Source organism: Aethalodelphis obliquidens, unplaced genomic scaffold (assembly GCF_003676395.1).
Source record: "Aethalodelphis obliquidens isolate GAN/ISIS:26980383/991018 unplaced genomic scaffold, ASM367639v1 scaffold31, whole genome shotgun sequence".
Lineage (NCBI taxonomy): Eukaryota > Metazoa > Chordata > Mammalia > Artiodactyla > Delphinidae > Aethalodelphis > Aethalodelphis obliquidens.
Window position 1 is genome coordinate 18,902,689 of NW_020837975.1, and position 144,179 is coordinate 19,046,867.

The window sequence follows — 144,179 nt, forward strand, 5'->3', positions numbered from 1 at the left end:
CCGATGCAGGGGACACGGGTTCGTGCCCCGGTCCGGGAAGATCCCGGGCCCGTGAGCCATGGCCACTGAGCCTGCACGTCCGGAGCCTGTGCTCTGCAAGGGGAGAGGCCACAACAGTGAGGGCCCGCGTACTGCAAAAAAAAAAAAAAAAAAACCTAGGTTCCATCCAAAATTTTGCCTAAAACACAGTTATTTGGCCCTACCTTTTCTACATCTTTCTAGGTTTTTTTTTTTTCTTAAATCTGTACCAGTAGGGAACTTTGAATGAATTTGCTCTCTGCAGATCCTTATGAAAATGATGCAATTAGAAACAGGGAGAGGTGCTGGAAAGCAGCAGGAAGCTCAGAAAGTAGACAAAAATTTTCTGTACGCTAATGTAAAGTGGAGTTAAACATTTTCCCTACCCTCAGTATTCTTTAAAAAACTAAGTTGACCTGGCCTTACAAAGGAACTTCTAGTCTTGAGCTGATGGGATGTGCTCAGTTGAATAAAGTCTCAAATAATAATTAATTTTTTCCACTTTAAAATTTTTCAGAGATTATTCCATTCAATGGAACTCTCATAAGAGAGGTAGAAAGCAGAAATTATTAAAAGTACAAAACACAAGCAAAAAGTATTCACTGGCATTGTCTGCTGGGAGAGGTCATTAAGAGGACATGACCACCAGCTGACCCAAGAGCTGAACCCAGGCAGCTCTTCCTGCCTCACCCCCTTCCCTTTCCTTGGAATGTACGTCCCACCCACTTTTCCCACAGCTGAAGACATTTCAAGGACAATTCTTGAGAGAGCACTGTTTTGTTGAGACCATCTGGACCGAATACGTGACTGAACCCAGTCAAGGCCTCCACATAAACTTTTAAGATTCTGATGGATGGGTGTGGAGATCTACTCAGCTTACACTCATCCAAGACAAGCCTCAGGTGTAAGCTCCCTTGCCTATTAAAACTTACCACCTGCCAATCTGGAGCGATCTACCTATCTCCTCGTTCTCTCTTTGCCCTCCACGTATGGAGGCCAATTTCAGATTTCACCCACCGAGCTCCCAAGGCTGCAAACCAACACTGTCTGACCTTCAAGTAAACAAAACAAATTCAGATTTGTGGTCATGTGAACTCCGCCTGCACATGGCCTTTCAAAAAATATTTCAGGGACCAGTCCTCCAAGAGTCATTTAGTATCTCATGCAACAGTGATAGCTTATTGCATATAAAGGTGAGAATTGTTGTTGCAATGTGTACAGTTGATGGAGAATAGCAGCCTTCTCAGCAGCTAATAAAAGGCCATCTGGAGACACCCTTCAACACTGATGTTACATTTCATTGTTTTTAATGCACTAGAGATTGCATGGAACATTAAGTTTTGTGAAAGCCAGCAAAGTGGCATGCTGTTGCCTTTCCTTAGGACTTTGTCACTTGTATTCATAATATTGTTTCTAAGCTGACAAGGTGACGCAAATCAAATCCATTTTTAGAACTTACTTTGGCTTTACTGTTGTAGATTTCTATATATCACAAATCCACACCTTGGAAACAGACTAAATAAATAACATATCCTATGTACTAGTGTCCTCTGATATCTTTAGTAGTCAAAGTAAAGTAGAAAATCTGATTTTTTTTTCCCTTCCAGTCTTAACTGAGTGAAAAATTGTGTCATTGTCTTCTTGGATAACCCACACATTTTTCTCCCTCCCTGAGGGAAGTAAAACTAACATTCTTCAGTGTTTACTCTGTCTGAGACATATATTCATATACAAAACATTCAAGGAGGGTGACAGAAAACTGAGGCCCAGCAGGACAAGCAGATGAAGTTGCCCACAATCCAACATCTGGAAAAAGGCTGAACTAGAACTTGGGTCAATCTAATGCCCAAGTCCACGCTCTTTCCACAACTGGATATGATTCACAGAGGCTGAGCTGATACACAACCAAAAAAACCTAGAGAGGAGAGATATATATATGTATATGCAATGGAATATTACTTAGCCATAAAAAGGAATGAAATAATGCCATTTGCAGCAACATGGATGAACCTAGAGTTCATACTAAGTGAAGTAAGTCAGACAAATATCTAATGATATCACTTATATGTGGAATCTAAAAAAAATCATACAAATGAACTTATTTACAAAACAGAAATAGACTCAAAGACGTAGAAAACAAACTTATGGTTACCAAAGGGAATGGGGGGGTGGATAAATTAGGAGTTTGGGATTAACATACACACAGTACTACAAATCGATATAAAGCAAATAAACAAGGACCTACTATATAACGCAGATATTCAGTATCTTGTAATAACCTATAACAGAAAAAATCTGAAAAAGAATATATATATACACACTGTACACCAGCTGTACACAACATTGTACACTGTATATCAACTATACTTCAAAATAAATAAATTAAAAAAACACATGCCTAGAGAAGCCACTTGATCAACAGAATGAAAAGAAGAAAAAGGAAATGTATTTTCATATTGCAATCAGAATCTTAGAACTAGAGGCCCCCAGACAGTGACCTCAACACACTGGCACCGCTCCCTCCCCAGCCCTAGTCCCCGGGGTGGGGTTGAGGGTTTCCTTCCCAGGCTCTGCTGGAGTCCCCTGACTGCATCTGAGACAGGAAGACAAGAGCACAGCCATTTTGGAAAAGGACCAGGGAACGCCTTGGGCAAAACAGGCCTTGGAAGCCAAAGAACAAGGGCCCTGGGGGCCTGAGTCCCAGAAGGGGGAAAAAAACAGGCTTAAAAGATTAACTTTATCTCCGTTACACTGACGAGTACACCTAGCTGCCATAACACAAAAAGCTCAACTATACATTTGCACCTTATCCGTTCCTGTGCTTTCTTGCAGGAAATTCTCCTGCATTTCTTTCCTGTCAAAGAAGCACTTCCCATTCCTGACAGCCACCCTGGAGCCCCCTACTGCTGATTAAAGAAATTATCAGTGATTATGAGACACACCTGTCTTTTGTTTTAAAAGCAACTTGCCCTGGGGAGCTGGCCCCCCCCCCCCCCCCCCGCTTTCTCCGCTGTGCACATTCTATCTCTTCTAATAAAAAGTTTTGCTTGTCTAAGAGTCTTGAGGAAGCGATATTCATTTCTACGGTATCGCTGTCCAAGAATCTGGAAAGGGCCGTTTACCAGCTCATGAAGGTATGCTCCAGGTTAGAGGGAAAAGCTAAAGGGATTCGCTACCAGATCCCCGGCGCCCGGCCAGGGTGGGGAGGAGTCTCCGTGTGCCCTGGGGGCGCCCTGACGAGGGGGACGGTCACTGGGCAGGAAGACGTGTCCAGGGGGAGCGCCGAGGGTTCCAAAAGGTAGCAGGAGTCGAGGATAGAGAAGAGGGGAGGCCTCGCGGGTGGAATCTTGAACAAACATGGCCTCGGAGCCAAAAGGGTGGAAGGCGCAGGGATGGAGGGTGCTCTGAAGCTACTGGCCTGGACCGAAACGCGGCTCACTCACCTCAGTTGGTCTTCTGAGCTGCGAGGACCCCGGAGACGGCGCTAGGCAAGCGGGTCCGACCCTTTTCAGGCCCCCCGGTCCGCAGGTGGAGTTCCTGGAAGCAGCGGGACGCCTCGGCAATGTTGGGTCGGTTTCCGCCCGGAGGGCGTGGCACATCGATTCTCGCGATTTTTCCAGGACCAATTGGTGAGCCCTACTGTGTGCCCGGCGCCCTCCTCGGGGCCCAGCGGGGACCCAGACAGCACTGACCTACCCTCCCAGGGCACACAGGCCAAGGGTTCTTAGATTCTCGTCTCTTATTACTTCCCGTTTCCCCGGGACCCTGGAAAGGCCGCGGGCATACCCAAGCTGCCCAATAAATGTGTACTGAATAAAAAGAAAAAATCTTAGCAAAAGAAAGCATTATACCCATCAATACCCACAATAGTTTGCTTCCACATCACCCGCATATCTTCAGTACCAGTAAGTGGACCCTCAGCAAAAATATGAAGTAAAACATGTTTTCCTGTGCATGCATACGCACACACATGCATGCATGCACACAAATACACACATACATACCTGTTAAAAATACTCAAATTGGGCTTCCCTGGTGGCGCAGTGGTTGAGAGTCCGCCTGCCGATGCAGGGAACACGGGTTCGTGCCCCGGTCCGGGAAGATCCCACATGCCGCGGAGCAGCTGGGCCCGTGAGCCATGGCCGCTGAGCCTTCGCGTCCGGAGCCTGTGCTCCGCAACGGGAGAAGCCACAACAGTGAAAGGCTCGTGTACCGCAAAAAAAAAAAAAAAAAACCCTCAAATAATTTAATGAAAATAGTTTGACAGAGGAAATATGTCTGTATAGAAGAGGTGTACGTGCAGCATTCTCTAGCATACATACTATTTTCTTTCCATCCTTGGTTCTCTATGGAGCGCATAGTTCTTGTTGACTTTCTCTTTACGAAAGTGTCCTATCAGACAAATGCTGGGCTCTCCTGGTTCTTGAACTAAATTTGCCCTCAGCAAACCCATATTTTCATTGGGAATAGTGGGATAGTAGGGTGGATGAGAGCATAAGTCGTACACAGGTAATTATAAAACAAACAACCAGGGCTTCCTTGGTGGCGCAGTGGTTGAGAGTCTGCCTGCCGATGCAGGGGACACAGGTTCGTGCCCGGGTCCGAGAAGATCCCACATGAGGCGGAGCGGCTGGGCCCTGTGAGCCATGGCCGTTAAGCCTGCGCGTCCGGAGCCTGTGCTCCGCAACGGGAGGGGCCACAACAGTGAGAGGCCCGTGTACCGCAAAAAAAACACACAACCAAAAAAAACTTTGTTGCCAATTTCCCATTGTTCAGGAAAACCCATTGCAAGAATGTGCCTCAATTTTCCCTTCTTCTCTGCCCCTGCCCCCATTCTATTACTCACACAAATACCCTTTTTATTCTCTTAGCTCCTTTATACTCTCTCCCAGATCAAAATGTATGTGCGTAAAAAGATCTAATATGAATTGTCAACACTTCTCCCAGAGTTACAGTTTACTCTCAGTCCTAACTAGAATTAAAGATGTGGTCTGCTGTTAAAGGAATCTCCAGCACAACTAAGCATGTGAGAAAGTATATTTGGGGGTGGCATCTTTGAAATCATCCTAGTTGATTATTTCTTCTCTTGGTCTACACATTTATTGTCCAACTGAGCAGTGACTTTGATGAGAGTCAGAAATTTTGTGTTCTCACAGCATCATGTGGAGACTTCCTTCACATCATGTAGTCACAATCTTCCTGTGAGTTCATCTCCTGCAAACTGGCTACCATCTCCTTGAGAGGAACCATGTCGTATGTACACATTATTTTTATTTCCAAGGGTTAGATGTGAGGCTAGCATAAAGTGTAATAATTACTATAGAAAACGTTGATTGGTCTTTCTCTGCAGGCTGCACAGTTCAAAGGGGGTTCCATGCACTATCTCATTTAATCCTTAAGACAAACATTTGACATGGGCTCTGCCGTTATGCCCCCTTCAAGGTGGAAAACAGCAGCACAAAGTATGCAGGGCTGTGACAGTGCAAGACTACAAAGTAAGTGGCTCTCCCTGGAGGTGGGCAGTGCACAACCATGCAGAATTAGCAACAGCCCTCTCAGTCAATGCTTTTAGAATCAAATTTAAATTTTCAATTGAATAGTAGGCTTTTATCAGATATATCTGTAATTCTGAAGAATAATTTTAGAGGTTTTGATACCTTAAACCAAAGAACATGTTAGAGGTAAAGACAGCCATCTGCCTAGTGTCCTTCACAACTTATTGTCCAGATAACCATTTATTCTGACAGAAAATTGTCACTAACATTGCTCTGATGACCATATGGTCTAACGAGAATGAGAAAACTAAAGGAGAGAATAGGACAGATTGTTTGAGGTAAAGATAGTCCAGAAAATCTGAGAATATCATCAATGTTACTCTACTACAAGTTTTAGGCTATTTTGGTAATAATTTAACATGAAAATGTCTCTTCTCTATAAACATATGTAATGCATACTGGCCACGTGGAGCTCTGCTAAAACATAATAAAATCTTGTATGTCTTTATTTTCTAAAAGTAATAGCATATTAGGGCTTCCCTGGTGGTGCAGTGGTTAAGAATCTGCCTGCCAATGCAGGGGACACGGGTTCGAGCCCTGGTCCAGGAAGATCCCACATGCCGCGGAGCAACCAAGCCCGTGTGCCACAACTACTGAGCCTGCACTCTAGAGTCTGTGAGTCACAACGACTGAAGCCTGCGCGCCAAGAGACCGTGCTCCACAACAAGAGAAGCCACCGCAATGAGAAGCCTGCACACCACAACGAAGAGTAGCCCGTTTGCCGAAACTAGAGAAAGCCTGTGCGCGGCAACGAAGACCCAACACAGCCAAAAATTAAAAAAAATAAAAAGTAACAGCATATTAGAATTTAACAACTGAGAGTCAACCAATAGAAGTACACATTACATGAATTCATGGCATTTATCTGAATTGATATTTTGTCCATGGTCTCAGAATCAAAAGGATATTCGAGTAATCCTGAAAGAAGTTATTAAATTCTGCATTTCTCTTTTTTAAAGGACTTTTAACGGAATCTGTATATTGCGTTGTGTATAAATATTCCTAATATCATTCTCTGATCTCATGGTAAATGGAAAGAGAAGGTCAGTATAACAATAAGAGGTTCAAGTGCAGAGGGAGGAAACATGCCATGAAGAATTAGTAACTTAAAATGAGTTAGTGTGAATTAGGGATGGATTTACTGAATAGAATTCAATAGATCTCATATCCAAGGTCATAGTCTAGCTTCACTGCTAATGAATTGCTCATTTTAGCACAAATGTAGTACAGTTCATGAACAATTATCAACATTTAGTTTTATCAACCATAGATCACAATCACAAAGGATGACATTAGGTGCATCTAAGTAGATTATTAAAGAAATTTTGTTTATAGCACCTATGGGTTGCCAGAATGGGCATCATTTCGAATATTTTCAGGGAAATAGAATAATCCTGAACTTAGAGAGACACCTACAGGTAGAGTAGAAAAATCAAATAACGTAAAAGGAGTATCTGAGAACCAGAAAACAATAATATTGTTTAATCAGGAAAACCAAAATAATTTTCTTTGAAAATAGTTTTGAATGCTGAGAGCATTTTTCATAATGATAAGCACAAATTATATAAGAATATCTTAGTAGAAAAAATATATATATATTTTTTTAATTTTATGTCTCAACTTTAAGGTACTTATAAAAATCAAATTTCGTCAAATGGTCTAAAGCATGGTCCATAATTGTTGGAAATGGGTCAGGATTTACCTATTGGTAGAAATAACATTAGTTGCTATCACCATTACTATTATCATCATCATCATTTTTACTGTCTACCAAATAGCAACAAGTATATTTAGATATTCATCACTTTGGTAAGTTTTTTTTCATTTAAAATAAAAATACCCCTGGTTGGACTTCCCTGCTGGCACAGTGGTTAAGAATCCGCCTTCCAATGCAGGGGACACAGGTTCAAGCCCTGGTCTGGGAAGATCCCACATGCCGCGGAGCAACTAAGCCCGTGCGCCACAGCTACTGAGCCTGCGCTCTAGAGCCCATGAGCCACAACTACTGAAGCCCACGCGCCTAAAGCCTATGCTCTGCAACAAGAGAAGCCACCGCAATGAGAAGCCCAGACACCGAAACAGAGTAGCCCCCGCTCGCTGCAACAGAGAAATCCCGCGCGCAGCGACGAAGACCCAACGCAGCCAAAAATAATAAAATAAATTTTAAAAAATAAAAATACTCCTGATAAAACAAACATGGTCAGTGCCAGCAGACATTTATGCCTTAACGTAAATGATTTTATTAGGTTCTTTCTTAAAAGAATTTTGAGTAGTATGAAGTGGATAGGAATATACAGATACTAGTGGAGAATGATGGTGATGAATAGCATAATCTTGTCTGTGAATATAGACCTAGAGCTGTTTAACAGCCCCCCATCCCCACCCCATTAAATGAATCCCCACTCCCTGAAATGGAAATCAGAAGAATTCATCCGGTTTTCTTTTGTTGCTTATCCCTCCTACTTTTATGCAGGTTTTGCATCTTCGAAGCTCTCCTCCACGGCCTATATTACTATTATAATATTCATATTTATATAACACTTATATTTCCATTAAAGGAAAGGATTTGACATCTTCAGATGCCTAGAGACATCATTCTAGTATACTTCCAAAGCCGGAAAGGCTTCTAAAGCTCTGGTATTGACCAAAAAATTATTAGAAAACAAATCCTGTAATTCTGACTTTTCCTAATGTTGACATTATGCCAGTGTATCCAGTCGTGAAATCACTGCACGTCAAAAAAGGTCCACAAAAGAACTAAAATGGGTGAGAGGAGAGCAGATTCCACACAGCAAATACCTAAGGATCAAGAGCCTTTGTTTTGTTTTTTAAAGACAAAAGCCAGATTCTGTCGATTCAATCTTCCAAAAATAATAGTCTCTCCATCTTTGCCATCTCTGAGCAGCACCTAAGCAGCAGATAAGCTTAGATACTTAGAATTTCTGTATTATATTATTGTAACAGTCTCTCAATTCTTATCTCCAGTCTCGACTCCATTAAAAGGCATCTTCCACACAGCTGTTATGCTGAAACAAATCTCATCAGATTATTTCCCTCGTTAAAACCCTTCTATGAATCTCTTTATCTTCAGGATAAAGTCCAAATCCCTGAACTGTACAAAATCGGTCAGCGCCTACCTTCCCAGTTTCATGACTTAACATTCATTCCTGTTTAATAATAACAACTAACATTTATAAAACATGTACCATATGCCAGGGCTGTCCTAAATACTTTTTTGTTGTGTTAAAACATACAAAACATAAAATTTACGATGTTAACCATTTTTAAGTGTAAAGTTCTGTGGCTTTAAGTACTTTTACATTGTTGTGCAACCATCACCACCTGAAACTCTATACTCATTAAATATTAATTCCCCATCCCCTGCGCTCCCCAGGCCCTGGCAAGCACCATTCTACTTTCTGACTCTTCTAGGTACCTCATATAAGTGGAATCATTCAATATTTGTCCTTTTGTAACTGGCGTATTTCACTCAGCATAACGTCTTCAAGATTCATCCATTATTACGTGTGTCAGAATTTCCTTCCTTTTTAGAAATAAGCTGAATAGTGTTCTGTTGTATGTATATACCACATTTTGTTTATCCATTCATCTGTCAGTGGACACCTGTGTTGCTTCTACCTTTCGGCTATTGTAAATGATGCTGCCATTAACATTAATATACATAGGTTAATGTACAAATATCTGTGTAACTCCCTGCTTTCAATTCTTGTGCATGTATACCCAGAAGTGGAATTGCTGGGCCATATGGTAACTGTTTAATTTTTTTGAGGAATAATATCACCTTCCACAACATCTGTATAATTGTACATTCCCATTAGCAATGTCAAAGGGCTCTGTGATAGTTAATTTTATATGTTGACTTGACTGGCCATGGGGTACCCAGATTAAACATTATTTCTAGGTGTGTCTGTGAAGGTGTTTCTGGCTGAGATTAGCATTTGAATCAGTGGACTTGGCAAAGCAGACTGCCCTCCCCAATGTGAGTGGGCAACATCCAGTCTGTTGAGGGCCTGGAGGAGGAAGGAGATTGGAGGAAGAAGGAATTCACCACTTTTTTCCATCTAACTGAGCTGGGACATCTCATCTCTTCTCTGGCCCTTGGACTGGGATTTACACCATAGGCTCCCCTGGTTCTCAGGCCTTCAGACTCAGACTGAATCACACCACTGCCTTTTCAGATACAGACACCCCCGGTTCACATCATCATTCTGGAGGAAGCCATGGTAACAGCCTGAGCATTTTCATTTTAGGGACTATTCATAAAGATCCACTCTCCTGAGTCTTAAGCCAAGCCTAGCAATAACAGGGTCACGTGTTCACGTTCAGGAAGAAAGTAAAGTCAGACCTGAAGGAATATTCTGCCATTTCCCCCCCGCCTCCCCATTGCAACTTTGGGTCTGATATAATACACTTACGAAGTAATTCTGGTAGAACTTGGCTGAGGACTACAATCACAATATAGTCCCTACATAAACACTCCCATTATTTTTTCCAAGATAGGAATAATTATTTTACATATATGGATTACATCCTCTGGTGTTCAAGTCAATGTAAAACTAAATTAAAGAATGGGACTAGTCAGATTTTTTTTTAGGCATTGTTTAATTCTTAAAATAGAAAGTAAATAGGTTTATAAGAAATCTTTCAAATAAATATCACAATTTTAAAAAATAATACCTTTGTCTAGAGTTTCTGACAAAGTATTGAGCATACGTTATAGAGAGTTTTTAAGGATTTTTTTTAATTTTTAAAATTAAAGTGAAACTCTACATACACATTTATAGCATAACAACATTCTTATAAGTCAGGTGCTTGAATGTAAAGCTTTCAGGAAAGCACATATTAGGTGCTGAATAATTTGAAGACGTGGCTTCTTTGATCATTAGTGAAAGAATAGTTTAGAAAGCTAAAACAAAAACAGGATGTTACATAGATTGTTGCTTCTTTTCCAAACACTTCTCAATATCATCAAGCACTTGAACGGCAGCCTTTGGAATTCGAGTCCCAGGACCAAATACCTTGGAAACACCAACTTTAAACAGAAATTCATAATCCTGTTGAAAGAATTTAATTAGTAGGACAATATTTCTAATTTCAAGAAAATGAAACAAAAGGACAATGAATGCTGTCCTTTCTTCTTTATCCCCAACGCCCCAAACTTTCTCATCCGGTACACTCTTGGCATTTGGGGCTGAAAACTTCTTCCTTGCTTGGAACTGCCACTAGCACCACCGTTAGTACTCCAAGACATTAAAAGAACAAAAGACATCCTGCCCATTTTCCAAACACCCCAGTGTGTTGTTTGTGGTGGGAAGCTGTATGGTCCACCAATTGAGAACTTCTGAGCCCTAAACCATAATTTTCTCTCACCTAAATTTTTACTACTTGCCATTATTTGTGTTAAATTTAGCAACACATTATAGCTTTAAATTTACAAGGCTATTTATTTCCTCCAAGGTAATTTTGTCTACAGCTAGTTAATGGTGTAGTACTTTGAATTCGGCTTCATGATGGAATTAGGTTTTCTAGAAATGAAAATTAACTCATTTAAAAAAATTCTCTGTTGTTGCTGCTGCTGTTTATTAGTTTTACACAAAGTTTGAGTGAAAAGATTCCCAGGGCACAAATACTGCTCCAGGCTTTGGATTGTTTTAACATCAGAATATTTGTATTAGGATGAGCTGTAAAGCCCTGATCCTCACCCACTAGGATGATCATACTTCCAGGACATTCTGGTTTGTGCTTATTGCTGCAACAGCTTTTTTGTTTTTTTTCCCATGAGTCTTTTTTTTTTAAATTATTGAGGTATAATTGACACATAATATTAGTTTCAGGTATACAACTTAATGATTCAATATGTGTATATACTGCAAGATGATCACCACAGTAGGTCTAGTTAATTATCTGTCACCCTAGTTACACAATTTTTTGTGTGTGCACTTGTGAGTTTTGTGTGTGCACTTGTGAGTGCAACGTGTGAGTTGTGAGTTTAAGATTTATACTTAAAACTCTGTAACACACTGAGCTCTTGGTAACTCTCTTAGTTACTTAGTACTATGTCCTTAGTCCTTAGTCTCTAAGGTACTACTTACTTACTTACATACTACTCTCTTAGTAACCTTCAAATATGCAGTACGGTACTATTAACTATGGTCACCATGCTGTACACATATTCCTAGGACTTATTTATTTTATAATTGACAGTTTGTACCTTTTGGCCCCCTTCACCCATTTCACCCACCCTCTACCACTGCCTCTGGCAAACCACCAATCTGTTCTTCTCCATATAAGTAAGATCATGTGGTATTTGTTGTTTCTCTGTCTGACTTATTTCACTTAGCATAATGCCCTCATGATCCACCCATGTTGTCGTATATGGCAAGATTTCATTTTTTTTTATGGCTGAATAATATTCTTCTGTGTGTGTGTGTGTGTGTGTGTGTGTGTGTGTGTATCACATTTTCTTTATCCATTCATCCACTGATGGACGCTTAGGTTATTTCCATGTCTTGGTTATTGTAAATAATGCTGCTATGAACGTGGGGGTGCATATACCTTTCAAGTCACTGTTTTTGTTTTCTTCAGATAAATATCCAGTATTGGAATTGCTGGATCATATGTACTTCTATTTTTAACTTTTTGAAAAGTCTCTATATTGTTTTCCATACTGGCTGCACCAATTTACATTCCTACCAACAGTGCACAAGGGTTCCCTTTTCTACACATCCTTGACGATGCTTGTTATTTCTTATCTTCTTGATGATAGCCATTCTAATAGATATGATGTGATACCGCATGGTTTTGATTTGCACTTCCTTGATAATTAATGATGTTGAGCATCTTTTCATGCACCTGTCGACATCTGTCTATTTAGATCCTCTGTCCATTTTTTAATTGGATTATTTTTGCAGCATCCTTTTTAGTAGTACTCATTTTCATTCTTAAAAGTGATCACATTGGATGATTAATTACATGGTCATGCTAATTATCCCCCAGCTACTTCTTTTCTATCTCTATTATTTCCTTATAATATTCTTGTAATACCATAATTCTGCAATGGCACTTAACATGTGTTATCGCTATAAGCTCCACAATGGCAATGGCTCAATCATTTTGATTAACCGCCATATATTAGTGCTTTCTAATCTAAAATCTAAGAGACTTTCAGTTGAATAATAGCAACACTTTATATATTTACTGGAAACAAATAATGAGAAAAATGCATGGGTGTTAACTGATATATAATTATATTATAAAGGATACCCATGTTAACACACAAGTGTGTCATTATAGAATATGATCCTTAGTCTTTAAACTCATGGGGAAAAAAGTATGGCAAACACCTACAGATATTCTAGGTAATTTAAATATCCAGAGACTTATACAAAATATATTTCTTGAAAATGTCAGCTCACTTATATACCAGGCCTGCATTTCTTCTCAATTCATATTTCAATGCCAGTATTTTGTGCTGCCTAATTATTTTGGTTCTTAAATTTTAATATCATGCCCAAGAGCTTAGGGATTATAGACTCTAAAACTGCAATATAGATAGAAGTGTTCCACAGACAGACAGCAGTAAAGACTAAAAGCCCTTTATATTCCCAAGTACTAAACTATATTTATGAAGATAAGAGCAAATGTGCTAACAAAAGCAGTTTTGTGTTGACTGTAACACATTAAGTATTGTGTTGTTAGAGAGAATAAGTAATACGTAGCTTGGTCACCAGCCCCACATTGTCACCAATCTCACAACCTCATACATATGTGTATTTTCTCATTTCCTAAGTAGTATATTCATTATTTTATATTCTGAGTTGTAATGGAGGGAAAACAATTGTAGACATGGGCACAAGGTCACATGTCATTGACAGATTCCTGCTATATAGTGGTGAGGCCTTTATAGTATGTATGAATCATTTACTTAGGAGCAGTTTCATGTAAAGTTCTTGTAACTCAATACTTTTTCCATTCTTAGTAAAAGAAGAAAATTTGATATAATTAAAAATTAAATTGGAAATAGACCCAATTTATATCTTAACTATTTTAACTTATCAGGAAGGTGTCCCTGCCCCCTTAATAAATTAATTGACATTATTGTTACCTAGCATCCATTTCTCCTTTCCTAAGAGGATCTACCTTTTTGTTCAAGAATCCACCTCTGCCCCATTCAGCCAATAATTTTTAGGACAGGCTGACTCCATTTATATCTGAATTAGGTATTTTTGGCTCTAAGAAAACTATTCCCCAATCAAATTAGCTTCATGAAAAAGGGGCTCTTACAGGACAGTGTAATTTATACAGTGCTGAGTGAAGGCAACATTTAGGGATGGGAACAGGCAGGAAATGGACAAGGCAGTGACTCTAAAACAACAGAAGTAAGTGCTACCGACTGACTGACTAAAGGACTGGCTCCACTGCTAGGACAAGGGGTGCTCACTCTACCTCTAGGGAGGGGCTGATATAGTCACTGTGTGTTCACCATTTTTCGCTACTCCAGTTGTGAGATTTTATTACTTTTATCCTGTTCCTTCTCCGTCGTTGCTTATTGAATATAAAGAAGATAGATCTCTATCTAGGTGACGAGTTTGTAGGGAGGCAACTCTCTCATACAAGCATTATATATTATTAAATCAAATTATGCATATTGAATTATAATATAGTCTGAATAGAAAACAACATGGACCACTTTTATAGAATTTACTTAGTAAATGACCTAGGAAATGATCTGGCTCTAAATCTGCAACAAATTTTTAGAGAAAGTATATAGAAAATTAAAGGACTATGAATAAGCTACTCAGATTTCCCATTATGGTACTAGAAAATGTAGGAGATGAACAATACCTGTGGTGGTATCACCCCCCCACACATGACGAGAATATCTGGCCGTCCAAGGGCGTTGAGTTCCTTGATGAGCTCAGGAACTAGGGTCTTATGCCCAGCAGCGAGTGTGCTCACACCCACAGCATGAACATCTGCATCCACAGCCTGCTGGGCCACTTCCCGGGGAGTCTGAACAATTCAAGAGTAAAGAGACAAATCATTATTTATTCCGAAAAGTGTTTCTAAAGTGTTACACTACTTCAATCAACATTCTAAGATTTTCCTCATTAAAAATCTTGAAGTGAATATAACTTCATATTTCATCATCAAATACCAACTCATCCAATTATTATAATAAACACCAGGGCTATATCTGCTTCTAGCACTATAAACTATCAATTAGATTTAAGTTACATCAAAATATAATTCCTCCCAAAATGTTCAAGATAAAGTAGGAATATAGGCAAAGTATATATTATCTCTTCATTATAATTTTTAAAAAATACATCTGTTGTCTTCACTATCAACATTTACTGAGAGGCAACATGGGATAGGATTTATAAAGAAGTAAAAGACTGAACATAAAATGCAACATGAAAAAGTGAGCCTTAGGTTTTAAAATAGAATGGGAAAGAACAAGATGGTGGGCTAGGAAGCTCCAGGACCTCATTCTCCCATGGATACACAGAATTAACAGTAATATATGGAGCAAAATAAGGTGAGAACTATAGAAACTAGTTAAGGGGCTACAGCACCCAGGAAAGTGCATAAACAAGAGAAAGGATGGTGCCAAGGAGGGCATGCCTCTCATTTATTAACTGATTTAACCATTGGGATATAGAAGCATAAAGGATGTTTTCAAACATTCTATTATGAATTGAATTACCAAAGATCATATCTGCTCTGTAATGAGTCCGTGACATTGCTTTGATACTGTACACATATATTTAAATCATTTCATATAAAAAGTAACTACAAGTTTCTTATTGTAAATGTAATGTAAATTGAGACAACTGGGAAGGATAAGGCCACCTGAGAAACCACTGCACAATTATAAGCACTAAAAATACTATCAAAATCTGTGAATTTTCTGAGTTGGCACGATTTTAAGGCTCATAATTTTAGCGCAGAATCAAAAGATTTTATACTCAGTAATGGATCCACATTCAAGAAGATCTCTAGGTAAGTCATACAACATATTGGTAAAACCTTGAGTCTGTGAAGAATATTAACACACAAAATTAAAACCTTTAAAAATGTGCATATTCCTGCTATTGATTTCTTAGAAGTAAGACATTTAATTTAAGCATGATTTGTTATTCATATCATACATGCTACCAAAATTGATTAGATTAAAATTCCATTTAGGGACTTCCCTGGTGGCACAGTGGTTAAGAATCTGCCTGCCAATGCAGAGGACACGGGTTCGAGCCCTGGTCCGGGAAGATCTCACATGCCGAGGAACAGCTAAGCCTGTACGCCACAACTACTGAGCTTGAGCTCTACAGCCCAAGATCTACAACTACTGAGCCCGCATGCCACAGCTACTGAAGCCCGCGCATCTAGAGCCCGTGCTCTGCAACAAGAGAAGCCACTGCAGTGAGAAGCTTGTACACCGCAACGAAGAGTAGCCCCCGCTCGCTGCAACTAGAGAAGCCTGCGTGCAGCAACAAAGACCCAAAGTAGCCATAAATAAATAAATAAATAAGTAAATTTATATTAAAAATTCCATTTAAACAATTCAGTTCCATGCCTTATGTTTATATAAATTAAACTGTATTTTAAATGATCAAATGTTGCAATTTTAAAAACATCAAATCTAATTTTAATTAAATCAGTCATCAGAGAACTGCATGATTGTACCTTCAGCCACAGATAAGTTTTTTTTTTAATGATGTAGAATTATGGTTAACAAAGTTGGTGGTACTAAAAGACAAATTATATTTTTGCAGATGGTATATAATGGGGAAATGAACTTTTGGTTATTTGAGAAATTCCTTTAGATGCCAATGTTCCTTTAGATAACACTTTTTAAAAATTCTTTTATTTTATGAAAAATTATTTCCCAAAAGCTAACCACTAAATATTGAAAATGCATTATATTTGATCACTATTTAAAACAAACAAACTAAAGCAAAAGGACAGCAAAATGTAAGTAAAAAAGAAGAATGGGAAAGTATTCAACTTAGAGGAAGACTGAAAGCAATCTAAATACAGTGTATACTATTTGTTTAATCTGAAACATATTTGAGATTCTTAACAAAACCCACCTTAAATGCCTAAGACTCTAAACACATTTACATATTTATCTACCAACACAGTTCAGGACATATCTCCAGAAGTCTGTGCTAACTCTTTATAGTAACAATTTCTTCTAGCCTCTCTAGAGTAATATTTTAAAATCCCAAATGGGAAAACTCTTATGGGAGACTATAAAGGCTGGGCCTCTTCAGGAAGATTTACTTCTTTCCTGGTGAAAATGCAATGAATACTCTTTTAGTCTTCATTCCAGTTGACCTATCCACAGTATGTAGCAATAGTACTTGAAACTCCTCCCAACAGTTTTCAATACCTGAAAAAGAGGACCAATATCCACATCAAAACCAAGATCAGCAAATCCTGTAGCAATAACTTTTGCTCCTCTGTCATGTCCATCTTGTCCCATTTTTGCCACAAGAAGACGAGGTCTACGACCTTCACATTCCATGAATTTCTGAACCCTAAGGAACATTTTAAAATACAACAGTTATATATTAATTGCCCAAAGGTAAGATATAAGACTCTAATTTATTTGCAGTAAATCTTTCAAGTTTACTTAAAACATCTAATCTGTCTACTCATATTTTGTTAATATCTCTGTTTCACATTAAGAACTCCATTAAAGCCTGAGTATGTTTACCATCTCCCCCCTTAGAAAAAAATTTGAAAGATGGCACAGACTGTAAGCCTGTAACACTGAGAACATCACAGTGAAGCACGATAAGGAAATAACAACTTTACAACTTAAGACAGTCCCCAGAGTACAATATTCAGAAATAGTTAAATATAAACTAAAAAATGCCTTCAGAAGTATTTGTACATATACGTGACTCATTAGCTGTTTGAACTGTCCATATCTCACTTACCCTTCACAAGTGTGAATTCCCCCAAGGTGACCTCAATGCGGTATCTTAATGTATAATCAAAATACTTGCTTGCTTAAATCAATAAATTTACACCTCAGATGAAAAAGCATGAAGAAACAAATTTATTTTTGTTAAAAGAAAAAAAAATGTTCCATTTTGATGACTTTCACCTTGGCTGTTTTGATATTTATTTCATATATGAGTAGTGACATAATATTTTTCATGGAAAATTTATTACAGTGGTTGAGAAAACTAATCATCAGGAAGCTACTACTCACACTTCAGAAGCATGATCAATTTATATTAATTCATATTTCCAAATCATGTTTGACAGTTATTTACTGTCAGCCCAGTGATGAGTGATTTTAATTTTTGCATAGATGGCAACCAAATATTTACTTTCAAATAGGAAAAGTAAGATTTTATAATTATTTGAGCAATTAAACAATGTAAATAAAACTTAAGAAAATATGAAAATGTACCATCGTAAGGAGATTGAAATCTAAGTACCTGGAGGATATGAAGCAATATCAATGTTAGTTAAACAAACATTTGCTTGAAATGAGAAACTCCTAAAGGGGACTGTGGTGAAAGTTCAAAATATTATTTTAGTAAAGCTACAGATTAAGAGGAAAGTACAAGTCAAATATTTTCCAGTGGTATATGAAAAAATTAAGCCCACCGTAGATTCATGGGGATTGTGTTAACAGAAAAGATGACATTCTGGTTTAAGAAATCTCATATATTACCTCTTGATAGCAAATGATATCTCTTTACTTTCTCCAAATTCCTGGCGATAGGCTCCACTCACCATACGATCACTAGCTTTATGCTCACCAAATACCTTTTTCATGGCATCTGTGATTTCTCCAACTGTACATCTAAAATATTAAATGGAAGTTCTGTTAACATCATTATTTGGGATAAAAATATTTAACTTAACATTCAATATAGTTAGACATATTTTCTTACCTAAGTCAAAAATAGGCTGTCAAAAATCTAAATCTGAATGCTTTCTATTGCATTCATGATAGGATCTTTCCTCAGAATACTTATGAAAAAAAATGATTCTGAATGCCTTTACTGTAAAATGACTGAATGACCTAAAAACTACTAATAGACAAGCATCTAAAGGTTACTGAATAATTCACTGCTTAACAATACAAATGGGCAAAGACCAAAATTCCTACTGATATTTTTTGATAAAAAGTAAATCTTTTAGCATATTCCATTTGGTTATTAATTCATTCAACACGTCTTGAGTGCCTAATATGGGCCAAGCACTGCTAAGTGCTAGAGATACAGTGATAAATAAGACCAAAAAAAAAAGTACCCACTCCTGCAGAATTTATCATCTAGTTAGGGAATACAGATAATGCACTAACAAACAAATAAATTAATAAGATAATTTCATATGGTAATAAGTACTATAAAGACACTAAAATAGGCAAAATGGAATGAGGTGTTTGGGAAAAATGTTTTCGGGATATTGAAGATATGAAGATACAGCTTCTGAACTAAGACCTAAATGATGAGAAAGAGACATACAAGGGAACTTAAGAGGGAAAAGTGTTTGAAAAGGAAATGCTAAATGCAGAGGCTCTGAGAAGTAGGAAAACATGTTTTATGTTCTAAAAATAGAAAGAAGGACATTGGTACACAGCATAACAAAGAAGTAGGATAAGACAAGGTCAGAGAGGTAGGCAAGGATCATATCCAGCAGTCTTGCAGGCCATGGTTAAGATTAGGTTTTAATTTAAAAGGACTGGGAGACCACTGAAGGATTTTAAGCAGGGAAGTCATCTTATTTCTTTTAAGAAATTAAAAAAAAAAAAAAAAAAGGAAATTAAAACTGAAAAACAAACAAAAAAACAACCGATATACTATTCACTCCATCCCTTAAGCACTTGAAACAACTTAAAAGTCCATTATATTAAGCAATAAACAAGAAAAGCAAAAATAATTTACTTTTTGACATTATCGTATATTGGGAGAAAAGTTTTTGTGTCACTTGCTTTTATGCATGTTCTGTAAGGTAAAGCACTGACTGCCTTTATGCTGGACTATCTTTTCAGAGATGTCTACATAGTACACAGCCTTGGAAGACAGAGATACTGTCCAGCTTGGACAAAGGGCGGGTTTGCTTACTGTCCAACATAATAATGTCTCCCTATCCTTGAAAGTACATCAAACTTCAACCTGTAAATCAGTGACACAGGTTTATTATAATAGCTCCAAATGTCCTGAGCCACAGGGAAATACACGAATATTAATACACTTCATTCAAAATGTATTAATGTTTTAAATGCACAGATGTTGAAGAAAAACAAGATTTTTTTTTTTTTTTGGTTTCCAATATTTTCTTTTAGGCTCACATGGTTTATAGAATCAGCCTTTTATTTAAGTACACCCTGAAAAACTAAACTGGTCAACTTTTAGGATTTGGAAATCTCCAAACTTACATATCCTTACCTTGCACGAGCTGCATCTACTGCAAGAGCGAGAATATTCCCATCTCCACTGGCAGCACATGCAGTCAGGGCAGTGAGACACTGCTCAGCCAAAGCTTGATCCCTGCTGGATTTGACCTTACAGAAAAGGGTAAGGAAAGGGGCCATACATGTGATTAGAGAATAAAACAGAGATCAGATTATACTCTTATTTATATCATATGCAAATTGTTCCATAATCCTAACTTTAAAAACAAAAGAAAAAAATAGAAGAGAATAATGTTTCCTAGCATTGATATTCATTACATTTATTCACTCCCTCAACATTTAAGGACTTCCTAAAATAATACTAAATTCTGTATAACACTGATAATTCAGAAACAAGCAGGGCAATAATAAATAATAGTGCTGACCCTCCCAAGTAGTACATGCTACTTAATAGATTACAACTTAGGGAATATTTCAGTTATATTTTAAGTTTCCATTAGCTAATTAATAGTCTATTGGTAATAATACGTATGTATATTGCTATTCTACTTAAAAATAATCCCGAGAGAAAAAGAGAGACAGAGACAATGAGAAATACTGCAAAAGAGAGAGAAAGACAATGAAAAGTGTAGTCAAAAACATTTTCCCTTGGGTCTTAGCTTTACTCTGCTCTGCCAACAACCTGCCTAAACAAAGTTACCTAAAATCCAATTTTTTACAAGTTTTCACCACCTGTAAAAAAGTCTAAAATACGATACTGCCTAAGATGCCACTAAAATTATATCATATCTATAAGCAGAGGTGGGTTAGAAAATTTATATTAAAGGCAAGGAGGAACCCAAACCCATTATCATTATTGAATTTCTCACTCTTACCCAAAATAAGGTAGATCATCATTTATGGTAAGTGGATGCCCTCAAGCTGTGTGTTTAAGAGAGTTTAAGTACAAGAGAGGAAAAAAGCAGTTTTCCAAATATAATAAATATTGAGACTTTTGTGACCACTGGAAATATAATGCTACATCCTAAATAGGACCCTTTAAAAAATGACAAAAATGTGGGAGAGGAGTCATTATCTCCTGAATGAGGGTGAAAAAGGAAACAATATCATTAAACATCTGTCATTAACTCTAACAGAAAAAACAAATGGAAGTTGAAAGTTACACATACAGTGTAACTGGACAAAGTCTACTGGATTCTTAAAGAACATGTGAACTGAGGGGAAAAAGGTCCTATCTTAAACAATCATAGGGAAAGTTAACAGAAAAAACCATTAAGAAATTTCAACTTTCCTGCCTTAGAAATAGCAGTAATTACTAAAGCCAGAGATTAAGAGACCAAAGTAGCTTCATACAATAGAAATATATAGGTTACAGCAGTAAGAATTAATATGTTTTATCTATTTTAGTATTTTATATACTTTGGTTCATCTCAGTGAGAAACTGGAAATTAAAACAGTTCTCTAGTTTCAATCTAAATATCTTTCATTCTAAACTGTATCTTACTAAAGCACTATTCAAATATATTTGAATTTTTTTTTTAATTGAAAGCAAATGATTCTTTCATAGTAGTATCAGGAACATGGAAATAAATTACAGTGAGAAGACCTGGGTTCAAATATGGACTCTGAACTTAATTTTGTTTTTAACTTTGAGTGAGTTATATAATCATCTAAGCCTTACTTCAAATGTGTAAATTATAGAAGGCATTGTTATTATGGTGTGGTTTTTAATAAGAATGTATATGTTTCACAGAGGCAGATATCATGATTAAAAACATGAGTGTTTGGTGTCAACAGACTTAGAGATTTGAGTCTTGGATGCTTAATTATTTATCCTGGGCAAGTTTCTCCATCTCCCTTTAGTTTTCTTACCTTTAAAATGCTGGGAAATAATACACACTTCATATGGTGGTTCTAACAATGCAGCAGGACAGCATGAGGGCTTGGACAGTGCCCAGCACACAGAAAATGTTCAAAATATGATAGCTGTTATTACCTTCTTAAGTTTTTCAATCTGCTTGTTACGCACTGAAGTATTATCAATTGCCAGAACATCCACAGATTCTTCTTTTTCCAACTGGTACTTATTTACTCCAACAATTACTTCAGAACCTGTTAATCTCCCAGAGGAAAATAATATGTAGATTCTATTCACAAATAACTGTCTAACAGTAATGCTCTGATCACCACACATATTTTCCTTATAAGTTTGATATTTTTAAGTAGTATTCTTACTCTTAATGAAATTTCAATATAGATCAGTGAATACCAATATGGAATGGGGATAGGAGGGGAAAAGACAGGTATATATCAGAATCTCTGTAAGGGAGGGCTTTGATTATTCACCCAAACTATATGCTTTCCCAGAGTTTCTGATAAACTCTCTTCTAACACTACAAAATTAAAACTGTAGTAGCAGCTACCAACTAAGATTTATAAGGTAGAAGGCAAACATGCAATGGCTTTTGTAATATTTTCTTGAATCCTCTTACAGCCAATCACTTTTAAACAAAAAATACCTTTAAAATCTATACGTGATAAACCAGAATTACAAATTATACTTCCTTAACACTATAAATATATTTTGCCTCAAGCTACCAGATTATTACTCTAGCTAAAGACATCCCACCAAGAAAAGAGGTATATCCTACCTCAGGATATACCTCTTTTCTTATTTTCTTCATAAAACTTACCATAATCCGTAATTATTTTGTCTATTTACTTGTTTACTTGTTCATTTTCTCTCTCTCTCTTACCAAAAAGTAAGCTCTATGGGTGTAGAGACCATGTCTGTCCCATTCACAGTTGTATGCCCAGACATAACACAGTGTCTCAAATACTAAAGACTAAAAAAGTATTGGCTGATTGAATGAATAAATAAATGAACAGTCCAATGCAGAGCACAATGACCAATAATAATGTCATCTTCAAAATGGTAGAGATATCTACCCACATATATACACATAATAAATGGGCAAACCTCCACACATACTTTGTACATATGTTTGCTTATGTGCATCCAGGCATGCAAAAATACAAACACAGAGATAGATACATATAGATTCATGAGAAACATTTTATCCAAGTTTCATTTTTCTATAATTTTTGTTTTACTAACTTTATATGTTATCTTCAAACAGAAATTAATATTTCTTTATTTTTAAAATAGAATTTACATCATATTATTTATTTTTGGCTGTGTTGGGCCTTCGTTTCTGCGCGAGGGCTTTCTCTAGTTGCAGCAAGCGGGGTCCACTCCTCATCGCGGTGTGCAGGCCTCTCACTGCTGCGGCCTCTCCCGGCGCGAACCACAAGCTCCAGATGCGCAGGCTCAGCAACTGTGGCTCACGGGCCCAGTTGCTCCGCGGCATGTGGGATCCTCCCAAACCAGGGCTCGAACCTGCATCCCCTGCACTGGCAGGCAGACTCTCAATCACTGCGCCACCAGGGAAGCCCCAATATTTCTTTTTAAATACTGGATTTCACATATAAACTTTTCTACTTTATCTTACCAGAATCTATTCTAGCTTGTCTTCGGGCAGCACATTCTTCGATTCGAAGTTTAGGTATTCCCTCTGCTACAGCTTTGGCCATTCCACCCATCTCTTCAATTTCATTAATGAGCTAACAAGGAAAAACAGATTAATAAAACTAGAAGAGAAGATGAAAATATTTTAATAAACAATACAAATGTGTTATGTTATATAATTACTAATGTTAATAAAATTATAAACTATTTTAGTGGTAAATTTAATGTTTCATAAGAAAAGAAATAACAACAGAGCATTAATTAGAAATTCTGCAGAGTTAATGATGCTGTATTATATATTTGGAAGTTGCTAAGAGATAGATCTTAAAAGTTCTCATCACAAGAAAAAATACCTGTAACTGTGTGTAGTAATGGATGTTAACTAAACTTATTCTGATAATCCTTTCACAATATATACATATATTAAATCCTTACATTGTACACAAACTAATACAATGTTAATATGCCAATTATATGAATAAGAAAAAAGATATTCTGTGCTTAAAATTATTTAAAAAGACAACAGATAAACTAAAAAAGTATATTTTGGAAAACACAAAAATCTCTCGCTCAGGTCTTAGAAGCCAACTAAAGATAACACTAATTCTGTAATTTTTATTTTTAATTACATAAATAAAGTTATCATGGTTACATAAATACTCTAAAAAGTATATTTCAAAATGCCATTTTATTTTTTGATTTGAGCAGCAGAGTAATGATATAACTCTAGCATTACTGACATCAAGAAATACCTAAATCTTCAATCACAGCCTCATATATACATGAGACAGTGGAAAATGGATGGTGGAATGGAATACGATTTTGTAGATAGGAGCAAGGTCAAACTGGCTTTCTGCTGATGGATTCAAGAAAGAAGAACCTGTACTGGATTCAACAGAAGCCAAGAATCTTCTAAGAAGCTAAAAAAGAAGGGGACTACTTGAGAATTTGCAACTACCTCTCTCCCATTCTGTCAGGAAAACCAAAATTTACTGAACTAGAGAAGCAATGGACTATGAAACATCAAGTACAGGGAGAGGCAAGGATAAGATGTTTTCTGAAACAAAAACCTACATTCTGAATGATAAGATTGCAAACAAAAAGGCACACAGAGGAAACAGTGACAATACAGGATATAAAAGAAAACTTCAAAAAATATAATGATCCTCAGAAAAAGAAGAAGAGATTCTGTAATAATGAAACAACTAGTATGAATGCAAGAGGAAAAATTAGAAAACAAAAATGAGCTCTCAGAAATTAAAAATACGATATATAAATTTTAAAGTATTTAAGTAGAAAGACAAAGGTGATGACTCTCCAAAAAACCAGAACAAAAACTCAAAGATGCATTATAGAACAGATAAAAAATGTCAGAAATCATTTAAGGAGGTCCTTTCCTGATAACTATAAGTTCTAAAAAGAGAAATCAAAGGAAAATGAGTGGAGAGAAATTATCAAAGAAATAATACACGACAAATTTCCCAGAGCTATGAGAACATGAAAAAGGGACCATGTGAAAAATGTCCACCAAAGGGGACAGTGCAGGAAAAAATAGACACACCAAGGTACATCAACACAAAAATAAAGAAGAGATCCTGAAACTTTCAGAAAGAGACATCCTGAGTGAGAATAGCATCAGATTTCTCAACAGAAATATTGAAAGCTAGAATAAAAAGTAGGTGAATGCTTACAAATTTGCTTACAAACTCCCAAATGAAAAATTTCAAACCCAGACTATCAATTAAATATGAAAGTAGAATAAAGACATTTTCAAACATCCAAAGTTTCAACTAATTTATCTCCCATGCACCATTTTTAGGAGGTGCCCATAAGACGTGCTTCAAAATAACGAGGGATAATCAACAAAGAGGATTCAGGACATAGATTCAACATAGCAGAGGTGAAAAGGATTCTGACAATAATGACAAAGGGAAGGTCAAGGACAACAACGGTCTAGAGAGAAACCAGTCTAAGTCAAATGAGAATATAGAGGACTTCAGGAAGGATTTACATTGAGATATAATTATATTGGTAATATGGGACAAAGGAAAGAAGGGACAAGATCCAGCTAAAATACAAAGCTACCATACTAGCAAAGCAGTAGATAAGGTCTAAAATTGATTGAATTAGAACAAAGAGTATATACATGTAATTTTAAAACATGGAGACAAAAACACACAAAAAGACGTAGCTGACTCAAGGAAGCAGGAAAACAAGCAAGTGGAGGAGAAAGAACTGCTTTTTTGTTATAGTCTTTTAACGTTAGTTGTCTTTTTAACTCTTTGAAATAAAATACTTTAATACAAATACAAATGTATTTTTAAATTAAGTTTCAGTTTTAAATACTATAAAGTCAAATCTAAAATTCCCTTTTCTCTGAAACACTTTATAAATCTTGATATAAATCTATAAATGATTTGATTTATAAATCAAAAATCTATAAATCTTTATAAATCTGTAAATCTTATAAACAAAGTTTCAAAGAGGAGAAACTGACCTTCAAGGCAGCGTCATAAACATCATTTGTGAGAGATTCCATCATATATGAACCTCCCCAAGGATCAGCCACTTTAGGAATCCCAGATTCTTCTTGAATAATGATTTGCGTGTTCCTGGCAATTCGAGCACTTTTCACAGTTGGCAAACCCAGGGCTTCATCAAAAGAATTTGTGTGCAAAGACTGAGTCCCTCCAAACACTGCTGCCATTGCTTCTACTGTGGTACGAATGATGTTATTGTAAGGATCCTAAAACATTTAGTAAAAGGCAAAAAATCAAAACAAAACAAGGCAACAATTGATATATATTGCAGCCGTAAAAGATGACAATGATTAAGCAGTGGCTGATGCATACTTTCTTTGCCAAAGTCTGTATTAGTCTTCAGAATATCTAATAAATTTAGACAAATAAGTAAACAAACCAGATTTAGGATTAAGAGCCAAAGGATCTAGTCTGTGCTTAGGCACTAAAACATTGCCTCTTATAATCATCTGAAATATAAGTATTTGTTGTGCTTATTTTTGTATTGCCTAAATAGTCTTCTATAAGTGCATCATGAATGTATACTTTGTCTACGTAGATTATTAACATACTTCATTTCATAATTCACTATCTCCTAATTATTGTATACCTTGAAGTATCTACCTTAATGAGGTGCACAAAACTGACAATGATTTATTAATAAATGATTAATAAAACAGATGAACAATGGACTATAAGACAAGAAATATGACTTCTAGTTCATTCTGTTCCTAACTGTGATTTGGACAAGTCATTGGACCTTTCTGAACTTCAGCTTCCTTAGCTGTAAAAATGAGGAGGCTAAGTCAAAAACAATTACTAAAGTTCTTTCCAACTCTGAAATCTATTTTTCTCCATTTATAAGCACCTGAAATCATATTTAATATGGAGACTACTAGTTTTGATTTGTTTTAAATTTATAAAAGCAATGTAACTTTAAAGTTATAAATTATTTTAATGTATCAAAATAATTTAATATGTAAAGAAAATGCATGTTAAAAAAGATCACCACTGCATAATTTTTTAATGAAATGAAATTTAAATAGATTACTCAAGTGATAATAGTTTTTAAATTGTTTGTTTGCATGCATGCTTATTTAAACACAACTATAATTAAAAAATTGTATGTATAAAATCAAATTTTAATGAGGAAGTTTTGTGTTAAGAATTTTAACCATTAAAATTATTTAAGACAATATTACTTAAATTATAATTTGTACTTCTTCCTCATCATCACATTTTTTTACTTTTAAGAAAGTAAAATACACAGCCCTGCATGTAAGCTAAGATTTAAATGATTTTATATTGTTAACCAATAGAGGGGGCCAATTTTATTTATTTATTATAATTTGTGTAAAAACAAATATAAGTATGCACTATGCTTCAGAATAATTATGATTTTCAAATATTAGCAGATAAGTTCTTAAATCTGTTTCTTGACTATGCCAAGCTGCTTAGAAGAAAATATATGACTACTAAAATTCTACACTTTAAATGTTATACATACTTGCTCAGTAAGTGACCATCCTGAGGTCTGGCAATGTGCTCTTAGAAGAAGAGATTTAGAGTTTTTAGGCTTAAACATTTTCTCTATTAAGTGAGCCCAGAGTCTTCTCCCAGCTCTCATTTTTGCTATTTCCATATAAAAGTTCATCCCAATTCCCCAGAAGAAAGACAACCTAAAATAGTAAAGTCCAGAATTTGATTATAAAATGGAAATTAATTGTATCACATACACACATACATACACACAAAAAGCTCAGATTTTAATTTCAAGCTACTTAGTTTGAATTAAAATCAAAGCATATGTACTTCAGTAACCTTAAACCTGTAATAATAGATGACTTCTGTATTTTAAAATGGAAATATTAAAAGAACAAAAGCAAATCTGTCTTGAAAACCATATTTACATTTTAATATTATTTGTCAAATGTGCCGATTAATTGTGTTCTCTGAACAGCAGAGGCCAAAATTCCTCTAATTTACCAAGAAGTACAGTAAAATTTAATTCGGAATTTTAATTATAAACAGTATTGGCTTATTCCCTCTTTATCACTCAGATAAAACATTGCAAAAATCTGGTATATTTATATATACAAATTCATTTTTATCAAAATATTTTGCAGGCTTCCCTGGTGGCGCAGTGGTTGAGAGTCCGCCTGCCAATGCAGGGGACACGGGTTCGTGCCCCGTTCTGGGAAGATCCCACATGCTGTGGAGCGGCTAGGCTCGTGAGCCATGGCCGCTGTCCGGAGCCTGTGCTCCGCAACGGGAGAGGCCACAACAGTGAGAGGCCCGCGTACCGCAAAAAAAAAATATATATATATGTGTGTGTATATATATATATATATATATATACACACACATATATTTTGCTATACACTCATAAAATGGTCCTGTGAACTGTCTTAATGTTGAGGCAATATTTGAGTTTAATTTACTCACCTTGGTGCAAATTCATCAATTGTCAGGCCAGCTTGGAGTCCAGTTCTACAGTACTCCAACCCATCTGCTACAGTATAGGCCAGTTCCAGAATGGCATCAGCTCCTGCTTCCTGCATATGGTATCCACTAATTGAAATTGAATTAAATTTTGGCATATGTTATATAAAATAATAAAAAAATACAACTGTAAATAAAAATATAAGAAAGGTTCTATTAAATCTATCTTCTAAAAGACAATATTATTTTAAAATGATATTCGATTCAGATATACTAATTAGTTCATAATATTAACTGAAAAAATTTAATGTTTAGTTACATTCAATTCACTTTCCAATTAAAATGGCTGATCCAATGAACCACTGTAAGGACTGTACCTGTTTTATTTTTCTAGTGAAAAAGAATCACCAACCATCATTTAGCACCGAAAGTTAAACTCTGAAATTAGCTGGCTGAGGTTAGGAATGTAACCTTTGGCCCAAGAACTGAATGATGACATCTTTAATTCCAAACTCATGACTTGGACCTCATAAGAGGTCCTAAGACCTCAAACCTTTGGGAGAATCTGCTGAAGATGTATAAATTTAATTATTATTAACTAGTTATTAATTATCTTATTTGAATGAACTCATTGAATATGAATAAGTACACAGTGGGTAAAAAAAGAAAATGGTTCAGTGCTAGTACTATATATCAAAACAGGAAAAAATGCATGCCTTAAAAATCAAAGATTTCAGTTTGATTTACTGTCATTTAATGCTAAGGATAATTCAGACAGGTTCCTTCTACCACAACCACTAATCCACTATCCCCCTAAAATGTCACATTAGGTGGGGTATATATCACACAGAACCTGCAGAACCAAAAAACGATTATCCTTCCAAGAATTAACCAAAGATAAAATAATAAAAGCTAAATCAGACACTCATTACAGTTGGTTCAGAACATGGACTCAAGTCAGAGTGCTCAAATTCTAGTCATGTCACCTAACTAGCCAGAAGACTATAGGCAAGTTTCTCACCTTGTTATCCCTTGGTTTCCTAACCTATAAAATAGAGATAATAACTCTACCTTCCTCATGGAATTGTTGTAGGATTAAAAGAAACGATTCATCTAAACAACTTAGTACAGTATTATGCCCGTACACAGTAAGTCATCATAAAAAGTTAGCTGTTGCTAGTGTATGGTATGGATTATCTGTATTTTACATTTGCAAATATGTTATTTATAACTAACCAAGAGTTCTTGAAAAATGTTCGTCACAAAAGCAATAAGGGGATTGAATTACATGGAATTGAGAGACTACCTGAATATATTTGGAGTTACAAATGAGAAGGAAACAAACATGCGCTTCTCTACTGAGAGGAGTTTAATAGTAGAATTTTTTTTAAGAATAGTAGAAACACTGGGAACATTGGAATATTATTCAGCCTTTAAAAGGAAGTAAATTCTGGGCCTCCCTGGTGGTGCAGTGGTTAAGAATCCGCCTGCCAATGCAGGGGACACAGGTTCAAGCCCTGGTCCGGGAAGATCCCACTTGCTGCGGAGCAACTAAGCCCGTGAACCACAACTACCAAGCCTGCACTCTAGAGCCCACGAGCCACAACTACTGAAGCCTGTGTGCCTAGAGCCCGTGCTCAGCAACAAGAGAAGCCACTGCAATGAGAAGCCCATGCACCCCAACAAAGAGTAGACCCCGCTCACTGCAACTAGAGAAAGCCCGCGTACAGCAATGAAGACCCAACACAGCCAAAAATAAATAAATTAAATAAATTGTTTTAAAAAAGGAAGTAAATTCTGAAACAGGCTATAATATGGATGAAACAAGGGCATTACGCTAAGTGAAATAAGCCAGACACAAAAAGACAAATACTGTATGATTCCACTTATATGAGGTACTTATATGAGAGTAGTCGTATTCATAGAAACACAAGGTAGAATGGTGGTTGCCAGAGGCTGAAGGGGAGAATGGAAAGTTATTATTTAATAGGTACAGAGTTTCAGTTTTGCAAGATGTAAAGAATTCCGGAGATGGATGGTGGTGATGGTTGCACAACAATGTGAATGTACTTAAAGCCACTGAACTGTATACTTGGAAATGATTAAGATGGTAATTTTTATGCTATGTGTATTTTGTCACAATTAAATATTTTTTAGAGGAACAACATAAAAGTTTAGTTACTTCAAATAACATACTTGATCAATATCTGAAACTGGCACTTTTATCACTTATATAAAAGATTATATAAAGCAATTTTGAACTTGTAGATGACATTAGTGTTTCACAAGGTTAAATGCCCAAGTACGTAACAGCAGACTGGTACTATCCACTCCAATAGCCATTCTCTACTCTCCTCTTGTACCTGAACCATACATTCAGTGCCAAAGTGTTCTACATTTCCAATCTTACCTCTTTCTGTCAACTGAGATATAAGTGGAAGTTTGGTTTGTTCCTTCTGGAAGTTCACCTTTAATCAGAGGGGCTAGGTCCCTCTCCCCACACAAACACAGCCGGCCCACCTACTTCCTTAATCATGAGCTGGCACACAAACAATAGAGAAGCCAAATGAAAGGAGGCTGGAATCCTCACGACTGCGGTGTTTCCATACAACCAAGACCTTGAGTCTACCTTCCAACTTTTTTCAGTTGAAACAGAATTGACTCCTATTTAAAGCTACTGCTATTTGTGTATGTGTGTGTCATATACTGCTCAAATCAATCCTCCTGTGCATGTGTTCTTGAAATTGAAAAAGGTGAAAGGCATGTATTCTATACAATTCATGTGAGCAGATGGAATCTATGAAAAGCAATAAAATTGAAAAGTATAAAGTTTATCAAATGAGGAGAGCAGGCAATGCTAGCAAGAGTTCGGAGATAACAGCAATTACAAGAGGTAAAGAGATTAAAAAAAAGCTTTGATGATGAAGGAGAGATGTGCCCTTTGCTATGAAATAATGGTCTAATTTTAAGGTAGGTAAGAAGAGAGCATTGCCAGCAAAAAGTAAAGTGGGAATGATGGGGGAAAATATAAATGAATTACTCAGAGGAAATGAAGAAGCTTTATGTTTCCCTGTAGAAGGATTGCTGCTAATATAGGAATACTATAAGAACCTTATTTTCTCACTAATCTTGGGAAAATGAACCTAGTTCAGGGGTGAAATATAAGGGACCTCATTGTGGTTGCAGATATAAGTGTTATCTTCTAATCCAGTTTTTTGCAGAAATAAAGCTAATATTTTGACCCATCTGTCTGACACCAGTGTCTATTCACAACTGGATCTGAACTTTGGAGAGAAATAAAAGAAGTGTAAATTATGAGCCCTCCCTGATTCTAACAAATATCAGAGAATAAAAATTTTAATAAAGAAAATACAGTAAATATCTACTGCCCAGATTCCCACAGGTAATGACAGACCATAAAACTAGTACATTAAAGACCAAAAAATAAAAACAATACACACACATAAACACAAAACCCACACCCTGACTCTATACTACAACTATTACTCTGACTCAATTACCAAATTCAAATTAGGCTATGGCATTTTATAAAACTTCCTACATTCAAAGAACTACAGCAAAATCTATAATAACCACAAAGGATACCTTTGCTGTATATTGGAAGATGTCAGCAATAATTTTCATGGATGGTTCTGGAGGAAAAATGTAAGTATTTCTGACCATAAACTCCTTTAGTATATCATTTTGGATTGTACCAGTAAGTTTCTCTTTAGGTACACCTTGTTCTTCCCCAGTTACTATAAAAGTTGCAAGAACTGGAATAACTGCTCCATTCATGGTCATGGAAACTGACATTTTTTCTAAAGGAATTCCATTGAAAAGAATTTTGGTATCTTCCACAGTGTCAATAGCAACTCCAGCCATTCCAACATCACCACGAACTCGAGGGTTGTCTGAATCATAGCCACGATGAGTTGCCAGATCAAAAGCAACTGATAATCCCTGCTGACCGGCTAAATATATAAAGAAAAATAATGTAGGATTAGAGTCTGACATCAAAGTAAACTGATTTTCTTTAACACTACTTAGTGTTGATTCATCTCATCACATTATACTTTTATAATAAACATTTTTTATGCTCAAAACAAACTTAAATAAAATACTTTATTTCCTACTAAAAGTCTGCTGTTTCTCATGTGCTCAAATACACAAAGTGAATTCCAGACTTCACTATAATAAAGGATAGATGTAACCAAACATGTCATATATCTCATGTCCATCTCAAGATTTTTTTATCTTAACGATTTTTTAAAAATTTTTCATTCATTTCTGGCTGTGTTGGGTCTTCGTTGCTTCCCGTGGGCTTTCTCTAGTTGCCGCGAGAGGGGGCTACTCTTCGTTGCGGTGCACGGGCTTTTCATTGCGGTGGCTTCTCTAGTTGTGGAGCACAGGCTCTAGGCATATGGGCTTCAGTAGTTGTGGCATGCAGGCTCAGCAGTTGTGGCTCGCGGGCTCTAGAGTGCAGGCTCACTAGCTGTGGTGCACGGGCCTAGTTGTGCTCCGCGTGGTATGTGGGATCTTCCCAGACCAGGGCTTGAAGCCGTGTCCCCTGCAATGGCAGGTGGATTCTTAACCACTGTGCTACCAGTGAAGCCCTATCTTAACAATTTTTGATAGAAATATATTTAATCATGAAAAGATATGGCTGTTTGTATATAGTTAACATAATTTAGTATTTGTATGCTCACTTATTTATTTTTGTTCTTGTCTTGACCATTCAAATATTATGGGAAATAGAATTATGAAAACCACGCAAAAAACTAAAATTTGTACATGATCATTTGTTTATTCCTTTCTTGGGTCATCACTTAAAGCATTTTCCCCTCCAATTCCTATCCTGATGGTTTTAACTAAAAGCTTCTCAAAGGCAAAGCCAAGGTCTCTTTTCTTCATACAGCTTCACTTCACCTAATTCCTTTTACACAATGTGCATGTAAGTATTGTTTACTTTCAAGAATTTAGCACTTTATTCTGGGTCATCTATCTTTTTGACCATGGAAGTTGAAAAACATTCACTTTTTTTCAGAGTATAGCCTTAACTACAAAATTATAAAGTGACTATTACCTTTATAGAAATTAACCAGCCTCCCTTCAAAAAAACCAAGATGAGGAAGTGTATGTTTGACCATAAATATTACGTCTCACTAAAATCTCACCCTTAATATTGTCCTTATAGAACTTATTGCTCTCTTCCACAGTACTAAAACCAGCATACTGGCGGATGGTCCAGGGCCTAAAGGTGTACATGGTGGGATACGGCCCACGTGTGAATGGCTTTACTCCTGGAAGTTCTTCAGGTAAGTCCTTGGTATCCCTGCTGGAATACAGAGGCTTTATGGAGATCCCCTCTGGGGTGTGCCATATTAGTTCTTCCGGGTTTTTGCCTTTCAGCTGCTTTTTAGCCAGGGCAGCCCATTCTGGGTGAAGGGGTTGTTGCTGATGCAGAAGTCGCTGCCATATAAGCCTGGAGCCTGATGACTCTTTCAGCTGCTTCAGGTGATGAGGTGAAAGCAAAAAAAGCCGACTCTTAGCCGTCAGCATGATGGAGCATGGAAAACACCCAACAGGAACAAGAACTGACCTAGAAAAAGAAACACAGTGCATATGTATTTATAAGACAGCAGCAAAATAGGAGCTTTTGGTGAAAAGGGAAAAGAGAAAGAAAGGGTATATCAGTATGATTTCATCTCTTCTCCTCTGCTGCCCCCTCCACCTGATATTTTATAACTCTGGTCCCTCTTTTCCACAACTGCTATCATTGTTCTAGTTCTAGTCCTCTCCCTCAAGAGACTCTTAGTTGGTTTTACTGACCAGTCTTACCCCCTCTCATTCACTCCACACACTGACACCAATGAAAATATGATCATGTATCACACTTCTCGTAAAATTTTTCAAAGGCTCTGCATCACGTAGAGGATGGAGCGTTGCCTCCTAACTAACTTTTTCATTCAAAAGGTTTTTATTTAACACCTACTTTATGACAGGCAGTGTTGGACGCTGAAGAAAAAAGTGGTGAACGAAACAGGTATTCAAGGCCCCCATGACCTGATCCCTGCTTATCTCTCAGAATCACCTCTGCCTTTGATCTCTACACATTTTGTGTTCTAGAGATACTGGATTACCTACAGTTCCCTGCATACGTCAAAGTTCCGGGACATGCTCTTGCTCTTCCATCGACCTAGATACTCTTCTTTGGCTAAGGCATCACCTCCAGTATGCGGGGCTTTCTATGTGACAGGCACTCCTTAAGGACTTTATGTAGAGCAGTAATTTTAATCCTCGTAACACCACCAATAAATAGGTACTAATATTATCCCCATTTTACAGATGAGGAAGCTGAGGCACGGAAGACCTAGCATTTAAACCTAGGAAGCATTTAACTAATATACTCACAGCCAGTCCCTGAAACTACAAGCTCAGCTAAATGGCCTCTTCAGTAATCCATACCACAGAGCTCTGTTTCCCTCTTTATACATCTATCATCTCCCACACTACAATATATTAGAACGTTGTTTTTTTTATGTTCATATAAAATATTTCTTTATATATGTTTTATGTTTATACAAAACACACATATATAAAATTTCATATACCGTATATATTCTCCTCTATTCTATAAACTGATCCAACATCAGAGCTGTATATTCCTGATAATTAGCAGTCTTTTTCATCATTTTAGGTAACTAAGTCCGATTTCATCATTTTACAGATGTAGAAATTAAAGTCCAGAGAAATACAGAAATAAAGTGGCTTGATCAAAATTCCACACAGAAAAGCAGTAACTGTTCACCTGAGTTACTAAATCCTTGTCAGAGTCATATAGTCTCAATATGTAGAGCCTAGTATTTTAAAAGATTTTGAGTTGCAAATTTTATCAATATATTCATCATGCTATGCAGTAGATAAGGCAACAGCAAAGTGAGCCTAAAATTCTATTTTCCATACTATTTCTTACCTATCAATTTGGAGCTTAAAAGAAAATAAGAATACCCAACATTTGTTAGGGAGTTGTGAAACAAAAAGACAATCCACCGGTGGGAGTATTAACTGATTTAACTATTTCCAAAAGCAAATTGGCAATACGCACAAAAGGTCTCTGAAATGATTATGCCATTCCACTGAGGGCCATCAGTCCTGGGAAAGTTACTAGATAAAATACATGTTCCCTATAGTTTTACTTGTAGTAAAGAAAATGTAGAAACATCATCAATGTCTAACAATGAAGAAATAAGTGAATTACAGTATATATAAATTATAGAATTTTATATAGCTATTAAAATATGTTTAGGATATCAGCAAAACTAATCTTTGATGTCAGAAGTCAGAAGAGTGGTTACGTATGCTGACTAGGAGAGAAAGGGAGCAAGAAAGGAGCTTTGGGGTGATGGTCTTGATCTGAATTCCTATTATACAGATGTGTTGTTTGTGGAAATGCCTCAAATTTTACAATTATGATATGTGCACTTATCTGTAAGTATATTATACATAAGTTAAAATTTAAAATACGTTATGCACGTTTCTTAAAAAAGGAGATAGGCTCAAAAAGTATTAAGTGAAAGATAAAAAACTGTAAATGCAATGTGTTCAACTAGTTAAAAAAGTACATAGAACAAACTCGAAACAGAAATACAACAAAAACGATTCCTATTTTTTTTTAACTACAATGATTTTTATTCTATTAAATCCATGGGGTCCTTGTCATCCAAGTTCTTGTGAGCCATAAACTACAGGTACCAGCTTAAAATGTGGGTGAGAAAAATAATTAATTTATAACTGAACCATTAGGGTAGTAATGATATAAAAAGTAATCTGAAAACTGCCTGAGACCAGATTGCAGACAGATAATATCAAACTCATTTCACACAAAATACAGGTAGGGCTTTTCTAAACCTGGATAAATGACAGGAAAGAGCCTTATATTATATAAGCGACTTCCTAAAATTGCATGGCAAATTGGTAACGGTTGGAAATAGCCATCACTTTTAGATAAGAACACAACTTCTGCTGATGGCAACAGGATTTCTGCATTCTTCTCATATCCATCAAGAGAGGCTTCAGCATCCAAAGAAGCAACATGCAAAGCAAATATAATAAGTTATTGATGGTTAGAATGTATTAAAGAGCAACGATGAAGCAAGCCTGACCCCACACCCTCAAAAAATATGGGTAAAACACCTACATACAGCTCTGAATCAAATAACTTTCAAGTTTGTTTACATGTGGTTCCGCACTAATACTTCAAGAAAAGCTAGCTTGGAGAGGACAACATACAGCATGCCAATTAAATGTACTATTAGCGTAAATAAATCATTAACCATAAGAAAATACTGGGAGAAAATCACTGAATGATTTTAACTGTGACACACATACACAAACAGATTATTCAGAGTTTCGAGCTTATGAAGGATTGCTCTTTCAAGATAAAAATGAGAACAAGTTAGTAATTTACACTTTCATGTCAACTTAGACCTGTCTTTCCCCCTCACCCTCATCTGTACACAGAAAGACACTTCCACCCCCGCCACCTCTTACAAAAAACCCTCACAATCACCGCGGCCTAGACGGAAGGCAGCTGTGAAGCCAGCACATCTCTCTGAAATCTACAATCGCCCTCGGCCTAGAGAAACTTCGTAGTGCCTGAGGGGGCCAAGGAAGATGGCGACATGGCCTCTGGGACATTAAAGGCACCTTCTATCCTGTAGTACCTCCGGACTCCCCCTCGCTGAAAGAGAGCGGTCAGTGGAGAATCTAAACCTAAGAAGCAAGTAGAGGAGAGTGGGATCCCTTCCCAGTCGTAAAGTAAAGAAGGAGGAAGTTGGGAGGTTGGGAGGAGGGAAAGGACCGAGGCTCAGAGGACAGGTATGGGGGGAGAGAGGAGTCTGAAGAACGGAGGGATTTGAAAGGCTGACGTTCCTCAAGGTGCACGGTCTTACTCACGGGTCGGCCTATCTCGGACCGCGGATGCGGGAGAGAACGGCTGGACCTCGGCGCCCCCAGCCCTACAAGTTAAAGGTCCCCAAAGCTCGGCCTGCGACCAAGCAAACGCAAAGGCCAGCGGGACGGAACGGGGTCGTCGGCCGATACCGCTCTCTTTCCAGCCAATCTCATTGAACTCTCGCGGGAGCGCTCCCGATGACGTTAGGGACGTGGCTAGATGCCCGCCTCTCTCCACAAGCGTTTCCGGTTTCTACTGGTTCACTTCCGGGTCTCCGCGGCTGTGGAAGGTTTTGGCGCGAATTTCTCTGAGCGCGGCACCTGGAAGGATTCAAGAGGCGTCTTTGGTAAGTAGTGAAAGCGCTTTCCCTGACGGTGGCTCCAGTTTGGGGATGAGTTTTGTGTCCGGCGCGTTGGTGGCAAACTCGGCGACTCGTGTTTGAGGAGCTTGAGGTGGTTTTCAAAGAGCAGGGAGATCCGAACAGGTGTGCCCTTCAGAGCCAGCGATTGAAAAAGTGGTATTTGATTCTCAAGGAGGGAGTGAAACCACTCATGGTTCCTCCCCCCTTTCCCCGAATCATTGTAATCTTTGTTCTCCCTCCTTAACCTCTCCCGCAGTGAGTCGTGGGGCGAAGTGCAGCCTTAGTGATGAGTGCCTTTGAGCCTTAAGGAAGCTGCGTCGGCAGCGTTCGCTACCCCGAGGCCTCATTTGTCAAGAGGTAAACATTGTGTATTTGCAGTTTTGCCAGACGTTGTGCCCATACAGAGGTCTAGCTTGGTGGCTTCCACGAGTTTCAGCACCCTGGCAAAGAAAACAAGACAACCTAGAATATTTCCCTGTTTCCTACAGAGTAAAAAACACATTCTTTACTGCAGTATATAGTCTGGCTGCAAACTACAGTTCCAGTCTTTTTTTCTGTCCATTCCTCCCGTACACGTCAAAGCCTGTCTGAATTTTTTCTGTCCCTGAACAGACCAGTTTCTTTTGAAGTGTCCTGCCAACGGGCTTTTTTTCTCTCAAATGCTTTACTCCCCTTCCTTCTGGCTAAATATTTCAAAATGTAATTCACATGTTACTTTTTTCTCTGAATTCTGTATGTCCCCCCCCAATACCCACACCAATCTGAGATATTCACTCATTTGTCTCGTAACATTTGTCGCATTGTGTATAATTGAATATACATAGGAATTGTTTTCATATGTCTGCAGCTACTACCACTAGACTGTGGTTTCCTGTGGATCCAAAACAGGCCAAAGTTTACTCTTCCTTTCTGTATATGCTACAACTAGCCCAATGGTAACAGTAGATTATTTTATTTACTGAGTTCTTACTATGTCCCAAGTTCTAGGCACTTTATGTATTCTGTACAACCTTTTAGCTTTACAAAAGCCTTTGATATTGATACTTCTAGCCGTGGGGAAAGTGAGCAAATTTAGTTCCCCAAGGCTATACAGCTAGTTAAATGACAGAGCTGGGATTTGGAACCTGGGCAATTTGTCCTCATCCCCGGCTGGCTCTTGGCAGTGGTTCTCAACCTCGGGCAGTTTTGCACCAGCGGATATTTGATAACGTCTGGAGACAATTTTGGTTGTCACAACTTGGAGGAGTGAGAGGGGCTCCTGGCATCTAGTGGGTAGAGATCAAGAATGTAGCTAAACATCCCACAGTGCCCAGGGCAGCCCCCATAACAAAGAACTATCCGATGCAAAATGTTAATAGTGCTGAGGTGGAGGAACTTTCTGCACTATGGCTAATTACCTCAAGTAGGTATCAGTGAAAACAGAGCTTTTCAGACTGTCTGTGGTAAAGGACCAATTTTGTTTTTTTTTTTTAATCTTTAATCAGTCACAACTGATACTTTTGTAAAATACAATTTTTAAAAAACTGAATACTAGCCAAACCCATTAATGAGCCCTAATGTAAACCGTAGACTGGGTGATAGGATGTGTCAATGTCGGTTCAGGGACTGTGGCAAATGCACTGCTCTGGTATGGAATGTTGATAGTAGGGAAGGGGGGGTATGCTCGAATTTTGTACTTTCTGCTGAATTTTTCTGTTAACGTAGAACTTCTCTAAAAAAGAAAGTCTTTTTTTTATGAATTATTAGAAAAATTAAACAAAAAGAAAAAACAAAGCCAGTTATTTTTTGGCCAGATCTAACATATATAAAATTGTTGTCAAATTGCCATAAAAGTTTCTAAATGAATACTTTTAATGTCTGTACTTTAAAAGACTGTAACAAACAGTTTGTAAATCACATTTGGAGTAGCACTGAATTACATGTTACTGAATAAAGAATATCAAGAAAAACGATGAACAAAACCAAGCTATAAATAAGTGCCAAATGAAAGAGACCGTAAGAACCCACAGACTTTTAGAGAGCGTCGAGGTGGAGTAGTTAGGAAGGCTTTCAGGTGCAGGTGGCTCATGATCTGGGAGGAGGTTGGGCACAGACAGGAGAGAGCAGCTCGGGTAGAGTATGTACACTACTCAAAGTGTGTTCCGGAAATCCAGTCTATCTGGAGAGGGAGATGCAGTTGAGGAGTAGCGGGAGAGAAGTATGGAAAGCATGGCAGGTCTAGATTGTTAAGGACTATAAATGTTATGGTAAAGAGTTTGGATGTTATAAGGTAGGTATTACGGAAGGATTTTTCTTTTTTAATTAAAAAAAATTACCTATCTTGTTCCAAAATTTGGGATTGGAAACAACTTGGTAGGGTTGTTTCCACGCAGTGTCAGCTGCAGTGTATTGGCTCAGGTACATGCGCAAGGCTGGCAATCGTTGGTGTTAGTTATTGGTTGGGAGTTCAGCTGGGGCTTTTGCCTGGGTCTTTAGTTCCTCTCCGTGTTGGCCTTCCTCATAGAGTGCTAGCTGGGTTTCAAGAGCAAATATTCCAAGCAAGGGGAAGTTGCAGCTGCTAGTCTCTTCATATTTGGGCTAGGAAACTGGTACAGAATCATTTCCACCATATTCTACTGCTCAAACCGCTGCACAGTCTGTAAGATTTAAGACAAGGGGACATATACTTCATCTCTCAATAACAAGAGTGAGAAGGAATTTGCACCATTTTTAGTCTCCTAAATGGAATGAGGACTAAATCTCAGCCTTCAATTGTTCTCTCACCTGGATGCTCTTCAGTGAACAACTGTACTGTACATGGCAGTCCTTCCAGGAGAGGTCCACAAGCAAAACTCTCATATGGATTGGTTTTTAAGTAGGGGAAGTATATGGCATGGATGTCAAGTTGAGAGAATTTGACATTTCAGGAATGCAACAGAGGAAACTGGGTGTAGAACAAGGTACCACATTGTTCAAAAGCAGGGTAAAGTGTATTTTAGCTTCCACTGCTTTTTGTAACTGATCTGACATGTAGTCTCCAAGTATGGTTTGTGATCTTTCAGTTAATTCTTTCTTTCCCACTATTTTTGTCTTACGGGAAAAAGAAAAGCTTGAACTTTTCCTTTTAAAATTTGAGAGAATAGATTTATCCAGAGTACCCACTTTATTGTTTGTCTCTAAATCTGCATGTATATTTAAATTGTAGTAATGTGATAAACTCTGAATTTTTAGAAAAGGAATGGTGACTGGTTTCTCTATATATCTAACTATATATGTCTAGAAAATATGTATATATAATATACACACCACACATACTTGTGTGTGTGTATGTGGGTTTGTGTTCACGTGTACTATACCAAACGTGTACGTAATTTCTTAGCTATCTGCTCTTTATGATCTAATGCAGCAGTATATATTTTATCCCTCTGTTTCTTTTAGCAGAAATGAGTTTGGTGATAAAGAACTATTAAATGGGGAAAAGGAATTATTCTAAATTTTGTCATTAACATTCTCATCCCCACTCCAGTGCCTGTTTTGTAATGTGTGAGAAGACAGAGTAATCAGTATACTTCTGTGCTTTTGTTAAAATGCACATAACCCAGTAAAAGTTAAAACTTAACTTTTTAATTCTTAATTCCTTATGAGTGAATTTACCACATGAATTTCTACAACGTAGATTCATGGTATAATCCTAAAAATTATCGTCTCCCATCTTTGACGTTAAGTTGAATGATAAATCCGTTAAGCCTAAAATAAGAAGGCCTGAATGTTATTCTTTGAGTTGACATTATCTGTGACCAGAGTAAAATAACTTAGCACTATATATTTCCATTTTCTTGGATTTAAATATAGAGATAACGTTATTGTATGGGGGAGTATAAAGAGGTGTAAAAGTGTTTTTATATAATATTTTTTATTGCCATACAAATGGAAGAAATTTTTAGGAATGAAATTGAATTAGATATCTTTACTCTAATGAGAACCAATGTTATTTGTTTTAAAATATATTTAAATGTTTTAAAAACACACAATACTATCCCAAAACTTTCTTTATGATTTTTTTTTTTACAGGCAAATTTGGAACATTTATATGTAGTCTTTTTAACAAAATGTTTTTAATAAAACAAGTCTTTAGTGTTCTTTTTATCTTTACAGACATTTTGAAGCACTGTTATAGTTGTTCTGTTTACATCAAGATGTCTAGCAAAGCAAATCCTTCTAAGAAAAGGTCTCAACATTTAAAAAGAAATCCAAAAAGAAAAATTGATAATGAAGAAGCGGAGTTATCAGAGAAAGAGGTAATGAAATATCAAGTTTATCATTCAGGATTCTGATTAGAAGTATCTGTTCTATGTAAAGGAGTATGTGAAGACTAAAGGTCAGCTTTACTACAAATTATAGTAATTCATATTCCACATATATTGTTATATGGGAGCTGTTGCAACATGGGTTGTAAAAGTTCTCACATAAAAATTGTTTACCTCAATTTCTAAAGATATTGATCAGAGAATTCTTTAGGGAAGAAGTGCGATGGGGCATTGCTAAGGTGTTTAAATAGGAAGACTGGGAATATAGTATACAGATTCTATGGCATTCATATGTTAAAAGACAAGAGAATCTGTCAATTGATGGAGGAGATTTTTATTAACATAGAGAAAAATTAGTTTCGGAGGAATTAGCTTCTTCCTACCATAAAAGAAATAATCAACATTTTTTTCTCTATTTACCCTGTATTAGACAATGCCTATATTTGTTTTTCAGGAAAAGTATATAACACTATTTCACAGGCAAGATGAGTATGATTTCTTTAAAACATTCCTTGACACCATATGAAATTCTATTATACTTTATCACCATTGTTCAGGAATTGCTTTAGTATATCCTCTGCTTGTGATAAATACACATCCTTTTTCATTAGAAGTAGCAATATACTTTTTTTCTGTCTTGCCAGAAGATATATGAATTCTCTCCAACATACATGACAGATCTATTGCAATAGCAGTATCTTTTCGTCTAATGTTTAATTCTTTGTGCATGCACATGTGTTTTTCCCTCTAGGTTAGAAACACAGCGAAAAAAAATAAAAGTCATCCAAAACACCTGTCTTCTGAAGGTATTCCTTTTCTATGTCTTGTTTAACCTATCTTTCCCAAGCTATCTATATTTATGAAAAAATTCTCAGCATCTTGTTTATGAGTTCTGCATAAGCAAAAGACAGTAATAAACAGTTACATTCTTATTTTTACAAGAATGAGTAGTACTGGTTGGTCAGTTCTTTTGGTCAACTGAAATTTTACTTACCACCTGTAGCAAAATACTGTGTAGGGCTCTAAGTTGAAAGGAGCAAGAGAAATTCAAAGTGTACCCCAGTCTGAATTATTACTGATTTGTGATATACAGACACACCTACTGACTTCTCTTTGAGACAAATATGCTTCTCTTTTGCCACCACTATTTAGATTAGATTGGAACCACTAAGTTTGTCTGGAGTAAATTAGTTTGGAATAGTCATCTTTACTTAAACATCACTTCAGCATGGAAGAATTTTCTACCTCTCCTCACCCTAGACCAAGTTAGGTCCTCCGGTTTTATACTTCCATAGTGCACTGGACTTTTTCTTTTGTAATGCTTTGCATACCTGAAATGTAATTATTTAATCTCCCTTCTCTCCAAAACTAATCTTCATGTGAGCCAATAGTGTACCTCCTTTGTTTATTTTTTTATTTTTTTAAATTTTTTTTGCGGTACGCGGGCCTCTCACTGTTGTGGCCTCTCCCGTTGCGGTGCACAGGCTCTGGACGCACAGGCTCAGCGGCCATGGCTCACAGGCCTAGCCGCTCCGCGGCATGTGGGATCTTCCCGGACCGGGGCACAAACCCTTGTCTCCTGCATTGGCAGGCGGACTCTCAACCACTGCGCCACCAGGGAAGCCCCTTTGTTTATTTTTTATAAGTAGAATAATATCAACAACCTAGTAGACACTGATTATCTGTTTGTGGTTTGGTTAATCTCCTTTGTTTCAGTTGCCATCCAACATTTGGCAGAAATCATTTTCTAGTCTTCTCAATGAAGCCCTTTAATTCAGGTCATTTCTGAGAACCAGACTTTTGTGTTGAATCCTAATAGTTGTAGCTTGGTTCTTTATTTAAGATTGTCTTGAGTTTGTATCCGCAATATCACTTAATAGTATTTTAGTTAACATAACAATAGTATATTCATATTCAACACCTGGCCTGTTATGGCTATGCAATAAAAAGGAAATTAAATAGTTTATACAGCTTCATAGTATTGGTTCTGATAATTCCATTAGCTCTTTTAGATAAATTTATATTTGAATCACGTTTTAAGTAAAAACATACAAACTTATAGAAAAACCAGAGTCTCTTCTTTCACCGGTGGCAGGACAAGCAAAGCATGCTAATCTAAAACAGGTAAAGATCGCAACCCACAAGAGAAAAACCTGGCAACCTCTTTCGAAGAGTAGCAGAGAACATTTGCAAACTATGATGGAATCAGTAATAATGTGAGTATGAAATTTTTTTCCATTTCACTCTTTTTATTTCTGCTTATATGTTTCCTATAGACAGTATCCTTTTAAATGTTATTATCTACTTTATGGTGATAGGGTGTTTTTCTCTTTTGCAAGAAGATTTATTTAATGTCTTTTGATGGCCTTAGCATTCAGCAAAAATGTCTTTATTAATTTCAGAAACTTGGAATTTCATCAGTGGAATAAAATTGAAATCTTTGCTTGATCTGCTATCTACAACTTTTTCTGGTGAGGGATACTTTAGGAAGAAGTTAGCTCAAATTAACACTTTATGTGGAAGCTAACATGCCAAAAGGAATACAGAGACAGGATTCTGCCATCAGGGAGCTGAAATCTATCAGAAGAGTCAGGCCTATAAATTAATTACAACAATATAATGTGATAAAAAAAACTTAGATTATTCCTCTGCTTTAAATATATTTAACATAAAAGAAAAAGTGATTGATTCTGCCTGGCTAGTAAAAAGGGGTACTTGAAAGATATCAGAGAGAAAAAGTAAACAGATTATACTAGTTATGTTTCAAACTAATATTTATTCATTCCCTATTTTTTCTCTTCTAGAGCAATTTTGAGTAACAGTATTAGAGAAAATGAAAAAATTCAGTATCATCTGAACTTCCTAAAGAAAAGGTAATACAGTTATGCAATTAAAAAATGATTGAAATATAATTGAAAGGTTAAATGATGATTTGTCAGGAATTTGCAGGGATGACTTATTGCTAAGATTAGCCACTGTTAATAAAAGAACATTACAGGGCTTCCTTGGTGGCGCAGTGGTTAAGAATCCGCCTGCCAATGCAGGGGACACGGGTTTGAGCCCTGGTCCGGGAAGATCCCACATGCTGCGGAGCAACTAAGCCCGTGCGCCGCAACTACTGAGCCTGTGCTCTAGAGCCCACGTGCCACAACTACTGAAGCCCGCGTGCCTAGAGCCAGTGCTCCACAACAAAAGAAGCCCCTGCTCACCACAACTAGAGAAAGCTGGCGTGCAGCAATGAAGACCCAACGCAGCCAAAAATAAATAAATAAAATAAATAAATTTATTTAAAAAAAAAAGAACATTACAGCCCTTGGGAGTATGAGGGAAGAAAAAAGAGGATGACAGTATTTCAAACAAAAAAACAAAAATGATACTAATGGTACTCAAAAATAAAGTTATGTTTTTATTCTATCCGTAAGATTGCTGCAACTGTGTGAAACCCTGAAAGTCCCTCCCAAAAAGCAGCAAGATTTAACTCATGTGTCAAGTCTACTGAAAATGGAAAGGACACAGCACAGAGCTAATGAAGAGGGTCTGGCATTATTGCAGGTATGAAGTTTGAACAGGGAGTTCTTTAGAGGGGAAGGGGGAAAAGACCAAAAAGTTTTTTAAATTGTCATGATATTCTTCTAATAACAAATACTAGATCTTGGACCAGGTTTTTCATTAACTTTTATTTTTAACAAAGCAAAAACTTTGCCTGAACTTTGGGCCTCTAAAATTAAGACTATTTCTAATATATTTGTAATTAAGTAGCAGTCTTATTTTTTTCATCAGACTTTAAATATCAGATTGTAGGAATTCATCACTAAATGCTGTAGCATTTCAAAACACATTATATTAGTTTTTCTGTCCTGTATCTGCTACTTTATTGGCAAGAAGAACACAATCATCATCATTACTGTTTTTATAATCATTATAGATAACATGTAATGAGGGCCTTCTATGTTCTAGTCACTGTTCAAAGCTCTTTACAGTTATAGCCCTTAATGACTTAAAGAGACCTGTGCTATATTTCACATTTTACAAGTGTGCAAAAGAGACATATTGTCATTTCTAGCTGAACCTTAGAGTGCTCACAGTTATGATGCAAACCTATTAGTCCGATTTCAGGGCAAGTGATTCTTAATCATTATTCTGTAGAAGATAGTGGGAGATAATATTAGCTGTCATGATAAACTGCAGGCTTTTAATTAGTGGATACTTGAACAATTAAGAAAAGCAGCCTTGGGGGCTTATTAAATAATTATTAAAACTAAAACAGATTGGACCATATATCCATTTGCCATTTTGAAGTAGTTTGTAGATATGGTCTTTGTTAGCAACTCAACTTTGTAAAGCAGTAAGTTTGTTAACCTTTGTTAGTAAATACGAGGTGGTGGTAGTTTAAGCAAGGAATGCATCCCTAACGATTTCTAATAACTCACCATTCACAAATAGGTCATTCCAGATTTTCCATATGATTGAGAATAACAATGAAAGGATTTATTTGTGAGCAACAGCTTTACATATATTCTAAATTTATAGAGTGGTATTTTTTAGTGGTTGCCTCACTTTCTTCATTGTATGCGATTGAATTTAACTTTCATCCCAGTGTTACTACTTTGCAAGAGTATATTTTCAGTACTGACACTAGCTCCCCCAGTTAATGAACAGTTGGATAACATTAATATGGGTTATTTTTTAAATTTCAGCTTTGTCTAAGATATAATTGACAAAATTGTAAGATATTTAAAGTGTACATCATGGTTATTTGATATAACTATACATTGTGAAAGGATTTCCCCCATCTAGTTGATTTCCCTTGTCATCTCACTTTTTTTTTTGTAAGACCATTTAAGTTCTACTCTGTTTCAATTATATAATACAGATTTCAGTTATGTAATATCAGTTATAGTCACCATGTTTTACATTAGATCCGCAAACCTTATTCATTTTAGCTGCAAGTTTGTATCCTTTACTAACTTCTCCCTATTTCCCCCACCCGCCCCCAGCACCTGGCAACTACTTCTGTACTCTGATTCTATGAGTTTGACTTTTTTTAAAGGTTATTTTAAAAGATTTTAAAGTATAATAATGGTAAATGTTATTTTAACATTTAATATTTGCATAAAGTACTAAATCAGAGATAGTAAATAGTCTTTAATCAGAGACAGTAAATGATAGTGTGATTTTTGTAACGCTGGGAGGCATTTGTCTTTTACACCTAAAACTGGATCTCCGTGTGCCAAAAGCATAAATAGACTTAAATGGAAAAAACTGTTTTTCTATACTCGCAACACTTCTGACACTAAATTTGTGGGGTTTTCATACCAAGCAATTCTCCACTTCTCTGTGGAAACCAACTGGGTGTCCTACAATTCAATTCTAACACTAACTACCTGGAGTTAGCACAGACCCCACAGGTTAAGGGCTCAGTCCCACAGAACTGCCCCCACTTCAGATGCCAGTGCAAGGCCAAGCGTCCTGCACATCTGACCAACCAAGTATAAATCGGGGCTTCCCATGACCTCCTCCTCCGGTTTGATAATTTGCTAGAACAGCTCACAGAACTCAGGAAAGCACTTTATTTACTATTACAGGTTTATTATCAAGGATACAACTCAGGAACAGCCAGAGGGAAGAGATGCATAGGGCAAGGTATATGGGAAAGGGGCACGGAACTCCCATGCCTGTTCAAGCACCTCCATGTGTTCACCAATCTAGAAGCTGTCTGAATCCAGTAATTTAGAGTTTCTATGGAAGCCTCAGCATGTAGGCATATCTATTATTAACTAAATCTCCAGGCCCTCTCCCCTTCTCAGAGATCAAGGATCCAGGCTGAATGTTCCAGCCCTCTGATCACAGGATTTAGGTTGCTTGGCAACCAGCCTCCATCCTCTATGAGTTATTCATTAGCATAAATTCAGGTATGGTTGAAAGGGGCTTATTATGAATCACAAAAAGTGTTCCTCCCACTTCTGTCATTCAGAAAATGCCAAGGATTTGGAAGCTCTGTGCCAGGAATCAGGGATGAAAATCAAAGGTATATTTCTTATAACATCACAACAGTCTAATGTTTGCTTGACAGTCAGTTACTCAGTTGAAGCACTGTTGGCATTTTGGGCATAAGAGTTCTTCATTGGCATAAGAGTCTTTGAACTAGGAGTTTGTAGGTTTTATCTGTCCAATGTGCCTTACTTAGAATGGCTTTTTCGTACTGCAGCCTAGAGTTACTGCTGGTGATGACCTTCCAAAACCTGTATCAGTAAGAGAAGTTGTGTTCATGCAACAAGGACACATTCATTGAACTCTCACTGCTGGTGCTAGGGAAAGGCAGTGGTGAACAAAGTCTTTTAGAGATACCGAGAAGATGGTATAGGACCTGCTGGGGCATAGTTTTTTTTGTTTGTTTTTTAATTCATTTAATTAATTAATTAATTAATTTTTTACTTTTGGCTGCATTGGGTCTTCATTGCTGTGCGCCGGCTCTCTCTAGTTGCAGTGAGCAGGGGCTACTCTTCATTGCAGTGCGCGGGCTTCTCATTGTGGTGGCTTCTTTTGTTGCAGAGCATGGACTCTAGGTGTGCGGGCTTCAGTAGTTGTGGCACGCAGGCTCAGTAGTTGTGGCTCACAGGCTCTAGAGCACAGGCTCAGTAGTTGTGGCACACGGGCTTAGTTGCTCCGCGGCATGTGGGATCTTCCCGGACCAGGGCTGGAACCCGTGTCCCCTGCATTGGCAGGCAGATTCTTAACCACTGCACCACCAGGGAAGCCCTGGGGCATAGTTTTTAATCTCTCTGGATCTCACAACCAGAGTTAACATAAGAAAATATTAGAAGAAGGACAAAAAGTAACATTTCTACAGACAACAAAAGCATGCCAAAAATATGTGTTCACAAAACAGATGAATGCTAACCTAATTTCCCAAGTGAGCTGAAAGAAATTTAGGAAAAGAATAGAAGGTATGAAAAAAGTCATAAATATTAGAAATAATAAAAAATGAAGCTATGGAATTCAGGAAAGAATTAGAGCTAAAGGAAAAAAAACTTTTAGTAATGCAGACTAAATTAGAAGGAGCAATAAGCAAATGAACAGAACAAATAATACTTAAATAAAAGGTAAAGTAAGGAGAAAATTTTAAGACTCAAAAAGAAAGAATGACATTTTTTTAAGGTATTGAGAAAAAGTGACAAATATAAAAGTTTGGCAAAAAAGACACAGCATGGGTATGGTATGAATACCCAAAGAAGATAACCAAAGCAATGGAACAAAATTAATTTTTTTAATTATACTGAAAAATTTTAGTTCTTATTACATTAACCCTTTCCTTTATTCAGTGCTATTATTCATTCCCTTCTGTAGTGTGTTGAATGGTGGCCCACCAAAAGATATGTCTAAGTCCTAATGCCTGGAACCCATGAATGTGACCTTATTTGGTTTAATAAATGTAGCTCACAGACCCAAAGTCTTGGGTACTCAGTGATTAGCACACTATTCCTATAAGGGCCAGGTGATAAACATTTTACTCTTTGTGAGCCATGTATGGTCTTTGTTGCATAGTCTTGTTTTGTTTTTTAACCATCATTTAGAAATGTAAAAACCATTCATAGCTCTTGGACTGATCAAAAACAGCCTATGGGCAGTTGCAGACCTCTGCAGGTACCCTTTTTAATGGTTACTAGAAGCCATAATATATTTGTTGAGGAAAATTACTGTAGTTGACGGTAAAAATTCGGCTTCCAGTATTTGGAGAATGATGTAGATGTAAGTATCAGCCATATCGCTCCACAGGATTTAAGAGTTATTATTTCTGTATGACTTCTGTGTGGCTTCTTTACTTGTTCCCTGATCCCCCGGGGCAGTGCTATCCTTGGCTGTTGCTAGGACTAGATTTGAAAGCAGTGCAGTACTTAATACCATTTAGAAACCTGGAAGCTGGCTAACTCTGTGTGTGGCCTGCAATCCGTACACCCCTGATATCATTATACTCATTTCATTCATTTCTTATTTTCTCTTTGTTTTCCCCCATAAGATATATATATTTTTTTTAGGTGGGAAACTGCCACTCATTTTCTATTACTATCTCTGCCCTAATGTTCAGCATTTCTTTCTTTTGGCAAATGAAAATAGCACTCAGATGTTCCTAAATTAAAGTTAGAGTTTCTCTGCTGTTACATACCGCTTAAGGAATGCTCCTGTACCTGTTGCCATCAGTCCTTGGGCTCTGCTAGATTCACACAGGTCTTCCAGGATATCTGATGCCCGCAGTTTTGGTAAGCTTTTGAGGAAAGCGTCACATACATCTTTGTTCCATTGGTAAATCAATTTCTAGGGAGTCTGTTTTCTGAAAGAAAAATTATCAGTTTCTTCCAGAAGTGTTTCAATATATAAGGTGTTTTTAAAATATGTATGTATATATTAATAGCTGTTTGGGTTTCATTTAATAGTATATTTAATTTAAAATATTAGCTTTCTCTCTCTGATGCAGGAAGAAACAGATAAAATGGTGGAGACCGTAGAGTCAATGACTGGGGATATTCACAGCCTAAAGAACAAAGTTCATGTTCTGAGAAGTGAGGTAGAAGAAGAGGAAAGGAAGGTAAAACAGGTAATTGTTTAAAAAAAAAGTATCGCTAGAATCTGGATATAATTTTTCATGATTAGATTCTACCCAGACAGCTTTTGAGTGTAATAAGAGAAGTCAGCCTTTTGAAATAATCTAGCTTTATGAAATAATCTGTAGCTTTCTTTTTCTACTTTAGATGTTTCAGATAGATAGAGAGGTACTCTCTCTTCCCGAACTTTCTCAGAAGAGTCTCAAAGCACCCATACTTCAGGTAAGTACCAATTTACCATATTAACTGCATCACCAGTTACGAATTGTATATATGTATAATCGTTATACATATAAGTGTATAAGTATAATCATTCTTGTCAATAGCGGTATAGCATTCCATTGTATGAATGTGCCATAATGTTGTAATTTGTGAAAATGATGGAAATAAATAATTTTTGCTACTACAGGTAATACTAGGAACATCCTTGCGCATATATCTTTACACATTTGTGCAGTCATGGCTGTAGGACGGGTTTCTGGAAGCAGATCCTGACAGCTGCTTTTGTTTGTGCTTCTGATAATGGCATGTGCAGCTTTTCCTAAGACAGTTCTGTGTCCACATTTGTGCAGTCACGGCTGTAGGAGGGGTTTCTGAAAGCAAATCCTGACAGCTGCTTTTGTTTGTGCTTCTGATAATGGCGCGTGCAACTTTTCGTAAGACAGTACTGTGTCCCATTTGGGTGTACACAGCACAATGCTAACTTACCTTTGCAAAGGACTCCCATAGGTATTATAGTGTAAGTGTTTACAGTGGTAGAAAGGCTTTACGTTTCCCCAGATAGTAACAAAATTTTCCTGTCTCAAATCTACCTAGGGTGAGAGGAATGGGAATGGGCAGAGGGAAAACAGAATACCATAGATTTAGAAGTAGAATGGCAGTGAGTTGATGATAATTGAAACTGAGTGAAGATTATATGAGGTTTATTATACCATTCTCTCTAAATAACATACATATAACATTTTTCATAATGAAAGGTTAAAAACTAATTATATGGGTAAAGGTGGTCAAAAGGTACACACTTCCAGTTATTTATAAATAAGTCATGGGGATGTAATGGACAGAATGGTGACTAGAGTTAATACTGTATTGTATATTTGGAAGTTGCTAAGAGAGTAGATCTAAAAGTTCTCATCACAAGGAAGAAAAAGCTTGTAACTGTGTTTGGTGATAGATGTTAACTAGACTTACTGTGGTGATCATTTTGCAGTGTATACAAATGTCAAATCATTATGCCGTCTGCCTGAAGCTAATATAATGTTAATATTGATTATCAAAAAAATAAAATTTAAAAAATGAATTATTGTCATGCTCACAGAAAGAAATTTTGATGCTAATTCCAAACCAGAACGCTCTTCTGAAGGACTTAGATGTTCTCCATAATTCACCCCAGATGAAAAACATGTTAACTTTCATTGAAGAAGTCTATAAAAGACTGGATGCCTCTTAAAGAGTTTATTGTTTTGTTTTGTTTGTAGATTGTTCCATATGAATTTAATGTTTACGAATTTGTAAAAATGTTATTCTACGTGATATTGCCGGGGCTGAGGCTTCTTCAGGATTCTCGTAATATGCACTTTAAAATTAACCTCTATAAATCTACCATTAACCTGTATACATCTAATGTAGGCCTTGAAAACTGTTTTTATCAATTCCTACATCTAGGAACTCACATTTATGTTGCTGTATTTCCAGTTATTTGCCTTAAACCCTAAAATGAGAACAGCCACAATCTGATGGTTTATAATGGCTGAATAGAGTTCATTTATTGATTAGTGCAGAGGAAATATGATACTGTGACTTAACAAATGTAAAGTGTTTATAGTGCCTAGCACATAAACATGTAAGTGTTTGGTATCAGTATTGTTTTTTAGCTGATGACTTGCATTTTCTGTCTGGTCATGTGGAACTCTAGAAGTCCCCAAATGCCTTTGCTCTTATACGTAACTCCCTAGACTTTTTGTGGCATAATTAATATCTGCCAGGTGTCTTTAACTTTAGAGGTAGCATGAACATTTTATTTCTTTGGTTAGGTTAGTGAATAGATGTTGAATATTTATTTTCTACTCTCATCAGAGCATACCTTTATTTCATAAAATTGTTAAAAACGAACCCAAGTTCATTTATTCCCTTAAAATAAACACCAAACCAAAAAAAAATCCCTTCTTTCTAAATCTTTTCTCATTGCGATAATAAGCATATACACGTGAAGAAATTATCACTTAAATATATTAAAAATCATTTTTAACCAACCACAGTATATTGTCTGGGTTGCTTTTATCTGTTTATAAAATAAAATAACTGTAATTTAATTACTTTTCTGTCTAACCTAGAATGTTTTGTCAGTTAATTTAGAGGGTGCTATAATTTTGTTAATGCCCTCCAGGCTGAGACCACCAGGAAGACAGCTTCAGTTAAATAAGTTGGATTTAGTGCTCACTGCAGTGAGGGAGACCACACGTCATGGGGAACCCTGGGCAGCTCAGCAAAAGCGTCAAAAAAAAGATCTTAGGAAATAATGGTCAAAAAGGACCTTAATGGATCTTAAGGGAAATAAAGTCTTCGAGAAAGGAAACCTATAGTGCAGCATTTAAAGAGAACATTACAGTATATACTTTGGACTGTCTGCTACATGCCAGGCAAAGCAACTAAAGGAAAAAGGTTTCACAACATGTCTTAAAACTAAAAACCCTTGTGTTTTTAGACTGGCAAGTAGAGCCCCAAATCACTTTTATCATTAACCATGACATTTATAATCGCTTTTGGTGGGGATGAAGGAGTTACATTAAGTCTGCTGTTTCCCTCAGAACATCTGTTTAACAGCTGATTGAAAGTCAACAGGAATACCACTGTTGCTGAGGGGTAGTTCTCTACCATGCATAAACTGGTCATACTACCCTCTTGTAGCTTTGAAAAGTACATGATCTAATTTTGAGAGACGTACAGTATCTTCTGGCAGGTAGCAGGCAACATACACAATATTTTCTTCAAAGGTTGAATTGTGGTATACTCTTTGTGAAGAATTTAAGAGTTAATTACAGACCCAAATAAAATTGAAATTCAACTGCAAAAGGTCCCAGTAATTCAGATGGTCATCTTATGTAGTATCCTCATCTGTCTAAATTCTCACATACACAGGCCATGCCAACTATCATACACCTTCTCTCCGGTGACTGATAAGTGCCCATGCCAGAAACTTTAAATTCTAAAAGATAAATATTTTGGAATGGAGCCTATATGGTGTAAAAATGTGGCTTGTAATAAAGATAGAATATCAAATAAAATGTAGAGAAAATAAATTATTCAATAAATGGTCTTGAGAAAGCTAGCGAACCAACCGCACTGGGGATGGTGGTGGAGGGTGGTGGTAAATATTCCTACTTTATGACAGAATAGATTCAAAATAAATAAAATTAAATAGAAAAATAGAAACTGAATAGAATTTATGAATAAATAACTGATGTCAGTGTAGATAAAGCCCGACAGACATACTTGTTTTGTAGTACTTCACTTTATTGCATTTCGCAGATGCTGTGTTTTTTACATACTGAAGGTTTGTGGCCACCCTGTTTTGAGCAAGTCTATTGATGCCATTTTTCCAACACCATTATTTTTTAATTAAGGTATATACGTTTTTTAAGATATAATACTGTTGTACACTTAGTAGACTACAGTACAAGGTACACGAAACTTTCATATTCACTGTGAAGCCAAAAAATTGTTTCAAGATTTGCTTTATTGTGGTGGTCTGGAACTGAACCTGCAGTATCTCTGAGGTATGCCTGTATTATTCATATATACAGAGACAAAACCATAAAGAAAAAAAAATTAGATCATTACATAAAACTGAACTTTTTAAAATAAAAATTAAAAAACCAAGCCAAAGACACAGCACAGACTGAAAAATATCTATAGCATATATAAAACAATAATATCTTTATTCATAAAGAGCTCTAAAATACCAGTAAAAAATAGATTAAATACCAATAGGAAAATGGGCAATTCTCAGAAGAAAATACATAAATGGCCAGTAAGTACTTGAAAGATTTTCAACCTTAAAATAATCATGTAAATGCAAATTAAAACAGCAAGACTTTTTCACCTATCAGATTGGAAAAGATTGAAAAAGGCTGAAAGGGAAAGTCGCTGAACATACAGGAAAATGGGTCCCCAATAATGCTGCTGAAGGAAGGAGGGAAAATGTTGTAATTTGGGGTGGGGGGGGAAGGCAGCCTGTACAGATGTTACAGAAACACAGTTTACTGTCAGTCATTTAAAATTATTCTTTTATATGGGTTCTACCATTCTCCAGCTTTCCGTTGGGCATATGTTTAACAAACAGGTTTTGCTTAAATATGAGACACCTGCCCAGCAACCTAAAATTAAGGGATTTACTTTCTTTCATTTGGACAGAATTTCTTGGCATTCTCTATTTACCAGAAATAAATGCAGGTGCACCTGTCAACATTAATATTTGAATCATTTAGGTTAGCTTAGTTTCCAAACAGAAGTATCCTAAATCCTCTCAGGTTTCATTCATTGTCAAGAAATTCAGCTTTAAGGAAGAGAGAGGAAAGAAGGAAAGCAAAAGCAGAGAGAAATTCAAATTTCCCATTTGTGCTTTATTCTGTCCTAAGTGACTGATACATTTTTCTGTTCTAACTAGTTTTCTCATTCAGAGTTGCTACCCTTGAATGTATTTCTCCCCACTTAACCACCCCACAACCACTTTCTCTTGCCTCAGGTGTTTGTCTCCTCATTAAAGTGACAGCTGTTTGTAGCAACCATATCCAAAGACTGGTTATACTTGTTAAAATTGGACAAAGAGGAAGATGAAGGAGGGACGTTTTCCAAATACAATAAAACTACCATAGAGTACTTTTTTTACATAGACTTTATTCCTTTTTTAACTAACAGAAACAAATGTGCCTTAGCCAGTTTTACCCATTTCCACCTCCAAGGAGGTCCTTAAAATTAAGGTAAGTTTTCAAATGGAATGACAGTGCTGTATAACAAAAATAACAATGGTTAAAATGGCTGATATTTATTGATATGTGCTATATGCCAGGCACTATTCTAAGCCCATTACATGTATACATGCATTTATACCAATGTTTAATCCTAATAACAACCCTATGGGGATTAAACTTCATAGCAATCACTGTTATTCCCATCCTGCATAATCAGAGACAAAGGAAGCTAAGTAACTTTGTTTTAAGATCACTCAAATAGCAAGTGGTGATAGAGCTAGGAAATAAAAAAGGTCAGGCTGTTTGTCCTTTAGAGTTTCAGAGTTTCCCACAGTCTGTTTACTGTCCTGTCCCTGAGATGTTTTAAATTTTCCTCGATCCCCAGTCAGGCTTTTTAAAATCAGATTTATTTCTGCATAGGAAGTTAGACAGTTTGTCTGTTTTTTTTTTAATAAATTTTTAAAATTTTTATTTATTTTTGGCTGTGTTGGGTCTTCGTTGCTGCATGCGGGCTTTCTCTAGTTGCGGCGAGCAGGTCTACTCTTTGTTGTGCATGGGCTTCTCATTGTGGTGGCTTCTCTTGTTGTGGAGCACGGGCTCTAGGCACAGGGGCTTCAGTAGTTGCAGAACGTGGGCTGCAGTAGTTGTGGCACGTGGGCTCAGTAGTTGTGGCTCGCGGGCTCTAGAGCGCAGGCTCAGTAGCTGTGGTGCACGGGCTTAGTTACTCCGCGGCATGTGGGATCTTCCCGGACCAGGGCTCGAACCGGCATTGGGAGGCGGTTTCTTATTCACTGCACCACCAGGGAAGTCCCACAGTTTGTCTTTAACACCTACATCATTACCCAAATTTGGACACCTTATTTTGGATATCTGCCCTTCACATACAAGGTCATAGTCTCCACGGTCACTCCTGAAACACATGTGTTAGTGTTTTTATTTGCAGTGACATTTCTGCCTGAGGCTTCTTTGACTTTGTTTTGAAGTTTATTTTCAAGAATTAAATGAAAAAGCCTATTGAGCCCGTTATTGCTTGTATTTATTTATTCTTTCCCCCTGCTTAGTTGTTAGATGAGTGACCCAGTGCCAGAGCCCACAGAATGCCTGGAATGTGAGCTAACACTGCAGAACCACTAATAGAAAGAAAACACAAAAGTGTTCTTTATAAAGAAGGACATAGTGAGAATGACATTACCAGGCTCTTAAGTGGGAATGGTCTTAGGACACTGATAATTTCAAGAATGGAAGCAAATTCGGAAGCACAACCAGCCCCAGAGAGTTGCAACTAAGTAATCCATCTCAGTTCTCAGAAATTGCACCAATTTTTATCTTTTCTTTTTTTTTTTTCTTTTTTATCTTAATGTCATGGGTTTTTAAACCTTTTTCCAGACCTTTTAGGGAAAGGTCTGGAAGAGCTAGCATTTCTTGAGCATCTACGTATGCCTAGAATATTAAGAAATTTGTATTTCTTTTCTGGTCATGGATGCATAAAGATAGAAATTCTATCCTAAAACGTTTATTTTTTACCAAGGAAACGATTAGGGGCCCAAGAATCTGGACTTGTTTAAGGCCCTCAGAGAGGGTGTCAGCAGTTTCAGGAGTTAATAAGATCAAGTCTGAGATCTGTTTTACAGAAAAATGAAATACTTGCCTCATCTATTCTGAGGACAATAACAAAGGGGCATAAAATTCGAAGGAAAGACTTAAATTTAATATAATGAGTGTTGTGTCCTATCTGAAATGAAACCCTAAAAGATGTTTATAAGTGGTGAGTGACAGATTCTAATTTATTGAAAATATTCTGGTATTTGCAAGGCACTATCTCGAGGATGATTTCTCAGTTTGAGTCGGTATAAAGAGAAGTAGTTGTTTGTGGTCCCGTGATACCGAGTTCGTATTTCTTCTCATGTCATTTTCTTCGAGAATGAGTTCTTCCGCACGACTAACCTACCTGTGTTGTTGATGCTTATCTACTCAACCGGACTTGGTCTTGGGGCGGCAATGAACGGTGTCATTGGTACATTGCCAACCTCATCTCCTGCTTCCCGAGTGTGTGTCCATGATGACAAGGGGAACCCCGTGTCTTGGTCTGTCACAGACCAGTTTGCTACCATGTGCCATGGCTAAACCCTGCCAGAGCATCGCAGGAAAGGTTACAGCCGGCTGGTGGCCCTCACGCTGGCCAGGAAGTTGCAAAGCCAGGGATTCCCCTCTCAGGGCAACGTCCTGGATGACAACGTGTTCTCCATCAGCCTCCTAAACAACATTCAAGCCGAGTTCTTGCCTGGTCGATTCTATAGGCTTATTCTCACCCCTGCAGCTTTCTCTGGGCAAGTTCACCCCTAGCCCATTAGAACTCCAGGAATTTTCTTCCTTTTTCTGAACATACACATGCTCCTAGCTGTCAATGAGGGGAAAAATTAAAACTAGAATCAGGAGAACCTTAAATTTTTGAAAAGGACCAGAAGACAAGCAGGGTTAGGCTGGGAATGCCTAACTCTCCCTGTCTCAAGTTTCTAAAGTAATGACTATAGGGGTCAGAGACAGCTATGGGTAAAAACAGGATAATTATCTTCCTTTGCGATCCACTGTAGGAAGAAGGTTCTAAAGTCAGAGGGTATTCGCAAAGGAGCAGAAATGACTGCATGAGAACAAGTGATTTAACACGGGAGCATGTGGCTACTGCTTCCTTATTGCTGCTTGGGCTTCTACTCGGTGTTCTCATTACCACGTCAGTTCCCTACGACCCAGAATAATGCTCCCCTGTGCCTGCCACTGCTGTTTCCCCAAACGCTCTTCCTACCACCTGTGACTCAAGTTCTCTGTAGAATATTCTGCTTTTTTCCCTTTAATTACTGTCTCTCCACTTCTGCCTAGGACTCTAGCATATAGTTCTTCCCTGGAAATGTTTGAATGCAGTGGTTCTCACCTTTTAGTGCCCTTCAGAATCACCCGGAGGGCAGGTTGCAACACAGATGGCTGAGCCTCTCCCCACAGCCCCTGATTCAGTAAGTCCGAGGTCAGGCCTGAGAATTTGTACTGCTAACAAGCTTCCATTTCTCAGTTGCCTTGGATGGAGGAATGAAGATATGGGCATTTTAAAAGCTAGAAACAAACGAACAACAACAAAAACAAATAAATCAATAAAAAAAATTTTTAAAAAGCTGGAAACAGACGATGTTGGCATAGGACTGGACATTGCCTATCACCTATTCCAGCCCCCTTGTTTATAATCTGCTTTCTCATGGGAAACTAAGATGCATATGTAGGTGTGAATCTGGATATGCAAATGCACATGTAAACATACATACACATATATTTACATTTATTTCATGTTTCTGTATGCATATGTACATACTCAGAGAATTTTGATAAGATAAACTTTAATTCTCTCATTACATATGAAGATTTGCGGGCCAAAGAAAATAAATGACTTCTTTGAGATCATATAGATAATCAGTGCTAGAGGCGGAGCCAGAACAGTGTTACTTTGATTTCAACCTTTTTTTTCCCTAAGCCAAGTATCTTTTTCATAAAGGAAATTTAAATGATTAAATTGATTAAATGATTATAATCAATACTCTTATTAGTTTTTTATCCTTATCAGAATTTTTGTTTTAATTTGGATTCCAATTGATTGTGTATGCATATCTTTCAAGGAAAATAAAGGAAGAGATAAACATCACAAGCTACGTTCTTCTATCTGCAATAAAAGCAGATACAAACACAATGGTTGGATTTATCTAGTCTGGATAAAGTTGACTTAGCCATATGGAAAATATTGGTTTCTTACCCCATGGAGGTCACAAACATCCCGACTACAAAGATTAGAGGAAGTCTAAATTTTAGGTGTCTATTCTTAGAAAAGTAAACAAACTGGCTGAAGGAGAGCTTTGTTTTAATTAAAAAAATATGATTCCTTGGGAGTGACAGTATGCTTAGGTCACCATGAGCCAGTTGTTACCTAGAGACTTATCGTTGGTGCCAGAGGGAAGAGGTCTAAGTAACTGGGGTCCATAAATCTCTCGGGAGAATGTGGTCTAGTTTCTGCCCCAGGGATTCTCATTATCTTTAGCATTGATAACTGAGGGTTACTCCCAGCTGGTACATGGCATCATTATTATAGCCCTGTGCCTTATTGTCTTACTAATAATAATGTGCCTACTGTTTACTTAACATTTAACTACATGCTGATAATTGTGCCAAATTTTATATATACTTTTGTGTATGTGTGTGTGTGTGTGTGATTTATCTTATTGTGGGAATTCTGGCTGGGGGGTGGGTTATGACTCATCAAAGGTTATGCAGATTTTAAGTCGTGATCAGAGCCTGAGTTTGTCAGATTCTGAAGCCTGTACTTTGAATTATTATGCTAATTGGCCTCTCAGGCAGCTAGGAACTCTCTGAGGACTCAGTACAGGCAACATGCTCAACTCTGCAGAGATGTGTACTTGGCTCTGGGTGGATGCGGACTGGGTTTTGCAATTGTCTGCGTATTTAGTGAGCATGAATGTTCACCCTGCCTATAAGACTCACTGAGGGGAAATACAGAGGAAGAATGGAGATTTCAGTCTGCTCAAACTTTGGGAGCAGGACAAGGCAGGGCAGTTTCGGAGGACATTTAGACATCCTCTAGAATAGAATCTCATTTAATAACACAAGTTTTGTTTCTACTCATTTTGCATTTTTCATGACGAATTTTTGTTTGGTGATTTGAATTTTGAGAAAAAAACATGAAAGAACTCTAAATTAAATTTCTTTAAGTTGTCTGTGATAATACCTAAAGTTTTATATCCATTTTCCCTAATCTCAGTAAACACTAGGAGCAGAGAAAAAACTGAAAGTAAAACACAGCCGATGGAATAGCACAGCACCTACAACAAAGGTGATTTCTCCCTTCTAACCTGGGACGTTAGCATTAAAATTATTTTAGTTGGGGAAAATAAAAATAGTAAAAAAAAAAAAAATGCAGATGGAGGGATTGTTGTGTCAGTATAGGTAACATTAACAGCCTAATTCTCTTTCCCCAAGTTTCTATTCACCCATGTTTCTCAATCTCTGATAGAAGTCTTGGCTCCAGCTATTAAAACCCAGTTGCCGACAGCCCTTTGCTTTTTCTGATCTTACTGTACCTGAGCAATGAGGTGAAAGAGAGAAAGAAGCCACTCCCAGCCTCTCCCCTTTTCTTTACCCCCTCCAACCTCAGCAGTGCTGGTGGCATGTGTGTTCCAGCCCTGTTGCAATTTTGTTCACTTCTTTTTAAAATTATTTATTTATTATTTTTATTTATTTATTTGGCTGCGTCAGGTCTTCGTTGAGGCACAAGGGATCTTTGTTGAGGAGTGTGGGTTTTCCCTCTCTAGTTGTGGTGCGTGGACTCTGTAGTTTGCAGGCACGTGGGCTCTCGCTGAGGGGCACGGGGCTTAGTTGCCCCATAGCATGTGGGATCGTAGTTCCCTGACCAGGGATCAAACCTAAGTCCCCTGCATTGTAAGGCAGATTGTTTACCACTGGACCACCAGGGAAGTCCCTGTTCACTTCTTGAGTGAACTTTATTTTCTTGAGTGAACTTTTGTTCACTCCCCCTTATTCTGGCTCTTGTGATTTTAAAAGTTACAGATAAAAATAGCTAACATCTATCTGGGTATTCTTCTTCCTAATTGATGTGTGGCTTTCTCTCCCTCTAACAGATCTATGTGTTTCCAAGGCAAAATATACTCTAGGTTTTAAACACTGTTAAAAGACATTGCTTATAATCCAGTAAGACTGTCAGAGTTTAGTTAGTACCATGCAGTTACTGCAGTGAACACGAGATGTAAGATTTTAGTTCTAGATTATTTCCCAAAGAGAGCACTTGATATATTTCTAGTTGTCCCATTAGAATTTTTGCTTTTTTTTTTTGGCTGCGCTGTGCAGCTATGGTATCTTAGTTCCTGGACCAAGGATTGAACCCAGGCCCCAGCACTGAAAGTGCCGAGTTCTAACCACTGGACCACGAGGGAAGTCTCTCTGCTGCATTTTTGACTATTTCCTTTCATCAGATTCCTGAGACTAAGAACATGGAAAATAAATATGCAAAAATAACAATATAAATTTCAGGAAAAGAAAATAGGTTAAAAGGGGAGATTAACCCCACAAACATTAAAACATACTATAAAACCTATATAAAGTGTAGTAATGGTACATGATTGTGCAGAACAAAGGGGAAAAAAAGGTCCAGAAATAACAAGTACACAGGAAAGTTTAAAATAAGATCAAAGTGGCATCTCAAGTCGCTGGGGTAAAGATGGAATTTTAAATAAGTGGCAGTGAGACAAATGGATAGCAATCTGAAAAAAAGTAAAACTAAATTAAACTCATATTTCATACCTATACAAGAATAAACTCCAAATTGATCCAAGATATAAATAAATAAATAAAGCCTTTAAAAAGAAAAGAAGTCATACAAATACTAGAAGAAAACATTGGTTGGTTCCTTTATAATGTGGGTATAAGGAAAGGCTTTCCAAATTCAGAAGTAACAAATTAAGTTTGATAAATAAAATACATATGTATGTGTGCATGTGTGTGATTTCTCAGTGGCAAAAGATCTGGCGTCAAAATATAAATTACACACTAGGAGAAACTATTTGCAATTTATATCACAAATAGAGAACTATTTTCCATAAAATATAAAGAACCCTTAACACTGAGAGGAGAAAAAAAATTTACTCAAATCCAATAGAAAAATGGGCAAGAGACATGGTTAGTTCACAGAAAAACAAATAAAATGACCCTTAAACATATGAAAAGATGTTTAACTTCACTCGAAAAAAAAGTGTGATTAAACTGTCATGCAATACTTTTAAAAAATATTGAGAACCCAAGTTTGAAGCTGTAGAAAATAGGCATACTCATATACGGTAGTGGGAGTAGGAAAGTTCCAACTCCAGTGACGGGAATTCAGTACCATCTAATAAAATACATATGCATTTATACAAGCAATTCAACTTCCAGAAGTTTACCCTGAGGATTCCTCCACAAATATAAAACCAATGTTTGCACTGGGTTATTCACTCCAATATTATTTGTAATATCAAACTTTTAGAAACAACCTAAATTTCCATCCTTCAAAGTCCAGGTGAATGAATTACGACACATCTACACAGTGAAGCACTTATAGCAACAAGGAAGTTCTCTGTGATGTAATTTGAGGTAATTTCCATGATACGTTTTTAAGTGGAAAAAAAAAGCTACATGTACAAGAGTATGTAAGAAAGAATGAGAAAATTAGTGTATATCAAATAGATCTCTGCTAACTTTTCTTTTGCAAACAAAAACACAGGAAGATTAAACGAGAAACTATTTTTTAAGTGACCTATAAGTAGTGGAGTTAGGGATGGGAGTAAGACTTCCCCGAATATATATCCCTTTTATATTGTTTTGACTTTTGAACAATGTAGGAACCTGGGATTAAAAATAACATCTATTCTTTGGCTCTGTTGACTGAAAAGGGCTACAAGTAACAACACTCAATGATCATCCCTGATAGTCAGATCTTCATTAATACCTTTCAGGGAAAATAGAACTCTTGGAGAAAAGGCTGAAGAACAGGAAAAGGAAAAAAGAAAAGGAAAGAACACCTTGGGCAAGAAAGTAAGGAAATGCTCGAGACTAAATGTGGTCATGTTGGGAATTCCCTGGCGGTCCAGTGCTTAGGACTCCACGCTTTCACTGCCAAGGACCCGGGTTCAATTTAAAAAAAAAAAAAATTGGTCATGTCAAAAGAAAACAGAACTGGTACAACGAACTTCCTACTTGGCAAATTTGATACCATATATAACAGCATCGAAAATAACAATAATGTAGTGGATTATAACACCTGAATTTTTTTAAAAAATCCTTGAATCCACAATGATATGAAAATGAGGTGGTCTAGCAAACAAAAAATCTTCTTTACAGAAGAATACCTACTAAGGAATGTAGAAGGAATGGCAAATTAGAAAGTTGACATTTTGCAATCTCCAATTTAAGAATTAACTCAAGCAAGGATTATTATTAAATAATATTAAATAAAATTTATTTAATATTATTACTACTTACAAATTGTAAAGGGTAAAATGGACCTGTATAATGGAGATGACCGGTGGTCACCATCTTTACCAAGTGGTCAAACTTAGCATGAGCCGCAGTGGAAGAACCCAACATTGTGTGCCTTCTGATACAATGCAGTGAGAAGTGCAATATATCACCACATAGATTTCTGGCCAAGACTGCGTAACCTGAATCTAATCATAAGGGAAGAATCAGAATAATCCAAATTGTGGATGGAACATTCTATCAGATAATTGGCCTGAACTCTTCAAAAAAGTTAATATCAGGGGTGGGAAGAAAAGATGTGAGTGCTTCATTCTAGATTTTAGGAGACTAAGAAACTTAATCACCTGCGACTCATGAACCTTTATTGAATTCTGGATCAGAGGAACAAACTCTAAAACACACATTTTGTAGACCATTGGGAAAAATTTATTATGATACATTAAATGATACTATCAAATTAATGTAAATTTTCTTAAGTACGATATTGGTAATGTGGTGGTATTTATTTTGTTAAGATGCATGCTGAAGTATTTAGCAGTAAAGTATGATATCTGTAACTTAATTTCAAATAATTCCTAGTAATGTCTGTATAGTGTGTGTGTGTGTAAAGACAGAGAGGGATCAAATATGATAAAATATCAGTGAATCCAGGTGAACAACAGCTGTTTATTACACTCTTCTTTTAACTACTTTTACGTTTGAATCAAAATAAAACTAATGGTAGAAAGTGGCAGATTTTTACAGGCAGCTTAACCTATGTATAAATGACAAACACAGGTCACCACAAATTTAATGTAAAATATTGTATTTAAAGTATTATTTTATTCTCAGTTTTCCTTGACTCAAGAGTTCTTCTTTCTCTTTTCATTGGAAACTCCATGACTAATAATTACTGATAAATGTTGAATTTGTGATGTTTGACTCTGCTCAAAAACCTTAGACCCAGAGACATAGGAGACAATTTAGGTGAGCAATAGATGATGGAAACCTGAGAGGCAAAGAATGCAGAAGTAGAAACAGAGAGGTCTTAAAGGAGGAAAGAAAGAAGAAGCAGAGCTCCAAAGAAAAACACTGAAAAATAAACACAGTAGAAATAGAAAATTATTTCAACAATGGTATCAGGCACTGGTCTAAGTACTGGAGATACAACAGTGATAGTTACATTGCGGTGAACAAAAGTTTTAAAAATCCCTGCCTTCATTTATTCTAGAGGAAATGGCATCTACTATGTGGCAGGCACTGTTCTAGAGGCTTTACACATATTAAATCATTTGTTCCCAACAACAACCCTATGGGATTGGTACTATTCTTACCCCCAGTTTTCAGATGGGTAAACTAAGGTAAGAAAAAGGTTAAGTAGGACGCCTAAAGTCGTTCAGCTAATATATGGCAAAGGTAGATATTAAATCCAGGGAGTTTGGCTCCATCACTCACGCTCTCAAATTCTGCACTATATCACAATAGAAAGGAAGGAAGGAACTGCATAAAAGACCAGAAAAAAAAAAAAAAGGAGGAGAAAGTGCAGAGAAGAGGTAAAAGAGACACAAAGCATGGTCAGAGGAAAGGAGGAAAGGGTACCTATCAGGAGCATTAAACTGAAGGAGGGCTAAATTCCATGCCTTTCTTAATGAATTTATGGCTTTGAAAATAACATAAGATTGTCCTCAGTAAAAGAGTTGAGAAAGAAGGGGGAGTAGAGATAAGCAGTGGGGTTACTAAATGATCAGTTTAATCTACTACAACATTCTGTCCAAGCCTTGCCCTGGAGGGATGAATTATGAAGTATGAATAAGAGATAACAAGGGATTATTACTAACAGTTTCTTTGAGTTCCTAGACATTCCAGGTCAACTCGTTTGCAGACTTGCTAAATGAGAGACTCAGTATTTTCCAGCCACTCTTTTCTTGTTGATAAAACATAGCAAATTATAACAGCTAGATATTTGGGGAATGAAATCTCTCTAGATGTAAAATATCACTGAGGATTTCTACAGCTGTTATACCCCGTATCTGATCACATGCACATTGGTTAATAAAATAACGTAATGGGAAGAAAAATTGCCTTGCCCCATTAAAAATATTTTATTATAAACTAATCAAGATTGGGTATATTAAGATCATGACCTTTATTTTACTAACCTGAGTGATTATTTTATATGAAGTATTTCATAAGTATTAATTCACCCATATTGAGTCAAAGATTGAATTATCTCTGGAATAGTACTACGGGCTGCTGTTGAACAAGTCAAATTTAGTTTATGCTGAAGATGAGTGTAGGGTAAAGAACATTCGTTCTTTATTATCATAAAATGCCAACTCAATTACTAATGACAAAATTTCCTGTTTAATAAGTTGTTTATTCATAGTCAATGAGAGAGCCTGGTCTTAAATCCTAATCTCTGACAGGAGAGGAGGGTGATGAATATACTTTAAAATGTTGGATAATGCAGGCAGCTGACAATGAATTATAGTTTAAAAATCCCCTTTATGCAGCTACTATTCAGAGTGCTACATGCTGCATCTCTTGCAGCTAACTGGCACACCTAGCATTCTTTGTCCTTTCAAAGTACCTGGCCGACATCTTTTAAGGGTCGCCAACTCTCTGTGGAGTGAAAAGGCAATGTGCTTAAATGTTTCATTCAAAAAATATCATACATATATACCACGTTAGTCTCAGGGCCACATGTTAGGTAAACTAAGCCTCTTTCTTCTCCCAGGAACACACCCTTTGGTAATACAAAATTTAAAACAAAGACTCCTTTTTAAAAAATTTGCCTCAGTTTTCATTTTATCTCAGACCACTGGGCTAAGCTGCTTGATATCCCCAGAACCGCCACATTCCCTCTCTTCCTCTTTTTTCTCCAATTTATAACTAATAACATTAGCTCCTCTGTTCTAAGCTCCTCTGTTCTAAGATTATGGGTCTGGTACTTATTGTCTAGCTCCAGCCACTGACTTCTGCATCTTTCCCTAAGGATTTCATTAAAAACTGTGGTTTGGGTTCCCAGTTCTAAAAAACAATAATGAACTTAAAAAAAGTAAATTTAGGGCTTCCCTGGTGGCACAATGGTTGAGAGTCCGCCTAACGATGCAGAGGACATGGGTTCGTCCCCCGGTCCGGGAAGATCCCACATGCCGCTGAGCGGCTGGGCCGGTGAGCCATGGCCGCTGAGCCTGCGCGTCCAGAGCCTGTGCTTCGCAACGGGAGAGGCCACAACAGTGAGAGGCCCGCGTACCGAAAAAAAAAAAAAAAAGTAAATTTAAAATATTTTGCAAGCTTCATAGTTTCAAAGTGTTACCAGAATTGTTTCATTTGACCTCCACGAAAACCCTGGGAAGCACACGGGACAGGTACTATTTATACCTTGCAGATGAGAACATAGATTTGGAGGCATTGGGAGACTTGCCCAAGATAACACGGCCCATCAGAGTCACCTGACTCAGTCCAGTGTAGATTTTCTTTGCACAGTCTGAGTTCTTCAGGTCCCGAGAACCTTAGTTGTCAAAGGAAATATGATTAGAATCTCTTCTAAAAGGCTTGTAGTTTTCAAGGTCTATCCATAATCAGTCTGGATTTTATTTATACACAATAACCTCACCCTAGTCTCAGACTTGCACTTTGTGTTCATTTAGGTGGCTTGTTTGTTTCTTTTTTCATTTAGTCATTAAACTATAAACAGTGATAGGCTGGGGTAAGATTATGAAGATATTTTATGTCATGCCTAAGGGTCTGAGTTTATTTTTGTAGCTATGGGGATTGGAGAGGTAGGGGCAGAAAGGAAATACATACACATCAGCACTTGGTTAAATATTAGATATGTGGGGTGAGTCTAGCCACTGAGGGAAAGGGAAGACAATAGAATTGCTAGTCAAGCTAATCCTTGGGATAAGGAACACTTGAAAGAGGGGACTGATTTAAGAGAATAAATAATGAGTTCAGTTTTAGGTTTCTAGTGTGTTGACTGAAAAAAAAAAAGCACAACATAAAAGTTGAGAGTTATGTTTTATTTGGGGGACATTCTTAGGACTTCAAGCCTGGGAGACAGCATCTCAAGAGAGACTGCTCCGAAGAGGGCGGGGGGTGGGGGTGGGAGGGGGGAGTTTTTGCAACAAAACCAGGTAGTTGAAATATCAAAAGATTATTGTTAATAAAAGAAAATCGGGTATCTCAAGTTAAGTTTAGCGCTTCTCTATGTTTGGGAAGATGCAGGAGTCTGGGCTCACTGAAATCATCCCTGTGCTATGCACCCCAGCTATCTGGGGCCAATTAGCTATCTGGGGCAGTTATCCTATACTTTCTCATCCTGAGTTTCCTTAGGTGCACCGTCGGGGTGACTGCCGGGGCTGACGGCTAGATGGGCTTGGAGTGGGCAGCCCCTTTGCCTCCATCCTGAGTTCCCTCAGGGCCCACAGTCTGGGCAGCTGTAATGTAATGGCTTAATGGCTGCAACATCCTTTGTTTACTGATATGGCAGGCAACATTTTAGTTCTCAAGTGACATTCAAAAGAGGTGTCCAATAGAAAATTGAACAGAAACATTTTTCACTAGGTTAGACTGTGGTAGGAAGCAACCCTCAAATTTCATTGTTTTACTGTAACAAAAGTTTGTTTCTTGCTTAGAATATGTATCAGCTGCTGTAACTTTGCTGGATTCCAGTCAGCTCTGTCCCATGTACTGTCTTCATTCCCAGATCACAGCAAAGATGGCAGCTCTGATTGGAGCTTGCCCAAGGCCAACCTTGCAATGGCTCTTCCTTTTTGCTCAGATGCATCCAATGTCACACCTGTTTAAGCTGAAGCAAGTCACACGGCCAAAGTCAACATCAGTGGGGTAGAGAAGTGTATGGGAATAAGGAGCATTGCAAGTCATGTGGTACACAAGCCAGGAAGTATGATCTTCTTTCAGGATGAGGAAATAAATAATTTGAGACAATTATACAATCTACCACAAGTCTGGAAATAAGCATCATGGTCTATAATAGAGATATAAATTGGAGAATCATCAGAGTACAGGTTGCAATTGAAGCCACGGGATGGATAAAATCATGGAAAGTGTTTTAGACGTGAGAGAAGAGAAATGTCAAGGACAAAACTATTCTCTACACGTGCCTCCATATTCACCATTGCACCATTGCTCATAATGTTGCCTTATCCAGAATACCCTATCTGTCACTCCCATATCCACACTCTGTTTATAATAGTTAGTGTGATAGACATTAGTGCAATTTAAAAAAAATTCTTAACAACACCCTGACTACTTTTTTGGAATGTTACCTTTCCCTACCATACAGTTTTATTAGGTGGGGGGATCCCCCAAAGGCTTCTTTGACTGTACCTTTTCTTTTACTGTCCTGTATTGTGAAGGGGTAAGCAGGTTGCATAGACTGAGCCAGATGGATACTTCTGAGTGGAATTTGACTCCTGAGTAAATGCCACAGGGACAAGTGTGAGAGTCGGAGTGCATTCCATCCAGCGGAGAAATCTGTTCCTGTTGTACCAACTCCTTATTCCCTCGGCAACAGCTTTGATTTCTACCTGTTTTAAAGTCTGGTATTCCCACTTTCCCAACAACTCTGTCAATATCTCCGAACAAATCTCCTAATATCCTTATGACAAAGCCTCTTTTCCTTAAATTAGAGTTGGTAGTAGGCAATTCAGAGGGGAAGTAAGTGGGTTCACTTTATCAGCACCCTTTATCGGGCTTTTATGCACTGTGAGATATTAAAGCATAGCAGACACCACTATCCTGAAGGCAAGCTGCCTATTTCTTTGTTTATGTTCTTTTTAGACTTTATCTCTTTGAAGTTTAATTTATTTGGCATTTCCTCTTAACATTCTTTTATGCATTAATACACAACTTCTTGACATCTAGAAATTCAGGTGCTTTATGGTGGGTGAATCAGGCTCACTCCTCAGCAAATAGGTTTTCCCCATTCCCCATGCCCACTCTAATCCCTCACCCAATCCCCATTGGCATGAAAATTTGAAAGCAATAAATCTTGTGGTTTACATTACACTTCCCTCAGAATACAGGCACCTTCGTTGGAATTCTCCCAATATTCCTGCAAGGAAGGAAAACTCAGTGTTCTTATTGTCACATGAAAGCAGCAAAAAAAGGCCTAGAGTTTATCTATGGTCTAGAGTATTATCATTGGTAATGTTTCTTATAATGTTGTCTATGAACCACTAGCATCAAAATTGCTGAGGGTCTTGCTAAAAATCCACATTCTAAGCCCTCCCCGAAACCTATAAGAGCAGAATCTTTGAGAGTAGGGTAGGGCATTAGCCTGCAGTTGATTTTCTTGTGCGCTAAAGTTAACTTATTATCTCCTACGTTTGAACAGAGAATTTGATGTATGTAACTGATGTAAAGAATGAAAATTCCAACAGGACAAGCAATTCAGCTTCTTTCCTCCATCACCTAGAACAGTAGCTGACATTTAGCACACACTCAGTGATTCCTGGTTAAGTAAATGAACAGAAAAGAACATGAAGTCATTTAAAATAGGACCAAACATTTAAAGAAGGTCATTTAAAATAGGACCAAACATTTAAACTTGTGAGACTCCTGGCTCCACTGTTTATTGGTATTTGATCTTAACCTCCCTGTGCTTCAGAGTTCTCAAGGAGACTATAGAGCTACTTCGTTAGTTTGCTGTGAAGAATAAATGAGTTTGGGCTTCCCTGGTGGTGTGGGTAGTTAAGAATCCGCCTGCCAATGCAGGGGACACAGGTTTGAGCCCCGGTCGGGGAAGATCCCACATGCCTCGGAGCAACTAAGCCTGTGTGCCGCAACTACTGAGCCTGCGCTCTAGAGCCCGAGAGCCACAACTACTGAAGCCCACGCGCCTAGCGCCCGTGCTCTGCAGCAAGAGAAGCCACCTCAATGAGAAGCCCACGCACCGCAACAAAGAGTAGTTCCCACTCACCACAGCTAAAGAAAGCTTGTGCGCAGCAATGAAGAACCAATGCAGCCAAAAAGAAATTTCTTTTAAAGAAAAGAATAAATGAGTTTAAATATATCGAATGCTTAGAGCAATTCTTGCCTAATACACTCGAAAAATTTAGTTAATTGTAATTTAGCAGTAACTGGCCCAAGGTCAGGCATCCAGTCAGCAGACATCAGAAGGTCCTCTCTTTCCAAAATATCTTTCACCATACTACTTGGTCCTTCAAAGTATGGGCAGAAGCTTGCACCATTGCAGTCATTTTTTTCTAAAGCAGACAGGAAAAGTGAACACTTTCTAATAAAGCAGGGACCTGTAACCAAGGACAAACTGAAAATCACAAACTAAGCTTCCTTTTTTCTGTTAGCTAGCTTTCCGCATTCCCTCAGGCAAAGTTAAGTGTGTCAGAGGGCCTGGCAACGAGAGATTCTGAAAGCCTACCCAGAGATCCATATTTATGTATTTTTAACTTCTGGGGTTAAACAGGGGTGTGTGTGTGTGTGTGTGTGTGTGTAGGGGTGGGGGTGAGGGAGGTAGGGGAGTAGTGAAAGGGGAAATTTTAAAAACGAACACAAAATTCTAAATCCTTAAGTTCTTATAGCGGTTTGGTTTTGTTTATTTTCGTTTGATCAAACGAAATGCCCCTTTGGACGAGCATGACCAAAACCAAAATGAAGACCGGTGTGACATTCCCGCATTCCTACGAAGAACAACAAACAATACAAAGGCGTTTTCTCAAAGGGCTCAACTTTCCCAATCAGATGCTTTTGATCTACATTCGATAATCTTGGTAGGATGGTGAGGGTGGATTCGGAGTGGACACGGAAACTTTTATCAGAAGAACTTGATTAAATCAGACTTTTTTTTTTTTCCTTTTTAACTTCCATGTTCCTTCACTCCAAGGAGAGTCCTTGGAAAGAAGACATACACTGTGTTGGGCATTTCGTGGGGCAGTGCGGGTGTGTGTGCGGTGCAAGGGTGTCTCCTGTTGTTTAGAGACAAACGGTGGTGGGCTGGAAACTAGGATAGAACTGAGAAGAGAGAGGGGAAAGACTCAGAAATGAGATCACGGCCGCAGGTCTAGGATCGCAGGTAAGAAGAGGAGGAGCGATCGTGGGGTTGCGGGGGAAGTGAGGCTTTTCGCCTTTGAAAAGCCGGAAAGCCGCGAGAAAGGGAGGGAGGCGCGGACGGGAGGGGGCGGGGACAGTCCCAGGCCCGGGAGGCGGGGTGCTCGGAGGCCACGCCCACGGCCGACCGGCAGTCCTGCGCTTTCCAGAGCTCCGCTGGCGTTCTCTGCGAGAACCGGCGGAAGATCCACCGGATGAATGGCCCTCCTCTCGGGATGGGGGCCCCGGGTCCGCGCGGGGCTCCGAATCTCGCGGCCTCGCCCCACAGCGGGCGGTGCGCCCGGCCGTTTGTGCGCGAGGCGGGGCGCGGGGCTCCCCTGGCCCTGGGCGCGCCGAACCCCTCGGTAGCGGGGGCTAGCAGCAGCCGGTGCGGCGCCCACGAGCACAGCCCCGGAGAGAATGTGGACTGTGACTCCTGGGTCCGAGAGAAAGTGCTCTTTCTTCTGCACCCGGAGAGGTGGTTGGGGACTCAGGGGGACTCCGTACGGGAAGAAGTGGCCGATGAGGAGGACCTTTTCAAAGCGGGAGGACAGGACCGGGAACCCGACTGCCCTTCGCCTCTCTTTCCAAGGGAAAAGCGAATTTCTGGCAGCCGTGTAGACGCTCCCTCCCGAGCTCCGGGGGACCCACCCAAACCCCTCCTCGTCCGGGTCGTGGATTATGAGGTGACACAAGAAGTCCTGCAGGTCGCGTGGGCGAAGGGCTGCATGACCACGCTGACCGAGGAGCGCTCCATGACCGCGGTCACTTTTACCGCCAACACGGAGTGAGACCGGTTGCGGGGCGCCGGGACCCTTGGAGAATCCCGAGCCCTCGGCACAGAGAGAGAGAGAGAGAGACCCCTGTGTCCACGCCGCGGAGGGAGAGTTTCACGGTCCCTCAGGACCTGACTCCCCGAGGAGATTCAGTGGGGAAGAGGAGCCCGAGGAACGTTCAGGAGTTGGTGAAGGAGCGCTCATCCTTAAGAAAAGAAAATGCTCTTCCGGAAACTCCAGCCTGAAATTAACCGACAGTAAGAACCTTTTAAGAGGCTTCAGGGAGGCGCACGGCACCCAGTGCAGACTGAAGAACTGTAAGCAACACGATATCTCCCTTATACTGTGGCTTAAATACTCTGACGGTCTGGGGACCTTAGAAGAGGGGAGGAAAGGTTATTTTCAAATTGGCAGAACGTGGGAATTTTGAAATAAGAAAATCTGTTGTTAATTTTTATTTTGAGATAACTCTCGGTCACTTTTCTGCCTCCCCGCCCTCCCCTTCTCTTTAAGACCTGAAAGCAGAAGTGAAGTTTGAAGTCTGCTCTCTGCAGAAGGGTGGGGGTGGGAATATATGGGGAGAGAGGCTTGTTTTGAAACTGAAAAATAAAGTAAAAAGTGGGAAAATAAAATGTAAAACAAAATCGTTTTTTGTTACTGTCTTCTGGTGTGCACATCTTTTTCTTTCTTTCTTTCTTCCTTTTAAATGTTCTTATTACCTTTAAGTGTTAGGAAGAAAAGAGAGGAGCTAGGAAAAGAAGGGGAGGAAACAGAAGACTGAATTTTGAAGGTGAAATGCTATTTCAAAGGGCTTTACCCCAAGTATTTAATTTAGTTCAGTAAAAATGCTATTAATATGAAATTTTTAGTTATCTTAATGTTTGAAACACTGCAGATAAATCTTCTGCTCCAAAGGTAGATAGAAATATATAGTTTGCCATAAAATGACTGTATATCTTATTCTTATTCGAAGTTTCTTACTAATAAGATTTGTAGTCGAGACTGGATTGAAAAAAAATCTCTCCTGATACTGTTGGAAAAAAAATTTCTTCTGATGCTATTGAAACAACTCATTTTTATTTCGTTTATTTTTTATTAAACACCATCTTTATTAACTCTAGTAGTGGGGCCTGGTTTGGAGGTGTGTTAGGAGCAAAGCACCCCCTCTAGAGATGAACTGATGAACTGAAGGTGTTATCTGGTTACTGCAGGAATTAACAAAACAAATGGGACTCTGGCTTTTGAGGAGTAAACTATTGAACAGGGAGGGCCCCCTCCCTTACTCTTCCTCCTTTGCCTCTTATTTTCAGTTTAGAGCTTGACAGGCCCTCAGATAGCATCTGATCCACCTCTTGCCTCTTGGCAGACAAGATAGGTTAAATATGTCCCTATTTTACAGTTGAGCCAACCTAGGCCTAGAAGCCATGTGGCTTATGTAGGTCACGAAGCTAGTTACTGCATATGCTTACTAAGTAGGTAAGAATATGATCATCTCCCTCCTAAAAGTTTGGGGATGCCTTTAGGACTTACTTCTAGGGAGTCAAAAGATGAGTGAGAGCAGCCTAGGTTTTCTGACTCAGTCAGTTATGAGAACTACTAAGATCACCTTGATGTCCCTGAGTCTGGCCAGGCCTGTGGGCTTGAGATTTACCACTAGCAGTTCTCAGTGTGATCCTCACTTGAGAGAGGAATTCAGCACCTGAGCTCATCTGTGCTCAAAACTGCTTGGTAGGTAGAAAAGGTAATGCAGACTCCATGAAATGAATGATCTTTTCATCCAACAACCCTGCCTGGCTCCAGTGTGAGGTTAAACTTCTTGGCAGACAAATTTCAGACCTGACTCAATAAGTTTGGTTGTTGTGAGTCAACATATGCCCCATGTGACAGAGCTTTGAATAGAGACAAGAAAAGCCTCTTTAAAGTTGACCAAAAACAGTAGCGGCATTCTGTTGTCTTCCCTATGGAGCCAACTCAGGACTTAAGCCACTTGGGTTCACAACCACTTCACCTCTTACTAACTGTGACACTGGGCAAGTGTTTCACCTCTCTGTGCCTCTGGGTCCTTATTTGTTAAATAGGGATCATAAATAGTATCAATCTTATAGGGTTTTTCCTAGGATTAAGTTAAATGAAAGATATTTAGATCAGTGCTTGGCATATAATAAATGCTCAAAGTGAGCGATTATTAGTATTATCGTTATTGTTTAGTTCACTTTCATCCTAACCAGGCTTTAGGGCTTTATTTAATAAAAAGCAGCAGAAGGCATACAACACAAGAAATCTTATAGAACCCAAACCAGTGGTTTTTATGGACTTTTTTCTGCATTCTTAAAACAAAAGTTTTATTTCTAGCTTTTCCCACCATTTAATGGATCAGTAAATTTAAATTCCTTAGTAATGACACACACACACACACCTACACACACACACCCACAGCTTGTGATAAGATTCATCCTAAGTTTAAGAGGCCTAAGGTACACCATGTTTGACAGTCTTTGAAGAGGTTTCTCAGACTGCTTAGTTCCCCTTGGCAGGTAGGAGCTTGGAGTACTTTCTTTAGGACCTGTCAGGTTAGTTTGTTTGACCTCAGGGATTTTAAATCTGATGCCCTTGTCATCTCAGAAAAGCAGAATAGGCACAATTAATTTTCATTTCATCTCCTTTCTGTCAAAAAAGTATTCAAGTCAGCTGGACTCCTTTAATCCAAATACGTTTAGGTTAATTTTCTTTCCTTTAAGTAAAAATTATTTTTAAAGCACTTAACCCCCCTGCTAACTGCCTATAATGTGCTTATACGTCTTCTATAAACAGATGTCTCCCCGATTCAAAAAGTAATAAGTTGAAGTCTACTGAATTTGCTTCACAGATTTTCCCAATCCAAGCAGAACCCTGCTATGGGAGGAAGCTGAGGAATCTTTTCCCAATTAACAGTGTCCTGGGGGCTTCTCTGGTGGTGCAGCGGTTAAGAATCCGCCTGCCAATGCAGGGGACTTGGGTTTGAGCCCTGGTCCGGGAAGATCCCACATGCTGTGGAGCAACTAAGCCCATGTGGCACAGCTACTGAGCCTGTGCTATAGAGCCCGCGAGCCACAACTACTGAGCCCGTGTGCCACAACTACTGAAGCCTGCGAGCCTAGACCCCATGCTCCTCCACAAGAGAAGTCACCACAATGAGAAGCCTGCGCACTGCACCGAAGGGTAGCCCCCGCTCACCGCAACTAGAGAAAGCCCACGCACAGCAACGAAGACCCAATGCAGCCTAAATAAATAAATAAATATATAAATATATTTAAAAAAACAAAAAGAAACCAAACAGTGTCCTGGGAGTGAATCTGAAGGGAAGCCTGGGCATCCTCAATACCAAGAAGCGTCTGAGAATGACTGGGTCTTGGCTCTGTGGTCTTACCTCCACCTCACCAAAAGTGTGATCATCTACAATTGTCTTATGTGGATGAGTCACAGCAAGGACTTTGGAAGCTAGCTGACCACTCAAGTGACCATAAGACACATATTATAGTCACATAACTGCCATGGATCAAGCAAGTGTCAACCTCTCTTAACCTTTGTCCACAGCCTCCATCACCTTTGAGAGTCATTACATTTGACTCGCTGATCTTATTCTTGTTGGTCATAACCAGCACTTGATGTGCCTTTCTGCTTAAAAACAAGAAAGAAAGAAAAAAGGAGAAAGAGAAAAGGCTTTCTGTTAACAGAAAAAGTTATATTCATTGCAAAAAAATTTGAGGAAATGTTATTTTGTGAGGAAAAAGAAAAATGGAATAAAAGAAAACAAAAACTCACCCATGACCCCAAATCTCTTTTAGTAACTGGTATGTTTCCAGTCTGGTTTTATTTATTTGATGTTTTAATGTGTATATACATACAATTTTCTGATCATAAACTGTATATAAAATCTGAGTATTGTCTTTATGTAAACTAACGTATACTGACGCTATCCAAGGTGGGGTCTGTGAACCAGAAGCTTGGGCATTCCAAGAATGGTTTTTTAAGAAATGCAGAATTCCAAGCCCCACTCTAAATCTGTTGAATCGGAATTCACATTTTGACCAGATCCCTGGATGATTCACATTAAAGTTTGAGAAGCCTTGACATATATGCTATATTTAGTTCTGTATCCCACTTTGTCACTTACGGAAACGTAAAGGTTTTTCTTTTTCTATATGGAAAACAATGCCATGGTAATAACACTTTGTAGAATTATGAAAACATTTAGAGATTACAAAAGAGTGAAACATATATTGATCTGTGAATTGGCAAAGAGATCTCTAAAAAGCCTCGCAGTGTTTTTTTAAAGAGCCTTATTATTCTGAAGTTTTCCTAATGAAAGATTGATTGGTTATTGGAGTTCAAACTATTTCAGAAATGTGGTTCTTTTATTGTCTAAGAATGTGAAACAATACTTACTTAAAAATCCCCTTAAGGGAAGAGGGCAGGAAGTGATTAAAGAAAGCCCGATTACAACACTTGCAGGCTGAGTCAAGACTCGCCAGCCACTTGTAATGAATTGCCAGGGGTGGGGAGAGAGGTAGAGCCTGAATTTGAATCAACTGATTCAGATAAGAAAGCAGGCTGTGACTCTTGAACACCCTGACATTCTTATAACCCTGGTCAGTATTTTGCCCTTTCATTAGGGAGGGCAAATCTTTGTAACTTTTCTTCTGTAGATGAAGATAAGAAACAGTCCAATTTACTTTGGAAAGAATAAGGAATTATAATCATTTATTAGGCACAATGTAGCTAATAGTTAGCAAAACATAAGACTTGGTTAGCTTTAAAGCAAGGAATAAATTTAAATTCAAACTCAGATTTCTAAGTGTAAGATAGAATGACTACTTTTAGGAGGCTGCAGGCTTCACAAAAGTAGGACAAACAGAGGCTTTTTATTCAGAGCTTGGTTATAGAAAGGGAGTCAGCCAGCATCACTTGCACTGGGCCAGGGAGCAAAGGCAGGCGGGGCAGTGGGAAAGTTTTACAGTGACCAAGATGATCTTAACTTTATTCTCAGCTCAACTAAACCTTAGGGTTCTTCCTGACTATAGCTGCTGAGCTCTTTAGAGCATTACTTGAGAAAACTTGCAATTGTAAATTTCTTTCTCTGCCCCTTTGAGATATAAATCTCCCAACGTCTTACCAGTTTTACAACCCAGGAACAGGACCTTCTTTCTCAAGGATCTGGAAGCCATCCCTTTGAAATGTAATCTAGAAAGATGGGGGCCCCTGACTCCCAGTCTCTGCAAGGGGGGGTCAGAGCCCAACTTCATAAGCCTTAGTTAGCAAACATGGATGGCTTAATGGCTTTGACCAACCTCCCCCTCTAGTACTTCTCCACTAGCTCACCCCAGTGCTTAAAAGCTGTCCCACCTTTTGTTTCAAAGGAGTTGAGTTCAGTCTCTCTCCCCTATTGCAATAGACTTGAATAAAGTCTTCCTTGCTTCTTTAACACGGTCTAGTACAATTTTTGTTTGACAACAGTGAAGAAAGGAGGGGTTTCATGTATGCTCTGATTGGAAGCTACTAGCATGGGAAAGCTAGAGGTGGGCTATCAAGAGGGGCTTCTTATATAATGGTTTAGGGCTCTCTCTGGTAGGTCCTGAGTTGGAAGGGTGCAAAAAAAAAAGAAAAGAGAAAAATAGGGAAGCTGGCAGTCATTGACCAAGTAAGTTCTGGTCTTTCTGGGCTGATTGCAGCAGAGGCTGTGGTTTGCCTTCCCAGGCTAGTTGCTCCAGAGGTTGTAGATTCAAGTTCTACCACCTGGTAAATAGTATCAGCCTCAGGATTTTTTTCTAGGAGTAAGTTTAAACTACTTAGAACAGTGCCTGGTATACAGTAAATACTCAAAATTATTATTATTGTTACTATTGTTGTTATTGTCGATTTTAATTTTTATCCTAACCAGCTTTTGTTTTGTTTGTTTGTTTGTTTTTAAGAGCAAAAGGCATACAACACAAGAAACCGTATCAAACCCAAACCAGTGGCTTTTACTAAGACTGTTTTTCTGTTAGAAACTAGAAGACCCAGTCACAGAATTCTGGAAGGTCCAGTCACAGAATTCTTTTTTGGAGAAAATCATGTTATAATTATTTCTTAAAAACATCCGGAATGCAGCACTGCAAGTAGTTTCTTCATGGGGTGAAATATGCTTTGGCATAGTTCAGCCCTGACTGTTGGCACCCAAAATGCTATGTAATGGACTAGTCCTACCTTACTGAGAGAAAAGTCAGGGTTCACCTAGGTATTACCCAGTGATCACTGAGGTTGGTTAGTGCACAAGCCTAATCTTAAGGCTGGTTTGTTGGACAACCTGCTCCAGGCTTGGAACCATGAGCGTTAAAGCTGATTTGTGTGCCTGTTGGATCATCCTTAGGCACATGTCTTACTTCTAAAAACTCTTGTGACTTTGAGCTTAATTTGAAAGCCTGCTAGGTCCATGGAAAAGCCGGTACAATTGAATAACAGGAATTCAACTTACTTGGGAGAGGGACAGGGAGGTATACGGGGCACCAGGTAATTTTTACCAAATCAAAAGAACTTGAAGGGGAGGGCTTGTGAACACAGTCACCTTGTGTAAGTGTTCTCTGACCACTGATGTCCATGTTTCAGAGAGAAACCCTGTGCAAGCCTATGGACTTCCCAAGCCAGCCTCAATATTGACCCAGATTTCTGAGGTTATAGGTTCAGGGTTTACAGTCTTTCCATCCCAACATAACTGGATGGGAAAATGTGCAAACTTACAATTGAAATAATATTAAATCAAAATACGGGAGTAGAAGAAAGGAAGTTCTGTGACCTATATTCAGTGGCAGGGTTATATTTAGGCAATGGGCAGGGTTTGCCCCAAGAGTGAAAAATAAGCAGTACAACATCTTCAGAGATTAAAAAAAAAAATGATAATGCTGGACTAAAAGCCTGTCTGCTTTTTGTCATCACCATGGACTTAGTAATAAAATACTTGTCTCTGAAAAAAATCTATTGTTGATCTAAATTCTAAAAAATTCCTGTGATTACTGTTTGAACTTTAATAATACAGAGGTAAGCCTCCAATGAGCACATTTTCATTGTCCTTTATTATTTTTTTTCTATGTGGAAGATAATTTAAAGAACTCTCAGTGTTGCCCCCCAAGTCAATCTCTCTCTCTCTCTCTCTCTCTCTCTCTCTCTCTCTCTCACACACACACACACACACACACACACACAGAATCAGTTACATGCATTCATTTAGCGAGTAAATTCCTAAGAGTTCAGAATCTTTCTTACTCACTTGGAATGCACTTTGTGTCTCCGACCCCTATATATTCCTTCATTTTAAGAGTAGATTCAGGGACTTCCTTGGTGGCACAGTGGTTAAGACTCCATGCTCCCATGCAGGGGGCCTGGGTTCAATCCCTGGTCAGGGAACTGGATCCCACATGCATGCTGCAACTAAGAGTTTGCATGTAGCAACTAAGAGTTTGCATGCCACAACTAAGGAGCCCACCTGCCGCAACTAAGACCCAGCGCAACCAAATTAATTAATTAATTAAAAAAAAAAAACTCTTTTAAAAAAAAAGAGTAGATTCAATATAAACTGTAACCCAGTGGTTGTAGTGATTTAGAAAAAGAGCTAGAGTTAGTTCAATTCTGACATTATATGTGACATGTATAAAATTTTAAATAGAGAAACAGCGAAACGTAATATTTTTTGTTCAATAAGTGCAAATTTAGTTCACACATGAACAGTTTTATTAGATTTGGAGAATTAACATGAAATTTATTATTCATCATTTTAAAACTAAAGAATGAATCAAGAAAATAAAATATCCCATGAATTGTATAATTTAGTAGTTCGGTTTCTTTTGCAGACATTTCAGTTTTATTAAAGTTTATTAGTTACTTGACAGTAGTTTACATACATAATTATTATATCAGACTCACAGAAGGATCAAAGTTATCGTTTTAGTTTATGATTATTATTGAATATTATTTTCTCATATTGGTGTTAAAAATTATCTGCTACTGGTGTCACATTCACTAAGTATGCCACTGCCAACATGTAGTCATAAAGTCATAAAAATGGGGGACTGAAAGGGTTGGAATTCAAACTCAGATTTCCTGATTTCGAATCAAAGCTGTTTCTGTTAATCCCTATATAAGAGAAATTAAAATCTCTATCTTAATGCAGTAAGTAATAAGTGATATGGATAGAACTGGGGAAAAGAGTGCCTTCAAACACAACTAGAGAAACATGAGGGTTTGGAGAGATTTAGTGCTCACAGTTCAGGCATAAAATTGATTTTATAATAGTTTTTCTTATTGTGACACTTGGGATTATATTTTAGTAATATTTCTGTTTGTGTATGATAAAAAGTAGTATTACTACTCCTAGGTTTCCTAAAGTAGAAAATATATATATATATCTAGAGATGTTTAGAATTCCTGAGGTAAGCTGGGCAAAATCCTTTAAGGATGGGGCCACCCTGCAAAAATCTATCTGCTGCTGCCTTGTAGTCCAAAGAAGCTCCAGGTCCAGGTGTGTGAGAAACCACAGAAGCCCTGAACACAGTGTCAGTCAGAGCTCAAGAGCAAAAGTCAAAGTAATTATTGTTCACAGGGTGTCATAGAGAACATAATTTCTTTAAAGATGAACAGTAGTAAGTCCAAGAGCTGATAAAGGGCTCTGGAAATCAGTATGTATCTCTTCACTTGTAAAATGAAGGTTTGGAGTTAGATGTAGCTGGCGTATCCTCCAGAGATCATTGTTTATGTTTCTGTGGCTTTTTTTTTCCCCAAAACTATAATGCAAGGAAGTGTTGAGAGAAATTGAGCTCGAAACACTGCGAATACATGTATGTTACTTTTCATTTACTTTAACTCTTGATCCAGATGTGATATTATGTTTTTCATTTTAAAGCAGGAGTCATGAATACGTGCAACATTTTCTTGTATATTATCCTGTGCCTACGTGTGTATGTGTGTAAAAACTAGGAGAATGGATTGTGCTTTGTATCTCTCTGCATCCCTTAGTTATCAGTAGGTAAAGACAGTCTATTTTTTGGGTGACTGCTGTTTACCCATCACTGAATGGGAATCTGGAGTGATGCTAAGCCATTGTTTGTACAAGTGCAAAGATGACAAACTGCTTATGGTGAAGTTTTGCTAAGATTCTTTTCTGGAAATGGAGAACGCATTTCAGGTTCTTAGAAATTCAGACAATTATAGAGTAAGTTCATTTAGTTCATGGCTTTCAAATTTAATGTAAAGCTCTTTTCTTTTCCCTGCTTTGCTTTCTTCAAGAAATCCTAAGAGAAACACTGGTATTTACACAATTAAAACAAAGCTTCTCTGGTTGGAATGAAGTGGGTTTGCCCATCGTTGCCCTGCTTGACTTTCTCTTCAAATTCCTGAGGCTCTGCCCTAGCCTCACCCACAAGGAATCTTCAAGGACTCCCTAAGAAAATGTCCTTCCAATGCTTAATGTTCTACAGCCGATTGAAAGCCGGGGGAGGACTCTTCCATATTTCTGAAGTTTAGTGCCACATGGAAAGATATAAAACCTTAGCACTGGCCTAAGACAAAGCCAAATCTCTCCAGATTTTTCAAATCACCTTTCTCAAGTAAGACACCTTACCTGCTGAAAAGGGCATGAAAGCTTCCTTCTTGATAAGCTTCCCGGTAGAGTTAAGGAAATGAAATGCTCAGGGTTAGATGTGTCTGGTTTTCCCTACTGTGTTTGATCCCAAAGCACAGAGGTCAGGGATGACCTCAGTGCCCTAGAGATAAAAGTGTTATTAGTGACAGAGATGAAACTTCTTCCTAAAAAAGTGGCTCTTTAAGATGTATGGTGACCTTGGTTGGCAATTTTTGTGAAGCAGTGTGTTCTAGAAGGAATAGGAAGTGGAGAAGGGGGAGGTGGGGCTTAGGATTGAGTGTGGAGTAGTCATGTATTCAACCACATTTTCATTCGGTACCTACTAAAAAACACAAGCTTCGGATTCAGAACTGGGAATAAATTCTTAGTCATGTATTTGCTATGTGATAACAGCATGTTATTTAACTTTTGATAAATTCCAGTTGCTAAATTCATACGATGGGAGTTAAATAGTCCTCATTTGGTGACTCTGAGCCTTCCTGGTGGGTTTGGGGGCTCCGTGAAGGTTTGATCTTTTATCTCCAGGGACAGTGACGGTGGACAAACTAAATTTAATAAGCCCATCAAAACAAATCCTCAGAAGTAAGCTACCCCACTTCCATAGCTTGCCACATACTCTGAAACAATGTAGGGCTGTCAACAAAAGTAGTTTTCATTTTGATATGGCAAAGAGTATTCTGAAAACTAAAACTACACTGAGATAATAATAAAAGCAAAAGCTTGCCTTGAAATCGAGGGCAATGTTCACTGCTTCAGCTTGGTGAATCACAGTTTCCTCTTGAAGAAAGTTTTGCCATACTATCATTGTGGTTAGCTGTTTTATCACAGGAATTGGTATAGTTTTCAAGTGACAGAAAGCAATCAACTGCTTTTAAGTGTTTTGTTAAATAATATTCATCCATTCATCCATTCATTCATTTATATGCCTGGGCATCATACATGGACTTTCTCCTCATAGTTGTGCTAGATTATTTCCATTCCATGAAAGAGAAGACTGGGGCTCAGGGAAACGAAAGGACCTAACAGCAGTAACACGGGGTCAGTTAGATGCTCCGCAACTCCAAGGCTCTTTCTAACAAAACGCTCTACCTAGCTCGCACCAGTTCATCTCAGCGCCTCTGTGATTTTGAGCAGCATGATGTTCTTTCCCTTTCCCCTCACCCCTCTTCTTAAACCCTTACCTTTGGAATATAGTAATTTTTAAATATAATATTTGTGGTGGTTGCACAGGGTAAGCTTGCAGGCAGGATATCAGCAAATCTCTGTACTTCGTGAATGACAGCGTCTTCGTAAGATATTTGAGTTCGGTGTGCCATTCGAGGCACCCACGACTTTGGCGATCTCATCATGGGCCTTTTCTGGATAAAACAGAGCACGGTTACAGTCTGCGGTGGGAGGCGGGTATTGAAACAGTCTCCCCATTTTCTTTAAATGTGAAAGTCAAGCCCAAGTGCTCTCTGAGCTCTGACTCATCTTTTCCCCCCCACTGCTTCCACCTCCAGGCCTCTATTCCTAGCGCTCCTCTGGGGACCTGCACGTAGTGATGCCTTCAGACCATCTCAGATTGCTTAGAGGGCAAAATCTACTTTCTTATATCACGAGGAGACTAAAGGTACAAACTATCCTCAAGGGTAAAAATTAAGGTATCAGGGCAACTCTAGAGTTCTGCATTGTCCAGTCCAAGAGTTTCTGCTTCCTCTCCTTCAGACAATGCTCTGAATTTTAGAAGACTTACTCTGGGTCTTAGGATATCGCATCATGAGCAGAATCCCCCAACGCAGCGTGGAGGCCGTGGTCTCTGTACCTGCTGCAAACAGATTACTAACAAGTGCCACCAAATTGTCATCACTGAAACAGTCCGTAGATGTTATCTTTCTTCTGAACGAGGAAAAGGAATCATTAGTGATGAAATAATTTTATCCTGGGCAACCATCACAAATAACCTCAAGTGAATTGAAAACACAAAGTGTTACATTCTTCCCTCAATCGAGTGGAATTTTATTTTATGAGAATGTTGTGCAGAATTTTAGGATAAAGCACATCCCGGATGCTAATAATGATACATAATTCTAAAAAATGGGAAAGTCTGTTTCTCATTTAGGAAGACTGGGAATAAGTTGTTTTTTTGTTTTTTTGCGGTACGCGGGCCTCTCACTGTTGTGGCCTCTCCTGTTGCGGAGCACAGGCTCCGGACGCGCAGGCTCAGCGGCCATGGCTCATGGGCCGAACCGCTCCGCGGCATGTGGAATCTTCCAGGACCGGGGCACGAACCGGTGTCCCCTGCATCGGCAGGTGGACTCTCAACCACCGCGCCACCAGGGAAGCCCAAGAGCACTGATTTTTAACTTAATGAGAACTGCGTGCAGATCCTAGCACAGACCTTCAGCATGTTACTCAACCTCTTTGAGCCTTAATTTCTTTATTTTAAACTGAGGAAAATAGTAATAATACATAAATGGTTGACTTGTTGTGACAAGTTAAGAATGAACAAATACACAGTTCCTGAAATATACTTAGAATTATACCTGGCGTTTCTCATTTTTTTCCATACTTTTGTTCCCTGACAAGCATTTTCATTTGTCAGAGTTGACTCTTCTGTCAACTTCTGTCAGAGTTGACTCTTTCATTTTGCTGTCACTAAATTTTCTACCTTTTTATGCTACTGACTTTTAACCATGCATCTGAGAGATAACTCATTCTAGTTGACTTGATCAAGAAAGAAATATCTTTCCCTTTTGTGTTAGAATGACTATGAAAAAGGAACTATATTAATAGACTGGATTGAACAATCTTTTACCTATTGCCTTCTTGATAACAATATTTCCTCAAGTTTTTACTGGTTGCCATTATATTATATATTTACCTTTTAGTGTATCATTCCTTTTCTCCAAGGAATTAAAAATTCTTGAAAGCAAGAACTCTTCCCCTGACCATTCCTACCCCCTGCCCCCAACTATGGAATCCCCAATGTCTAGAACAGAACATCTCCTGGCACTTACTGAATTGAAACTGGTCAATAAATGCAGGAGTAAATGAATGATTGAAGTCTTCTGAACATTTTGTTTCTAAAGAGTCATTCCTAGTAACATAGAATTTGGGGAAACTGAGTGACCATGCGTATCAAATTCTGTCATTTTATGGGTAGTGCAATTTAGACCCAGAGAGTTCACATTTGGTAAGGGTCATGCACTTCTTCCTACTAGAGCTACGATTAGGACTTAGGTCTGCTCCTGCTGCAGTGTGTTCTTCACACCACGTGGCTTCATGCCGTGATACTAAATATATACAACTACTTGACTCCTCTGCTTGGCATGACTTTGGCTTGCTGGAACACAATCCCAGATAATCCTGTCTGGCAGGCACTAACGAAAACCTTGAGCCAAGTCTAAAAGAGGCAGCTGCAGGCACAGAACAAAGGGCTGTATTTCTTTGCATAAAAAGTGACTGTTAGTTTCAGTGACATCTTTTCCGTGATATCCACACTTAACAGTGTTCCCATCAACTAAGCTCTTTTTCTAAAACAAAGGACAGAGGGAGAGACAAAAAAGAGATTCCAATCAGACCAAATGGGAGTGTGTCAGGGATTAAAATGACTTGTAGCTGATTCAAATTGTTATTATAATAATAGGTAATGTAATATGTAATAGATCCTAGTGATGCTGTTATAATCCCAATATTACAAATGAAAAAAATGAGGCTTTAAGAAGTTAACCAATCTGCCCAAGGTCATGTATTTATTAAGTGAGAGAATTCAAGTTTCCTTGATTCCTGGGCTATTAATTTCTTTAATATATTGCTACTTCCCAGTATTGATTCACACATCTGGCTCTAATTAATATAGCACCTGGAAATGATGATAGCTGACCACCAATCAAATATTTCTTGATTGCTCTGATTCTGACTGTATAAAGAAAATTGCTGGATATATCAACCTTATCTCCTAAGATCTGAGTGAAGAAAGCTGGGGATTTTCTGTCTATATCTGTTAACTATTGAGAGAGGAGTAATGATTTTTCTGACCATAATGGTGGATTTACCTACATCTCTTTGCAGTTCTATCCATTTTTGCTTCATGTATTTTGAAGTTTTGTTATTAAGGGCATAAATATTTAGAACTGTTATGTCCTCTTGATTAATTGTTTTATTATTATGAAATTACCTTTTTTATAACTGTTATATTCTTTTTTCTTAAATCTACTTTGTCCAATATTAATACAGCTTTCCCAGCTTTCTTGTGACTAGTGTTAGTATGGAATATCTTTTCCTCATCCTTTTACTTTTAAGCCTATTTTTGTCTTTATATTTAAAGTGTATTTCTTGAAGGCAGCATATATTTGGGTTTTGTATTGTTTATTTAATCTGATAAGGATAAGTCTTTTAATTTGAGCCCTTAGCCCATTTATATTTGATGTGATATTGTTAAGCTATTTGTTTTCTATTTATGTTACGTGTTTTTTGCTCTTTTTTTCCTGTTTTTCTCTGTTCTCTTGGATTATCTTTTTTTTTAACATAAATTGATTTTAACGCCTTTGTTGGCTTAATAGCTATAAAACTGTTTTGTTATTTTAGTAGTTGCTTTAGGGTTTTTGTACACACCTTTAATTTATCATTCTCTATCTTCTAGTGATATTACACCACTCCTTATAGTATAAAAACTTACAATAGTATATGTCCATTCCTTCTTCTCTGGTTTTTATGCTACTGTTCTTACACATTTTACTTTACATATATTATAAATACCAGAGTACATTGTTATTTTGTTGTTTAAGCATTTAATTATCTTTTAAAGCACTTAAATAGGAAGAAAGTTTTTAAAAGTTGTGTATTTATCCAAATAGTCACCATTTCAAGTGCTCTTCATTTCTTTGTGTATTATGTTTCCATCTGGTATAATTTTCTGTCTGCCTGAAAGACTTCCTTTAACATTTTTTGTAGTATGGACCTTCTGGTGATGAACTCTTCTATCTTTTTTTCTTTTCAGTTTATCTAAACTAAAAATACCGAGAAAAAAACAAAAACAAAACCAGAACCAAAAAATCCCACCCAAAAAATAGTTCACCTATTTCTCCTACTCTCTACTCCCTGCTTCTAGCAACCACCAGTCTGTTCTCTGTATCTATGAACATAGTTTTTTTTTTGTATATATATTTTTAGATTCCACACAAGGAGAGATAATATGTTATTTGTCTTTCTCTATCTATTTTCACTTAGCATAATGCCTTCGAGTTCTGTCTATGCTGTCGCAGATTACAAGATTTCTTCCTTTTTTAAGTCTCAACAATATTCCATTGTATACATATACCACAATTTCTTTAGTCAATAATTAAAAACTAATCTCTCAGATTTAAGACATGAACCAGAAATACAAAGAATTCCAGAAATAGGCCATCTGAGTAGAGTTTGAGATTTTTAATCAAATCGTCCAATCAGTCTAAATGGTATTATTTACTACTTAAAGTGATTTTGGAATGGATAAGGCGTAAACACACCAAAAGCATTCAGTGCCTCAGAGCTGGGCTACGTTTTAGGGGTGGACCTCAGGGAGAGGGGCTTTGTGCCCTGTGCCCAAGCCTGAGATTAAAAGGGCATGGAAAGCATGAGGGGGGGCAAGGAAGGGCAGCATTTGGCTGCCAACTGGGTAGTGACTCAAAAAAAGCAGTAGAGGGGAGAGAGGCCTTCTAGTCTATAAAAGAGGAAAAGGAAGAGAAATAAGGAAGAAAATTAGAAAGAAATAAAGAACAGACAGAAAGAAAGAAAGAAAAAATATTTTAGGTTCATAGATAGACATACTATATATATAAAATATATGCATATAGCATTTTCAGATTTAAGAATATTCACATGGCAAAAAAATATATTTATATACATATTCAGGTAAAAATCCCCTGAGAATCTTTAAAACAAATGAGTGGGTCCCTAACTTCATTTTCATATTCACTCCTGAACTTTCCCTTATTTTTCTTGCCTCAGTATGAATTTTAGCCTAGTTTCCCTTACATAAATGTAACCTATAATCTGTATAGCCCCAATATTTAGTCACATCTGTCAAATAAAAAACCAACTGAGAAAGCAGAGACTTAGTTCAAAAGGATTATTGCAAGGCAGGGAAAGGGACTATTGTAGTAGGGTGAATGCTGCAATCATAATGAAGTCTGCAAGCATCTTAGGAGTACAGAGAGGGGTGAACAAGGCCAGGAAGGACAGGGTGCATGGAAGTGGGGTGACAGGTGGGATAGTGTCAGAGAATTTTCACACCTCCCACCCCAAGCCATCCTATTCTGAGCGGGGTTGTCTGCTGGCTCATGCTGGGTGTGGGCCAAAGTTCAGGGCTCTGGAGGAAGGAGAGAAGCTTAACACTTGTCTAACAAGTGTTTTGTTCTGATTGGTCAGTGAAATGAGTAGTTCAGGAAATAAGTTATGAGGCAAAGCATAGGAATTTGTGCCTGGCCTTGTCACAGGTAAACAAGGGGTTTTGTGAATCTTATCTAATCATATGGGGAAAGGCTTTTTTTTTTCTTTTTTCTTCAGTAAACTGTGAGGTTCCTTTAAACTTCCCTGTTTCCAGAAGCACAAGGCTTAGGTAAAATTCAACATTGTCAAATCCCTATTATCTAACGTTTGACATATTATTGAAAAAAATTGCTAAAAACTGAAAAAAAGAATAAGAGAATAAAGATCCACACACATGCATTCATTCACCAACTTTCTGTGGTAAGGTCAAGGGTGCACCCTTGGGTCTGCTGATTGAACTTTCCTATCTTCTTCCTGGCATAAATTACACAAAAAGTGCGTTGTCTAAGATATTCAGCTTCAGATTCTTTAAATAACAGAAAGAAACTAGACAAGCAATCTGAATGAAGAATCTTTCTAGATTTTTGTGTTTACTTCCCAGTCTTGATTGTTGTCTTGTTTATTTTATTTTATATGTTGCTCTTGTCTGATGCAAGAGCAATTTCTTTGTTTCTTTTTGTTGTTGTTGTTTTAGCAACTTGTCTTTATAGTCTTTCTAATATAGCCAATCTAGAAATGACCACTTTCATTCATTGCACTTACAAAACAAGTGAGCATTGAGTTGGATGTTTTTGAAAGGTTCTATACAAGCAAGTTACTAAAAATGCATCATTCAAATAAGTATTAAGTAAACTGATAACATGTAATTGTTTGAGGTCTGGGCTTTGCTCTGAGCTTCTGGGAGGTAACCCCTGAACCTTGGAATGTCCTGCTTGATAAAGTGTATTTGTTTACCTGGGAACCTTGGGCCACCTGGATGGTCTCTGCTAATATGGTTTATGGTGTGGTCTTTGGCTGTGTGGTAATAGCTAAGTCTCTGGAGGGTAAACACTAAGGTCAGCCATGTGGGTGACTGGCCAAGTGTATGTGACAAAGCCCAAATAAAAACCCTGGAAGCCAAGGCTGGGTGATCTTTCTGGTTGCCAGTACTTCATGCACATTGCCACACATCATTGCTGCTAGTAAGCCCAGTCCCCTTGACTCCACTGGGAGCGGACCACTGGAAGACTGTGTCTGGAACTTTCTTAGACCCTGTCTTATGTGCTGCTTCTTTCACCTGATTTTAATCTGTATCCTTTTGCTATTATAAACTGGAACTGCAGGCATAATAGCTTTTCTGTTTTATTTTGTTTGTTTGTTTGTTTGTTTTTGCGGTATGCGGGCCTCTCACTGTTGTGGCCTCTCCTGTTGCAGAGCACAGGCTCCAGGCGCGCAGGCTCAGTGGCCATGGCTCACGGGCCCAGCCGCTCCGCGGCATGTGGGATCTTCCCGGACCGGGGCACGAACCCGTGTCCCCTGCATCGGCAGGTGGACTCCCAACCACTGTGCCACCAGGGAAGCCTTGTATCTTTTTTTTTTAATGTAATTTTTTTTTTTTTTGGCCACACCACAGGGCTTGTGGGATCTTAGTTCCCCAGCCAGGGATCGAACCCGTGCCCCCTGAAGCGTTGGGAGCACGGAGTCTAAACCAGAGGACCGCCTGGGAAGTTCCATGCATCTTTTTTTTTTTTTTTTTTTGTATTTCGGCTCTACCAGGTCTTAGTTGTAGCGCGTGGGATCTTCATTGCGGCATGCAGGATCTTTAGTTGAGGCATGTGGGATCTAGTTCCCTGACCAGGGATCAAACCCGACCCCCTGCTTTGGGAGCACAGAGTCATAGCCACTGGACCACCAGGGAAGTGCCCCCCCCTTTATGAAATAGGGAATGCTTCATGAATTTGAGTGTCATCCTTGTGCAGGGGCCATTGCTACTTTTCACTATATCATTCCAATTTTAGTATACATGCTGCCCAGTCGAGCATTCAAGTAGCCACTTTAGAATAAATGTTTTTTTCTTTTTTTTTTTTTTTTTTTTGCGGTACGTGGTTCTCTCACTGTTGTGGCCTCGCCTGTTGCGGAGCACAGGCTCCAGACACACAGGCTCAGCGGCCATGGCTCACGGGCCCAGCCACTCCGCAGCATGTGGGATCTTCCCGGACCAGGGCATGAACCCGTGTCCCCTGCATTGGCAGGCGGACTCTCAACCACTGCGCCACCGGGGAAGCCCTAGAATAAATGTGTTTTTTTTGAAACCTATTGACCTGCATATCCAAATGAACTCTCTGGAGACCCTCTTAATGTCGCCTTATGATCAGAGGAATGAGGAGGACTTGGGACATCCTGGTGTCGAAAATGATTCTTTGTGACGATCATCAAGAGTGGGGACAGTGGACTTTTATAGGTGAGCTTTTTCAAAAAGCCCATTTGAAAGAGAAACTGATGCAGGTTTGAAAGAAGTCACCTATTTATCTAGTAAAATATTTAGGATCTACAAATAAATTACACTATTTTCCCAGAGCAATAACATATTAATTAATTGTTATTATAATTTTTCAGTTCTAGCATCTAGAAACTGAAGTCCTGTTAATTATGTCAGGGCCTCACTGATACTTAAGCGCATCCTGGCAAGAGACCAGGACTCCAGAGATAGAAGAAAAATCTTCAGCGTTAACAGAGAGAAAAAAATTTTATGTTATTTCCCTAGAAATGGTTTTATATGACTATGTCAGTTACCTTTTTCTAAAACTGAGTTCTTCAAAACGTACCCTATAACATGAGACATTAACTTGATTTTTTTGGTAGTGAATACATAGTAACAACTTATTTGAACTGAGTATGGACTAAGTATGAGGAATGTGTGTGTATGTGTGTGTAATGTGTGTGTTTGTTACTAAAATGAATTCTAATCACCAAAGAAAAAAGACAAATGCTTTATTGTATAATAAGATTTAATCCACTGAAATTCTATACAAAACAGACATTGGTCAGATAGCATTTGAGCTCTTATTGCAAATAGTAAACATGCAAAGGAAGTTAAGCATAAGAATATTCAAACTGTGAATGAAACATGTCGCCTGCCATATCAGTAAACAAAGGATGTTGCAGCCATTAGCCATTACCTCCTTTCTTGAGGGTGAGCCCTGAAGGAGCTCAGGATGCAAACAGCAGGATGCCCATGGGCTACTGGCCCCAGATAGCTGAGGTGCGCAGCCCAGACTCTTGCATCTTCCCATACATAGAAAAGTGCCAAATTCATTAACTTGAGATGTCTGGTTGTCTTTAATTAACAGTAATCTTTTGATGTTCTGACTACTTGGTCTTTGTTGCAAAACTCCTATATATCCTGGTTCCTCCCTTACCTCTTCCGAGCAGTCTCTCAGAACTCTCTGAGAGGCTGTCTCCCGGGCTTATGTCCTCAGAAAGTCTACCAAATAGAACACGATTCTCAACTTTTAGGTTGTGCATTTTTTTTTAGCCGACAAAACAAAGACATAATATTACTAACTAGACCATTTTTAGAATCAAGAGAGCTCAGTCAAAAAACAATTATACTCCAATTAAAAAAAAAAAAAAGAAAAAAAAAACAATCATATTACTGCTTTACATACATACGTTTCTTTCTTATTTCTTATATAGATTTCTTACATAAATTATTGTTTCATTGGCTTCAGTTTTATAATCTTTGGGATTGAAGACATAGTACGTACATTAAGACATGATTAGAAAATGTTGGTTTCTTTGTAAATTTTCCTCTATGTGGAAAAAAAAAGATACAAGAAAATACGTGGAATGTTCACCCTGTACCTACCCACTGGCAAGAGTAATCTGGGAGTCCTGAATAGAATCCATTTGACCATCTGTTGTATGTCACACTTCTTCAACTAAACGATCATTGATGCCAAGAGACAGCACCAGATTATGTTAAAACATTTTCACACTGGACATTTGGGGCTCAGGATCTATCCATTCTGGTCCATATTCTCACTGGATGCTGCCATTTTATTTCAAGTCTAGGCAATGGGAAAAGAGGCGGAGGCACAGGAATGGTTTTTAGGCTTCAGGTTCTAACTGGTTGTGGTTGCCATGTTCATGGAAATGACTGAACACGTCCAGTTCTGTCCTCCTAGGGACCTTAAAAAAAAGAAAAGATTAGGGCACTTTTGATAGTTTCTTTCACTGGGCTTGTCAGAGGTTAGTATCAAAACAAAGATTTTCTGTAATTATTATTCAAGCTTAGAAAAAACTGGAAATAAAAATTGTTTGAGTTGGGAAAAAATAATAAAACAAAAATATTTATCCCGCCCACCCTGACTACATTCGCTTTCCCAAACCTGTTCTCTTTGAAAATCCCATGGAACACATGCAAATATCTGTCAGTCTTAAGCTTTGCAGGAAATAATTTGGGAGAAAATGTCAATAAAATAAAGAGGTAGAAACTGGAGGATGGAAAGAAGCTGATGTTTTGTTAGTCCTAGAACCTCTTGTGTACTCACTGAAATTCTTCAACTTTGTGTGCTCCACCTGGTTCGTCTACTTTTATATGTGGGGTAAAATCTCACACCACTGCCCAGGATTCTTATAGTTTTATGAGGAACTTTTTTATTGCCCTCGGAGGAGTGAAAGGGCACTTGCCAACTAAAGTCTGTCTTTTCTTCATCTAGTTTCTGCTTTGGAAAATATCATAGCTTCTGATTTTATCTTTCTGGGCACATTTTCTCAATTTCTCTCTATAAATAGGGAGTTCAACCAACTTCATCATAGGGGTGCCACACAGACATCTAGACATGAGGTGAGCAAAACTTTCCCTAGTGTAGTCATCATGTACGTCCTTAGAACACTATATAGTACCTCCCAATAAACAGAATCATCATAGCAGTCCTGGTCAGCTGGTTGTCCCCAGATAGGTATCTTTAGAATCAAACCTGTGAAAGTGGGGAGAAAATAAGTCATGTTATGATGCTGAAGAGGAAAATCAACTTGCAAAGTAATTAAAATACTGTTGTAAAGTCATCCCCTTGAGCTTACATGATTACTGTCAGAAGTTTAGAAAAATTTTAAATTTAACAATATTTATTATCATCTATTATGCTGAGAGCATGAGATATAAACATATATTTACTTTTTATGCTCACCTGTGACTAGCCCTCCAACAAGTGCTGTTCCAATGGAAGAACCTAGCGCAGCTGCCTGCATGGCCATGGCAGACCTAGGAGGCCAAAAAAATTCCATTGTTTTTCCAAGCCAGCAAACAAAGCTCATCTCCTGAGGGCATGCATGCCTGCCCCTTCAGGCCAGAGTGCATCATTACATACCAGCAAACAAACATTTGTTACAATTTTTCTTTTATCTCATATATTTATTTTCTTTGAAACTCTTGATCAACGTTCACAAATTCTTATAAGCACTTAAACAGGAACTACCTTTTTCTTCAGGAATGATGAAAAGATCTTCCTCAGATTCCATATATATGTGTTAGCACACGGTATTTGTTTTTCTCTTTCTGACTCACTTCACTCTGTATGACAGACTCTAGGTCCATCCACCTCACTACGAATAACTCAATTTCGTTTCTTTTTATGGCTGAGTAATATTCCATTGTACATATGTGCCACATCTTCTTTATCCATCCATCTGTCAATGGACACTTAGGTTGCTTCCATGTCCTGGCAATTGTAAGTAGTGCTGCAATGAGCATTGCAGTACATGACTCTTTTTGAATTATGGTTTTCTCAGGGTATATGCCCAGTAGTGGGATTGCTGGGTCATATGATAGTTCTATTTTTAGTTTTTTAAGGAACCTCCATATTGTTCTCCATAGTGGCTGTAGAGAATGGACTTGAGGACGCGGGGAGGGGGAAGGGTGAGCTGGGATGAAGTGAGAGAGTGGCATGGACATATATACATTAGCAAATGTAAAATCGATAGCTAGTGGGAAGCAGCCCCATAGCACAGGGAGATCAGCTCGGTGCTTTGTGACCACCTAGAGGGGTGGGATAGGGAGGGTGGGAGGGAGACGCAAGAGGGAGGGAATATGGGGATATATGTATACATATAGTTGATTCACTTTGTTACATAGCAGAAACTAACACAACAATGTAAAAGAATTATACTCCAATAAAGACGTTTAAAAAAAAAAAAAGATCTTCCTTAGAGGGTTTAGTATTTTCTAAAAATATGGTACGAGGTTCTGATTCATTCAGCAACTACTTATTGGCTACTTGCTTTGTGCCAGCTTCCCTTCTAGGCACTGAGGATGGAGCAATATACAAAACAAATGTGAGCAGCCATCTCTCCTTACTTCATCCCCCCAAAAACAATTGTGATGAAATTAAAAATCAGAAAAGCTAATTTTACCATGTATTGTAGGGACAACTCACTGAAAATATTAAAGTGCATCTATATGTTAGAAGTAGTTACCTTAAAATTTAATGAGTGAAAAATTCCTTATAATTTGGGGAATAGAAGAATGTGATAAAAAGCTATAGAAATGCATAAGGGTGTCAAATGAACTAGGAGTGTGGGAATCCCCTTAGCACAGTGCCTCACTCTTTAACAGGCAATTAACAAATAGTTGAGTTATTGCAGGAAAGCAAACCATTGAACTAGGAGAATGTGTTGTTTCTTCCTCATCCTTCAGGGAAAAGAATGTACTTAACTCAGATTCCTTTTTTTCTCTTTATTTGAAGGGTTTATTATTTTTTTTCTACTAAAGAAAAAATTGTATGGGTAATATATGATCATTGTAAAAATTTCAAAACCACTAATTAAGAAAAGAAGGGAAAAAGTTTAATTTCCCTCCAATCTTATCAGTATAAACATGTAAAATATAAGCAAGTATTTTTATAAAAATGCAATCATGTCATGATACTGATTTTCCCATTAAATCTTAATGTTTTTTCATGTCAGTAAATGTAGATCTGGATCATAATTTTAATTACTAGAGTATTACACTGTACAAATATACTGTAATTATAGTTCTATAGGTTGGGTATTTAGGTTGCTTCTGATGTTTCATATTTTTAAATATGCTGTGAGAATATATCCTCTTAGGAATATGCTTATGGACTTGTCCAATAATTTCCCAAAAATAAAACCTATCTAGAAATGGGATTATCAGTAAAGGTTTATATTCTTCTTAAGGGCTTTTCCAAATACGACCTTATACAATTTATATCTCCATTTTTCCACTTTAGCCACCATTCAATATTATAATTTATTAAATCTTTATCAATTTGATAACTGAAAAATGGATAACTTGTTTTAATTTGCATTCCTTTGATTACTAGCAAGGTTGAATATTTAATATGTATTTAACTCATCTGATTTTCTTCTATTGTAAGCTGCCTGTTAATTTTACCAGAATCTGCCAAGACCTTTTACAAGGTATTAAAAGATGTTTTTGATGCAAGTTATTCCATGATAAAATAGGCTTGGAAAACACAGAGTTAGACAAAATTAACAGCACTGTTAGAGTAAAGCTGCCATAACTTGAAAAAATGTCCCTTAAGTATATTAACTTCTCCTTGTTCTATGCTTACCAAGAAACCCGATTTGCATTTTAATATTCTGAATAGACACATGTGAGTAAATAGATTTGGCTCTTGTACAAATGTATTTTATCTGCTGTGTGAAATATGTGTGAATTTTACCCACACATGTGAATGGGCCTTCCAAGGCTTGCCCCCCTCAATGCCTCCTGAGTAAATTAAGAAGTTGCTAAACCTGTATACCCAAGGATTGGACTCTTAACCATGAAACCTACCCCAAATCTGGCCACCCAGCAAGACCCAGCCTTTGAGAGCCAGACAGACTAGTTTTATTGCATCTATGGAATTGATCCAGGCATGATGCTCAAGAATTCCTCTATTTCTAATCCTGAGACACCTCTTAAGTGTGTGTGCAGAACGTTTACACACTATAATACTTAGGAGTTGAACTCTTTAACTCAAACTTTTGTCACGCTTGATTTGCGTTAAAATACATCAGTGTTTGGTCTCAACACTCTGTTGGGTCCTGGAAAGAACTAAAAGAAGATGTGATATTTCTGGGGTTGTCCTCCAAATTTACAAAAGTAGTAAAAAAAAAAAAACACAAAAAACAACAACAGAAGAAATGGGTCACCTATACACATGAAGAGGAAGCAAATTTTCTATTCAGTAGAAAATATGATGAAGCAAGTTTTTCAAATATTTATCATTACTGGTCTTAACATGGTAATATTTTAATCTGCTAAAATGGAAGAGAAACACTTTCTTTTCATATTATATAACTCCAGCCAGTGGTCTTATTGAGACATCATCAAACACATTCACCTTTTCCTCATGTTTTCAATCAAAAATAGCGCATTTTTATTCCTCCTTCCTTACTCCCTGAGTGATCTGAACTCTACAATTTTCCTAGCTGTTTTGCATGGATGACATTCATTTCAAATTGTTCCAATCTTGTTGCATAAAATTACGACTCATGGCTTATGGCATCACTTCCATTCTCCTAAATTTGACTGATGGCTGTTCTTTCTCTGGCCACTTGGGGAAGAATCTAAGTCTGTTAGAGCCTAGAAGGGATTTCAGAGAATAAATAGTACAAGTCTCTCATTTTACAGATGAGAAAACTTAGAACCAGAAATGCTGAGTGACTTGTCAAAAGCCACTTAACTAGGTAGCAAAGTTGGAACCATATGCCAGTCTTTCTGATTCCCCAGATCCAAATGCTCTCCACATTATGCTAACTCATTCTTCTTTGTGTGGATTGGATGCAGAGGTTGCCAGTTCATCACATATGCCCCATATGCTTGATTTTGGTAGGACCAAGTAAAAGAGTAAGCCTACTGTAATCTGAATGTGATGATCAAATTGTCCTATCTGCAATGAGACAGTTGCCTATGATAGAGAAATTTAAATAAACACGTTAATTAAACAAAAATAAACATTAATAATGCTAGTTAAGAAACATCTTCCAATACAATTCTTTTATCTTGGTTGTGTCTCTTTGGCTTCAATAAGAACAGTACTTACGAACTGTGGTCTGGACTGCTAAAGAAAAAGCTCTCTCATCACTGGGTTTCTCTGAGTAAGAAAACAGCACTTGACCTTGGGGAACAGGAAAACCCATTCTTTCACTCACGTGTCAGCTGTCTCCAAGGCTATGAACACAATGCTGGCGAGGCCTCCTATCACACCAGGTAAGGCATGTAGGTTATGGACCCCACACGTATCGTGGATCCTCAGTTTAGTAGTGAAAAATGGCTAAAATTGTAAAAAGAGGAAGTTTTATTATTTTGTTAAGTATAGAGAGCTGTGTGACTGAAGTCAGTGACCATGCAGGAAAATTTTTATCTGCAGGCCAGTTCCCCATCTTTATCTGACACCTGCTTACATCAAAGAATCTGAATACACTGGTGGCAAAACTGCTCATTTCAGTCTTATGTAGATAGATTTGAAGGTGAGTGACTTTAACTCCTACTCATTCTTACCTACTGATGGTATCCTAAATCCCATGAATAGGGCTCAGAGTCCTTAATTATACAAAACAAACATCAACAACAACAAAACCTTTAATGGAACTGCCCTGAGGAAAGCAATACAAGTACGTTCAGTTCATACTGTTATAAGTAACTGATATAAAAAAAAGAAAGCAAGAAAGAGTAGAAACCACTGGAACACTGACATGTTGAATGACCCAAGGAGAGGTGCTTAGGAAAGGACTTTTCATAGCTTTTCTCTGCTGGTGGGATGTGAGAAGAAGATGGGGCAGATCCAAAGTTTGACTCAGAGTGTCTTGTTAATACTTACAGTCAGAAACTTGAACCCAAACACGCAGACCACTCCTGCAATGCTCCCAATGATCATAGCATAGTATGGGGTATTTGCCATGTCTGCAGTAGTGCCTATAGCCACTCCTCCAGCAAGGGTTGCATTCTGAATGTGAACCTGTGTAGGGCACAGAAATGTGAGTGAGGTGAGAGGAAGGAGGAGGAGTTCAGAAGGACTGTAGCAATCGTGGGTTCAGTGGATTCCATACACCACACATTCTTCAGTTGGGAGGGTTATGGATTCGTTCTTTTTTTTTTTTTTTAATATTATTGGGGAATGGACTTTTTATTTATTTTTAAAATTTTTATTTATTTATTTGGTTGCACTCAGCCTTAGTTGCGGCAGGCAGGCTCCTTAGTTGCGACTCAAGGGCTCCTTAATTGTGGCATGTGAACTCTTAGTTGCGGCATGCATGTGGGATCTAGTTCTCTGACCAGGGATCGAACCCAGGCCCCCTGCACTGGGATCGTGGCATCTTAACCACTGTGCCACCAGGGAAGTCCCAGGATTCCTTTTTAAGAAGAAGGTTCTTTGTAATTTCAGAAGGCCTTTCTTCCCAGCAGTTGACACTTGGTATCCTTGTTGTAGGGTTCTTTGGTCATGCATGAGAGATCAGATTAGTAAGACCAGTATGGAGAGGGATGTGAGGAAATCAAAAGAAGTTGTAGTAGGAGGGTGTTCTGCCTCTTTATGCAGCTTTGGAATGCATTTGTGGTTACCGTGAACTGAAAGAAGCCTGTGGCCACTGTGTGCTTTTGCAGAGTCCATGATATTCCAATAATCAAAGAGGGGATTTAGAGACATTGAAAAGTACACATTACACATCAAAGACAACAGCTTTTGCAAGTGTCACTCTTCTGAGAACATTTGAGGGTGGAGGAAAGAGTAACCAGTTTCCATTTACCAGAATTCCTCAGAAAAATCATATTCTGACTGTTCTGCCAGAGGAAGACAGGTTATCAGTGCTTTTGAAAGAGAACCACTGAGCTGTACATGTACGATTGCTTCTTTTTATTGTTTTCAGTTTTTTCTCATGAAACAATTTGTAGAGAACTGAAATACATGTCCTTAGCTATGCTTAGAAATATTTTAGTGGGACTTCCCTGGTGGTGCAGTGGTTAAGAATCCACCTGCCAATGCAGGGGACACAGGTTCAAGCCCTGATCTGGGAAGATCCCACATGCCGTGGAGCAACTAAGCCCGTGCGCCACAACTACTGAGCCTGTGCTCTAGAGCCTGTGAGCCCAACTACTGAGCCCGTGTGCTATGACTAGTGAAACGCCTCGAGCCCGTGCTCTGCAACAAGAGAAGCCACTGCAATGAGAAGTCCGTGCACTGCAATGAAGAGTAGCCCCCGCTTGAGGCAACTAGAGAAAGCCTGCACGCAGCAAAGAAGACCCAACGCAGCCAAAATAAGTAAATTAATTTAAAAAAATTAAAAAAAAGAAAGTAGTATTTTGGTACAATATCTTTTTTCTCCCTCAGCTCAGAAAGGAAGAGTGGCTGATCTGAGGATTATTCCTTCACTGATATTTCTTTAAGCTCTTAGTCAAGAAACTCAAAAGACTATTTTGGGGGAGATATAAAAAAAGTTTGATTTTGAAATAATTTTAGACATGTAGCAGTTACAAAAATATTGCAGAGGGTTTCCATATATACCACACCCAGTTTTCCCCAATGTTAACGTCTTACATCACTGTAGAACTAGGAAATTAGCATTGGTGTAATATTATTAAATACCGTTTTGAATTTCACCAGTATCCCCACTGATATCCCTTTTCTTTTCCAGAATCCTATTCAGGATCCCACATTACATTTAGTTGTTATTTCTTTGAGAGAAATATCTGCTGTTAGAAAATCAACTTGCATTCCCCCACTCTCTTTTTTTACTCTTGTAGAAATTCCTGTTTCTAAGAAAGATTTTCTAAGAACTTGGGGACAGTTAGCTCTATCATTAAAGAAATACGCTTCAGATCTTTCATTTTTGCATAATTATATTCCCTACTAGATTTGCCAGAGTACACATTTGAAGAATAAAGGAATGTTGTTTTCAGATTATTCTCCAAGGTCTGCAGTGTTGTGATTTGTTCGGGCAGCTCAGCAGTGATGCAGAAGTGAACTAGTCATCAGAGCAGCCATCAGGGTCGCTTAGCGAAAGTTCCATGGGAGTTAACATGGCACTTACCATATGGAGCTTGCCTCGGCTCTCAAGAAGGCTGGAGCACGCATAGGCTGTAACCACGCAGGCGGCAAGAGAGAAGTATGTGTTTACGATGGCCAGGTACTGGTTCTTTCCAGCATCAGCGATGGCCGAATTAAAGCTGGGCCAAAGTACCCATAAAAAAAGAGTCCCTGTAGTAAATCACAAAAAGGGGTATTCGTTCTGAATATGGAAGGCAGTCCAGGGGAAGCCGTTTGCTTTGGGCACGGACAAGATGTCTTTCCTTTTATGCTTTGTTATCTAAGAGTTAGGGGAAAATAGGGGTATTCCCTTGCGTCTGACCAAATAGACAAGAATCAGGCAAGTTCATCCCAACTCACCAATCATTGCAAACAAGTCCGAGTGGTACACAGACTCTTCATTGCGATGCCCTTCTTTCAGGCTTGATCGATACAAGATGCCTGCTACAGCCAAACCAAAGTAAGCCCCAAAGGCATGGATGGTCATTGATGCTCCAATATCAGAGGCCTGAGGGTGGCAAAACATTCATGTAAATAGAGGTGAAACTCACTACAGGAGGGAGGTCAATGAAAGAACTGCTTCATGGGTTAAAGAAAAAAAGATGAAGAGAGAGAAAAAATGTGTCAGAGAAAGGGAATAAAACAGGATCGGGAAAAACAAAAAAGTGCAAGCATTGGAGCCACACAGAACTGACTTTCAATCCTAGGTCAGGTACTTCTCTGATGTGACTTTAGTCAAATTACTCTACTTCTTTGAGTCTCCAGTTCTGTAAAATGGGGAAATGTTACCCAGCTAATACAGTTTGTGGTAAGATTGAGCTGGGACCATGTTTTTCAACTGTTAGGTCCTTAGTGGGCACTCAATACATTTTAGGTTACTTTTCAAGGTTCGAGATATTCTCAGTGAAATATTATGCATTGCACTTGATACAAAACAAACATGATTTTTGCATTCACTTGACGTTACAGTAAAAGCTCACTTCATTGTAACTCAAAGACTTGAAGTTTCAAGAAGCTTCACCCTGCCATGATGATATGAAAACCAGCTGAGGGACTTCCCTGGCGGTCCAGTGGTTAAGACTCTGCGCTTCCACTGCAGGGGGCACGGGTTCGATCCCTGGTCTGGGAACTAAGATCCCACATGCTGCTCAGTGCCGCCACAAAAAAAAAAGAAAAAAAAAACCAAAGAAAAAGAAAATGAGCTGAGGTCCAAGATTCATTTGAAGAAGCACATTTTAGGTCCCTCTTTAGGACACAATGGATTTGATCCAGTTTTCTACATTTCTTGTCTCTAGATGGAAAGTTCAGTGTGCCAAACCCAAGGCATTGCTCTGTACTTATTAAAGTAGGAAAATGATACAAATTTATTAATTTATTTAAATTTTCATGCTTGATAAACTCCTATGTACCTTTCAGGTCCAGCTTAGCTGTCACTTCCTTACATAATTCTTCCTTGATTCCACAGTCTAAATGAGATCTTTTAGGTATACTCCTTCAGAGCCACTCTATTTTTTCAAAGCATGTGTTGCAATTTATAGTAATATTTTTGTGTATGTGTGCATGATTCTATAGGTAGATGGTTGAATGTATGATCATTTGTTGGATGTCTGTCTCCCCTACTAGATTGTAAACCCTATGAAGACAGAGACCTTAACTATTTGTTTGTCACTGAATCACCAACACATGACACCTAGAAAGTTACCAAAAGTATTTGCTATTGAATTACATGTTCAATAGAGGCATAAATAAAATACTGGAGAGTGCCCAGAAATATTCTATTTATTTTCCTTGGGAGAATCAATGAGATTTTCACGGAGGAGAAGAAATTTCATCTAAGCTTTAATAAAAGGCTTTGAAAGAGCTATTCAATGAGTAGTTGAAATATAAATAGGAATTGATCATTGATAGAAAATGTATTTTAATAAAAAGAGTTGTAGAGCTAGAAAATTCTGGATTTGAATCCAGATTCAGGCAAGTAAGTCATTTAGCATCTGTGATCATCAGTTTTATTGTGTATAAATAGTAACATCAAAATACCTACTTTACACTGTTGTGGTGATACTGCAATTAAATAATGTTTATAAAACTCCTGGTTTACAGTAGGCACTCAAATGATGACTATGAGTACTATTTGCTATGGTATCACTGTCACCAAGGTTTGTCCCTGAATATAGTGGGCATCCAATACATGTGTTGTGATGTTCAAAGCTATGTAAGTATCACTAGAACACTTACCCTAAATACCTCGACAACCAGATGTTCATTGACAGCAAAGACAGCAATTTCTAAAATTGTCATGGTCAGCATTTGGATTGGACTTGTTTTTCCCAGGACAGCTCCAAAAGAAATCAGAACTGCGGCTGTACTGAAGTCTGCATTTATCATGCTGAGGAAAGAAGAAAGAAGACATTGAAGAATAATGCACACCCCACATATATGAGTTGTAATGAACTATAGCATCACCCTGTCCAGAGTTCAAGGGCCCTCTCCCCACCTGTCCCCATCAGGTGCTTCTCCCAGGCCTACTTTTATCCTCTCCCACGTCCTTGCCCACCCCCGCCTCCAATTACCATACAATCTTTAGTTGCTCTCACATTTCCTTTAACCTCCCTGTTCTTTCCCTCATTTAGGGTTTTACCTTAATAAGGTAAAGGAATAATAATTATTATTATTACCTTAATAAGGAAGGAATAATAATTTTATGGAAGGAGATTTCTCATACCCTTAAGGTCAAATCATAGTGGTTATAGACATGAATGTATGGTCCAGTTCAGTTGAGCAAGGCATTGATTTAGGTCCTTGGATCTCAACGATCTTCTATCATGGAAAGGAAACAATTTGCAAGCTAGTTCAGAGGCTGACTGTCAAGAGACTAAGCAGAGAAACAATTGCTCTGAAAACACAATGGTTGGAAAATAAGGGGTGCTCACTTTTTGATTTCAATGTGGAATTTCTCTCCATGGCTCTGCAGGATCCCCTGTACAATAGTGCCCCACTGGAGGCCCAGAGCAGCAATGAGTAGGTTGATGCCCATACTGCTGAAGCCATATTTTCGCAAGAAGGTCATGAGGAAGCCAAACCCAGCGAATATCATAACATGCACATCTTGGAAGACTGCAAAAGAGCAGAGGGAAAAAAATCTGCATAAGGGGACAACTGAGAAAGTGTTACATCATAGCATATTCCATTTACTAAGTGCTACATCCTTTTCAGAAAACACTACAAAGGGAATGTTAACTGGGCTGCCAAAGGCTGGGTTCAAGTGCCAGCTTGGTTACTTACCAGCCAGGAGACCTTGGGCAAATTATTCAGTGTCTGAGCCTTTTCTTGGAAGACTATGCACTATCCTACCAGTGTGTCTTTCATCCTCTCCCTGAAGAGTTTTCCATTACTTTCCACCTGAGGAAAACTTTGCAAAACATAGTGCAAGTATCACCCACTCTTGCAGACTTTCCCAATATTTCCAGGGAAAATTAATATTTCCTCTTGTCTTTCCCAAACCTCAGCTTTAGCATTTGTCACATTGCATTACCATTTATTTAGCAGGTATCACACTGTAATAGTTATTTGGTGAGGTGTCCATTGCCTGCACTAGATTGTGAGTTTCCTGATTGAAGGGATTAGGGCATACTCATCCTTTGCTCCCCTGAATCTGTCATAAAAGCGTGCATATAGGAAAAGAGGCAACATTGACTAAATGAATGAGCTGCTGTCTTTATCTATCAAATGTGTATAATAGGACCAGCCCTGGAAATCTTACTAGATCATTATTCAAGTCATATGGGATAATGTCTTTGTTAACACTTTCTAAGCCAACGGAAGGAAGGCTTTGTCCTCTTGAGGAACAGATACTTGACTTGGTTCTGGAGATGTAGGCTGATATCCCCCAATTGTATCACGTGACTGTGAGACCTTGGGCAAGTCACTTATTCTCTGGGAGCTTCAGTGTTCTCATCTGCAATACTGCAAAAGCTATATTTCACATTTCCTGGGGCTGTAGGGAGTGCTGCCAGGTGACAGCTCTCCCTTCCCTCTGGGAAACACTCTTATACAGGTCACAGGCCTTCCCTCGGGAAGCCTGAGCCCAGTGACTGGTTCACATGTGCATCCCCTTGCCTCGGGAGAGGGCCACCTGAAGCTAGACAATCCCAGTCTCAGAGTTTCTGGTGGGGTCAGCTGAGGCTTCTGTCTCTGCCCAAACACTTCTGCTGCAGGTGTTGATCATAAGACACTCCCCAATAACCTTCTTTCAGGCTAATGTCGCTCTAGAGTCTGTAGCACCTTCCCTTTGGGCTCCCCTCGTCTCTGTAGAACTGTCCTGACTCTTTCCCCAACACAGCTTGCATACTACATTTTTTTCAAACTTTTCAGATTAAATCCGATCAGCTAATCTGTGGCAGTGATCACAAACCCGGAAGTAGATGAAGATGCTGTTTTTCCAAAGATTCCCAGTATTTGAAAAGGGCTGGTTAGAGCCGTGGGGACTTACCCTACCATCTTACTCTATGACAAATACCAGGACAGACAGAAGTTGGCATCATAGACTGAATTACGAGGTTCCTTTGGTCGTCTAGAAGCTAGTCTCACTTGTATATGAGTGCTGCAAATGTAATAAAGAGAATGAGAAAACCAGACCAAACTTGCTGACTCAGGTACACACAGTGTCATCATTGTTTCGACTCCATCCACGCAGTGAGCCTTTTGGTCATTTTATTTGTTGGTGCAACCTCCCAAGACAGTTAGTCTGAGGAGGGTGAAAACGGAAAAAGATTTCTGAAGATTCTCTCTCCTTAGCAGCTTTGAGGGAGGTCTCAGAGAGGAGAATGCTGCAGTCTTATTTTTTTTCCTAGTGCGATAATGCCTATTGGCAATAATCTGACTTATACCCGCATTCTGGATGCCCACCCTCATCTCATATCTTCCCAGAGAACTTCAGAATTGGGATTTTACCTGACCTGCCGATGGGCAACTGTCAACTAACATCAACCTGTTTGATTTTGGAAATATAGGTGACCACATGCATTCATCTATTTTTACAGATTGTTTTACCACCATTTAAATTTTTTATGTAAACATTTGATTTAGATCATAGACTAAGTTGGAGTGGAGCTCAGAGAGTATGCGTGACTTACTGTTTATGATTTTCCTAGACCTTTCTGCAACTCAGTTTTCTCCTCCTTAAAGAACAGTTTGGATTAGATGAAGCCCAAAGTCTCTCCTAGCTCTATAAGTTGTTTCATTTATTTTATTTTGTTTTTAGGTCAGGACTCTAAGATCCAGAGAAGTTAGGTGAGTTGTTTATAATCACAAAACTAAAATAAAAATAAGAACCCAGTCTTACTGTCTTCACTGTGTTGTTTTCTTTTTTTTTTCATTACGCCAAGTTGTTTTTCTAAACATTCTTTTCTTTTTTCCGAGAGTACTCTCGTTCCTCCTGTCATCAGCTGATTTTAAAGTGTGCAGTAACCAACTAATTAAAAAATTGTTTTAACTAATTTTGTAATGTCTCACACTGGGAGTAATAATTATTCAGATTCTATCCCCCTCTTCATTTGTTGGAAAACCAGACATTATATAGAGGGAGGAATTTCTTGTATTAACAGTGCTCCACTGTTTCCCACCCCTCCCCCAAATCTAATTCTTGTTACTGCTTTTCGCCACAAGGGGGCTTTAAGAACCTCATCTAAGAGAGCTTACAAAGTTGAGAAGGCTCTTGACAGATAATGATTGTGTATGAAAGGTATGGATAAAAAGGTTTATAAACAGGATTATGTATTGTCTTTCATCCTGCACTAGGAATTTTTTTTGCGGGTGGGGACAAAGGAGAGGGTCATGAGTTTAGTTTTATAGTGCAAGACTCTGCCATTAAAGGAATTAAGTATCCTCTTCATAGAAGGAAAAAGGGATTTCTTTAGTGATTGGAACTTTTGTGAAGTCTTCTGATGGGTTTTAAAGACTGCCAAGACTTGTCTAAATCAGATATTCTCAGTAGCAGGCAATTTTAAAAAATTGAAGTATAGTTGATTTACAATACTGTGTGAGTTTCAGGTATAAGGCATAGTGATTTGCCTTTTTTAAAAAATTTTTTTCAGATTATGTTCCATTATAGGCTATTACAAGATATTGGGTAACACTCCCTGTGCTATATAGTAAATCCTTCTTGCTTATTTACTTTATGTATAGTAGTTTATATCTGTTAATCCCATACTCCTAATTTGTCCATCCCTGTTCCCTTTCCCCTTTGGTAACCATAAGTTTGTTTTCTATGTCTGTGAGTCTGTATCTGTTTTGTATATAGATTCATTTGTATTATTTTTTAGATTCCACGTGTAAGTGATATCTTATAGTATTTGTCTGTCTCTGTCAATTAGCAGGCAACTTTAGCCTCTAAAGTAAACTTGGCAACGTCTGGTATTTCTGTTCTATATTTTACTTCACATTTATCTTGGACTAGGGTATCTTTTAAGCCCCGATAACTCAATGTCTTTGAAATGCAACTGAGGATTCCAACTCTCCCTCTCCCACCACCAACCAACAGAAAAATGAAATAGAACCTTCTTTCTCCTCTATTTCCTGTATACGCGTGCTGCCTAGAATGTCTGCCCCATCCCACCTCCAACACTTTTTCTTCTTTTGGCCACGCCACATGGCTTGTGGGATCTTACTTCCCTGACCAGGGATTGAACCCGGGGCCCTGGCAGTGAGAGTGCCAAGTCCTAACAACTGGACCGCCAGGGAATTCCCCTATACCCAACACTTCTTTACCTGGTATGCTTCTAGATGACCCTCAAGCACCAGATGCTCTGCACAGTGTCGCCGGGCACAGCTGTAACGTTGTGCACGTCCCTCTGGTTTTATTTCATTTGTTTATGTGCTTGTCTGTGCCCGTTTATCATCAATTTTTCTTTGTTTCAGTGTGTTATAATCTATTACCGTCATACCATTATTATTTTTAATGCTCTATTTATCCCCAGTTTGGCTAGCTGGTGCTCTTTCAAGTAGGATCTTGTGTTCTCTTGGCACGCCCCCATTAGTCTTTATACACTTGGCTTACATTGAGCTTGCTTTGCCCTGACCTGGAATGAGCCTCTGAGTGGAAAATGGTAGTTAGAAGGCAAGATATGGGTTCTATTTGTGCTCATTGCTTCCAGTCCTTTTAAGTAAACAAAATGAGTCAACTCAAAGGCAGCATACAGGAGGCTGGTATCTTATTGTTAGATTATAAAACACAGCATGTTAATTCAAGCATTGTATCACTTAGGATAGCAGCAAACAATTTCCTAGGAATCATTTACCCTGTACTTTTTGTAACCTTTTGCCTGTCACGTATATCTAGATTTGCTGAATCTTTTGTAATAAATGAACTGAATGAGGAATTCCCTGGTGGTCCAGTGGTTAGAACTCGGTGCTTTCACTGCCCTGGCCTGGGTTCAATCCTTGGTCAGGGAACTAAGATCCTGCAAGCTGCGCGGCACAGCCTAAATAAATAAATAAATAAATGAACTGAATGATATCTGAATAAATATAGGAGCATATTCTTAAATTGAGATTTTAAAAATAAATCATCGTACTAATCTGTTGCTGGTATTGAAATTCATAAAATAATTTCTAGTGCTGTGTACATTCGTTGCCAGTTTACCTATATCTTCAGTAATTCTTCAAGTATGATCTGCAGACATCTTGGGCATCTTGGAAACACTTTCAGGGAATCTGAGGTTAAAATTATTTTTATAATAATTCTAATTCAGGATGTTAGTTGACTTTTTCACTGTGTTGATATTTCCGCAGATGATGAAAAACAATGGTATAGAAAACTACTTGTACTTTAGCATGAATGAAAGCAGTGGTACCAAACTGAATTAGTAGTCTGGTATTCTTCCTGACCACACACTTGCAGTAAAAACAGCCAGTTTTACTTACAAATTCCTTGATGAATCAGTAAAAATTATTAATTGTAACTATTAACCCTCTCATACATGTCTTTACACGTAAAGCACTACTGAAACATGATGATTGTCTCAGAAAAGAAAAAGCACGTTTGTTATTGTTTGAGTTATGAACTGAGTGAGCAACTTTTCCACAGAACTCCATTTTTTTTTTTTTTTTTGAAAAAAGATTGATATAAACTATGGTTTTTCAAATGGGTATTAACTTTTTCTGAAAAATGAACGAAGTGATGTTGTGATTTCAATGAAAAGAACTCACAGTATTTGTTGCCAGTAATACATTTTGAGTTTTAAAAAAAACCTTAGAATTCCACCAGAAACTAACACAACATGTGAATCAACTATACTTGGTTAAATAAGAAGTAAATTAAAAAATTAGAAGTAAATTAAAAATTAGAATTTCAGAAAATTTATGTCTGCCACTACAAGCTTGTCAGCTTTCTGAAACTTCTTGGGGTTTCTGGTGAGATTGTTGGTGATATTAACAAGTATCCTTTTTTGATATTATATAATGAAATATGTCAACATTTGGAGTATCTGCGTAACTGTGAATCAGTATTTTTCAAATGATCAGTGTAACAAGATCACACATGGGATCCACTCAAAGTTCAAGATAGACTAATGGGGGCTTCCCTGGTGGCACAGTGGTTGAGAGTCCACCTGCCAATGCAGGGGACATGGGTTCGTGCCCCGGTCCGGAAGGATCCCACATGCCGCGGAGCGGCTGGGCCCGTGAGCCATGGCCGCTGAGCCTGCACGTCTGGAGCCTGTGCTCCGCAACAGGAGAGGCCACAGCAGTGAGAGGCCTGCGTACTGCAAAAAAAAAAAAAAAAAAAAAAGATAGACTAATGGATTCTAATGTTTAACAGAGGACATAAAGTTCATTGATGTGGTTTTAATGTCCTGTAGGCATTAAAGACCTTGTGTTTGTAGAATCTCTAATAACATGTTAACAGCCTTCAAGGAGCCTTCTCCTTAAACTTTACTTTTCTCTAGTCTTGCTATGTGTTAGCAAGGATTCGTTGACAATCACAGCCAAACGTCATTCCTTTATCAAATTATTTGCCTCAACAAACTGGCCAACACTTTGCTGGGTGCCATGAAGGCCAAAAACCGTGGAGTGTATCTAGTTCCTCAAATGAGTTTCTCTGGGGTCCGTCATGACATGCAATGTGATATTCAGGTGTGTTGCCCACTTCCGTAGTTGTGCCCTGGGATGGGAGCAGATGCCAGGATTGTGTGATATCACCCCTTTCTCTGCATTGCATAGTGAGGAATGCAAGAGAGGAGAGAGATGAATAAAATTATATCCTATTGAATTTATTTTAAATATAAATTAAGTTCCTACTTTATTTATTTGTGAAAAATTCATAGCTTTCACTACACTGCAACTGAGAACTGGTGAAAGTCCCTGTGAGCTTCTTAGGCAGGAAATGCGCCTCTTCCGTGCTTGAACCCCTGAACTTGGCACCTTCCATGGTGCTGGGTAGGTGCCCCCAAATGTTTGTTGACCTGACTTGAACTTTGCATCTTAGTGAGTGAATAGTTAATAATCTTCTCTCCAGTGACTTATGCTGTTGCATAAGTTTGATGTACATCAATTGTTTGAAATGTAGGAAAAAATATATAGGTATAATTAGTATAATTGTGTGGTTTCTAGGGCTGTTCTACCAAGTATTTTAACCAGTGATAACAGAGCTGAACTGGAAGATTAGTACTAACCAGAATTTTAGATCTTGGGAGCCACCTTACAGAAGAGAGAACTTTTAATTGTGTATAGACTTGAGTTATGGGGAGCACTTTGAATGAGTGAAGACTGCCTTCCATGTAAAATTTCACCTTGTGTTCTGTGTAATGCCCTTCTTCTGGGCCCCCAGGGGCCTCTATTGCTTAAATTCTTCTTCCCTTATCCTGCCCCCTGCCTATGTCCTGGCTTCACTGCCCTTATAGTGAGGAAGATGTTGTGGTTTGTGTGTGTCTGTGTGTCTGTGTTGGCTGTTGATTGTTAATCATTATTATTACTGGCAACTGTGATTTGATGTTTCCTTAAAGAAGTGAAAAAGAATCCTGCCCTAGATATCATTTTTTGATCCCTTTCTTGTTTTCATGTTTGATACAGCTGATATAACAGAAAATCCTTTTAGCGATACTTTCAAGTTATAGCCAGAATTTGACCATTTCTCGGAACTTCCTCCATTATGACTCTGGTCCAGCCTACTTTCATATCTCTTCAGGATTACTAGATGGTTCTCGTAATATGACTTCCTAGTTGTTCCCTTGATCCCCTACAAACTCTTTTCTACGTAACATCCAGAAGAATGTCTTTAAAACTTAAATCATATCATACTCCTCCTGTCAAAGTCCTCCAATTGTTTATCGACTCAGAATAAAAACAGTTTGCTTACAACGGTCTACAAGGCTCTGTAGCACCCGAACTCTCACACTTCTGAGTTTGTTTTCCCTGCTTGCTCACTGCATATACTAAATACCCCAGGGCCTTTGCGCCTGCTGTTTCTTCCATATAAAATGTCCTTGTTCCGTTTCCATATAGCTTATTCTCTTGCCTCTTTTAGTTCTGTTTAATGTCACTTCGTATCAAAAAGACCTATCCAGACTCTACATTAACTGCCTTTCTCAATCAGATTTCTCATTTAAACCATGGAACAAGATAATGATTTAAGTAACTATTTTCTAGTTCTTTCAAAGATGGTACAGGATTGGTACCACTGTAGAAGCACAGAAGAGAAGTTAATTAATTGTATGCAGTGGATGCCTTGGGCTAGTAAGACTTAATTCATTCACATAACCCTGGTTGAGAAAGGCTGAAAGGATATCCCCCTGGCCCAGGTACATCTATTTTTTAAATATTGCTTTGTTTATTGCTGTGGCATTTTATTACCATGTGAGTGTGTGTGTGTTAGTGTATGGCTGTGTGCTGTGTGTATGTATAACATACAAGCAAATATATACATGTATATATTTGCTTGTATTATACACAGATATGCATATGTATATACACACATATGTACATATATGTACATATGTGTAAATTCTTTTCCCCTCCCAGCACAGTACATATGTGAATATGAATATATATATACATATTGAATATATATCTATTCATATATATATATATATGTGTTTGTGTGTGTGTGTGTGTGTGTGTGTGTGTGTGTGTATATGGTCTGGGTTTCCCCATTGGAATGTAAACTTTATAATGAAATAGAGCAGGACCCTACGGTCCTCCCCCAATCCATGTTCTCCACCTGCCTTTTGTCTGTGGAAAAACTTTAGCCAAAGAATAAGTTTAATAGAAGTGAGAAAATGCAGAAGCAAAGAATAGCAGTCCAAAAAGACTAAATAATAATAGTTTAATCATTAACCAAAGTCAAGGACCTTTAGTTCCTCCTCATGGGCTATAGATAATATCCTGAGCCACATGCTGTGAGCTGCCTTATAGACACTGAAACCCCGGCCAGGTGGAAGAAGTTAACTACATGATGAACAGACTGTAGCCATGACATAAGCTGTCACAATTCTGAGAATTGGCCTCAACGAAATGGGAACAAACCAACCCTGGAACTAAAGACTAACAGTGCTTAAAACAATCAATATGACACTGATCAGACCACTGATGACCAATATCAAGAGGACTGTCAGAGCTGACTGTGCTCTTTCTGCGTGTAGCCCCCTCCCTCCGTCTGTAAAAGCTCTTGCGCCCTGATTGGCGGGGGGCGGGGGGGGGGGAGTCGGCCTTTGGACAGGAGTCTGCCCTCCCCCTCAGCTGCAGCATCTATAATAAAGCAAACTTTCCTTTCCACCAAACTTGCTTCTTTATTGGCTTTTGAGCGGCGAGCAGCCAGACTCCACTTTCGGTAATAGCAAGGGCGTGGACTTTGCTTGTTTTGTTTGCTTTGCTTTATTACTGCCTAGAGCCTAGGACCTCGAAGATTGCTTGACGAGAATTGGGAGCTAAATAGATATTTTCTTAATGCATCATAAAATGAATGAATTTCTATGTTCCTTGCAAGCAGAGTATAAAGGTTATATGATTGCTAGGCAATTGAAAAAAATGACCATGTTTAGTAACTCTTCTCTCCAACTTGGCTTTTATCTCAAATTCTGAATTGAAGTTTTACCGATGAGTGTTGACACTGAAACTGAGAGAATTCAGCTTGAATTATGCAAATTACAAAGCTTTTGATCTCTTAAGATAACTTTATTTGAATAACACTAATCTTAGATTATGTTTTTGGCATTTTGTTTCTATGCCATACTGCAGCTCTTCGTTTACATTTGTACCGAACAGTGGAGTCTTAGAATAAAGACATCTTACTTGTTTTATCTGTGAGTAAGTTTGCTGTAGCACATGCTTGGTGCATAGTAAAAATGTTTACTGGATGAAGAAACAAAATGTACAAAAGCATACAGAGTTGAACAGAATTCTTTTCTGTTTTGGTGTTCTTAAACTTGCAAATTATAAAATTCTTTAATCAAGAACCCGTTTGGATATCTATGTAGTGTAAAGAGAACTAGATTTGGACCCTGAGTCTCTGACTTATGGTCCTAACTCTGCCCTTAACTTGCGAATGTGCATTTTGGCTGAGTCGCTTGGCAACTCTAGGTCACAGTTTCTACATGAGAATACTCCGCATTATATAAACTCCCTCAAAAATGTGTAGGAATGAGAGAACAAATGTCATATTTTCTTAAAAAAGCTTAGACATATGCTATAGAACTATAATAAATATCACTACAAAAATAATTGAATAAATTAATAAAATTTAACACTTAATAAATAATAAATACTAAAATTATTTGTGCCTCGCTGAATAAACAGTCTATATAACAAGATTATATCACAACCTCCCTCCCTGGTTAACAAGGTGATGAATATGCCTGGTTCATACATAGTAAGCAGTCAGTAAATGGTAGTTATTATTTTTATACTAAGTATTTTATAGCCTGCCTGTCCAAACTTGAAACTATATCCATTCTTTCCTCCAGTTGCCATTCCCAGGGAAGGGTCCTGCTTTTAAAATATGTCAGGTGTTCACACGTTTCTTCTTATCTCAGAGGAACAAACGGTCTTCCTTTCAGAATATTATAAAGCCTTGAGTACACCATTTACATCCTATATCATCCTTAATACCCCTTCTTATACCTTAAGGCCCTTACATGAATTCCTTCTCAATATTCCATTTTGTTTCTACTCTTTCTCCTCCAAAGTTAACTTTGAGTCTTTTTTTGGGGGGGGGATATTTTTATACCTTGCAGAACTAGTGATGAAGGGAAAAATAAGGTCATTTAGCAGCATGTAGGCAACACAAAACACTGATCAATTATTTACATTTTCAGCTTCTTGTTCTCATATTTTAATAAACACAGATTCTATCCAAACACATTAACTACAGAGACCAGATGCCCCAGCATAAACTTATAATAACCTTAGCACTCAGAACTATCACATAATTCTGTAAAGAGCTCCCATGTAGAGTGCTAGGGGTTACGGTATTCACAGACCTCACATTCTGAGAACCTAAAATGGGTCCACATTCTGAGAACCGAAAAATGTACAATAAGAAGCAGATTGCTTACTCACGAGGATACAGGTCAAGGTATCTGTCCACATCCACGGTAGGTGACTTGGTGCTGTTGGGCTGCTGGGAAACATTCTGATCCGTTTCATACTGAACAAATAATCCAAATAAAACAATCATGGCAACTTCCAGGCCAATGGCCATGAGAGGGAACGTGAACCTCATGTTTGTGGCAAAGGACAGAGGCACACTGAGGGCTTCGCGGTCTGTGGGAGGTTGATAAGGACAGAAGGGCTGCTCTGTGTGTAGAATTAGGCTGCATGCTCAAGGCACTCCAGTGACATTGCAAGAAAAAAAAAGGGCAAGACTGGTGAAAACGCCCCATCCACTGGAGTGAATTATGCTCTGTAATCAAACTGTTGTAAATGCTGGTTTGAAGAAAATACAATATAGATGGAAAGAAGCCAGCTGATGGAAGTGATCTATTGCACACAAGTGTCTAGACTCTTTTTTCCCCTTTTTATTACATTTTTAAATTAAAAAATTTTTTAATTAATTTAAAATTTTTTTATTGGAATATAGTTGATTTGCAATGTTGTGCTCTACAACAAAGTGAATCAGTTATACATACACATATATCCACTCTTTTTAGGATTCTAGTCCTGTGTAGGTCATCACAGAGTACTGAGTAGAGTTCCCTGTGCTATACAGTATGTTCTTATTAGTTATCTATTTTATATATAGTAGTGTGTATATGTCAGTCCCAATCTCCCAATTTATCCCTCCCCCAACTTTTCCCCTTGGTAACCGTAAGTTTGTTTTCTATATCTGTGACTCTATTTCAGTTTTGTAAATAGGTTCATTTGTACCATTTTTTAGATTCCACATATAAGTGATATCATATGATACTTGTATCTCTCTGTCTGACTTACTTCGCTCAGTATGACAATCTCTAGGTCCATCCATGTTGCTGCAAGTGGCATTATTTCTAGTGTCTAGTCTCTAATGTAACTTTAATTCAGCAGAAACTTGGTACTAATTGTATGACAGGCACTGAGCTGGGCCCTCTAGGAGACACAAAAGTAAGCAAAGTATAGAAGGGGTCTATTAACTTCCTTGAGGAAGTTAATCTAGTTGGGAAGACAGGAATGTAAGCAAGTGATCGTATAAAAACAGATAAGTAATGTAAGTGTTCGTAAAAGTATTGGGGAACATAAATAAGGCAGCAATTCATTTTGTCTTGGCCCAAGAACACTACTAGCACATGAAATGCTATGGATGGAGACATTAAAAAAATAAATAGGCTTTACCAGTAAAACAGAAAGAGGGACTAGCATAAGGCTTGGAAGCACACGGCATATTTGAGGAATAGCAATTCGTTAAGTAAAGCTGGGAGAAATGGGGAGGGACCAGGTGTGGGGTATCTGATGATAAAGCTGTAATGGTAGCTGGGCTGGATTATAAAGGGTCTTGCATTCAGTATTAAGAATGCTGCATATATACAATGGAATATTACTCAGCCATAAAAAAGAACAAAATAATGCCATTTGCAGTGACATGGAAGGACCTAGAGATTATCGTGCTGAGTGAAAGACGGCACCACAGGAGTGGATTCAGATGGTTAACTTCGGGGACACACATGTACGTCCTCCGCTGTGGTTTTGGTTTTGCAGTGGCCCAAAGGGTGCTCGTGATAATTCCAACAGATCATAAAGGCAAAGTACTAATGCTGATAAACTCTACACAAGGTTGTAAAAAACCAAGTAACAGGGAATTCCCTGGCAGTCCAGTGGTTAGGACTCTGAGCTTCCACTGCAGGGGGCCTGAATTCCAAGTTTGATCCTTGGTCGGGGAACTACGATCCCATATGTATCTAGTGAGGAAAAGGTTTTTCCTGTCCCCAAAAAGGCTCTTTCCACCTCTCAGGGCTCTAGCTGGGGGGCCCTGTGTTTCCTCATCATCCTACATGGCTGTGGAATTATTTCCCAGAATATTACCACCGAGCTGGGTTACAGGACCAGAGTGAGCTCCAGCACACCCAAAGCAGCTGTCTGAGGTGTAGGCCCTTGTCTTAAGCCAAGGGTTCTTAACATTTCTGTGCTATGCACACTTTGGCAGTTTGTTGAAGCCTCTGAATTCCTTCTCGAAATATTTCTTAAATGTACAAAATAACATGCATAGAATTATCAAGTTAACCAGTTGCATTGAAATTCATTGATCAAAATATAATAAAATCCAAAAGTCTGATGTAGATGCGTCTTCATAATATAGAAAATAACAAGATCTAGTGGCATTTCTAATAACTAGTATAACTTCAAAGTAGGAGTATGAGTATAAACAATTTTTACTCATTATTTTAAGATATTTGGAACAAGAATAATATGAGAGAAAATTATTTGGGATTTCTATTGGTGACAAAGTCATAAAACTACTAATGGAAATACTGAATTTCAATTAAATGCACTTTTTTTCCTACTCAAGTATATGGACCACCTGAACTCTATCCATGGAACCCTGGTTAAAAATGTCTGTTTTGGGGACTTCCCTGGTGGCACAGTGGTTAAGAATCCGCCTTCCAATGCAGGAGGGCATGGGTTTGAGCTCTGGTCTGGGAAGATCCCACATGCCACAGAGCAACTAAGCTTGTGCATCACAACTACTGAGCCTGCGCTCTAGAGCCCGCGAGCCACAACTACTGAGCCCACGTGCCGCAACTACTGAAGCCCGCGCCTAGAGCCCGTGCTCCACAACAAGAGAAGCCACCGCAATGAGAAGCCTGCACACCACAATGAAGAGTAACTCCTGCTCACCACAACTAGAGAAAGCCCGCGCCGCAACAAAGACCCAAAGCAGCCAAAAACAAAAAAAGTCTGTTTTAAATATGGCCTTACTTCCCCTTTGTTTCAATGTAATTTTACCTCAGGAATCTCCTCATCATTTCTTGTCCTTGGTAATTCTCATGGACACCTTAGTTTATAGCAATAAATCTCCTTAACTCTACATCCCAGGGACAATTAGAGGAATATTAGTCAAAATCTTCCTAGGAGATCCTGTGCACCTTAGAAAAGTTAATTCAACACCCCTCATATGATCAGCATTGCATAAGAAGAGCTAGAGGACCTGTGAAATGATGCTTAACAAAGACAGTAAAGCTAACTTTGCCAAGTAGAACTCTATAGACAGATAATAAACTTGAGGCCCAGAGAGTTTAAGCAACTTGCTCAAGGTTGCACAGCAGGTAGAAGGCAGAGCTTGGCCAAACATGTCTGTCTGTCCAATTTCCTAAATTTAACGTCTTTCAGCTATACCATTTCATTTTCTATGTAAGATAATTTAGGTTCCTGCTGATCTCAAGGTACTGAAAAATGTCAAAGAATCTTCTGAAATATTAAAGGAAGACATTTCTAATTTTAGCTCTGTCTTGTGTTTATTATATTTTATTTTACTTTAATTTGGAAGGTACTATCAAATTAAGATAGACGTCAACTTTCTTACTTGGGGCACTCTTTTCCCCAGTGAGGACATCTAGATAATAGAGAATATTTTATGTTTGCATATAGTTATTTGACAGATGTCCCCAAACTTTGTCCCTGATACATAATGGCTTTATTGCAGAATACTAAAAATTGCTATGAACTTCAAACTTTGCACTGAGAAAAAAATATATGCCCTATGTACTTTTCAAATCAAAAGATATGAAAACTACATTTCTATTCTGTTGAGGACTGTTATACATTTATATTATATAATATATATTTAAAATATAATTCTATATTTATTTAAATGTAGTTTTTACTATGGAAAGAGTGGGGATCACTAACATGTATTTACCCCTGCCTATTAAATGGATGAATCTCATCAACCAATGGTCATGTACAAAGAATCTTCAAATCTGATCATTACTATGGGTTAAGTGTTGAGCCATAGTTGACATTCTATAAAAACATCCCCTTTTTAAGGAGGTCACTCCTTGCTACCTCAAAAATTTTCAGTCTAGGGCTTCCCTGGTGGCACAGTGGTTGAGAGTCCGCCTGCCGATGCAGGGGACATGGGTTCGTGCCCCGGTCCGGGAAGATCCCACATGCCGCGGAGTGGCTGGGCCCGTGAGCCATGGCCGCTGAGCCTGCGCGTTCGGAGCCTGTGCTCCGCAACAGGAGAGGCCACAACAGTGAGAGGCCCGCGTACCGAAAAAACAAAACAAAACAAACAAACAAACAAACAAAAAAGCTAACAAAGTGTCAAGTGTATGGGGCAGTTTGGGGGGAAAATTTGAAACCTTGGTATAAGGACAATATATTGGAAAAACGAAGGCATACTATTTAAATAATAAAATCACTAAAGTGTTTATATCCTATCAACATTCGGAAGCAGAAGAGATTTTTAAATTTTTTATTTTGAATAATTTTAGGTTTAGAATAATAGCTTAAGATTTATCTCTATTGCAAAGATAACAGAGAGTTCCTTATTACCCTCCATTCAGTTTTTTTCTAGTGTTGACATCTAACATCGTCATAGTACAATGATCAAAACCAGTAAATTGGGCTTCCCTGGTGGCGCAGTGGTTGAGAGTTTGCCTGCTAATGCAGGGAACGCGGGTCCGTGCCCCGGGTTAGGAAGGTCCCATGTGCCGCTGAGCGGCTGGGCCGGTGAGCCGTGGCCGCTGAGCTTGCGCGTCGCGTCCGGAGCCTGTGCTTCGCAGCGGGAGAGGCCGCAGCGGGGGAGGCCGCAACAGTGAGAGGCCCGCGTACCGCAAAAAAAAAAAAAAAAAAATGCTATTAGCTCCAGACTTTTTTGCTAGTGTCCTTTTTCTGTTCCATCCGCAGTCCTATATTACATTTAGTCATCTTAGACTCTGATGTTTTCGAAGAGTACTGCTCAGATATTTTGCAGAATGTTCCTCAAATTGGGTTTGCCTGATGTTTTCTCATGATTAGACTGGGGTTATGGATTTTAGGGTTAACTATCCAGAGGTGAACTGCCCTCCTCCTCCTATCATATCACGGAGTATGAGATATGGATATGTTTTATCACTGGTGATGTTAACCTTGGTTACTTGGTTAAGGTGGAGAAGAGTTTTAATGTTGAAAAATATTCATTCTCCACAGTCTTGCCAAGAAAGGATTAGGTCCCAAACATGTTTCCCTAAATTCACTCATAATAAAATGCAGTAGCTGCAATTCCACTGTACAAAATTAAAATAAAGAACAAAAGAGAAGGAGATGATAGTAGAGGAGAAAGGTGGGGACAGAAACTTGTATCTGGGTTCCAGGGAGATCCCGCCTGATTAGGGTCCTGGCCGTTGGGCCCAAGGGAGGGTACAGCTAAAATGAAAGGGAAGTCATGTAAACCAGGCACGGTCTTGAGCAAGCTGCTTTCCAAAGATAAGGTTAGAACTGAAGGGCCTCCCAGAAAGTATGGCAGAATTTTTTTTTTTTCCTCCCGGAACTTGCTTCTTTCCCCATTGCGTTTTATCAAGTATATATTTAATATATTTTTGAATGAAAGACTATTCTTTTTTTTTTCCAGAGATATGCATAATGGTGTTGGATATTCAATTATAAATATAATGATGTATATCAGTGCTCAGAGTTGCCTTTTAATTTCAATCTTCTTGTTCGATCAAATAAATATATTGTGGTATGTTCCTTTATGCTACATTTTTAGACACTGTTATTTTCTCTTTCAATTTTATAGGCACCAAACAACCAATATATCAACTTAACATTTTAGAACAATAAACATCGTATTAAGGAGAGAGAGAGGACTTGGGAATCAACTAAACTTTCAATATTCCTTTATGTATGTTTCTTCCTTGTATTTACTATATTTCAAAGGGAAGCTGGCTCTTATTTCCTCTTCCCCACAGAAACAGTAGTGATGGTCCATGTTTACCAAAAAGGTGGAGCCGACACTATTCCCTTCTCTTTTTTTTTGTTAAATTAGAGAGCAGGTAGTGTTCTTTCATGTACAATTTTAGCAAGAAGTACATTAAGGAATTCTTTGGCAACACATCCTTCTTGGTAAAGAACCCTTTGGCTTCTGAAAAAATCCGTGTCAGTCTCACAAAATACATTCCTGTAGCAATTAATGAGTTATTTTTTCATTCATTTACTTATTTGTTCATGTATCCATTTATTAAACTGTTACTTGGTAGCTAATGTTGAGCAGAGTACTGGGTGTGGGTTACTGAACAGAGTTCTAGTTAAACATAGACCAAATTTAACAATGAATAAAGATGTACTTGAGGAAATGTCAAGGAATCAAAGCAGATAATCTTTTGAGGGATTGATACTGAAATAGGTAATGAAGGCAAATATGATTATGGTAGAGAGGTAAGCAATGATGATATTTAAGAATAAGTGTAGTTTTAGTGAGACACTTACTAAAATCGGACTCAGGGAACCTGGGTTTAGAATCAGTGTTAGACCTGTAACTTGTACTAATTACTTCTGTAACCTCTTTCAGGGTTTCAGTGTTCTCATCTCGAAAAAGAGTGTAGGCCATAGAACCTCTGAAGGTCCTTTTCAGCTCTGGCTCTTCATATTTGCAGGGTGAATATACCAAAAAATCCATCCGGAATTTAAAAATAAAAATAATAACATAAGAAATAGAAAAGGAGGGCTTCCCTGGTGGAGCAGTGGTTGAGAGTCCACCTGCCGATGCAGGGGACACGGGTTCGTGCCCCGGTCCGGGAAGATCCCATGTGCCGCGGAGAGGCTGGGCCCGTGAGCCATGGCTGCTGAGCCTGCGCGTCCGGAGCCTGTGCTCCGCAACGGGAGAGGCCACAACAGGGAGAGGCCCGCGTACCGCAAAAAAAAAAAAAATAGAAAAGGAGTTTAGAAACAACTTAACACGACAAACATCCCCTGAACATCAAATATTGTTCTACAGGGTGCTGAGTGTTTAGGGGACATAAGAGAAAAGTCGTCCATAACTCCAAGGAGCTTGTATAACCTGATTGGGTTGATAAGTCAAATATTTTAAATATAAGAAGATAAGAAAAATATTTTAAATCATAGGAATTTCCCACAGGTTAATATCAAGCTTTCAAGATTTTCTGGTTCCTTCCACTTGTCATGTCAGTCACCTTATACGGCTCCTCCTTCCTCATCATTTTTCAGGGTTAACCGATAGCTATCAACTGACAGTAATTTCACGATCATTTTCAAAAGGTTTTCAATATTCCCCAAGCATCTGGATGATCCTTTTGTGTCTCCTTAGAGATGGAATTATTCCTTTCCTCCTTCAGGTAATTGCACAGGCATAGAGAATTTAAAGATTCATTTCTTTGATTGAAAAAAATGATAGGAGTTACACAGTAATCTGTCTCTCTGACATTCATTTACATTATACTCTTCAGTCCTTTCTGCTGCTTCTCCTGTTTTGACACTTTTGGTGAACGTTTATATCTTATTTTCCAAGCTTCAGCATATTCTGGGATTTAGCACATTCCTTCAATCACTTCCTAGGAATCTAATCTAATGTCATGACTGTAGGTATCAACTATACAGAGATGATTTCCAAATTTTTATTTCCTTTCTAGACTGAATCCCAGACTCATATATTCAACTGCCACTCCATACCTCCACTCATGATATGCACCAAACAAAAACCAGATTTTCTTCCCAAACCTGTGCTCCTTGTCATATCATAGTAACCTATTTTCTTTTATTTTTTTTGCCTTTTCCTTTTTTTCCCTTCCTTCCTCCCTCCCTGCATCTTTTTTTTAAAAAATTGAAGCATAACTAATATACAATAAATGCACAAAATCTTAAGGGTATATAGCCAATTTAATTTTTACATAGGTGTATAGCTATGAAACCAGCTATACTAATTCCAGAAGTCTCCTTCATGCCCGCACCCAGCCTAATTAGTTCTCTTCAAGTTTTAATTTATTTCCTGTCACCTTTTTTATAACTATAGAACAGATTTTTAAGATAATAGAAATGGAAGTCAATAGGCTTGAGTCATGATGTAATTTTATAAAGTTCTAAGGAGGTATTCCGTGCCTGACTACCATTGAACTGTTAATACAAGTCTTAAATGTCACATTGTCAAAAATAAACACATCTCCATAAATATAGAACAAAGAACCTAAGAACTTTGTATAAAACTTTATTTCATTTCCCATTAAATCCTCTGTCTGAATGCATTTTTAATCCAAACTGTCAATTAATGTCAGTCTAGATCAGGAAACAGCATTGTGTATTCCCTAAAAGCGTGAGGGTTGAGTCTGTGCTCTGATGTTGGGTAGCAGTCCATATCAGGACAAAATACTTAACCCTCCTGTCCCTGTTCACTCACCTGCAAAATGCAGACAAAAGACTATTGTGAGGATAAAGTGCAAAAAATGAATGTAAAAGAATCAGCATATCACCTGGAATGTAGAATGTTTTCTAATTAACTTTGGTAGCACTAAGGTGAAACAGAGAAGTAAATTAGAATTTACTGAGCACCATTAGTCTCTCTTACTCCTAAATATCTTACATGTGTTATTTCACTTACAAAAGAGAAACAGTATCTCAATTTGAAATAGCGAAATCAGCACCTGATGACATTTAAATATTCTATATATAGATCCAGAGTACATTTTATAATCGTATTTCCCAGTACTAGGGGGTTTGGTTTTAAGACAGTTTCCATCAATTGTTTTCATGTATGTGTGTGCATGTATGTGACAGGGAAGAGGGTGTTCCCTTCTGCCTGCTATTGAAAGAGCCATAAACCCTACACTTTTCACCCAACTGCTACTGGGTGCCCCCAGGGATTTTCTCATGTGTGCTAACAGATCCTGTTACCTCCCCCATAGCATCTGCTCTTTTTCTACTCTTCTACCCCACCTTCTTTCACAGATCTGGGACTCTAAGGATTCTGATGCTTGGGGACTCTCAGTGAACATGTTTCCAATAGCTCCAGATCTCAAAGATGAGGTTGTCTTCTGGACGCCACTGAAGTGACCGCTCATCAGCTACTACCGTCTTTGTTGCTGGCTGCCAACGTTGCCGGGATAAGGATTAATGCTTCATGTGGCCAACGTGAAACCGTTTTTTCCTGGAACTTTTTTTTTTTTTAATTTCTAATTAGCATCACATCGATTTAAATTTATTTATGTATTTTATATTTTGGCTGCATTGGGTCTCCATTGCTGCACACGGGCTTTCTCTAGTTGTGGCGAGCGGGCCTGCTCTTCGATGCGGTGCGTGGGCTTCTCATTGCGGTGGCTTCTCTTGTTGCGGAGCACGGGCTCTAGGTGCGCGGGCTTCTGTAGTTGTGGCACGTGGGCTCAGTAGTTCTGGTTCATAGGCTTTAGAGCCCAGGCTTGGTAGTTGTAGCGCCCGGGCTTACCCATGTCCCCTGCATAGGCAGGCAGATTCTTAACCACTGCACCACCAGGGAAGTCCCTGGAACTTTCTTTAACTCAAAGCCACTATGTGTTTCATTTAAAAGTGGTTAACACTACATCTTGTTGTTACATTGTACGAACAATTTTTATCATCCCAAAGAATGGTTTGTGTCCCTAGTGGCTCTGGGAACCCTTATGTTCTTATCCTCCAGTTTCAAAAATTATCCATGCATGAGGGCAGGAATTCCTTCTGTTCTGTTCACTATTTTTCTAACACCTCTATGTATATGTGAAAAATTACAAATTCACACTAATACCTCCAATTCCAATGCAACAACACAGGGTTTAATCCTGTATTCCTTCTTTCCATGTGTGTAAAGCCTTTCTCCAACAGTGAGAAACCTGGCTTCCATTATTTATAATTATTTATTTGTGTGTTCATAGGATATATAGTAGTTTCAGAATTACTAACCCATGTGTCTATGTTAAAAACAAACAAAACAAAATCTTATTCACTAGAGTTGAACATTTGTTTATATAAATATAGATGACATACAGTTCAAATATGACATTCAAACATTAGTTGAATTGATTCTTTTTTCCCACCCTTTATGGTGATTATTTGATCTATGTGCAAAACAGTTTATTTTATTCTTGTTTCTATTTCATTTTGGATTTTTCTGCCCACCCTTGTTGATTATATTTTATTTTGAAGAGTATGTGAAACAAAATTCATAAGCTAAAACTATATAAAAAGAAATAGAGAAGTGTCACGCCCCACCCATTTTCTCCTAGCCTTTTGACACCCTCCATCCTGCCCAACCCATTCTCACCCACCCACTCTATATAACCAATCTCATTAGTTTCTGGTATACTTTTCCCATGTTTCATGTACATTTTGCATAAATGTGAAATTACATGTGTATTTTTGTATTTACTATTCTTTTTACACAAAAGGTAGGATATCAAACCAGTGCAGAAGAGAGCAAAATGTCAAAAAGCAAAAAGAGAATACAACTGATTCCTTTTTGTTATTGTTAAAATTTAATTTTTAAATTTTTTATTTTTTGGCCGTGCCACACAGCTTGTGGGATCTTAGTTCCCTGACCAGGGATCAACCCTGACCCCCTGCAGTGTCAGTGCAGGGTCCTAACCAATGGATTGCCAGGGAACTCCCAAAATTTAATTTTATAGGCAAATGTTTTCAGAAATTTTGCTCTGTCTAATCATATATCTGGGCTAGTCTAGCTGGGGTTATATATTAATATTATAAAATATGACTCAAGAATCACATACATGTGTTTGCTTAGATAAATTCTTTATTTTAAAAGCTGTTTGCTTTTAAAGAGGCTGTCATAAGACAAAGGTAGATGTCAATCTTTGAATTCATTCTTTAAACATGTAAAAAATCTTGGAGTAGGAATGACAATGTTACAGTCTTTTTTTTTTTTTCTTTTGGCATGTTGTTTCAGAAAACATGTAATTCTTTATTTTAATCCAAAGTTCTAGTGACTAAGTCCTGTGGTTGTACTACTTTCAAAATTCTCGACTTGATTCAGTTAATTAAATGTAAGGTGACAAATTTGTATCAGTCCAAAGTTGTTGTCATAGACTAGCTTACTTTTGTAAATCGTTGTATGAAAGAGATCTCTGTAAATATCCTGGAGAAAAAGGTTCCTTACTGTTTGGAATCAAATTTGTAACTAACATGGCTACAATTTCCCTCTTGGTATGTGTCAACTAAATGATGCAGATTTTCTCCACTTAGTCCTGCACAGTGCAAGTTGGGCATTTCAGTAAATTTTGCCTTCACATAGGCAAGTAGTCTTGCACTTTTCCTTGAGCAATTCATGTTCACAGCCAGCTGTTTTCTTCAAGGAATCACAGTTACTAAGGAGATCTTCATACTCACAAGAATTGGTTGTAACAAAAACAGATGTGTTACCTCATTATCATTTTTCTCAGTAACGACAAAACAATCCACATATTCAAAGTGTATGAGTGGGTAAGATTGGACAAACAAGTCAGTGTCACTTACACCACAAGGGGCCTTTCACTTCTTGAGGGACATACAAGGTGCCTTAGTTGAGCTCACTGATTAATCCATCACTTTTTATTTTGAACTTGGTGACATGTTTCTAAAATGAATTGACATATTTTTCTCCCTTAGCAAAGAGAGTAAAATGAAAATACCTACAGAATCTAATATGGGAGGAGCTACTACACACATAGAACTATTTAAACTTAAATTATTTTAAGTTAGGTGAAATTAAAAATTTAGTTCCTTAATCTTACCAGCCACAGTGTTCAATGACCACATGTGACTAGTGGCTACTTGTAAGATACATGATGATAGAGAACATCCTTATCATTTCATCCTATTGGACACACTGCCTCAGACACCAATGCTTTCTCTTTCAGGAGAAAGTGATTCCAGTGGGAAGATAGAGATGTAAAACAATGATAATATGCCTTCTTGCTTTCTAATGTTTCTTTTTTGGATGTTCTCCAGGGACCCCAAACCCAACAAATCTCAAACTAAATTCATCCTCTTACCCAAAATGGATCCAAGGTGACTATTCCCCTCCCACAATCCCAGGGGAATGGTTCCCTGACTACTCAGTCATTCAGGCCAGGAACTGAATCAATCTGAACTCCTTCTTTTCTACTTCTGACCAGCACCAACCAGCACTGGTAACAAACACTGGCTATTCTACTTCTTGTCTCTCAGCCCTGTCCATTGTTCTTCATTCATTTTCCCAGTAATGAGGTCAAGACATTCAATTTCTTTTTACATGTTTTTCAATAGTTTTCTTGCTGACTTCCATCCAATAGTTTCTACTTACCAGTGCTAGAAAGCTCTTTATCAAACATGATTCTGACCTTGTCACTCTTTTGCTGAAAACCTTTCAATTGAGTGCTTTTTGCTAATAGGATAAATTCCAAGCTCCTTAGCTAATATAGCACCAGCAGAGGTAGAAATATTCCATGGTTTATTTATTTATTTTTTTTGCCTTTTTGAACTCTTGTATTTTGACTTTTTTTTTAACATCTTTATTGAAGTATAATTGCTTTACAATGGTGTGTTAGTTTCTGCTTTATAACAAAGTGAATCAGTTATACATATACATATGTTCCCATCTCTCTTCCCTCTTGCATCTTCCTCCCTCCCACCCTCCCTATCCCACCCCTCCAGGCGGTCACAAAGCGCTGAGCTGATCTCCCTGTGCTATGCGGCTGCTTCCCACTAGCTATCTACCTTACGTTTGGTAGTGTATATATGTCCATGCCTCTCTCTCGCTTTGTAACAGCTTACCCTTCACCCTCCCCACATCCTCAAGTCCATTCTCTAGTAGGTCTGTGTCTTTATTCCTGTCTTACCCCTAGGTTCTTCATGACATTTTTTTTTTCTTAAATTCCATATATATGTGTTAGCATATGGTATTTGTCTTTCTCTTTCTGACTTACTTCACTCTGTATGACAGAGTCTAGTTCTATCCACCTCATTACAAATAGCTTAATTTCGTTTCTTTTTATGGCTGAGTAATATTCCATTGTATATATGTGCCACATCTTCTTTATCCATACATCCGATGATGGACACTTAGGTTGTTTCCATCTCCTGGCTATTGTAAATAGAGCTGCAATGAACATTTTGGTACATGACTCTTTTTGAATTATGTTTTTTTCAGGGTATATGCCCAGTAGTGGGATTGCTGGGTCATATGGTAGTTCTATTTTTAGTTTCTTAAAGAACCTCCATACTGTTCTCCACAGTCACTGTATCAATTTACATTCCCACCAACAGTGCAAGAGGGTTCCCTTTTCTCCACATCCTCTCCAGCATTTACTGTTTCTAGATTTTTTGATGATGGCTATTCTGACTGGTATGAGATGATATCTCATTGTACTTTTGATTTGCATTTCTCTAATGATTAATGAAGTTGAGCATTCCTTCATGTGTTTGTTGGCAGTCTATATATCTTCTGTGGAAAAATGTCTGTTTAGGTCTTCTGCCCATTTTTGGATTGGGTTGTTTGTTTTTTTGATATTGAGCTGCATGAGCTACTTGTAATTTTGGAAACTAATCCTTTGTTAGTTGCTTCATTTGCAAATATTTTCTCCCATTCTGAGGGTTGTCTTTTCGTCTTGTTTATGGTTTCCTTTGCTGTGCAAAAGCTTTGAAGTTTCGTTAGGTCCCATTTGTTTATTTTTGTTTTTATTTCCATTTCTCTGGGAGGTGGGTCAGAAAGGATCTTGCTGTGATTTATGTCATAGAGTGTTCTGCCTATGTTTTCCTCTAAGAGTTTGATAGTTTCTGGCCTTACATTTAGGTCTTTAATCCATTTTGTTTATTTTTGTGTATGGTGTTAGGGAGTGATCTAATCTCATACTTTTACATGTAGCTGTCCAGTTGTCCCAGCACCACTTATTGAAGAGGCTCTCTTTCTCCACTGTACATTCCTGCCACCTTTATCAAAGATAAGGTGACCATATGTACGTGGGTTTATCTCTGGGCTTTCTATCCTGTTCCATTGATCTATCTTTCTGTTTCTGTGCCAGTACCATACTGTCTTGATTACTGTAGCTTTGTAGTATAGTCTGAAGTCAGGGAGCCTGATTCCTCCAGCTCCATTTTTCGTTCTCAAGATTGCTTTGGCTATTCAGGATCTTTTGTGTTTCCATACAAATTGTGAAATTTTTGTTCTAGTTCTGTGAAAAATACCAGTGGTAGTTTGATAGGGATTGCCTTGAATATGTAGATTGCTTTGGGTAGTAGAGTCATTTTCACAATGTTGATTCTTCCAATCCAAGAACATGGTATATCTCTCCATCTATTTGTATCATCTTTAATTTCTTTTATCAGTGTCTTATAATTTTCTGCATACAGGTCTTTTGTCTCCTTAGGTAGGTTTATTCCTAGGTATTTTATTCTTTTTGTTGCAATGGTAAATGGGAGTGTTTTCTTGATTTCACTTTCAGATTTTTCATCATTAGCATATAGGAATGCCAGAGATTTCTGTGCATTAATGTTGTATCCTGCTACTTTACCAAATTCATTGATTAGCTCTAGTAGTTTTCTGGTAGCATCTTTAGGATTCTCTATGTATAGGATCATGTCATCTGCAAACAGTGACAGCTTTACTTCTTCTTTTCCGATTTGGATTCCTTTTATTTCCTTTTCTTCTCTGATTGCTGTGGCTAAAACTTCCAAAACTATGTTGAATAATAGTGGTGAGAGTGGGCAACCTTGTCTTGTTCCTGATCTTAGTGGAAATGCTTTCAGTTTTTCACCATTGAGGACGATGTTGGCTGTGAGTTTGTCCTATATGGCCTTTATTATGTTGAGGAAAGTTCCCTCTATACCTACTTTCTGGAGGGTTTTTATCGTAAATAGGTGTTGAATTTTGTCGAAAGCTTTCCCTGCATCTATTGAGATGATCATATGGTTTTTCTCCTTCAATTTGTTAATATGGTTTATCACATTAATTGTTTTGCGTATATTGAAGAATCCTTGCATTCCTGGAATAAATCCCACTTGATCATGGTGTATGATCCGTTTAATGTGCTGTTGGATTCTATTTGCTAGTATTTTGTTGAGGATTTTTGCATCTATGTTCATCAGTGATATTGGCCTGTAGTTTTCTTTCTTTGTGACATCCTTGTCTGGTTTTGGTATCAAGGTGATGGTGGCCTCGTAGAATGAGTTTGGGAGTGTTCCTCCCTCTGCTATACTTTGGAAGAGTTTGAGAAGGATAGGTGTTAGCTCTTCTCTAAATGTTTGATAGAATTCACCTGTGAAGCCATCTGGTCCTGGGCGTTTGTTTGTTGGAAGATTTTTAATCACAGTTTCAATTTCAGTGCTTGTGATTGGTCTGTTCACATTTTCTATTTCTTCCTGGTTCAGTATCAGAAGGTTCGGTTTTTCCAAGAATTTGTCCATTTCTTCCAGGTTGTCCATTTTATTGGCATAGAGTTGCTTGTAGTAATCTCTCATGATCTTTTGTATTTCTGCAGTTTCAGTTGTTACTTCTCCTTTTTCATTTCTAATTCTATTGATTTGAGTCTTCTCCCTTTTTTTCTTGATGAGTCTGGCTAATCTATTTTGTTTATCTTCTCAAAGAACCAGCTTTTAATTTTATTGATCTTTGCTATTGTTTCCTTCATTTCTTTTTCATTTACTTCTGATCTGAGTTTTATGTTTTCTTTCCTTCTGCTGACTTTGGGTTTTTTTTGTTCTTCTTTCTCTAATTGCTTTATGTGCAAGGTTAGGTTGTTTATTTGAGATGTTTCCTGTTTCTTAAGGTAGGATTGTGTTGCTATAAACTTCCCCCTTAGAACTGCTTTTGCTGCATCCCATATATTTTGAGTCGTCGTGTCTCCATTGTCATTTGTTTCTAGGTATTTTTTGATTTCCTCTTTGATTTCTTCAGTGATCACTTCGTTATTAAGTAGTGTATTGTTTAGCCTCCATGTGTCTGTATTTTTTACAGACCTTTTCCTGTAATTGATATCTAGTCTCATAGCGTTGTGGTCGTAAAAGATACTTGATACAATTTCAATTTTCTTAAATTTACCAAGGCTTGATTTGTGACCCAAGATATGATCTATCCTGGAGAATGTTCCATGAGCACTTGAGAAAAATGTGTATTCTGTTGTTTTTGGATGGAATGTCCTATAAATATCAATTAAGTCCATCTCGTTTAATGTATCATTTAAAGCTTGTATTTCCTTATTTATTTTCATTTTGGATGATCTTTCCATTGGTGAAAGTGGGGTGTTAAAGTGCCCTACTATGAATGTGTTACTGTCGATTTCCCCTTTTATGGCTGTTAGTATTTGCCGTATGTATTGAGGTGCTCCTGTATTGGGTGTATAATTATTTACAATTGTTGTATCTTCTTCTTGGATCGATCCCTTGATCATTAGGTACTGTCCTTCTTATCTCTTCTAACAGTCTTTATTTTAAAGTCTGTTTTGTCTGATATGAAAATTGCTACTCCAGCTTTCTTTTGGTTTCCATTTGCATGAAATATCTTTTTCCATCCCCTTACTTTCAGTCTGTATGTGTCTCTAGGTCTGAAGTGGGTCTCTTGTAGACAACAAATATATGGGTCTTGTTTTTGTATTGATTCAGCCAATCTGTGTCTTTTGGTGGGAGCATTTAGTCCATTTACATTTAAGGTAATTATTGATATGTATGTTCCTATTCCCATTTTCTTAATTGTTTTGGGTTCGTTATTGGAGATTTTTTCCTTCTCTTGTGTTTCTTGCCTAGAGAAGTTCCTTTAACAGTTGTTGTAAAGCTGGTTTGGTGGTGCTGAACTCTCTCAGCTTTTGCTTGTCTGTAAACGTTTTAATTTCTCCATCAAATCTGAATGAAATCCTTGCTGGGTAGAGTAATCTTGGTTGCAGGTTTTTCTCCTTCATCACTTTAAATATGTCCTGCCAGTCCCTTCTGGCTTGCAGAATTTCTGCTGAAAGATCAGCTGTTAACCTTATGGGGATTCCCTTGTGTGTTATTTGTTGTTTTTCCCTTGCTGCTTTTAATATGCTTTCTTTGTATTTAATTTTTGACAGTTTGATTAATATGTGTCTTGGCATATTTCTCCTTGGATTTATCCTGTATGGGACTCTCTGTGCTTCCTGGACTTGATTAACTATTTCCTTTCCCATATTAGGGAAGTTTTCAACTATAATCTCTTCAAATATTTTCTCAGTCCCTTTTTCTCTTCTTCTTCTGGAACCCCTATAATTCAAATGTTGGTGTGTTTAATATTGTCCCAGAGGTCTTTGAGACTGTCCTCAGTTCTTTTCATTCTTTTTTCTTTATTCTGCTCTGCAGTAGTTATTTTCACTATTTTATCTTACAGGTCACTTATCCGTTTTTCTGCCTCAGTTATTCTGCTATTGATCCTATCTAGAGTATTTTTAATTTCATTTATTGTGTTGTTCATCATTGTTTGTTTCATCTTTAGTTCTTCTAGGTCCTTGTTAAATGTTTGTTGCATTTTGTCCATTCTATTTCCAAGATTTTGGATCATCTTTACTATCATTATTCTGAATTCTTTTTCAGGTAGACTGCCCATTTCCTCTTCATTTGTTAGGTCTGGTGGGTTTTTATCTTGCTCCTTCATCTGCTGTGTGTTTTTGTCTTCTCATTTTGCTTATCTTACTGTGTTTGGGGTCTCCTTTTTGCAGGCTGCAGGTTCGTATTTCCCGTTGTTTTTGGTGTCTGTCCCCAGTGGCTAAGGTTGGTTCAGTCGATGGTGTAGGCTTCCTGGTGGAGGGGACTAGTGCCTGTGTTCTGGTGGATGAGGCTGGAATTTGTGTTTCTGGTGGGCAGGTGCACGTCTGGTGGTGTGTTTTGGGGTGTCTGTGGACTTATTATGATTTTAGGCAGCCTCTCTGGTAATGGGTGGGGTTGTGTTCCTGTCTTGCTAGTTGTTTGGCATAGGATGTTCAGCACTGTAGCTTGCTGGTCATTGAGTGAAGCTGGGTGCTGGTGTTGAGATGGAGATCTCTGGGAGATTTTCACCATTTGATATTATGTGGAGCTGGGAGGTCTCTTGTGGACCACTGCCCTGAAGTTGGCTCTCCCACCTCAGAGGCACAGCACTGACTCCTGACTGCAGCACCAAGAACCTTTCATCCACACGGCTCAGAATAAAAGGGAGAAAAGGAGAAAGAAAGAATTAGTAGAAGTAGAAAGAAAGAAAGAAAGAAAGGAGGGAGGGAGGGAGGAAGGAAGGAAGGAGGGAAGGATGGGAAAAAAGAAAGAAGATAAAGTAAAATAAAATAAAGTAAGATAAAGTATAATAAAGTTATTAAAATAAAAAAATAATTATTAAGAAAAAAAACAACGGACGGATAGAACCCTAGGACAAATGGTGGAAGCAAAGCTATACAGACATAATCTCACACAGAAGCATACACATACACACTCACAAAAAGAGGAAAAGGGGAAAAAATCATAAATCTTGCTCTCAAAGTCCACCTCCTCAATTTGGGATGATTCGTTTTCTATTCATGTATTCCACAGATGCAGGTACCTCAAGTTGATTGTGGAGCTTTAATCTGCTGCTTCTGCGGCAGCTGGGAGAGATTTCCCTTCCTTTTCTTTGTTCTCACAGCTCCCAGGGCCTCAGCTTTGGATTTGGCCCCCGCCTCTGCGTGTAGGTCGTGGCTCAGGCCGGGGTGGGAGGGGGGCGGGGGGGAGGGAGGGGCACTGCGTGCGGGGCGGGCCTGCGGCGGCAGAGCCCGGCGTGACGTTGCACGAGCCTGAGGCGCTCCGGGCGTTCTCCCGCGGAAGTTGTCCCTGGATCCCGGGGTCCTGGCAGTGGCGGGCTGCACAGGCTCCCCAGAAGGGGAGTGTGGGTAGTAACCTGTGCTCACACACAGGCTTCTTGGTGGCGGCAGCGGCAGCCTTAGCGTCTCATGCCCGTCTCTGGGTTGCGCCTAAAAGCGCGGCTCGCGCCCATCTCTGGAGCTCCTTTAAGCAGCGCTCTTAATCACCTCTCCTCGCGGACCAGGAAACAAAGAGGAAAGAAAAAGTCTCTTGCCTCTTCGGCAGGTCCAGAGTTTTTCCCGGACTCCCTCCCGGCTAGCCGTGGTGCATTAACCCCCTGCAGGCTGTGTTCACGCCGCCAGCCCCAGTCCTCTCCCGGTGCTCCGACTGAAGCCTGAGCCTCAACTCCAAGCCTCGCCCGCCCCTGCGGGGGAGCAGACAAGCCTCTTGGGCTGGTGAGTGCCGGTCGGCCCTGATCCTCTGTGCGGGAATCTCTCCGCTTTTCTCTCCGCACCCCTGTTGCTGTGCTCTCCTCCGCGGCTCCGAAGCTTTCCCCCTGCACCACCCGCAGTCTCCGCCCGCGAAGGGGCTTCCTAGTGTGTGGAAACTTTTTCTCCTTCACAGCTCCCTCCCACTGGTGCAGGTCCCGTCCCTATCCTTCTGTCTCTGTTTATTCTCTTTTCTTTTGCCCTACCCAGGTACGTGGGGGGTTTCTTGCCTTCTGGGAAGCCTGAGGTCTTCTGCCAGCGTTCAGCAGGTGTTCTGTGGGAGTTGTTCCACATGTAGATGTATTTCTGGTGTATCCGTGGGGAGGAAGGTGATCTCCACGTGTTACTTTTCCGCCATCTTCCCGGAAGCCTATTCCATGTTTTTTTAGCTGATTTTTTTCCTTTAGTTAATTTATAGTTTTGATATCATCAATATTCTGAATTATAGCTCTATAATTCAGTAAAAAAGAATGCTGACTAAAGGTGAATGCATTTGAAAGGTAAAAGTCTCAGGGAATGAGTCAACTCTATTGTTCATAATAATTTTTTTTTTGTGGTACGCGAGCCTCTCAGTGTTGTGGCCTCTCCCGTTGCGGAGCATAGGCTCCGGACATGCAGGCTCAGCGGCCATGGCTTACGGGCCCAGCCGCTCCGCGGCATGTGAGATCCTCCCAGACGGGGGCACAAACCCGTGACCCCCGCATCGGCAGGCGGATTCTCAACCACGGCGCCACCAGGGAAGCCCCATAATAATTTTAATAAAAATATCCCAACTATAAAAAACCAATAGCTATTTTTACTTCAGATCATGACAACTTTAGAAATGACACATATGACATTTTATTCCCTCCTTTTGCAACAATATCTTTATGGATTCTGTGAACCCATATCATATACAGGTTGGACTTTGTCATTAAAAGTGTGCACAAAACCATGAGTAAATTATAGGGCAAGTGATCATTTATTATGTTAATCACCATGCTTCCATGCAGTAATCAGCATGAGGAACTCATTTGCACAAAAGAAACATTCAGTTTGCCTGTATAGACTGAGACACAATGTGGTCTCACATCCTTAGATTTATACATTTTTATGCTTTCAAAATACTACCTTTGGTGTAATGACGTTAACGTTGATGAAATTATCAGAAGCATGAATGTATAGTTTTGTTTTTTTTTTTTTCAGTATGTGGGCCTCTCACTGTCGTGGCCTCTCCCGCTGTGGAACGCAGGCTCCGGACGCTCAGGCTCAGTGGCCATGGCTCACATGCTCCTCGGCATGTGGGATCTTCCCGGACCGGGGCACGAACCCGTGTCCCCTGCATCGGCAGGCAGACTCCCAACCACTGCGCCACCAGGTAAGCCCCGAATGTATAGTTATTAATGAGCTCTGCGAGGTCACAGAAACAAATGGATGCTAGATGTTTCATTATCTTACATATGGTAATATAGGCATACCTCATTGTATTGCATTTCACTTTATGGTACTTTGCAGATATTGTGTTTTTTACAATTGAAGGTTTGTGGCAACCCTACATTGAGCAAGCCTATTGGTGCAATTTTTCCAAAAGCATTATTTTTAATTTAATGTACATTGTTTTTTTTTAGACATAATACTATTGCACACTTCATAGACTACAGTATAGTGTAAACATAGCTTTTATGTGCGCTGGGAAACCAAAAATTTGTGTGACTCGCTTAATAGCCATATTTTCTTTCTTTCAGTGATCTGTAACAACGTCTCTGAGGTATGCCTGTATTCTTTTCATTACAGAGAATATGTAGGTTATTGAAATGTGTAAAATGTTTACTTAAACACACTCTGTTGGGTAATCTTTTTGTCTTGGCATAAAGATGTTATTTAAATTGGTTACTTTGGGAGATTTCTTTATCCATAAAAAGAAAATTAAACATCAATTCTTGATTATAATAGCAAGTTAATCACTTCAAACTTACTGCATAGTCCACTGTCACAGTTATCAGGGCAACTGGCACAAGGTGTTCCTTGTTGGTAAGGGGTACTCTTTTTACTCACATTATTACCACTGTAATGTAAAATACACACTGTCAAATATTTTTCACTTTACTGTTTAGTTGCCAAGGGCAACATCAATCACTAAATATATGTAAGTATATATGTAACGTTTTTAGTTCTGTTAACAAAACTGAGGGGAATTCCCTGGCGGTCCAATGGCTAGGATTCTGGGCTTTCACTGCTGTGGTCCCAGGTTCAACCCCTTAGGTCGGGGAACTAAGATCCCACAAGCTGCACCACCAGGCCAAAAAAAAAAAACAAACAACAACAAAACAAAACTGAAAAATTACAATTCCCAACATGTAATTTACATAACATCCAAATTAAGAAATTACTTCACACACATCGACCCATCTCCTTGACTCTACTTCTTCAGGCTGGGCAGCTACACTGGCATAACTAGTCTAAAGCATCCAGATAACTTCTTTGCAGCAATACACTTTTCATCTCCCGGTAGACTTGGTCAGATTGGTAAGGCCGTGCCCCGCAGAGAGCTGGCTAGGGATAAATATATCACTTTGAGAGACGGGGAAAGATCCTGGGGGCAGGAGGTTGCAGTATGAAAAAGAATACTCAATGTTGCAATATAATTTTATATTTGAAAGAGGATAAATACCCTAATTCCTCTAATATGAACTAGGGACAGTAAAGCTCCAATATATATATATTTTAATTTCGAGATGGCATTGTGCTATTTAAGTAGTTTGTGGTGCGTGTATTTGTGGGTCAGGGAGAGCTGGGGAAGGTTTATGAGTTTCCAGAGGTAGTGCGTGAGAGATTTTTATGTTTACCGAAAAAGGAACGTGAGATTAAAAAGTTTTGATAAACGCCAATAGCCTGGGTGTAGTCAATTACAGTGACTAACTTGTAACTCATCGATGATGATTATCCTATTGGCTGTTAAATTTATCTAATTCATCGGAAAATACATGGGAATGCAAATCTCAGTAGTGTCAAGGGAGCCACGGGCCCAAAGTGATGTATTTGAATCTGTCTTCCTGCACAGAACATGGCTGTCCATGTGGTAGCCTTGGAAAGGCTTGGAAAGATTGTGACGTAGACACAAAAGTGTTCTGGAGGTTCTGTCACTCCCGCTTTCCTCATTATTCACTTCAGCTCTCACTCCAGATGCCTGGTTCCCGATGCCTCCCCTCTCACAGCCAGGCAGTGAGTTTGGATGCATTCTCCGAGGGTCTATCAATTTTTTTATTAAGTTATACTTGACACACAATATTCTATTAGTTTCACGTGTACAACATAGTGGTTTGATATTTTTATACATTATGAAATCACCACAGTAATTCCAGTTACCATCTGTACATCTCTTGTGGTTTGATGGATTCCTTTAGTGTTAGCTTTGGACTTCTTTTTCATTGTTTTTTGTGTATCCATTGTAGGTTTTTATTTTGTACTTAACATGAGGTTCGTATATATCAGTCTGTATCTATAGCTGTTTTAAGCTGATAGTCACTTAAGTTCGAAGGCTTTCTAAAAGCACTAAATTTTTACTACCCCCATCTGTTTTATGATTTTTATGTCATATTTTACATTTTTTTACCTTGTGTAGTCCTTCACTACTTGTTGCAGTTACAATTGATAGTAGCACTTTTGTCTTTTAAACTTCATACTAGCTTTTTAAGTGGCTGATCCACTGCCATTACTATATATTTGCCTTTACCAGTGAGATTTATTCTTTCATATGTGTTTTCTGTTTCTAGGTGTGGCCTTTGCTTTTCTGCTTAAAGAAGACCCTTTAACATTTCTTGTAAGGCCAATTTAGTGATGATGAACTTTTTTAGTTTTGCTTGTCTGGGAAACTCTTTATCTATCCTTCAATTCTGAATGATAACCTTGCTGAACAGAATATTCCAGGTTGTAAGCTTTTTTTGGTTTTGTTTTTTCAGAACTTTAAATATATCCTACCACTCCCTTCCAGCCTATAAAGTTTCTCCTGGAAACCAGCTGAGAGTCTTATGGGGTTTCTCTTTTGTGTGATTAGTTGTTTTTCTCTTGTTGCCTTAAAAATTTCCTCTTTAACTTTTGCCGTTTTAATTATGTCTTGGTATAACTCTAGGTTCATCTTGTTCGGGACTCTCTTAGCTTCCTGTACCTGGATGTCTGTTTCCTTTTTCAGGTTAGGGAAGATTTCAGGCATTATTTTTTTTTAATGTTTTCTGTTCCTTTCTCTCTCTTATCTTCCTGGGACCCCTAGCTGTTGGTAGCTTGCTGTTGTCCCAGAGGTACCTTAAACTCTCCTCATTTAAAAAAAAATTCTTTCTTCTTTTTGCTGTTCTCATTGGGTGATTTTTCACTATTCTAGCTTCCAGATCGCTTATCTGTTCTTCTGTATCATATAGTCTGCTATTGATTCTCTTGAGTGTATTTTTTATTTCAGTTCCTATATTCTTCATTTCTGATTGGTTCTTTTATTTTTTAAGTCTTTGCTGAAATTCTTATTGTGTTCTTCCATTATTCTCCCTAGTTCAGTGAGCATCCTATAACCATTTCTTTGAACTCTATCAGGTAAATTACTTATCTCCATTTCATTAGAGTGTTTTCCTGTGGTTATATTCTGTTCTTTCATTTGGAACATATTCCTGTCTCCTCATTTTGTTTGAATTTTGTTTTTATTATTATTTAAAAATATTTTTTTGTTGGAGTATAGTTGCTAAATTTTGGGTTTTTTTCTATGATTTAGGCTAAACAGCTACCGCTCTTGGTCTTGAAGGAGTGGCCTTGTGTAAGAGCATCCCCTGTGACTGCTTGTGACTGGTGGCTTTAGCAGACCAGCTTGAGCTGGAATGGGCCAGGCTAGAGGATGTCCCTGGAGAGCACTGTGCTTAACGGCTGCCTTGGTGGGATGGCTAGGGCTGCAGCTGGGGAAGGTGTGCACTGGGGGGAGTCCCAGGGGGACCAAACAATGGTGCTCACTGGTGCCTTCGACTCTGGGGAGGGCTCCAGCAGTTCCCTGTTCATTTGGAAGAAGCTCTCGGGTTAGTAGATGGATTTTCCTTCTGTATAGTCTGAATGCTTTTTAAATTGCTGGGGTTTTTTTTTGCTGTGTCCCAGGGCAGGTGAGTCTGTTCTCAAGCCCCTCAGCTATATCCCTCCTACTGCAGATCACTAAAATGGGGGTGGGGTTCCCATGGATACAGTGTCTCCATCTTTCCTACTAATTTCTATGTGGTCCTTCTATCTGCAGAAGCTGTTAAATCAACTTCGGGGGCAATTTCTTTATATGTAGGTGTAGATTCAGTGTGTGCATGGGAGGAGGTGAGCTCAGGGTCTTCCTAGGCCCGTGTTGTCCTTCCCCAAATGACCTATCTATTCTTTCTACTAAACTCTAATAGCTGTTTTCAGGAAAATGACTTTGGAGGTCATATTTCTCAAACTGGAGACCCATATCCCTGGGTCATCTATAGTATCAAATAAATCCTATATGAGGCTTGGTTTGGGGCCTCCCTGCCTGTAGTGGTAAAGAACTTCAAATTTTAAAAGAAATTAAGACTAGCAGATATGTTGAGGTTAGGTCTTTAGTTTATCCATAGGATTTGTTGTGGAGAACTTAAAACGTTTTGCTTAATGAAAGAGCATGTTTCCTGTTACAAATAAAGACTGTAAGGAATTGTTCATTATGGAGTTTTTGGTGAAAACTTCTGAGAAACAAAAGCTTAAGATGTTTCCTTCTTCTGGACTCTAACATATATTAAAGATCTCTTGAAAAACCTTTGAGACCCAGAAGAATGAATCATATCTAATGATAATAACATATATGGTTTTCAAGATAAGTAAGAATAGGAACGTTTCAGCAGAAAGGGCTGAAATCACAATTTACTATCCCTTATTTTCCACTCCACTACTGCCTCTTGCTTTACCATCAAGCTTCCACCCACCTAGGGTGTGAAATTAGTGAGAACTAATGACATCAAGTCTAGAGAAAGGCATACTATACGTGCCCAGAGAATAACCTTGAGCCCTGGGGAAAGGCAATTGAGAGAAAAGACATGACTTCATAATTGAGGAAAGAGAGTTTCAGATTTTACTCTTGGAAATGAGAACTTGGTCTCTTCTCTGATAAGTTGAATGTATCTTACCTTAAGCAGTATTTCCAAAGGTTTATCCCTTCTCTTTATTAAAATATGCTTTTTTATTTTGATTGGGTAAATGTAAGATTATTTTAAAATATTAAATTGCCGATGGAATTATTGGTATTAAACTTTAAAGTATATACTTATGCAGGACAGTACTGGCAAACATAGTAGTATTTTAGGCTCTCCTGATTGGGACAGTAGGCAATTCCACATCCAACACGGAAAGATGAGTACCAAACAAGCTACAAATGCATAAGGAAATATGTAAGAATACATTAAGGAAGAGGGAAAAATACTGGGAAAACAAATAATAGCAAATGTAAAACAAAAAAGTGATTCTTGGCACTTCCTTGGTGGTGCAGTGGTTAAGAACCCATCTGCCAATGCAGGGGACATGGGTTCCATCCCTGGTCCCGGAAGATCCCACATGCCTCGGGGCAACTAAGCCCACGTGCCACGACTACTGAGCCCGCATGCTACAACTACTGAAGCCCGCGTGCCTAGAGCCCGTGCTCCACAACAAGAGAATCCACTGCAATGAGAAGCCCGCACACTGCAGTGAAGAGTAGCCCCCGCTCACGACAACTAGAGAAAGCCTGCGCGCACCAGCAAAGACCCAACGCAGCCAAATATTTAAAAAGAAAGAAAAAAAAGTGACTCTTATAGTTTGTAGCCGTATACCTTATGGAAATATTTAAACTACTGAAACAAAGTCACAAACTTTAAAAATATTAAATTTCGTGTATCCATTTATAATGTTGGAAAAGTACAGAGTGTACTTCCCTGCCAAGAATTTTGCAGCCCATGAAAAAAAAAAAAAATGACAGTTTTAGATGAAATACCAGCCAAATGCCAGGACTCTATTATACTCAAGCCCTTCCCCCAGATTGAACATTGGTGTTGGTCATCATTTGGAGAAGCTTTCTCTGTTAGAGCATCTGTGGCAGAAGTTTTTCATTTGTTCTGGTTACCTGGGTATAATGTCCAACAATTGCACTGGAGCTCTTTGGTCCTGCACCATAGACAAAATTGTGGTGTTCTTCAAACCAGCTTTGGATTGCATCTGACCAGGCAGTAGGGTCACTTGACATGTAGGGATTCTCACCACGTTTTGTACCTAAGTGTGAACAGATCATTCATGAAGAAAACAAAAAAGCATGCCGTGGCAAGAGAAGTCAACTACATGAACACAAGGATGTTGCCCTTCAAACTCAGTGCCTGTATTTGCTAACTGTTAATACATGAAAAAGATGCTTCCATTCCTTATCAACTGTAAAGCTGAATAGAAGACAGATCTACCTAGCCCACTGGGCTGGCCACAATATGCAAACTCTGAATAGCTTGAGAAGAATTTATTCTAACAAGGACCTACTGTATAGCACAGGGAACTATACTCAATATCTTGTAATAACCTATAATGGAAGTGAATGTAAAATATATATATATATGTATATTTGAATCACCTTGCTGTACACCTGAAGCTATCACAACATTGTAAATTAACTATATTTCAATAAAAATCAAAACCAAACCAAACCAAACAAAATCCTTCTCCCTGTGGATTGTCAAAGATGCATTCTTTTTCATGCTAAATTCTTCACAGGTATAATGTGTGTGCTCTCAGCTTTGTACTGTTAGCTTACGAAAGGCAACAACCAAATTTTATTTTTTCTCTCCTCTTACCCACCCTCAGCAGAGATTTTTCACACATAGGAGCCAGAATAAATATTTATGATTATGAATTTGCATAAACTTTGGAAAAAAAAAGGTTTACGGGCAGTCTTCAAGAGTCCCAATCAAGAGTCAACTGACATCAGGAAGGTGTTCAAAACTTGTAGCTCTTCCCTTAATCCATGAGTCATAATGTCACAATGTGACATTATAGTTATATAATGTTATATAACTTACAGTTATAACTCTCTGAGGAGAGTTATATATAACTTACAGTTATATTATAACTATATTATAACTTACAGTTATATTATAACTGTATATTATAACTTCCAGTTATATTATAACTCTCTGAGGAGTTATAATGTCTCCTCAGAGAGTTAGGCAGGAAGGACCTTGCAGAGGGTGACATCAGCAGAATGGTGAGGTAGGAAGCCCTGGACTCTCCTTTCCCCAGTACACACACTGATTCAGCAACAATTCATGAACAAATTGCCCTTGTCAGAAATCCAAAAACAAAACTAAAGGCTTCCTGACCCTGAGGGATATGAAACCAGACTCACTGAAGCCTCTAGGGAGATTGGAAAACCCTCTGGCGAGAATCCCTACCCTCAGCACCGTGCTATACAATCAGGAAGAGACCCTCTAACTCCCAGCTTCTCCCAGGGGAGGGGAAGAGTTGGCTCATGTGTCCAGCAACCCAATGTTTCCAAGGGGATGTCCCAGAGGGCTGGCTTCTGTCTTGGAGGTGGTGAGTGGAGATGGTGTTTGGGCTGCTAGACACCATAACTCCTCCCTCTGGCTCAGCACAGAGCAAGCAAATGAAAAATCCTTTCATTTTTTTCCTTTCTTCCCTGGGAGGCAGAGTTGATCAGTGTGTCCAGTGGTCCAGTTTCTCTGGGGCTACCCAAAGAACTGGCATGTTTCTTGCCAGTCCTGGAGCGCAATCTTGTTCCCTGGGGGAGAACTGAGATGGCAGTTTGGATTGGTAGATGCCATAGCCCTTCTCCCCAGCTCAGCACAGAGCAAGCCGACAAAAACCTCAGCTGCCTGCTTCTCCCTGGGGAGGGAAGAAGCTGGTTTGGTCATCTGATGCCACACATTTTCCAGAGGCTGCCTGAAGGACTGGCTCCTGACTTGCCTGTTTTGGAATGCTATCAAGACCTAGCATAAACTCACTGCCTGCGGCTAGTGAGAACAGAGACAGATATTTGGGCTGGCAGTTGCCATAGCCTCCCTTCCTGGTTCAGCACAGAGTGAACAAACAAAATACTCCAGCTCTTAGCCTCTCCCTGGGGAGGGAAAGAATTGGATGGACTGTCAGAGATCCATCTTTTCTGGGGGCTGCCTGAGGAAACGACTTAAGAATCTTTCTTGAGTAAAATGGACTTGAACAGCGTTTCTCCAAAAAAGATGTACAAATGACCAACAGGTATATGAAAAGGTGCTCAGTGTCACTGATCATCAGAAAAAGGCAGATCAAAACCACAATGAGATATAACCTTACACCTGTCAGGATGTCTGTTCTCAAAAAACAAAAGACAGCAAGAGAAATTGGAATTCTTGTACGCTGTTGGTGAGAATAAAACATAGGTAGCTGTTGTAGGCAACAGTAGGGAGGTTCCTCAAAAAACTGAAAGTAGAGCTACCAAATGATCCAGCAATTCCACTTCTGAGAATTGATCCGAAAGAATTGAAGTCAAGATCTTGAAGAGATATTTACATTCTCATGTTCACTGCAGCACTATTCATGATAGCCAAGATGTGGAAATGACCTAAATGTCCATCAGCAGATGAACGGTTAAACAAAATGTGGTATATACACACAATGGAATATCATCCATTCTTAGAAAAGAAGGAAATTCTGCAACATGCAGCAACATGAATGAACCTTGAGGATATTTTGCTAAGTGAAATAAGCTAGTCACAGAAAACGAGTGCCTGATTCTATCAGTATGAAGTATCTCAAATAGTCAAATTCATAGAATCAAAGAGTGGAATGGTGGTTGCTGGGCTGGGGGGAAGGAGGAATGGGGAGTTACTAATCAATGGGCATAAACTTTCTGGTAAGCAAGATAATTTCTAGATATCTGATGGACAGCATGGCACCTACAATCAACAATATTGTATCGTACACTTAAACATTTCTTGAGAGGGTAGATTTCATGTTAAGTGTTCTTAGCAGCATAAAATTTTTTAAAAACTAAAAAAAAAAAAAAAAAGGTGTTCTTACCACAGTACAATTAATTTAAAGAAGAAAGAAGTGGCTTGAGGTCCAGAAACGTTACCCTTTTCAGCCCTCTCTTAATATTTACGTTTTGGTGACTTGAAATATAATGTTTACGTGCTGCTTAAAGAAAGTATAAAATGCTTTTGGATCTCTCCTTTAAGAAGGAAAGACAAACTTAGAAACTAACAGTAGACTTGGATCTTGAAGACCATTTTCCCATGTTCTACTGAACACAGTCGCCTCTTGTTGTAATTTCATCATAATGTTTGCATCGACAATATAAACAAGAACAATTCTACTGAAATAACAGGTTAAGTTATTCACTACCTTTAAATTGGGCTTACCTATGTGTATATCATGCTTGATAATGTGAAACATTTTATGTAAGGTTTGTGAATACAAGTTTTTTTTCTCTCATGGCTTTTATGATCCTTGGTAAGATACGTCTTCAAGTTTTTTTGAGTCTAATATATCATTCTATGCATTATAGGTACACAGTCTATACAAAATACTTGACAATTTGTTATCAAAACTTTAAAAAATGAATCAACACACCCAAAATATTCATCCTGATTAAAAAAAGCTTAACTATTTTTAGAGTAAAATTCAGTTCGACATATTTTAACACATTTTGTGAATGCAAAATAATCTGATTTCAAAACACCATACAGCTACACAATATCACAAAAAGGGCAAAGGGTGAGAAATCAGGAAGCCTGGTTAACTTTCCAGTATATGATACTCCTACCAGTTGTGTTCTTGCATAATTCATTCCTTCCACATCCTTTTTAATTTTTAAAATCGGGAAAATGATTATGCATGACCTGTTCACCATGAGCTGATCAAGAGGAACAAATGAGATGCTGCTTAAGAAATAATTTGCATAATGTAAATAATCAACAAGCATGAAATAGTACTTATCGTATCTCTCTCTATACAGATACTTTAATTTTAAAAGTACAGCCATATAAGCAACATTTATTCACAAAGTCTTCTGAATACAATGCTCCAGAATGGTCTGTCCTGTTTTA

The 144,179-nt window shown here is 38.3% G+C and overlaps 6 protein-coding genes and 1 non-coding gene across 15 annotated transcripts in view; 2 read left to right on the forward strand and 5 right to left on the reverse strand.

Annotated features, from left to right (window-relative positions):
* Positions 1-10,313: 10,313 nt before the first annotated feature.
* Positions 10,314-37,572, reverse strand: MMUT (methylmalonyl-CoA mutase). 3 transcript variants are annotated; one of them, XM_027127461.1, is made up of 13 exons: positions 37,429-37,572; positions 33,648-34,072; positions 32,077-32,444; positions 28,474-28,631; positions 27,536-27,707; positions 26,007-26,255; positions 23,493-23,604; positions 21,977-22,092; positions 20,015-20,130; positions 18,292-18,423; positions 16,990-17,137; positions 14,439-14,606; positions 10,314-10,648 (listed from the first exon to the last, which is right to left on the reverse strand). In XM_027127461.1, exons 2-13 carry the CDS (start codon positions 34,030-34,032, stop codon positions 10,520-10,522), a joined length of 2,253 nt encoding a protein of 750 aa, XP_026983262.1. In that variant the 5' UTR covers positions 34,033-34,072; positions 37,429-37,572; the 3' UTR covers positions 10,314-10,519. The 3 variants fall into 3 exon arrangements, with proteins under 3 accessions (XP_026983262.1, XP_026983263.1, XP_026983264.1); XM_027127462.1 differs by having other exon boundaries at positions 37,425-37,550; XM_027127463.1 differs by lacking the exon at positions 37,429-37,572 and having other exon boundaries at positions 33,557-33,671.
* A 101-nt stretch (positions 37,573-37,673) lies between these two features.
* CENPQ (centromere protein Q) lies at positions 37,674-71,620 on the forward strand. 7 transcript variants are annotated; one of them, XM_027127471.1, is made up of 10 exons: positions 37,685-37,772; positions 38,044-38,144; positions 41,922-42,064; positions 42,825-42,879; positions 44,169-44,289; positions 44,878-44,946; positions 45,496-45,625; positions 50,547-50,666; positions 50,821-50,901; positions 71,304-71,567. In XM_027127471.1, exons 3-10 carry the CDS (start codon positions 41,963-41,965, stop codon positions 71,448-71,450), a joined length of 825 nt encoding a protein of 274 aa, XP_026983272.1. In that variant the 5' UTR covers positions 37,685-37,772; positions 38,044-38,144; positions 41,922-41,962; the 3' UTR covers positions 71,451-71,567. The 7 variants fall into 7 exon arrangements, with proteins under 7 accessions (XP_026983268.1, XP_026983266.1, XP_026983267.1 ...); XM_027127467.1 differs by lacking the exon at positions 38,044-38,144 and having other exon boundaries at positions 37,674-37,772; positions 50,547-50,657; positions 71,304-71,620; XM_027127465.1 differs by lacking the exon at positions 38,044-38,144 and having other exon boundaries at positions 37,674-37,772.
* A 244-nt stretch (positions 71,621-71,864) lies between these two features.
* CUNH6orf141 (chromosome unknown C6orf141 homolog) lies at positions 71,865-73,186 on the forward strand. Its single transcript, XM_027127472.1, has one exon. The coding sequence runs from the start codon at positions 71,987-71,989 to the stop codon at positions 72,560-72,562; it is 576 nt and encodes a 191-aa protein (XP_026983273.1). The 5' UTR covers positions 71,865-71,986; the 3' UTR covers positions 72,563-73,186.
* Positions 73,187-81,413: 8,227 nt separating this feature from the next.
* LOC113630928 (cytochrome P450 2C18-like) lies at positions 81,414-84,103 on the reverse strand (the record flags this gene model as incomplete). Its single annotated transcript, XM_027126838.1, has 4 exons — positions 81,414-82,238; positions 82,810-82,888; positions 83,375-83,607; positions 83,908-84,103. Coding segments are annotated over 4 exons (606 nt in total), but the record flags the coding sequence as incomplete, so codon positions are not given.
* Positions 84,104-90,397: 6,294 nt separating this feature from the next.
* LOC113631222 (U6 spliceosomal RNA) lies at positions 90,398-90,505 on the reverse strand. Its single transcript, XR_003437230.1, has one exon. It is a non-coding gene; the product is annotated as a U6 spliceosomal RNA (small nuclear RNA).
* Positions 90,506-92,107: 1,602 nt separating this feature from the next.
* On the reverse strand, positions 92,108-114,227 carry RHAG (Rh associated glycoprotein). Its single transcript, XM_027127464.1, has 10 exons — positions 114,065-114,227; positions 103,447-103,630; positions 102,752-102,902; positions 100,877-101,024; positions 100,521-100,687; positions 98,315-98,452; positions 97,647-97,768; positions 93,656-93,729; positions 93,372-93,445; positions 92,108-92,654 (listed from the first exon to the last, which is right to left on the reverse strand). Exons 1-10 carry the CDS (start codon positions 114,225-114,227, stop codon positions 92,574-92,576), a joined length of 1,302 nt encoding a protein of 433 aa, XP_026983265.1. The 3' UTR covers positions 92,108-92,573.
* Positions 114,228-124,747: 10,520 nt separating this feature from the next.
* The window catches only part of LOC113630899 (cysteine-rich secretory protein 2-like), a 24,808-nt gene continuing 5,376 nt past the window's right edge, over positions 124,748-144,179 (reverse strand). The window contains 4 exon segments of the mRNA XM_027126818.1: positions 124,748-125,290; positions 135,078-135,166; positions 139,374-139,489; positions 140,219-140,364. Of these exon segments, the coding sequence (XP_026982619.1) occupies positions 125,139-125,290; positions 135,078-135,166; positions 139,374-139,489; positions 140,219-140,364 (503 nt within the window). The 3' untranslated portion in view covers positions 124,748-125,138.

What these genes read in the sequence shown, in the direction of transcription:
- MMUT (XM_027127461.1), bottom strand. Translation starts at nt 34,032, where the DNA reads ATGCTGACGGCTAAGAGTCGGCTTTTTTTGCTTTCACCTCATCACCTG. An exon ending in TCTTCCAATATACAGCAAAG is followed by an intron (nt 28,632 to 32,076) that starts GTATCCTTTGTG and finishes TATTTTATATAA; the next exon opens with CATATGCCAAAATTTAATTC. An exon ending in ATATCATTTGCTATCAAGAG is followed by an intron (nt 17,138 to 18,291) that starts GTAATATATGAG and finishes AATGTTCCTTAG; the next exon opens with GGTTCAGAAATTCATGGAAT.
- CENPQ (XM_027127465.1), top strand. Translation starts at nt 41,963, where the DNA reads ATGTCTAGCAAAGCAAATCCTTCTAAGAAAAGGTCTCAACATTTAAAA. An exon ending in CGGAGTTATCAGAGAAAGAG is followed by an intron (nt 42,065 to 42,824) that starts GTAATGAAATAT and finishes TTTTCCCTCTAG; the next exon opens with GTTAGAAACACAGCGAAAAA. An exon ending in AGGAAAGGAAGGTAAAACAG is followed by an intron (nt 50,667 to 50,820) that starts GTAATTGTTTAA and finishes TTTCTACTTTAG; the next exon opens with ATGTTTCAGATAGATAGAGA.
- CUNH6orf141 (XM_027127472.1), top strand. Translation starts at nt 71,987, where the DNA reads ATGAATGGCCCTCCTCTCGGGATGGGGGCCCCGGGTCCGCGCGGGGCT.
- RHAG (XM_027127464.1), bottom strand. Translation starts at nt 114,227, where the DNA reads ATGAGGTTCACGTTCCCTCTCATGGCCATTGGCCTGGAAGTTGCCATG. An exon ending in GGACTTGTTTGCAATGATTG is followed by an intron (nt 100,688 to 100,876) that starts GTGAGTTGGGAT and finishes GATTTACTACAG; the next exon opens with GGACTCTTTTTTTATGGGTA. An exon ending in ATGATTCTGTTTATTGGGAG is followed by an intron (nt 92,655 to 93,371) that starts GTACTATATAGT and finishes CTTTTTTTTAAG; the next exon opens with GTCCCTAGGAGGACAGAACT.